The 141,762-nt window shown below is 43.8% G+C and overlaps 8 protein-coding genes across 18 annotated transcripts; 5 read left to right on the top strand and 3 right to left on the bottom strand.

The window, feature by feature from the left end:
• Positions 1-2,074: 2,074 nt before the first annotated feature.
• On the bottom strand, positions 2,075-16,944 carry aspg (asparaginase homolog (S. cerevisiae)). 3 transcript variants are annotated; one of them, XM_076748461.1, is made up of 17 exons: positions 16,400-16,944; positions 14,855-14,981; positions 12,283-12,394; positions 11,980-12,105; positions 11,802-11,885; positions 11,581-11,707; positions 11,375-11,487; positions 9,875-10,060; positions 9,670-9,783; positions 9,413-9,532; positions 9,106-9,201; positions 7,121-7,284; positions 5,756-5,842; positions 5,154-5,253; positions 4,993-5,058; positions 4,795-4,851; positions 2,075-3,711 (listed from the first exon to the last, which is right to left on the bottom strand). In XM_076748461.1, exons 1-17 carry the CDS (start codon positions 16,647-16,649, stop codon positions 3,667-3,669), a joined length of 1,974 nt encoding a protein of 657 aa, XP_076604576.1. In that variant the 5' UTR covers positions 16,650-16,944; the 3' UTR covers positions 2,075-3,666. The 3 variants fall into 3 exon arrangements, with proteins under 3 accessions (XP_076604576.1, XP_076604578.1, XP_076604577.1); XM_076748462.1 differs by having other exon boundaries at positions 2,633-3,712; positions 4,799-4,851; XM_076748463.1 differs by lacking the exon at positions 4,795-4,851.
• An 8,401-nt stretch (positions 16,945-25,345) lies between these two features.
• arf6b (ADP-ribosylation factor 6b) lies at positions 25,346-26,145 on the top strand. Its single transcript, XM_076749056.1, has one exon. The coding sequence runs from the start codon at positions 25,480-25,482 to the stop codon at positions 26,005-26,007; it is 528 nt and encodes a 175-aa protein (XP_076605171.1). The 5' UTR covers positions 25,346-25,479; the 3' UTR covers positions 26,008-26,145.
• An 8,166-nt stretch (positions 26,146-34,311) lies between these two features.
• vcpkmt (valosin containing protein lysine (K) methyltransferase) lies at positions 34,312-36,484 on the bottom strand. The gene is made up of 5 exons (XM_076748916.1): positions 36,226-36,484; positions 35,884-35,997; positions 35,686-35,758; positions 35,447-35,566; positions 34,312-35,349 (listed from the first exon to the last, which is right to left on the bottom strand). The coding sequence occupies exons 1-5, from the start codon at positions 36,480-36,482 to the stop codon at positions 35,245-35,247; spliced, it is 669 nt and encodes a 222-aa protein (XP_076605031.1). The 5' UTR covers positions 36,483-36,484; the 3' UTR covers positions 34,312-35,244.
• Positions 36,485-37,139: 655 nt separating this feature from the next.
• msh4 (mutS homolog 4) lies at positions 37,140-43,598 on the top strand. The gene is made up of 20 exons (XM_076749081.1): positions 37,140-37,158; positions 37,564-37,725; positions 37,807-37,970; positions 38,081-38,191; positions 38,392-38,507; positions 38,595-38,768; positions 38,868-39,040; positions 39,203-39,270; positions 39,455-39,529; positions 39,682-39,746; positions 39,840-40,009; positions 40,123-40,259; positions 40,433-40,536; positions 41,075-41,199; positions 41,919-42,119; positions 42,232-42,350; positions 42,445-42,573; positions 42,786-42,960; positions 43,044-43,132; positions 43,401-43,598. Exons 1-20 carry the CDS (start codon positions 37,140-37,142, stop codon positions 43,596-43,598), a joined length of 2,574 nt encoding a protein of 857 aa, XP_076605196.1.
• Positions 43,599-44,148: 550 nt separating this feature from the next.
• On the top strand, positions 44,149-64,187 carry ktn1 (kinectin 1). Of its 9 annotated transcripts, none has more exons than XM_076748068.1 (36): positions 44,149-44,290; positions 49,942-50,672; positions 50,935-51,093; positions 51,216-51,332; positions 51,432-51,562; positions 51,704-51,808; positions 51,911-52,051; positions 52,208-52,314; positions 52,612-52,756; positions 53,442-53,538; positions 53,716-53,900; positions 54,056-54,124; positions 54,215-54,252; positions 54,360-54,450; positions 54,776-54,844; positions 54,959-54,996; positions 55,121-55,211; positions 55,413-55,481; positions 55,579-55,616; positions 56,484-56,574; positions 56,696-56,808; positions 56,920-57,016; positions 57,270-57,310; positions 57,400-57,490; positions 58,279-58,365; positions 59,916-60,005; positions 60,130-60,216; positions 60,300-60,389; positions 60,474-60,566; positions 60,663-60,731; positions 60,856-60,939; positions 61,340-61,423; positions 62,570-62,653; positions 62,747-62,842; positions 62,950-63,060; positions 63,161-64,187. In XM_076748068.1, exons 2-36 carry the CDS (start codon positions 49,943-49,945, stop codon positions 63,188-63,190), a joined length of 3,858 nt encoding a protein of 1,285 aa, XP_076604183.1. In that variant the 5' UTR covers positions 44,149-44,290; position 49,942; the 3' UTR covers positions 63,191-64,187. The 9 variants fall into 9 exon arrangements, with proteins under 9 accessions (XP_076604183.1, XP_076604186.1, XP_076604187.1 ...); XM_076748071.1 differs by having other exon boundaries at positions 57,273-57,310; XM_076748072.1 differs by having other exon boundaries at positions 52,612-52,723.
• A 3,237-nt stretch (positions 64,188-67,424) lies between these two features.
• Positions 67,425-79,843, top strand: peli2 (pellino E3 ubiquitin protein ligase family member 2). The gene is made up of 6 exons (XM_076749373.1): positions 67,425-67,729; positions 72,662-72,791; positions 75,105-75,206; positions 76,199-76,396; positions 76,554-76,742; positions 76,844-79,843. Exons 1-6 carry the CDS (start codon positions 67,653-67,655, stop codon positions 77,420-77,422), a joined length of 1,275 nt encoding a protein of 424 aa, XP_076605488.1. The 5' UTR covers positions 67,425-67,652; the 3' UTR covers positions 77,423-79,843.
• A 6,888-nt stretch (positions 79,844-86,731) lies between these two features.
• Positions 86,732-112,087, top strand: tmem260 (transmembrane protein 260). The gene is made up of 16 exons (XM_076749525.1): positions 86,732-87,123; positions 90,219-90,250; positions 91,800-91,951; positions 100,544-100,721; positions 100,844-100,957; positions 101,453-101,632; positions 101,930-101,970; positions 103,446-103,532; positions 104,669-104,777; positions 104,951-105,123; positions 106,430-106,601; positions 107,318-107,457; positions 108,076-108,252; positions 109,766-109,819; positions 110,076-110,160; positions 110,326-112,087. The coding sequence occupies exons 1-16, from the start codon at positions 87,015-87,017 to the stop codon at positions 110,584-110,586; spliced, it is 2,064 nt and encodes a 687-aa protein (XP_076605640.1). The 5' UTR covers positions 86,732-87,014; the 3' UTR covers positions 110,587-112,087.
• An 18,901-nt stretch (positions 112,088-130,988) lies between these two features.
• Positions 130,989-136,746, bottom strand: otx2b (orthodenticle homeobox 2b). Its single transcript, XM_076749397.1, has 4 exons — positions 136,370-136,746; positions 133,945-134,152; positions 133,284-133,435; positions 130,989-132,598 (listed from the first exon to the last, which is right to left on the bottom strand). Exons 2-4 carry the CDS (start codon positions 134,039-134,041, stop codon positions 131,975-131,977), a joined length of 873 nt encoding a protein of 290 aa, XP_076605512.1. The 5' UTR covers positions 134,042-134,152; positions 136,370-136,746; the 3' UTR covers positions 130,989-131,974.
• Between the last annotated feature and the right edge of the window lie 5,016 nt (positions 136,747-141,762).

Here is a 141,762-nt window from a genome sequence, read left to right on the forward strand (position 1 = left end):
CGGCCGCTGATGAAATTCCTGGGACTGGGGTCCCCTGGGAGCGCGTGTGCTGCTACATCTGCTGCCCTTGCGCACGCACAGGGAAATCGCTCTGGGCATCTCATTAATGCCTCTCCTATGTCTTATCCCCTCGCCTGTGAGACCTCTGCAGCTTCTCCCGGTGCACGGTCAGGCTTTGTGAGAAACGTTTAGCAAATATTGATAGTTCTTGGCTCATGGAGGAGATCAAAGGGGGGCAAAGGAGAAGGGGGCTGTCTAAAAGGAGAGGGGGAATAATCGGTGCACAGCGCTTTCATGAATGATTTATGCGGTATAAAGTAGCCTATGCCTTTGGGGGAAAGGCGCTCGGATTTTCTTTTCCTAGAGTTGTGTCAGATTTAGAGTCTTTGGGTCAGGTTTTCCCATCCAACTAGTCCCGAAAATAAAAGATGTGAATACAGACGAGAGTGTTAAGAATTTAATTAGAGTCTAACTGAGTCGAATATGAGGTTTAATGAGTGTAACAGATATCCAAAGTCCAAGAAATCTCTCATAAATCAAGATAAAAGTAGAGATAGTTGGCGAATTATTTACCTGCTTTTCCAACAAAAAATAGACATCATCCCCCTCTAGATTGTCAGATTAGATGCAAAATGAGAGCAGACGCAGTCATTTTGCCATATTTACCACAGCAGGAAGTTTCAGTACTTTGGACAGCGACCATCCCCGCAGACTCACGGTCCATCATCCCACACGGACTCAACAGAGACACATGATTCTTTATTGACTTGTTTTAATCAGTATTTCAATAATAGTAAAGCAGCCAAAAAAAGAAAAGAAGACAGGTCTGTTACTGCAGCAGCAGAGCAGTTAAAAATGTGTGTGTATGTGTGTGTGCCAGCAGAATGAAATTACTGAAGCCTGATGAGTTTTACAGCCCCCTCACAGCTCCTGGACTGCAGTTGGTATCGTAACACAAGGGGGCACAATGAGAGTAGACGACAGAGAGACATTAAGGGAACAGAGGAGCAGAGGAAATCACACACTTCTTCTAAAATCATTAAGTCATGTCTTCAGAGAGGTTCACCTTTTTTCTTTTTTCTTTCTTTTTTTTTAAGATCCATTCAAAGGCAGTATTTTCCCAAGCTGAGCGCATTTGTCTGACAGGTCAAGTGGTCCTAAACATTTCACAATTTTCTCAAAGAACTGTTGAACTGTTGAGAACCACTTAATCAGAGAGACCACACACTTCTTCAGGGCAAAGTCCGTCCGTCAAACTGTTGGTTCCACTGGTGAAAGAAGAAGAAGAAGAAGAAGAAGAAGAAGAAAAACAGCGGCTAAGGTTAGTTTCCTGACACGACCTGCGGGCAGTGAACGCATCACCGCAGCACATTTCAGCGTAAATCCGCAAACACAAGCAGAGGGCCTCAGCCGACGACAGGCAGTGTGTCAAGAGGGCTTACCTGGAGGAGGTGAGCTCTGTCCTCTTGCGACCGTGTTTCCTTGGTGTCATCTCTGCCAGACTGAGTGACTGCACAGTTAAGAGCTCTTTATATAGTGTTTTGGGGCTAGGTCCATACAAGTCTTTCATTCAGGGAGGAATGAGGCCCATGCTGGTCTAACCGGATCAGCTGGGTTCCACCAGCAAGGAGCACAACGGGGAAGCCGCCCTCAAGACTGGAGATAGCAAATACCAGGCAGTGCAGGCTGAGAGGCCACATCAGATTTTAATGTCACCTTTCTCTTCTAACTTCTGTTTAATTTCTGGTGAGTTTATCTCACAGTCAGACGTTGAGATTGCACACAGAAAGGTGTTAGACGAGCTCCACGCTCGGGTTGGATGTGGCAGTCCTCCTGAAGGCGTTCTGCAGTCACAATCCAATTATTATTCAGGACACATTTCTTTGGAGAACACAAAGGAGCTGTGCACGCTTAGAGAAATGACCTCCACCAATTGGTTAGACGTGCGCTAATTCATACAGAAAGCCATGTCAAATGGGAAATTGCTCAGGAATCTTTAGCCAGGAGCTGCACACATGCACAGTTTCATGAGTTTCATGGGTTTGGTGCAACACAGGAGCAATCAGAGGAGACACTGCTTGAAACAAGGTTTATTTTTGTTGCTCTTTCCATACAAGGAACAGACCGGCATAGAATCCCATTCACACACACACACACACACACACACACCCTTCACATTCCTTGAATACAACAGTGACAAGATACAACCAGATCCCAAAAAAGTTGGGAAAAAAATGTGATAGAATGTAACTAATCCTTTTTTAACGTATACTCAATTGAAAACAGTACAAAGACAATACATTTAGAGCTTTACTGCATCAAATTCATTGATTTTTGTGAATATCTGCTTATTCTGAATTTGATGGCAGCGACACGCTTAAATAATTTGGGTCAGGAGCAACTAAAGACTGGGAAAGTTGAGGAATGCTCCAAAAAACGCCTGTTTGGAACAGTCCCCGTTCATATAGTGATAGTATCATGATTGGGTGTGAAAGGCGCATCCTGCAAAGGATCAGTCGTTCACACATGATTGTATAAAGGATGTTACTACATGGACTCAGGGACACTTCGTGAAACCAATAAAGCTAATTATGTAGCTTACATACATTACAAATACAGGTCATTTGCAGATGATTACATTCTGTTTTTATTTGTTTTACACAGCGTCCCAACAAGGGAAACAGCAGGACAAATTTCAAGTCATTTAAAAGTCATTTGCATTTTAAAGTTGCATGTAATCACAGAAGATTTAATAACAGGATGTTATCATTTAGGTGTAAAAATGTATCATAATTGATTAAAAAGTAAAAGACATCAAGTAAGAGTAGTAATGTTTAACACCATTCACTTCGTTGCACAACAAAGATAAGAACAGTAAACACATTAATCAAAAAAAACATAAAAGAACACAGAAACTGCAGCTTTACAACCTTTCCTTTCAAAAGGAAGACATGCGACTCTTCTGGCTTGACAATCAGCAAGTGAAACAGGCTGGATGAGTCTGATTAAAGGGAGCTGCGGGTTTTTGCAGCTCCTGTTTGAGCACAGAGGAATGAAAACCTCTGCTTCAGGGACAGACGCACTTCAGGCTGAGACCAAAGTGGACAAGTGCTAAAGTTCAGTCAATGAGTTCATTCAAGCATAAAAATAAAATCTGTGAAATGTACCCTGTGCTTCCAGATAACATGAATAGATTGCTGTAGCAAAGGACAACAGTACTTAACAAAGTAATGTACAGTATTCAACATTTCTTTAACTCTTCTGGCATATTAAAATAAAGATTTAGTTAAAATAGCTCGGGTTCACCCTCAGTTCCTTGACATTGCAATAACTGAGTCTGTGGTTCATACTACCTCATAAAAGCCCTTGTGTTAAACATTCAGAATGACATTATGTTTCCTCCGTCCTGTACTTCTGTGCAACAATCAAACATATAGTGTTGCCCTTTTTCAGCATGGCGGATTCAAAGCAGTGGTTACAGTGCTGTGCTATTAGCAGCTTTGGACGGAAAGACTGCAAGGGTTGATGGTTCTAAAGATCGCGCAAATATAAGCATTCAAAGTGAGGCTGAAAGTTCAACGGGATGGTGGACGGCGGGTAGAGGACGGTTAGGAAGGAAGTGGACGTGACCAGAGGACGGCTCCTGCTGGTGGACGCGGTGTCAGCTCACGGTCCTGGAGAAGTGGCGGTGAACTCGATCACTTCACCGTTCTGCCAGACAAACGGAGACAACATTAGTACGGAGCACCGGGGAGGTGAAAGGTGTTTCAACTCTTGACTACTAGTGTGCACACACCAGCCCACACACACACACACACACACACACACACACACACACACACACACACACACACCCACACAAACACACTCTGGTCAGCCTGGTGTCAAGCAGGCTGCACAGGTTTGGCACTCACAGGCATTTGTGGGCAGGGACTGAAGCTGATCAGATTGTATCTGACAGCTCTGAGGTTTAGGTTTAGCTTAAATTCAAAAGGTAATGGCTGCTGCTCAAACATAAGGCCGCTACTGACAACTAACATCTTTATCAAGTTATCTGTTGACTGTTTAATCGATTCATAGAATAAATGATTAATCGATTAAACGTCATAAATTAGTGAATTTACAGTGTTACAGAGACGAATCAGGAAATCACATTCGAGGTGCTGGAAGCAGTAAATGTTTTTACAAAAACACTTTTGCTTTGACTTCAGGGAGCGTATAGTCAACCAATCAATCACTAACTCTACTCAAAACACCCCTTTAAAAACCTCCTTTATGCATTTTTTCTTTTCAGAAATGTACTTTTTCAAAAACAATTACCAGTTTCTTTCTTACTCTCCTGCTCCATCTTCTGAAATGTCTTGTGAAGCATTTTGCTGTGCTTCATGAATGTTATTGAAAATATAATATGCACCCACGGACACGTGGGTGATTGGCACTCCTGCTAGTAAAAGGTCTTTGGTTTGAGCTCCAGTGGAGCCAACTGGATCCTTTCCGTTCTCACACTGTCTGCACAGGTTTTCCTCCAGCTGCTGGCAACTCTGAAATGCCTGCAGGTGTGAGTGTGCTTGTGTACATGTGTGTGTTTTAGTCCTCTGAAAGACTGTATGACAGATGGATGGATGGATGGATGGATGGATGGATGGATGGATGGATGGATGGATGGATGGATGGATACTAGGCACAAGGGGATGTACACCATGATTAAGGGGAGCTGACGCAGTTAACGGGGATCTCATGCTCACTATGGGGAATGTGCAGAAACAGGGAAACACACATCTTCATCTCATTTACCTCATCATCATCATCATCATCATATTCATCAGACCCATTAAATTCATCAAAAGCTGTCTGAAATTAAACGAGACAAACGTAATTGAAAGGCAGATACAGAGTCAGAACTGTTCCAGTGCATATTAAGTGAAAGCAGTGGGTGTTTGGCGTGAAAGAAACAGACATATAAAGCAGCTGGAATGGAGAATAAGAGGTTACCTTGGATTTTTTACTCATGAGTTGGACTAAAAACGCCACCACATCGTTTTTGCCAACAGCCTGCGCCTGTGACAGGTGAAGAAAGAGAATGAAGAAGAAATGGTTTCACTTTATGAATCATTAAGTGTTATTTAAGTGGAACTCGTGTCCTTTGAACCCACCACTTGAAGTGCTGTCTGTCCGTCATAGCCCGGCTTACTCAGATCTGCTCCAGCAAGGCTCCAGATTTCCAGGCCATCCATGTCGCCGCTGGCTGCCAGGCTGACACACAGGATTTGACAGTTATTACAGTAAAAAGGAGCCGTTTCCCAAAATCAGTATTATTGGCACGACCACATACGGGCTGAAGGACAAGTTGTGTAAAGAGACTTGTCTGAAACTTGGCCAGCTTACCAAGCAAACAAATCAATAATGTTGGGCTTCATGACTCACAGGCGTTTCCTGTTACCATACTGCCGACACTTCACGTACCTTACAAAAGGCGTGTTTCTGAAACTTTAAATGGGAAGTCTTGACAAAACCTGTCTAGTGCCTTTCGATGGATAAATAACAGGGGCCATGCAGTGAGTCGTACACTCGCAGACACCGGAGGTGCAGAACAGATCCGAAGCTATGCTGTCTGGGGGCATTCCTACAGTTTGTGTAACAGTGGGACAACTGGTTGCGCCTGTGTCAGCTATGTAGGATGGGTCATGGGCAACCAAGAAATTTGCAACTGTATGTGTGTGTGACTGTGTGAAGATGTGCTTTATGCGTGTCTCACCTGCACAGCTCTGTTCCCGCTTCCTCCAGCTTGTCTCTGGAGAAGTGGGCTCCAGTCTTTCTCAGCAGCTGCACAACATCCTTGTTCCTAAGTTAGTTAGAGGACATGCTGTATATTTATTACTGATTTATTACTTAGATATAATGTTATTTTCAAACATTTCAATTTAATGCCGCTGATTCTGAACTTTAAAATCTGGACTCTCATTGACAGAGTCAGTGTGGCAGAGATTGGAGTTCAGCATGTCAGAACACGTTTCTTGTCCCTGCAATGAACCGCCCACGCAGGAGTCACCTGCAGTGACACTGGGGGTGACAGGAAATGAACAATGACACAAAACGTCTAAAATTGTTCATGACGGAGGAGCTGAGTTTGTAAGTAAGAGCTGATCTCGCTGTGTGATAAAGGTAAGTTATCCAAGAGTTCAATTTGTCGCCTGATTGTTTAGAGGAATGTCGAGCTACAGCCAAAGAAGCTATTAAAAAGGATCGAGAAGACTTCCTGTAGAGCGTGAAGAAGCCAGTATCTCTCATCTATGAAACTGGGAGCAGGTTGGTAGGACTGGTTCGGAGGACACTCCCCATACTTGTCATTTAACCCATGTCTCTCTGTGCTCTCTACCACTCCTTATATGGGCATCAGGCTGCGGTGCACTGTGAAATGTTAGCAGCACTCAAAGTGTCTGAGACATGCTAACATCCTCACAGCAACTCAAAACTGCACTTCTATCACTTAGAGTCATTTCAACACGTTTAGGAAGGCCGAAGCAAGCCGTGGTGTGTGGCACAGGAAGTGCGACGGCAGGTGTTAGCGCTCCGCTGCATCCCTCTACCACCACAAAAGGAAACAAGTCCATACTCGCACTGGTAACCGTTAAAATAGGACAACAGCCATTTGGCAAAGCTTCGACACATACAACGTTTTCACCCTGAGGCTCAACAAAGCACTAAAAGTGAAACATGAAACGTGGTTTTTCCCTGACAGACATTTGGAGCAATGTCAACGAATGACGAAAATGAAAAAAAAAAAAAAAAACAGCTTTGGTAAAAATAAACGACATCTTAACTGTCAGATGACAATTAGCCTAATTAGTTTATAATTATTGCCTGGCCTCTAGACTCCATTCCAGTGCGCTCCCCTGGTTTCAGCCCCCCTCTGACAGTCAGCCTCCCTACCTTGCAGCAGCTCATTTAATGAAGTCTCCTCTATTAACAACAGATTTTTTCAGGAAACACTCAAAGGTTGCTAATGGTCAAAGGGGGGATTTGAAATGTGCTTGCAACTTCATAAACGGCATTATTGCTTTAACAGACAGAGGGAAACAAACACATCAGCCCTCATTGTTTCAAATGAGGCGAGTCTTACCTGAAGCGCACGGCGTTGCACAGGGGTGTGTCGCCATAGCGATCTTTAGCATAGACTGTAGCCCCTTGACTCAGAAGGTACTGCACCAGATGCAGATGGCCCTCACAGGCGGCGATATGCAGGGGTGTGCGTCCATCATAGTCACCCAGACTCAGGTTACTGCCCTGTGACAAAGGAAAACACCAGTGAACGTCACCTGGAGGTTAAAGGACAGCTCTGGTCATATTCTCTACCTTTGTTATTGGCAACAAATTGGAAATAAAATGGAGAAACCCAAGCCAACAATACTTATAAGCATCCTCTGTGAGGCCAAAGCCTGATATAGCTTTCTCCTCTGTGCCACAGACCTCCATTATTGTCCAAAAAAAACACATCAATAAGCCACAGAGCTGCACTAAACATGCTTTGTGATTACGGTGAACCTCCCACACACACCGTCCAGTTGCTGTAAATACTCCAGTGCAGCCAATCTCCAAGAAAAAACATTTTTTTCTCCTGGTCTGGAAACATACAGCAGCCAGCCGTTATAGGAACTTTGAAAAATAAGCCCATAAGTTTGTGACCTTTAAAGATTTATGGCTTCAGTGGGAACAAATGAGAACGAGTGCCCCAGTGAGAAAGTACTGAGACACACTGACACACTGCTGGGTTTTTGTTTTTTTATGGGGTGTGTTGATAATTATAACAAATACAGAATATAAAGCTGTAATTAACAGAGCAATTTTTGTAACCTTCTTTATAGGATCGGGCGTTTGGACGAAGATGTCTGCTATCTGCGGCTGACTGAGTCCAACACATCAACATTTTATTTTGATAATCTGAAGAGCTCAGCGACAGAGTCTTGTTAAGGGAGCGAACCCTGCAGCATAAAGTTGGAGACAGACCAGTGGAAAGACTAACAAAGATGGTTTTATTGAGTTACTGAGGTGACTGTTTCTCCCAAGTTTGAATGACGTGTGTTTACAACGAGTTGACATGATAATTAAGCTCATCGTTGTTGGGGAAAAGAGAGAAACCTGAATTCAGAAGGTTGACGGTTGTATTTTTAATAAAGACAACAGGTGTAAGAATATTTCCCTTCTTGTTTAAGAGCCTTGTTTGTTCGTCTGTTTATTTATCAGACTAATAAAACATGGAACGTGGCGAGGGGGGTTAATTAAAAGAATACAGAACCAACAGAGTCGTTCATGAGTAGTTAGTCGCGGCAGGAAACTAAACTAAACGAACTAACCGGGTTACTTTCAAGAACCGGTTTTCTCATCACTAGTGCTGGGAGTGAGGACTCCTCTGCATGCACCGCAAACATACCTGTGCGACTATATCAGCCAACACAGGCTGTTGGGCTGACAGTGGCCGGCTGGAAAACTTTAGCGTACGGCCCAACCCTCCTTCTTTATTACTGCTCAGAAGCACTTGCAGAAAAGAGGCAACAACCAAATAAACAAGGAGTACAGGAATAACTGAAGATTTAATCCAAAAAAAGAAAAAAAAAAGCAACCATTACAAGCAACCAAACAGCCACAGAGCTTCATTTCGTTGTTGAGCTTGTATCTAAGCGTGAGAATATAAAAATAACATTTTAAATCTGTTCTTAGAAACCCTGGAGTGATCCCAGCAGCGACAGCACTCCAGCTCAGCCACATACAGACACGCACACGTGACCGTGGCCAGCTCCAGGCCTGCCTTACCAGTCTGGCCTCATGTTTTGTCTGACTGAGCGTCTGTGTGCTTCCTATAACCTTCTAATGCAGGAGGAGTGACCCTGAATACTTTGTTTTTTTTTTTTTTTGGTGAACTTAAAGGTTCACCCGGGGTGCATTGACCACAAAAAACAAATACGATCAGGGTAAGCCGGGTCAAATGCTGCCCTGCTGGGAGACAAGTTTGGTGCTAAACAGTGTTTAGAGCGTCTCAGAGGGTGCGACTAAGGATGGGTTCTTAACAAACAACTGTACACGTGTGGTGGAGGCTGTGGGGCTGCTTACCATGTCCCTTAAGGCTTCCAAGGCCTCCATGTCTCCGATCTTAGCAGCAGCACATGCCAGCGAAGGAGTCAGGGCGTCACGGATGGCTTCCAGCTCCTGCAGGCACCACAGACTTTAATCAAAGAAAACTGCTGCTGCTTGTCTGAATGTGTAACGACTGAACCTCAGCAGAATGCTGCTACAGTTCACTGAGAGCTCTCACTTAAATGAGCATTTTCCTATTTAATCCAAGCAAACAGCTGCATCCCAAAAACAGAAATCGACTATCACATGTTGTTCGTGCTGGTGCACAGGTGGTGCCACTCACCTCCTTGCAGCTGATGCTCAGAGACTTGGCGATGACCTGGATGAAACGGCTGTCGCTCAGACACAGCTTGGCTTCGGCTAAGTCGGCATTCATCTCACCTCGCAGGTTCTGGCCCATCATCTGGACAGTGTCACACACACACACACACACACACACACACACACACACCCGTGCTTCACTTTTTGTGCTTATGATTGTGATCTACATGCAGGCCGTGTTCATCTCCACAGAGATTAAAGAGTTAAAAGCATTATCACCTTTTTCTTGGCGGCCAGATCGATATCCTTCTTGGCCAGTACGTAGGACAGCTTTGACAGGGCAGCCTCTGGAGTCATGTCTCCACCAGCTATCAGCCCGGCATCCATCAACACCTGAGAAGATTTGGGATTTTATTGGTTCGTCAAAAATGTCACAAAAGCAGTACAAGTGTGTCACGATTGATTCGCCAGCGATATGATGAACCTGGCCGGTGGCGTAAGATGGAGACACCGTGCCCCTCAGACACTGGGTGCAGTTGATGATGATGACACCAGCGTCAGTGGCCTTCTTCAGCTCATCCAACAGGTCGGAACGGTTATCGGGGGCATTTCCACTGCCGTAAGTCTCCATGACCACACCCTCCATTGGTCGCTGCAGGAAAGCCCTAACCTGGACACAGACACACCAAACATTCACCATGCAAACTTGCTGAATTCATGGCCATCTGAACTCAGCTACTCAGCTGTGCAGAATCAAATTGAGAAATTAGTATTCCATGTTATTTTTCCTGCAGCATCTTTCACTCCAATGCATGAGACCATCCACTCTCCTAAAAGCCCATCTGGTGCCGTCTATGCAACCAGTATCACAGTCACTGGTTGGCTGGCACCAGGAGGCCCTATACCACATCATTAGCCATGGCATATGACTAGAATGGCAGATGACTGAAATGGCAGGAAGGAGAGCAATTAATCTCAAGGTGTTAGCAAGCATAAAGTCACTCGGCAAGACCGAGGCAGTTACCATAAAATGTGAGAAGAAGGTGACATTAAAAGTGTCAGGTTCAGTCAGTATTTTTTGATGTGATAAGCAGTTTTGACCAGAAATGCTCGGCGCAGATTACCAATGAATCTCTGGTACGGCGGAGACGGCGGGCACACGAGGGCCTGGTGCCTGATCAAAACGGTGCCTCATAAAGGCCGTTAAAAGCTGTAAGGAAGTCTTGATAGCCAAGCTGGGCAGCGGGAGCAGATTGAGACAGTAAAGTCAGTCTCCCAGCAGCCTCTGCAGGGGGAGGTGCGGCTAAATGTTACAGTATCTACGCCAATCCTCCCTCTTTACAGGGTGATTGGTCATGGCCCATAACTCCTTCTCATCTTTCTCTGGGCTGAGCTTTGATGGCAGTTTACATGACCGGGAAGGTAACGGAGGACGGGTAATAGCACAATTAAATTAAAGTTAACTGTATTTTATTGTAGTTAGACAGATCTACCGTTTTGAGCAGAACATATCTTTAATAACGCTTTAACACACGGAGAAGGAAAACATTCTTGGATTAAAGATTTGCAGCCTGCTGGTTGAATTTTTTACTCCTTCCTTCATTGGACTGAATATAATTTGATGCTGTTTAAAACAACTGTGTATGCCCAGAATAAGCCTATATTTACATAAGTTAATGAAGCGGATGAGGAAAAACATTAAAAATACTGTCTTTGACAGAATAAGCATGTTATCACTTTCTGTTTTATTTAAGGTTTTACACTACATCCCAACTTTTGAGGGAATCAGGGTTGCAGTTACCCATAAATCATGGAAGGACATCGAATAACACTGTGAACCTAAAGTGAACTTTAGGATTATGCAAGAAGTTCTATGTGTGGAGTGCACCACTAACAGCCTGGACAACCAACCAAAGACCAGGGACGAGTGACCTGTGGACATCAGGTGACTGTGACACAACAAAGCGTCTTCTGAGTGACTCACAGTAGCAGCAGTGATTCCTGGGAAAAGCCTGAGCAGGCCCACATTCCTGTTCAGCTTGGTGCTGACTTGAAACTTTGCTGTGGTGTTTGGCCTCCACACTGTATCCCAGTTGACTGAAAGGAAAAGAGGGAGAAAACAGATAAAGAAAGATTCTCCATCCAGACATGTGAGGAGACGTGACAGAGCCTTCGACCCAACTGGCTTACTTTTAATGTCCACTTCAGCAGTGGCCAGAGGAGGCAAGTTGGGAGAGGAGAAGGCATTGAAACTCCCAGCATCCACCTTGGTCACACGATTGCCTCTGTAGAGTTTGTTGTAGAAATACAGGCACACCTGAAAAGAGACATTTACATTTACTATTTACATTTCTCTAATAGTCTAAAGCCATGAGGGCGAGCAGCATGTGTGTCCATCTGCGGTTCCTGACCTCAGGAATGACAAACTGGCCAGCAATCAGCAGCGCCCCCAGCAGGTTGTCTCTGCCATCATTCCTCATCTCGTAGATTGGCACCTGAGGACAGAGCATTTCTTAGAAGGCGGTAAATACTCAAAGTGCTGCAGATACGTTGCGTCTTTTTGTGTTAGACCCTCAAGGCAGCTCTTACCTGTGAGCCGGTGAGAATGATTGGTTTGCCCAGATGTTCACACATGAAGGACAGGGCAGAGGCAGTGTAGGCCATCGTGTCTGTCCCATGAAGGACCACAAAGCCATCATAGTTTTGGTAGTTTTTCTGGAGTCGGACAAGAAAAAAGACCAGATTTAATGTGGATTTTACTGCCATTTATGTTGTATTTTATGAACAATATGAATATTATGGGATTAAGTGGAACGTAGTTTTTAAAAGACTAAATAATGTTTATTTAGAAATGAGTCCAAAACCTAACAACGAACTGGATCCAGCAAGTACCTCAATGTCGTTTCCAATTCTACCCCAGTCATCTGTAGTCATGTTGGAGGAGTCCAGCAAAGGGCTGTACTCCAAGATAGTGTAGATTATCCTCTTATTTTGCTTACTCAGCCTGAAAGAGAGAGAGGTGAACCCATGAGTTTCTATCATTAAATACACAAATTTAATTATCATATAGACAGAAACCAAACAGGACAAACAGTCCAAAATGAGTCAGTGGTTTCACTCTGTTAGTGCAGACTTTCAATCCAAAACACACGAAGGACAAACAGATGATTATTATCTTCACTATGGTAACTGATTGCTTTCATGGATGTCATTTAAAGTTGGATCAAGCTCTGGTTAAATCTGAGAAGTCTGTTTAAAGAAGGGTAAGGGAATGCTAAAAACCAAGCTGACTTTATGAAGCAAGACTAAGTCTATTTAGCCGGGCCTTCTGTCTCAGCAGCAGGGTGCCAGAACCTGTTTCAGACTCACAGAGAAAGTGTTTTGGAAGAGTAAAAGGGAGGGGCATGGCAGTTATACTGCCAGCGAGAGCAGCACTTTAAAACGTGCCTTTGCTCCTTTCCACCGTCGAGTTCTAATGTTCTGTGGACGGTAAATACAGGCAAAGCTGCGGGGCATAAGGTGGCTGATCTGTCATTACTTAAGGGTTATTGGAGGAGTCGTTTCAGGTTGGAGCAAAAGACCGAGTTTCTTTTTCATTCCAAAGAAAAGGGAGGGAGCCTTGCATGTATACATATTTATGTAGCCTCAATGTGGAGTTTGACTCAGTCGTCCTACGGCCCCACCTGCGATACTCCATATTAGGCAGCGTGACTGGCCAAACAGCCATGGAAAGATTTTCTTTTTAATCCCCTTTTTAAAGAAACAGGGTGGGACACCCCCCACATTACCATAGGGCAGCCTTACAACATGGAGATAGGAGCTGAATGGAACAGCAGGGGGACAAGCGAGCAAGCCCCAGTCCACCCAACCAGGGGTACACACACTCATCTAATTAGCCTTAAGTCCACACAAGACCCTCGAACATATGTTGTTGATAATCTTAAAGCCAAAGTGCCACAAGAAAACAGTATTCAAATCACCAATTATTCATTTATCTGGCAGTGTGGCCTAAGGTGCAGCAAAGCTACACATTAGCATACCAGTGCTAAGATGCCTCATAGCTGAAGAATAATGAAGGTCTGTGGGTAAGTGTGTGTGTGTGTGTGTGTGTGTGTGTGTATGAGGGGGGAATCAAGAAGTGGAGGAAGAAGGCTGGAGGTGGGGGGCACACGGCCTTGTGGCGCTGCCTCTCCACATCGCATGAATAAAGCTTTTCAATAAATCAATAAACTAATTCCCTCCTTCAACATAGACAGGGCATACTATCAACAGTATGCCCATTACACTTGCATATGAGCCTACTTCACATGATATTAACACTACACCAACTGAAGGGTGAGTAAACACTAAAAAGTAAATCATGCTGAACACCAACAAACATATTAGGCAATTCAATAAAAACATGCTCACACATTCGTGTTAAGCATATATGCTAAATAGACAAATATTGAACCATCATTCGTGACATTTACCCAGCAGCTAATTAACAAACAGGGAGCTCTTGTGTGGAAATGCTCAAGGTGAGGAAATGGTGTGAGGCTGAGGACAATAAAACTGAGCAGCCCTGGACTCAAGTCATTTTCATAAGCCTAACAAACAGATCACAAACTGCTCACACACAATCAGCCTCAACCGAAAAGAAGTCTGCCGCCCTTTAATGCATGGATGCCTTATCTTTGCCATACATCCCACTCCACCCTGCCGCTCAGCCGGCGTTAACAGCGGCAGCCAGCATTAAGCGGGGTATGGAAATTAGTGAGCGAGGGTACGTTTCTGGTACAGGCGCCCCCTCTGTCACTGACAATTAAGACCCTACAGACTGTTGATCAGCAGCGAGGCCTGTCACAAGCTCCAGTCTCACTGCGTCACAGCACATGCACCAAACAATATGGATCAAACATGCAGCAGAGTGGGTTAGCCTGTCTTTTCCCAGCAGGCCAACAGCCGCTATTCACTAACTAAACCTCCATCTCAGCTGGGCCACTGCTCCTCTGCTGCACAGCTCGCTGGTGACAGAGGTGACACTGGCAAGTGACAGACACAAGAGTACTTCAGGCAACACACAGCTGCTCCTGTGTCCTTCCTGGTATTTTCTTGTACTGCCAATGGCCACGTCGGCATGCATTTCCTGTCGGGCAAGCACACCCTAACATTTGGTCTGAAGGACAGCAGAGACATGAAACCACTCTCAAGCTCAGTGCTACAGCACCCGTGAAATAGACGGTCAGAATGGGGCGTTGGTTTCCTGTCAAAGCAACAAAAGGAGTTTAGAGTCATTAAAACCATTACGAGGAGGAGAGCGAGTGGAGTCCACTTCATTTCTGCTTTTTCTGCTATCAAATGTATCTTGCACTGTATGAAAAAAAAATACAGTTATATAAAGACTACGAAGAACGCACGTCATGACGACCTTTCAGTTTAACATAAGTGATAGAAAAGAAGAAAGCCTTCAGGGTGCACGTACGGCAGGACCAGGGTGTTGTCGTATCCATAGTACTGATACAGGCAGGTCTGCTCAGCGTACGCCTCGTCATGGATGATGGGCAACTTGCGCAGGGTCTTCACAAGCGCATTGGGTGTTGGGGCAAGCACTGCGGGTTAGACAGAAAAAACTGTTATTCTATTATTTATTTCATGGCTTTCCTTCTGTGGAATTACAGTTCGCCACTAAGTTTAGGAGAAAACTACAGAGGATCGTCTCAACACCACACATTAGTCTCATACTGAACCCTAGTGGTAAATGTATGAAATGGCATCATCGCAGGGGTTTAAAAAGGTATGATACTGAAATGCAATGAGTTAAGAGGCTATTGAACTCGACACATTTCTAAAATCTTTGATCAAAAGTGAAGAAGTGTGGCACAGCAGTGCTGACACAGCACTACTGCTGCTGTACAGCTGTGAGGAGCTGTGAGGAGCTGTGAGGAGCTGTGAGGAGCTGTGAGGAGCTGTGGCTCTGCGCAGCGAACGCCAGCAGAAATTCTTCCCATCAATTAAAATGAGAGACTGCACGTGGCGACTGACAACCACATGAGCACGAGCCCAGAAGAAAAAAAAAAATAGCATCAGAAGTTAAGGACAGAAAGACTGGAGAGAAGACAACAAGTCAACCTGTTCCAAAGGTCCAGAGTGGACTTGCATTTGTATAAATATTTGCTATACTACTTAACAAGCAGTTCTCAAGATATTTAACTAAAAACTTGAGTTAAAGATAAACATAAAAAGACAACCCGATGCGTGGCCAGGCTTTTGTTGCAGCCTCTGTGACCTCTTAAATTTCCTCTTAACACTTATCTTAATGGCTTTTAGTGCCACTGGGCAGATATAAACAAACTGATTATTTTATGTGGGCTAATGGACATAAACACATCCACATTTCAGCACACTCTGCCAAGTGTGACTCAACTCCAGGCCACATTTAGAGACATCTGATCACATAGCATTGCCAAAACAATGCTGCTTTAAGAGGTGAGTCAATACTGACAAGAAAATAAGCGAAATATTGATGGATGGCCTTAAAGAGGTCTTGTTGTGGTTTATGAATGAAGCTGGTGGGACCTTTGTAATTGTGCCTCACTACATACTCTAGACGTTGCTCAACACCTCATGTCAACATCTGGTTATTCATTGAGAGAGTCTGTGATGTTGCTCCAGCTGACTAACGTCATTTTAGTTGTCTCACTGTCCGGTTGTGTCAATCACTGAAATAATGGTCCATCTTACATTTACATTCAGCAGTACAGCAGCGGCCGTCACGTTGCTTGCTAATGCTTTAGAAGCCAGCTTGGACAGTGTGTTAAGCCGTCTGCAGCACTATTTTAAGACGCACGTACCTGCTGAAGCCACGCAGGGCTGACAGCTTGCCTCGTGCTCACAGTAACATGAAAATAACATGTGTCACGCCTGCTAACATCAAGCTACCTGCTATGCTAGCAAGCTGCCCGGCTGTGGCTGGTCCACGGTTCAGGACACACACATGACAGTACCGTGAGTTCCGTTATATATCTACCGTTGTCATGAAGCGTCATGCCGATGGTGCCCCCCGTGTTGATGACCAGGACCCGCGCCTCACTGACGCAGGGTGAAGTCTGCGGCTCGGCCGACTCAATCGAAGCGCAGCTCGACAACTTTCTCCTGCGGGACGGATGCAGCGGGACACCTCGCGAAGGACTGACATCACAAGTCGCTTCTGCCGCATCCACTTGTTGCTGCTGTTTGGACAAGGCCAGAGCAAGGGGTGTTCTGTTGGGATCCGCCATGATGACTTGAGAGATGATGGTGAGATGAGCCGGTGTCGTCTCTTTAAAAGCTCTGGTAGCAAGTGTTCAAAACACGGTGGTCTTGAAGTGCCGTGAGCACCCTAAACCACGGTCCGGTTTGTCCGGTCTTATATACAGAAAGGCATCTTCTTCGCAGTCAGCTGATTTAAAGAAAACGAGGGCGGTACCATCGTTTCAATTTCGATATTACTGTAGCAAACACACACGACCCGCACTCATGTTGAGCCCCCCTCTATAGATTCGCCCTTGAAATGCTGATGGCGCGGTTTGGTCTGACGTCAGAGGCGTGGGTGTGGCCTAAAATGCATGCAGCTCCTGTCCGTGGTTCAGCGGTAACAAAACTGCTAAATAGATTTAAGAGTTGTTTTTAAATTATGTTATATGAATTGTATTTGTTACATAATAGTTATATTAGCTATATCTTATTTTACATTAATTACTTGAAATGCATTTTTATTTCAATTTTGTTTTTTGGTCCACAATGTAATTTTCGTTATTATTATTATTATTATTATTATTATTATTATTATTATTATTATTATTATTAACAACATTAACTGTAGTAGTAGTAGTAGTAGTAGTAGTAGTAATAATAATAATAATAATAATAATAGTGGTGGTGGTAGGAATAGTATTAGTAGTAGTATTCCAGTAGTTATTATCAAGGAATCAAAGTAATTTATTTGTTATTTTACAAAACGGTGGTTGCACAATGAAATGTGATCCCTTCATGCCAAACACACAAAGAACATAAATACAAGTATTTCAGTATAGAATACATGATATAAAAACCAAAGATTATAGACAGTTGTATATATACACATACAGTATAATACACATATACACCCAGAAATAATAATAATTCTGTCGTTCATGTTTTGAGTTTGCATCTGGGGGAATGTAAACAGCAGCAACAGATGTTGATATCTCAGGATTAAACATTTTCATTGTAATTTACAGTACTGCAACAGTACGTGCTGTTTTACAGGGGAAAGATGAGATGTTACTAAAATGATAATGCAAAAGGAAACTGGGGGTCACTATTATTACACACACCCCAAAGTGATGGGAGACACAACATGTCAATAATCAAAGGCTTCAATTTCTGCATTAAATATCTACTTCATAAAAGTACAAAAGTTTTTTCAACAAAACGTGCTTGGTCCTCCTTATCAAATTAAATATTCTCATTATGCAGAATGGCCCTTTTCTTGGTGTTATTTCCTATATTTTAGCCTATAACCGAGCTTTTAGGAAACATTTCAGTGGTCAGCGTTGAGCTCATTTATGAACTTCATAAAACATAAACTTTGGACAAGAAATGTATCATACTGATGAGATGAAGATATATTTTATGTAAAACCCTAATCTGCATCAATGATGGTCAAATAAATGATTGAAGAAAATAAGTTGACATTAACTTCTTTGGTACAAATATTATCCATGTCTGCAGACTCAAGTTCCTGTTTCATGTCATGTCGGTTATGCTTCTTGTGCTTGGCACAGATGTTTGACAGCTGGACTGTGGAAGAAAACTGCAGATGATGCAAAATAGGATTATTCAGTTTTTATTAAATGCTTTACCTCAAACACTGTTAGTGACGAATTCAGAAAGGCAAAACTGCTTCCAGTACAGCTCAGAGTAGAACAGCCGAAGCTGCGTCATATGTACAATACCATCAATGAGTTTGCGCGTCAATACTCAGTATAACTTATACACAGGTGTTTTCACTTAAACACATCATCCTTTGGGTTTTTGTTTTGTTCATCTGTTTGATAATCCATAAAACCAATCAAGCAATCAATCAGTCAATAATATGTATAACATGATATGTGGAAGGTGATTGCAAGTACTGCTTTATTTTCATGCATCTCTTAATTCCTAAAAATGACACCTGTGTCCACAAAAGAGTGTGCAAATAAAGTTTTTTAAATGGAACAGCAGCAACAGAATAAATCTGTATGTATATGTCTGCGTGTCCAAAGTGAACAGAATATTCAGATCTTGATCAGTCTGCGTCTCTCTGTCATTTGTAGCATGATCATAAAATATAACACTTCAAGATTATCAGAATATACTATTACTGTCTATTTTACTACTATTTTACTATACTACTATCTAGTTTATATTGACGTTGCAGCGTCTGTGTATTTTTGCGTCAGTGTTGGAGGTTTAAGTATAAACCTCGAATTTCTAATCTTGCTCATGTTTGAACCACAGTCCCTCTGAGCATGATAATCTGAGCATAATAATTTTAAAGCATACGGTGTATTTTACATGTTTACATGCACCATTTAACTGTCCACATTTCAAATTGGTTAAAAACCATGTCTGCCACTGAATCGGTTTTTCCTCCTTCTACCAAATTGCATTCCTCTATCTTAAAGAGGTAGGTCTGGCCTCCATAATCCAGGAAAAAGTAGTGATTAAAGCAGTGATGTATTATAAAAATGCTCATTCTTAAACACATCTGACGCATATATGATATGACCAGTTGCTCAATAATGGTCATTTCTGGAATTATCCTTGTCATTTAGTAATCATTTCTAAAATGATCATTTCTGTAAGTGATGTTTTTGATGAGCTACAGTATGTGTAATCATCCCAGTTGATGAATAACAATATTTTAAAAGAGACGTGATTTGGAGTATTGATGAACCGATTCTGTGCGAGAAATGAATGAGATTCTAAAAAGAAGTGCATATGGTGCTTAAAACGCATCTGAACATCACACAAATGCAATGTTTAATTAAGGCTCATAGGCCGGAGACTGAAAAACAGAAATGAAACTTCTGTGGAAGTTATGAGAAAGAAGCTGTGGTTTAACGGGAGAGTTCAAACGGTTAAACAATGTCAGATGATTTCAAGAAAAAGTAATACAGACAGTTAACTTCCTATTCAGTTACTGTTATAATCACCGACATTAACTGAGTCAGGAATAGAACGGGACAGTTCAGGGAAACAGGGCGGTTCAGTGGAAAAACAACTTACTCAGAAAAGCCACCTGAGATCTTTTACCGGTCAGAGAGCTTCAAGCTTATCTGGGGTCTCCATCAAACAACTGCATTTTGATATTGTCGCTGCAATATGTTTGGTGCATGTGAACATACACGCAGCGTACGAGTGATGCTCGTCAGCAGCAGGTGAAAAGAACCATCTGGTGACTCATTGCTTTTTAGGAGACACGGTTGTCGACACTTTGCCCTAGAAGTGTGAAAGTGTCATCAGCTGCATGTTAACGCAAAGTAAACAAGTCAACAGATGATGCCTGCTTCAGTTTTTAGTGCAGTATAAACATGAAAAAGTTGAGAAAACTCAAAATTTCAAGACAACAAATTGCTTTAGGACAGTATATCCAGGTGGGTCCTTAGGCAAGACCCTTTGCAGTTAGATGCCGACACCTCGCATGAGAGCAACAGTAACAGATAAAGCCATACGGGCTCGGACCAGGGGACCAGGACACCCTAACGAGAAGTTCGCTACTGGAACACGACATACATGGAGCAGGACAAAGAATAAAAATGATGACAATGTGACTTTTGTTGGGGTTTGTACCAAACAAGCATGTTCCTTTTCACTTGGACAGTATGATTTGCAGGCTGAGACATCTCTCTAGCACCATAATGCAGTATGCTGTGACACATTTTCCCTTACCTAACAGCTGCCTGCTGCGGCTGAAGACAAGCACTGATGAGTCAACCGAAACAGTAAATTGTCATGAGCAGTTATTGTGTGAGACAAGGAGTGGAACATGAGCTGACAGTCACTATAAAGCTGTAGATTCAGGTGGTGACTCTCAGCAGGTTCATCTCAGTGAGCAACCCATTTCACACTGATATTTGTGGGCTGCTGCCTTCTTTTTAGACATGTTTGAAGATGCATTTAACTCCTTCCAATGTCTTTTCCCTTGTCACGAACATCCTGAAGCCATCCAAAGGTGAATCACACTGATCCACATGACTTTTAAACTCAGATACAAGGCTTATAGTTGAAATCATAGCAGGTAGAGGTTAGAGAGATGGCTGCCAGATCTGAAACGGATCAAAACAGATTCAGACAGGCTGGCATTTCACAATTTGAAAAGGATGCTCATACTGAAAGTGGAAGTCCAGATGAGACCTTTTCTATTTCTGGATGCTGAGAAGGGCTGTGGCAGTGTGGACTGACCATATCTATTTGGCATAGTGCCCTGATTTGGCCTTGGAGAAAATCTGATTAAAAATTGATAAATATAATTGTTCAAACTAACACTGTTATATCAAAACCCTTCAGTTTGTCCAGGGGACACGCCAGGGGTGCCCACTGTCACACCTCTTATTTGCTGGCCTTAATCATGGCACAGTCTCTTCCAACACTTACAAAATTATTAGAAGTCTGATAGTCTTAGAACGACTGAAAGACACACTCCTCCTCAAGGGAATGCATTTCATAATTCACCTTGTGGCATTACTTATCTTGGCATAAAAGTCACTCCAGATATGAATGACCTCTTTCCAGAGAACTAATAGATGCCAAAGACTTAGACTCACCTTTACATGGTGTTTCAGTGGGGAGGACTCTGAGTTCCAAACTTTGTGTGGTATTATTGGCAGCCATGCACTGGTTTTCAGACAATCCTGCGATACCCTGTCACAACAGAAAATGCCACTACATCTCCATTCCCCCAAAAGCTCTACCTGTACTCCAATGCATTAAAAAACCTGCTAAAAGATACCCATAACGCATTTGTCAGGAATGCTTTAAGAGATTTTCTCCTGGCGTGGGTGAGCCTGGCTTTAGATTCTGGGCAGAGAGAAGGATTAAGAAAGTTATGCATCATGTATAATGATCAACTTTATAGTTTTGATGATTTACAGATAATTTACAATGTCACACACAGAACACGAATACGTACCCAGAAATAAGGAGGGAACGACGAAATAGGTTCAGAGTTGGGTCCTCGTGAGCTTCACAACATAACTGTTTCCTTTTTAGCTTGCAGACTCACACACACGAGGATCAGCGATGACTGATATGGGAATCATGATGTAAGTGACAGATACAAATATGGGTGACACGAGTGATGATTTAATAACATTGATTAGAACATTTCACGGTGTAAAGGAGTCTGGTATGAATGACATTTGACATGAAATCTAAAACGGTTTTCGTTGTTGTTCTAGTCTACAGTAATAAGTAGACGTTAACAGAACTTTCTCACTTTGAAGCAACTCAAAGCAAATGATTGCTTGGTTTGGTGGTGCAGTTTTTCTTTAAATCCTTGTCATTTCTATTTCCAAGGTCAAACAATTTGTAATCCTCATTTTTGCCAGTGGATGTAAATGAGTGTCTTTACAGTGGCCTCCTGGTGCAAAAGGAACACGGACCAACATGCTGCCATAGAGGAAACCTGCTTAGTCTGCATAATCAACCCAGGATTCTTGGAACCTGCAAAAGGCCAAAGTGTCTGCTGATATTAACTCACTGCAATCAACCCTAAAATATACACTGGGTAAAAACAAGTTTGATGTGGAAAGATGCTCGGCTTCTCCTGTGTGTGCATGTCAGTGTAAAAGAGGAAGACTGTAAATATGGAGAAAGTGCGTGACTACTGTTGCTTGAGAGACACAGCGATTTGCGCAAATCTGTTGACGAGCTGCGTGTTGTGCTGCTGGCATCCCATGTTGCCCTCCATCTGGATGACTTTCATGTCGACACCCTTCCTCTTCTTCATACCCTGTCTCAACGAACCTACACAAAACAGATATTTCACTATTCACAGCAAGGATGTCTCAATAATGTTCGATGTCTCAATGTAAAACAGGCCACTTTAAGGGTAAACGTTATCAAGAAATGGACAAATGTGCCTGCATTCATAGTTATTACAGGAAATATGAGGAATATTGAATATGGGTGTTAACAGCTGGATTAACCTGCGTAAAAGCTACTGCACTTTGGCACACTTTAGTACATTTCAAATTAGAGGCTGCATGTGGAACACACCTAAACACACCCATCTATCATGGGGCATCAAAAGGTATTAAGTAAACCGAAACAGATGGGTGTGTAGAGGGCACTGATAAGAAGCGCCCAATAAATGTTTAGCTTTGTTCTGTATTCTTGCTCCAAAGAAAAGTACATAAATACATAAAGAAGGTTGCGTGAATGAACTTTGATCTGACTGAGAATGACCTCATTGTGCACAGAGGGAGCAGGTCGGCTTCCACAGAATCTACCATGTTTATTTATTTACTAAGTAAAGGATGAGTGGAGGGGTATTCAGTCAGGTGCAATCTGCAACTTCCTCACTAGATGTCACTAAATCCTACACACTGGTCATTCAAGGTAATGATACGTACCCTTATAATGAAGAGGTATCAATAACATTTCTATATAAAATACATTTTGTCACGCGAATACATGAATGAAATGTGGAAATAATGGCCTATCTTGAGAGACTCTTCTACTTTAAACTCACAGGGAAATATCAAGTCATTGTCATACCCACCTACTGACGTAGTTTGAACTGGTTGATTCAAAAACAAGATAAGATCCAGATGATCAAACTCTTAACACTGAAAGCGTGAGCATATGTGTGTTAGTGTTTGGAGGTAAAAAGTGTTTTGGAGCTTAACAAAACACCTGACTGACATCTGTCACCACAACAGAGATAAGCAGGGCAGACAAGAGGAGACACTAAATGATTAAACGGGACTGATTAACACTGAACTGTGTAGGTGTGCACAAACTAAATAGAACAGTCACCATTATCAGTATTAAATGTAACGTGACTTCATCACAGGCCAAAATGTCTGCCATGAAAAAGACATTCCCTTTGAATTTGCTCATGATGTCAATGATTGCAGATTGCCACCTGATTAAATATAAAGTGATATCTGACACTTTGTTAAACAAAGATGAAGTATAGCCAAAATGTCTGTAATACAATAAAATACCTGTCATTGTGGTGTCATTCTCTCTTTATATATATCCCTGATATACCCAGTACCCATTTTAAAAAAAAATGCAGGTTGGCCTTTTGAGTTACTAAGAAACCCATATTTTTAAAAAGCCAAGCCACTTTTGGGCTGCAACAGGGTCGTTCACTGCTTGAATGTGTGAAGGGTTACGGGGTTATAGGGGAGGCTAAGAGTAAAGATATTTCAGAATAGCAGACTCAGTCTCCTCTGTAAGTGATTCATGCTTAGGAATGTGTATGACATGATAATGATGTCGTAATTCATTGGAACTGACTAGTTGCCTGTTAACTATTCCACATGGTTGATTATTAATGAAAATGTGTTTCATTGAGATAGTGAAACTAAAGCAAGTACTGTAGTGCAGCCGTACATGGGACTGGCTCACTGTAGGAGGGATAGCTGCCACAAGGGGGCGATGTTACCCTTTACATACATGGAGAGTTACTCAAATCCAATGAAAGAATCAAACATTAGATTCTGAAAATGTAATCCATGCCATCTATTTCCATCAGTGTGTAAATAAAACGTTCTCGTATTCAATGTGGTCACTCCAGAGAAACCTAAAAGAAAATACTAACATCATTCAGCGGACAAGAATTTGAATAAAGCATTCCATTATATTCCAGCAGTTGGTTCATTGCTGTTAAGGTACTACGTTAAATAGTAATCAAATACATGAATTACAATGAAGAAACGCGGCACTTTGTGTCCTGTCGGTATGGGTATTTCATTATTTATCCCGTGAGTCGTGGATACCCCAGACAGTGAGAGCTGTACTCGGCAGCAGCAGCTGAATAAAGTAGACGGGAGGAAGTGGCGGTTAATGCAGCTCCACACCTTTCCGGTGTAGCAGCACTGCGACCAGCTCGACTTAAAGGAGAAAGACGAGAGCTGGGTGTATGTATCGAGACAGGAGGGAGAGATAGGAGGTAAATTACTTCTATTTCAATTAAGCGTTCCACTCAGAAAGATGTGAGCTAAAGATTTTGTCACGGTTGCGCGTATTTTATGTCCAGATATGAGTAGTTTGCAACAGCTAACTACCGTTATCCAGTTAGCTTAAGGCTAGCTTGCTAGGCAACAAGCTAGCTAATGTTAGCTTGCTAGCCTCCTTTAGCAGCCATGAGCGGTAGCTTGCTAATTTGGCATGTCTGACCCTCCTCCTAAATCTATTTTTCAGGGGGACGAGAAGTGGAGTTTCGCGAGTGGATACATGTGTTGCTGAGTCACTGTGGATTTTTCCCCCCGAAGTCGTCCCCTCCATTGCGGTGAAGTTACCCGGCTCGACGCTTAATGGACTAGCCGCAAAAAGCTGATTTTTCTCCTCCGGTAGCCGTGAAGAGAACAAGGGCGCACCCGATGAGGAGGACCGCCAGACACAAACATCACAAGGAAGTCAGAAGCAACGTTACGGCGGCTTTTTCGGGGCCTTATGCACACACCGTGTCTGCCCTCTGCAGTTTTTAATCGACACGGCCCGTCTCTGTCACGCAGTTTAACGTTGATTTGGGCAACAAAATGAACGTCCTGCAACAGCTGCTGCCAAGTTCTTAGTGTAACCGTGCCATGTTGTGTGCAGGCCCCGCAAACATTGTGATACTCTGAACATAAATGCCCCAGCACTTCACAGGACGCACTGACTCTCAAGTAAAAAGTCCCCAAGTACTGTGTTAGATTTTAATATGAGTGTGCATTTTTGACTTTGCCCTTCCCCACGTTTGCTCCTTACTGAGTCATGATTTCACGAGTAAGCCCATGAACTGAAGTTCCGCTCAAAGTGAAAAATCATCAGCACGGTATCGGACATTTTTCTTGTTAGGAGCAAAGTATTTATGCACAAGAGTTCAAAATGGGGAAAGTGCTCTCCAAAATATTTGGCAACAAGGAGATGAGAATATTAATGCTTGGACTTGATGCAGCTGGAAAGACAACAATCCTTTACAAACTGAAACTTGGACAGTCTGTCACCACAATCCCCACAGTCGGCTTCAATGTGGAGACTGTCACCTACAAAAATGTCAAGTTCAACGTCTGGGATGTTGGAGGCCAAGATAAGATTCGTCCTCTGTGGCGACACTACTACACGGGCACCCAGGGGTTAATTTTCGTGGTGGATTGCGCGGACAGGGATCGCATCGACGAGGCAAGGCAGGAACTTCACCGCATCATCAATGACCGGGAGATGAGGGATGCCATCATCTTGATATTCGCCAATAAGCAAGACCTTCCGGATGCCATGAAGCCGCATGAAATCCAGGAGAAGCTCGGATTGACCCGCATCAGAGATAGGAATTGGTATGTTCAGCCCTCCTGTGCGACCACAGGTGATGGACTGTATGAGGGCTTGACATGGCTAACCTCGAATTACAAATCTTAATGATTGAGTGCAGACTGTTTTAGGTCGAAACTATAACAACGTTGCAAGTAACAAAATAAATAACTTCTCAAAATGAATATGGTTAAGAAAAAGTTGATTATCTCCCGTTTATTTTTAATACTACTTTTCCCCCATGACTAATTTATCTTAAACTGGGTTTGCTGGCTTAAAGTTTGCTTGTACTCTGTAGCAGGCCTGTATCACAGTCATTGTTTTGGGGCTTGCTTGATTGGTCCTGATGTTAAAGCCACAGAGATCACCGTCTTTGCCTATTCCTTTCCCTATTTTATATTATTTTTCTAATGAAGCTGAGGTTTTTATCTTCACTCTTGGACTAAAGCTTGTTTCAAGGTTCTCCAGTCTCTGTTGAATTGGATCTTTTCTTTCTTTTCTTCTAAGGTGAGATCTTTTAATTTCATGTAGCCTGCGTGAAGGAATTTGACATTTGTTTAAACACAGTACTGTGATGAAAAGTATTTCTTCTCGATGGTATTGACTGAAAGTGTTCACCATTGCTTACATTTCATTGTCATCAGTCTTGGCATTAGAGAAAAAGAATGACTTCAGGTTTTGTTATCCCTCCCAATCCCCTTATGTGGGCTATATAGTTTTCTGATTGACCTTTCGTGTCGCGTCTTGATACCTAATTGTGCTGAATATTCAACAAATAGGCCTCCAGTAACTCTTAAACATGCTTGCCGGGATGCATTTTTAATTTTGGGTAACACGTAGGCAGTCGACTCAATCTTTCCAAAGGAATGTCATTCAGCTCTGAGCTCTCTCAATCTGATACCACAGTTGATTAGTCTCAGTATTGGGACATTATATGATAGCCTATATCTGTAGCATGAGTACGGAAGTACAGTAACCCCACATCAGAGTCCATCTGTAGTGCAGTCAGAGGGAGCTGTTTACCGGTGAAATGTTGAAGACACCCTGTGGTGCAGCTCTTACTCCTATTTTGACTGGGGGAACCATGTACAGAACAATGTCATTGTAATGTCTTATTAAAAAAGTGATTTTAAATCTGTCGCGTCTGTTTCTGTTTGTTTCAAGGGTTAAAAGGCAGTTTATGTAATTAGGCCTGTGTGTGAGATCAAACCATTTGCTTGGCAAAAGAGACAGATTGTAAGTAGCGCAGCATAATATATGAACTGTGGTTTAAAAAAAAAAAAAAAAAACATGGGAAAGATTCAAGAATGCTTCAAAGTAGAAGTCTGCAATTTTAAAATTCTCTTGGGTTTTAATGCTATTGGGCAGATTCTTCATAAAGGGTTTATGTCCACCCTCAGACTAAGTTGCTGGCCTCAGTTCCCTCGCCAGTAAATGGGAAAATGTACAAAACAGGAAGTCCAACTGCTGGTCTTTTTGGAGCTACAACAGAGCCACATGATAGTTTGCATGAGAGTCGGAGGGGCAGCGGAGACGTACAGCTGAATTGTGAATTCTTTTTGAATAGTGTGTTGGTTGTGGGCCACAGTTAAGTTGATGCTGAGCTGTCAGCTGCAGCTTCCTGAGCTTTCTTTTGGTCATAAACTGGTATTAAAAAAGCAAGTCTCAGTTTCCATTCAGTGAGAATGATGTCTGAATCAGGGCTGCTGTTGAGAAATGAAAAGGAGTATAGGCTAAGAAACAAGAAGTCAGATTGTGAGTAATGCTATTATGTGTTTTTTTTGAGCGACGGGACACTCAACAGTAAAGTCTGTGAACCTGTGAAGAAATGCCACTAGTTACTGCGGCCTTTTATGGCATTTCTCTGAACAAGGAGCCACTCACAGCCATGTGTTTGTTCCACATAATCATGAGCAGGATGAGTGCGTAATAATGATAACAACAAAAAAGTCAGGAGCTTTCAACACGCTAAAATATCAATACCTGCTAGCAGAGTAGGAGGACGAGGCCCACATCTTTTATTATTTCTTTATTATTACCTTTCTCTATTCTGACAAACACTGACCTTGTTTAATTCTGGCTGCTGCTGAACAGACATTTCTTCCAAGCTTTAGTCTTTATAACTACTCTATAATTACTAGTTCATCACATTTTCATTGCAAAAAGAAAAGTATTTCAGGGAAATATTCCTTTGAAAGCTGAATTTGTCTGTTCAAAGTCTGAGACAGACACCGCTGTGGAGGAATGTTTTAGTTTCCATTAAAGCTGATTAACAAGAGTGTTTTCAGTCCTGACAAAGACAGGATTGACGGTGACAAATGGTGTGACTGCTGTGTTTCGGGCTACAAAAGATTACTTAGTATTATTCTGCAGATTTTGAAGGATTTTTTTCCACTCGGCACACTGAAGGGCACTGTGTCTTTGCCAGTGTTTTACACATCCACGTAAAAACTGGCACCATGTAAGCTGCTCAGAAAGCACAGTTTGTGTTTTTTTGGGTTTACAAGAATCCTCAGTCCATGCCGCGTGTGTACGAGTGAAGTGTTCGCAGCGTCCACTGACAATCAGACACTGTACCCTTGGGTGTGCATGTGTCTGCATCCACAGACGTTTGGGTCCGTAATCACGGTGGCATCTGCTGTGTGGAAAAATCTGGTGCTAAGCAAGTTTCTGTCGAGGCCTCAGGATGTTTGCTTTAGCACCACAGAGGTTTCCGTCAGAAGGTCAGGTGACACGGGCAGATATGACTCCGCTGCTACAGAAGATGCTTCACACGACCCACACACATTCGTGATTTGCTCCGTTTAAAAAAAAAAAAAAGGGACTGGTAATTGAAATGATCAGCCACACTGCAAGTCTAGAGACTAAGCTTCTGAGAGTATTTGTAAATACTTGCTCTCAGTAAGGGCTGGGTCAAGGGCCTCCGTTATAGAAGCTGATGGCAGTTTAATTGGGCTGTAATGGCCGCTTTGGTTCCCACCACTTCATTACAACCATATGATCCTCACAGCTTTATTGGCAACGCTTGGGCCCCTGGGGCAAGGACAGAGACTGTAAGCAAGATTTTATGACCTGTCCTCTGTGAAGATGAGACCTATTGGCCCTTCTGCCAACTCCCTCTGTGCTCGGCTGGAATTCCTTGCACCTCCTGAGAGGAAAGGTTAGGAATGGGTTTCAGGTCGTAGAAGGAAGCTCATTAATAAGCTCTTTGTGTAATAGGTCTCATCCTTCTTGAAGCGAAGCTGGGATGGGACGGGATTCTCACTGCGGTGCTGCAACAGGTTCTTTCGGCATCTCTCGATACCAAGCGCTTGATTTATAACTCACAAAACAACAAGGCAAACGGCTTAAATGCTTCCATTGGTTTGCACAAGAATGTGTATGACAGATTTGTCTTAGGCAGCCAGAATGCTTGTTTGTTGGGGCAGTTCCTATGACAACGGCCCAATGGGATGTCTGCCAGTGTGGCCTGGTGTTTTTGGTATCACATAGGTGGCTGACTATGCCGCAAGTTTCCAGCCAGTTGCTCTGTCCTACACGGAAAGAGAAATCGAAAGAGACCTCCACTTTTCCCCCTCCTCGCGCTGACCCCTCACCCTTCATTAGTCAACTTGACAAAGATTTGAAACAGCTCAGGGGTGACTGGTGAGCGGTGTTACAGCTGCACTGCTGACACGCCTATAGCCTGAATTATGCTTGCGGCTTTCAGGGTGTGGTTTGTCTTCCTCACTTGTCTTCGCTTCCTCTTAACTCCAGCTGCAGGGTAACATTTGAGCAGGTAGCGCTAATATGCTACTCATTTCATCTGTGAATAAAGTCATCGCTGGCTTAATCCACAGTTTGATAGCCACACCCGGCTGGATAATCACTGTAGGATTTGTGATGCATGCAGACACAGATATTCTCCTGCAAATGGACGAACACCGTTATTAAATCGCTTTATTTATCTGCCAAACGGTAGGAGGGAACACCGACTCTAGGCCACAGGTCACACAGCCTGGTTCAGTGGCTGCTTATCCCCAAGGACAGGAAAGCTTCTCTGTCCTCTGGTTAAGTCTTCCACACCTTCGGTGGCCTCGTCAAGTGAGCTGTTGAATAATGAACTCACACGGAGCTCAGAAAGCAGGTCCGGAAGTGGCTGGAAGTTGTTTCGGGTTTCCTGCTGAGGTTAACGTTCTTGAGTGCCATGCTAAATGCAAACCCATGGTCGCCTTGAAACACGTGCACTCTTTTCTGTCTGGCTTTGTTTTGACTGCAGGTGTTTCAGCGCAGGCTCCACTGAGAAATGCCGTGGTTTTAATAGGCGCTGTGCTGTGGTATTGGCCGGCTAAATAAGGGTGAAAATGTGAGGCTGGGAAGTCCAAGGTGCACCCTGGGCATCGCTCCAAAGTGCATTCCATTCATATCTGCAACTGAAGGTTACTTGCTGTGGTGAAATTACAAATTCAGGGAAGCAGAAAATTATTCTGAAGTGTTGGACGTCTGTATGACATAGCCAATTTGTTTTTTAATGGGTAGATCAAGTGCTCATACAAACACTAACTACAGAATTTAAGCCAGTAACCATACATTTATGTTGGTACAGTTTCACTGGCCTATAATCATATTTATTTTTCCACTTTAAAAACCATCCAATCTAAGTCCCATTACATTTTCTGAGCCTCGGGGCTTCTATTTATATTCCATTATGTGAAAACCTGAAATTTGTCCACATGGATCCTCTTGAGAATTGCAGGATGTTTAACGCAGCTGTGTGAGAGTGTTGACCAGTTTGTGCCTGGACTCGTATGCTGTGTTTTTCCAGCTGTAACACTCAGAGGGTAAAGAGGATCATAGCTGAGTGTTGAGCATCTTGCCTTCAGACGTAAGCAGTGCTACAGTATAAGAGAAGGAGGGGGCAGGCATTATAGATGGTGCTGCAGTCTGTTGGCTGCGAGGAACATAAATCTAAGTGCATCTGTTTTGGAAGCAAAATGAAATCAGTTGTTTTTTCGGTTGCTCCAAGGCTTACTCATACACACACAGAGCACTGACCTCTGCCATGGGGTGCCTGTAATTTGACTTTGCACAACCTCCTCAACACTCAGAATCACTGTAAATGTACAGTGACAGAGGCAGGAGTCATTCACCCAGCGTCAGTATCCACCAGCCGCATGTGTTCACTCGCAGCCTCCACACACATGGACTGACAGAATGATGAAGATCCATGCAAAGCAACCTCAAAGGCTTCCCTCAGCAGCTTGCCACCACCACTGTCACACTCCATGACTGACTACATCTGACAAGATCACTGTAATTACAGAGGAGGCAGTGTTTCGAGTGACAGTGCGTCTGGATTAGACAACAGTTTGGGGCTTGGGAGCAAATCTCAGATCTTTGGCAAGTCAGGCGCTGCTGCTGCTCACACACACACACACACACACACACACACACACACACACACACACACACACACAGAGTTCAGATTCAGACTACTGAGAGGTAATGACTCAGGGAAACGCTACACACACACACACACACACACACACACACACACACACACACACACACACACAAACACACTGCTCCCCTCCCTTCTGCAGCTCTCCTCTCGGTGCTGGGCCGCCACACATCCTAATGATGACAAATACATCATTGCACTAGAATGCTGTAGGGACAGCAGTCACAGGCAGTCAACTCTTCACGAAACCTGCGCTATTTCGTGCAAGGGATCAATACACTATTACATTTTCACTGATACCACGTTGGAGCCAACCCCTTGTTGACTGACACACTTGACCTACACACACACACACACACATCACTAACATTACAGCCAGTGTATTCTAACACTTTCAAACCTAACACACGTTTGTGTTGTTTGACTGTCAGATATGATTATTTAAATTCTGTTGCTACAAAAATGAAAGTGAAGATTTTTTTTTCTCACACTGCTAATATTACTGTATTAACAGGAATGGAAGAAGGGGGCAAGTGTGCACAATATTCTCACAGTACTGGATTTGTGTCCCCTCTCAACTGCAGCACAGCTGTCTTAACAGCCCTCCTCCTGTTCCCCTGCAAGGGGGGGTGAGAGGGGAGGGTGGAGTCAGCATTGTGTTTCTATAAGCTAGTTGTCCCGCCGCTGGCACTGTACCACCTCTTGCTTTAAAATGCGCGGAGAGAGTGCCACGAATGATTGGCGCTGTTGCTCCTCATTATTGGAGAAGGGGACAGAGAGCTGCAGAACAACTCTAATCACATGCTCTGTTTTGGAACCGAGCGCCGGCCTGTTGTCTCTTTGTGTGGCGGAAAGTTCAGTAGGCTTCCGTTTTGTCATGTGAAAGAGAGAAGGGCGCTCTGTGTGCGTGGAAAGAGCGGTGGTGGTTCACATTTACAGGATCAGAGGAGTCACACATTTATGCAAGCTTCTTCTATTTTTAATCAGCCCAGTTTGATGTCTATTCTTGAGCCACTCCCTAATAGTTAGTGAGAAAATGAGTCTTCCTTTCTGGAGCAGTGTCTCTCTTGGCTCCAGGCAGCGTATAAAGAGTGACACAAAGGATCTTCTGTGTCACTTGGCTGTGATGCAGCAGAGTAGAGCGCGCCACACTGGCTGCATGGAGTCAGACTCTCCTCCACCCATCTGGTTTGGAGAGGTGCTGCACTGCTCCCTCATGTTTTCTTGTTTTGAAACAACCAGGGAAGATGCATGCGGACAACAGAGGCCATGCCTGTTTTTATGTGGAGGCTGGCTCGGGGTTGCACGTGAATCTCAAAGACACCTGCAAAATTAATCAGTCACAAAAGACAAAACAGCCACTGCGTATTTCATGAATACGTCATAATAACCTGAAAGCGGTGCACTGTGTGGCCTGCTCAGCTATTCATCAGGACTGCCTTGACCTTACTGCAGGTTTTCCACACAGGTAAACGTTACATCTACTAATAGCACCATCTGTTGGCAGGAAAATGCCCCCATTCTGTCTTGGTGCATGCAGCACATGCGCCACATGTTCAGTAATGAATGTTTACGGTCACCAGAATCAACTGTAATGTGTATATGATAACAGATTAGAGACACCACTGCTTCACTGTGGGCTGTCCTCATTTACTGCGAGCCTCCCCGTATTCCCCTGCAGTGCTAGCCTAATTAGCCAACCACAAGAAGACTATAACTACATCATTTTAATTATTTTTGGTTAACATTTAAGGAGAAGAGAACACCAGAGAGACTGAAAAATAGATTGTAAATGATTTGACTGAGAGCTATGGGTGGCTGGGAGGGGGTGAAATGTTGACACAGAAAAGTGGAGCTCCCCTCTACTCCTCTAATCTCCCCAATAACCCCTCTGGGTCCTGTCCCCACCACACTGGGGGGACATGGACTTAATACCAGCTGTGAGTCTGATTAATTAGCTGAACATATCCTGGTCAAAGCCAAAGGAGACCTCAATAGTAGCCTGATTGTCACTGTAACAGTCCAGCTGCCCCAGACAGAAGTGAGAGGGCAGAGGAGGGCCACAGGGAGTGATTATCTTATATGAGCCACTGTAGTCATTTATAGTAGCTGTACAAAAAAAAGGCAATTAATTTCACTCATTCCTCTTGTGATAGGCTGTACCATCAACCCAGGCCTACAGGGATTCAGGGGTCAGGTTGCCAAACTATGATTTAGCTGTACAACACCTCTATCCTTCTCCAAGTGCACATTTCAAATATATCACAATCACATTTTGGGATATTTTTGCACATATCTGTATGTTTTCAGATGAGCAAACATGCTCATGGATTTAAATGCTGATTCAGGGTGAATAAACTCTATACACAAGTCTAAGTCGAAGTCTACACAAAGCTAAAGCATCTGCAGCGGTACATGTTTCTGTTATAGTAAAACAACCTAACCATTAAATTCAGGAATATTCATGGGTCTGAGGCTCTGTGCCATCACAGATGTTCCTGCCTTACAGTATCAGCAGATTTCAGGCAAGCAGGTTAGCTTTGCACTCCTGGATCCCCATAGAGAAATACAAGGATGAGCATGAGGAGCGTCTTATTAATGCATAATCAAACCTGGCTCATTGTATTTTTCTATAAAGCAATGATTATTTAATGGGAGCTTTGGTGTGAACCCCGACCCGTCAACTTCAGCATTAACATTTTTATTTGGTCTGAGTGTTGGAGGCCACCCTGCTCATTACACTACAGCTCCACTGTGTAAACAGAGAGCAGCATGAAAGGCTGTGAGGGGCCCCTGCATGCCTGTGGGAGTATGGGGCGTACTTCATGGTTTATGCTTGAAAAAGAGCCGTAATCTTCCAGCTAATCTGGGGCTTGCAGTGGAATTCCCCTCGCATGCAGGGCAAAAGCTTTCAGCAGAGCTGACATACACTATGTTTTAAAAACCGGGTAAGCTACAAAAACATATGGATCGAGAATTTTAGTCCTGATTTATTTTCCCGCCTCTCTCAATGCAGCAAGCTTTAATAATGTAGTAACAACACTGGCATCACAATTCAAATTAATATTCAGTTCTGAAATAACCATTTTCATATTATTAATCTGACAAGATACTGAACAGTTACAGTTGAATCCTTTTTTTTAGCTTTTAAGAACTATTGCCCTCTAGTGCTCCAGATGAGGAATGACTGAATGAGTGTGCCTCATTAACAATTAGAAGAACTCATGTCTATTAAGGTGGGATCCACGCTGACAGGAACATATGGCTGTCAGTAGATGCTCATTTCTGTGGGAAGGTCTCAGGGTGTTGAACAATTCCCAACTACCATGTGACTGCGTGTGTTATCCTGATGTAATAACCCACTACACCGACTGTTTAAACATGCACAGCAGAAAGAGGGCAGTGGTCAAGAGCAAAAGCTCTGTCAGGCTCACGTTTGGAGTTTCTTGCATTTTCTTGAACTGTGAACTCGACTTCTGGTGTTTTCCATTAAATACAAAGAAAAATAAATGACTAACATTTGTGAGGCGAACCCTCAGTCTCAAACATCCAAATGGATGGCTTGGTTCAGCCTCTTCCTTGTCTCTATTTGTGACATATTAAAGACTTGATTTTATTAAAGATAAGCAGTCTGTGTCTGTGCTTGCACATGTCTGCCATCTATCTTCACAGCCCTACAATTACATGGCCAGTGAAACTTGATAAAAATCAACAGTCAAACGTCGAGACAGTGTTTTGGGATATATCAAAATATTTTCTTTAAAAAACGTTTTAAGAAAGTGCAGAAACAAAGATACACTGAATATTCCACACATGGCAGTACAGACTTCAAGTTTTCTGTTTCACAATCTGATCTACATGTGGTAATACTAATTGCCGGCAGGGACAAATTTCACCACACGAGCTCAGACTTTTCTTCGGATGTGCAAGATGCGGATGTCTGGACTACTAAACTCTGGGTCTTGCTTGTCTGAAGGGATGTCCTCACAGCTGAAGTTCTGTTGCAGCAACTACAAGATAACACAATGATTCACTGACAAATATCTCAGCTTCTTAACATTAATTTGTTTAAGTATTTACAAATGGAGCACACAGGTGGGATCTCACCTCAAAAAACTGGCTTTCTACTTTTGGGTTGACGCCCTCGGTGCGTTGCTCATAGCAGCAAATAATGCAGGTCTCTGGTCCAGAGAGCAGCTTCAAGCTCTCCACCAATGGAACAACAGACTGTGTGGGCAGAGGAAATAAGTCACTAAGTTTTGTCTGTGTTCTGTTTTTCAATGATGGTGATACAGTGCAAAGGGTCTTGTTGACAAAGGTTTAGGTAAAGAACTATAGCAAATCACCTGCTCATAATAGATGCAATCTGCCATTAGGACATAATGTGGGGGAGGCATGAACTCAGACACATCTTCACCCCTTTAAAGAGAGTGAATATAAACAATTAGCATGTGGACATGTCTCATAATATTTTGACCATTCAGCTTGGACACATGACTTAGATCCAATCAAAAAACATATAAAATAGAAATACAAGTACAAACCATTTCAGTACCTTGACAGTAATTGATCCGCTAGTGATAAGTGCCTGGTTGTCCTGGATGTTCACCCTCAGGAGGGTCTGCAAGTCCTCCAGGTCAGTCACAGTCACTTGAGCTCTATGATATTAAAGAATAATGCAAACTATCGTTCTGCCTTTCCATATGCTTTTACTTTGAAACCAATAAAAGGATGCCATTGCCTTTATTATCCACACACTGCAAAACACAGGGAGTACGAGCTACTAGCTAGTGGTTAAAGTGGAACACACTGATGATACACACGTATATTAATATGTAAACTAGTGTCACGCCTGGACACACAAATTAGCCAGATATCCAGCTCACCCCAGTGTTGCTGCCATCAGACCAACAACTCCTGTCCCAGCTCCTAACTCCACCACCCTGCTGTCAGCCCACACGTTCACTCCCGAGGACGGATCATAAAACTGTTTCGTCTCTAAATATTTTGCTAGAACGATGGCTGCATCCCAGACAACACAGCCAACGTCTCCCATGTAGCACTGCTTCATTTTTAAGGTACAGCCGTCGTTTTTCTCAATTTCTCTCACGAAATAGTGGCTATCATCCGCTTCGGCCGCCATGTTTGCCGCGGCAGCAACAAGAGAAGGATTTCCGGTCTGATTTTTCCAGACTAAAAGACGATGCTTTAAGACGAAACCTTTATTTAGTTTAGAACAAATTATAATGAAAGCAGCTATTTATTTCGTTAAATACTCCCTATGGTAATATTTATTCAAGTAAAAGTCAGTCAGTTTTTAGATATGAAGTGATACAGTCCCTTTTTTTTTTATTCATACGTCAAGTCAACAGTTAAGTTTTGTACAAGTTGTTCAGAATAAAGTCACGTCCTTGACCTCAGAGTCTGCCACATGCTACATCTGTGATATTTTAAGAACAGAAATTGATGCTATGCTTACTCATGATGTGCATGATTTCAGAAGAAGTTATTTTTGTGCAGTATAAACGAATACGACTATGAAATCAACCAAACTGACATATAAATAAATAAATACGTCAATAATGTAAATCACATGTGTCGATGCTAGCTGCTCGTGCAGGGATGACATGACATGGTCACGCGCGAATTTGGCCAATTCGATCGGCATGGCGGTTTCTAGAAGCTAGCTGTGTAACTGCAAGTAAGTTCGGCTATATAGACCTACTAACCGGTATTTGCGAGGTTTTAAAATGTTTAGCAGCAGCACAGAGGAGGTAACAGCCGGCAGCAACACCCCAGAATGTGGCCAACCCTGGAGGGTAACCTCAGTGGACAGAAGCGGGCTAAATGAAACTACGTCGTATGATCCCGCATCAGCTTCCTCTGGTTCATCCCACCATAGTCAAGATGAGGGCAGTACGAGATTCACCCATGGTCCATCACTCCCCCGGATGTTCTCAGGTGACTTTATGGATAGCCAGAACAGTTTAAGCTAACACTAGCATCTTTGACTGTGTCCAGCAGGAGTGGGGCCACACAAGTAACGTTAAAGGCAGTATCGTAAAATACAACATTACTGTTATATCCGGTATTAAACTCTTTGAATGTGTTTTCATAGTGGATCACAGCAGGACTGTGTGGTCACGTTTGTAAGGTTAAAAACCTTGTCTCTGACCAGGGCACTGCAGTAATAGTATGACACGCATCCTCTCCTCTCGACATAGGTCAGCTCCATCACAGCAGGACAAATCCATCACTCCTTGCATCTACCTCAGACAGCTCCTCCAGCCGCAGCCACGGAGCAACACCAAGACTCAGGAGGTCTCTGGGGTCTGCTGGGGCCACAGGCTCACACCCAGCACGGACACCAATGACTGATCACACAGGTACGTCTGCACTAAATGTCTCATTGGGTGTCATCATGGCTGAAGCTATATTACCAATTCTGATTTCTCTGTTTTTTGCAGTAACAAGTTGCTCCTCTGCGACCATGACCTCTGGTGCCTCTGTGATTGTGGCACTGGTTGAAGGGCGTGGTTTGGCCAGGGGAGAGATTGGCATGGCCAGTCTCAACTTGAAATGTCCAGAGCTTGTACTCTCTCAGTTTGCAGACACTGGGACATATGCCAAGGTGACCCATGCATTGTTTAAAGCTATAAACTGCATGCTTGATTGGCTGTTAGCTGCACACACACAAAGTCGAGGGAACTTCTGTCTCATTCATTTATTATTCTTCTGAAGGTCATAACCAAGATTCACATCTTGGTGCCACTGGAAATACTCATGCCAGACACAGCCAGTGAGAAGGGAAAAGGGACAAAACTGTTCAACCTCGTCACGGAGAACTTCCCGGTACCTGTGCAGAATGATTAAAACACGCAGCTCATTCAAACACTTTTAAAGCAGAAAGTTGCTGACTCATTCACTCTTGCTTAGCACTACTGCTAATTGTGTATGGTGTGTTTCATCTATTGCACATTGTGTTCTTATTAACTCTCAATGTGAGGTAATATGTGCATTTTATAAGGTTTTTTTGTGTGTTTGTTTTTCAGGGAGTAGCTTTCACTGCTATCCAAAGGAAGTATTTTAATGAGAGGAAAGGACTGGAGTACATTCAGCAGCTGTGTGCTGCAGAATTTGGCACTGTCTTCATGGAAGTGCAAGCTAAGTACGCCACTGAGTACAATAGTGTATAGAAATAGATGTGCTGTAGTGCTATAATTTTTTTTATTACCAAATGTCATGATTTGTTCAGGTATTATTGCCTAGCAGCAGCAGCTGCTTTGCTGAAATATTTAGAGTTCATCCAGAACTCTGTGTACGCTGCCAAGTCTCTTAAAGTGAGCTTTAAAGGGAGCGAACAGACGGCAATGATTGACTCGACATCTGCTTCTAACTTGGAGCTTGTGGTCAACAACAGAGACCACAGGTAAGAGGGCCAGACTATGACAGCATTATCTTTGTACGTGTTGTTCTGGTATAATCACAGAAGTGTTCAGTCTGTTTGTCTCTGGTTATCTGTGTATAGGAGTGAACATAGTCTTTTAGGGGTATTAAACCACACTAAAACACCAGGTGGTGCTAGAAGGTTGCGCTCCAATATTCTGGAGCCTCTGGTTGATGTGGACACCATCAACATACGCTTGGACACCATACAAGAGCTGCTGCAGGACGAGGAGCTCTTCTTTAGCCTGAAGAACGGTGAGGAACAAGCACAAAGTGTTTCTAATCACACATTAACATCGTGCATTATTGACAACAAGAGTATAACACTGTATTTGAATATCTGTTTTTTATCTATCTAATATTTTTATTTTTTTTATTTTTTTATCTATCTAATATCTGTTCTTTTGCACTCCTTAGCCATAGGTCACTTCCTTGACACTGACCAGCTGCTCTCTGTTCTTGTCCAAATCCCAAAGCAGGAAACAGTACGTGCACCACCATCATCACCTATTACACTTTATGATTTCAATGCATGTCTTATCATGAATCGAATTCATGTGTGTTTTTTTGAAATGCTCACAGTAAATATAAAGTCAAAAATTGTGTACATGTGAAATGTTGACCTGTCTTTTTCTTTCTGTGCACTTTCATTATATTATATTTCCACAGGTTCAGGTTGCTGAGGCAAAAATTACACATGTCATTCAGCTGAAACACACGTTGGATCTGATGCCACGGTTAAGGGTTTGTGTCTGTTCATAATACATGAAATTAGATCAAAATTATCCTACAGCAGTGGATAGAATGAGGGGGAAAAAAGCTTATTTACTCCACAAAACTTTTAATTAGAATACAAATAGTAAATCATTTCTGCTTTATGAACACTTTATGAACAGGTGGTGTTGAAGAACTGCAACACGGCTCTACTGAAGGCGTACAGCACCTCACTGGACGACAACAGGTACGAAGCCTTGTGCTTATGTCAGACATAAAGGTGCTATCATGTGCTGTCTGCAGACTTCATCCACTGTATATATGTGTGTTTCCACCTCAGGTTTGACATGATCCTAGAGCAGATCAAGACCGTGATTAATGATGACACCACCTACCTGAAGGGGAGCCTGAACATGCGCACCCAGAAGTGTTATGCTGTTCGCCCCAACATCAACGAGTTCCTCGATATTGCGCGCAGAGCTTACACTGAGCTAGTGGATGACATTGCAGGTATTCGTTCTGTTTGTTCAGTTAATTTCTTTAGTCTATGTTTATATGTCTTTGCATAAGGTATTTAAGGTAAATGTATTACTCAAAGCTGATGGAATAGCTTTGTATTCCAGGCTTAGTGAACCAGCTGGGAGAGAAATATGGTCTGCCAATGCGCACCAGCTTCAGCACAGCTCGAGGTTTCTTCATCCAGATGAAGCTTGAAGGAGTCGTCTTGCCTGAAGGGAAACTCCCCTCAGAGTTTATTAAGGTATAGCTGACTAAAGGCAGGGATGGTGAGAACACTGAGAGCTCACGACTAATTAAGAACAGAAAAAGGATAACTCTACATCAGATGTGAAAGTTAAATTGCCTCCGAGTGGGCAATAAACTTTGATTCACTGAATGAACGTAAAAACTGGGTCTCAACATCTGCCCCCTCAGGCATCCAAGCACAAGAACAACTATGGCTTCACCACTGCGGACCTGATGAAGATGAATGACCGCTGTGATGAGGCCCTGAGGGAGATCTTTCACATGTCTTATGTGTGAGGAGAGCAACACCCTATGACTTACACACATGCACAGTCATGTACTGTATGCACTGAAGTTCACTTTACTGAATGTTCAAAGAAAGATTACTTTGAACCAGGGCTGTCCTTGACTAAAGAAGTAATGAGTAATCATGGGATTTCTTCAAGCAATCAGTTCATTTAATGTGTCATTTTTTTTCCTGGTATTCTTTTCATCTCGTAGATGAATATGATTATGTAGAAGTGTGCCTAAACTCAAAGCTGATCTTCAGTAATATGGTTTTGATGCCAGATATGTGACTATTGTTTTGCTGGAGTGACTTAATCCCCAGATGGAAGGCCACAAAATATTTCTTAGTGGACCAAAACCTTAACAACCAATTGGTCAACTCTTTCATTAAAAGTAGGGCACTGCAAGCAACTTTTCATCTCATCAACTGATTTAGTTGAATGTGTTTTATACTGCGTTGTGTCCAGTAGAGGGCACTGTTTGTTAGATATTATTCTGCTTAAGTGCTTTGCCCCTGCAGCAGTTTAACCTGTCTCCATACAGGGTTATATGTCAACTGCTGAACACTGTCCACGAGCACATCCACTGCCTTTACAAGCTCTCCGATGCTGTATCCATGCTGGACATGCTGCTGTCACTGGCCACTGCATGCACCATCTCAGACTATGGTAAGTATGAATGTTGATTTCTAATCTGATCTAATTGTCAAAGTGTCAAAGTAACCTGGAAGGAGTCTGATGTTGTTTGAGGGAGTGGTGCATGCACATAAGGCAGCACCCAGCCAACGTCACACATAGCAGCCAAAAACTGCTCTACTGAGCTGGCAGCTCTGCTTGCCTCACCCCTTTTTTTTGCAAGGGTTGTGGACAGCACCAGTCAGGTCAGCCATGTGGGTGGTGGTCCTCAGCTGTCTAGAAGCGTATCTCCATAGACATGTGCTGAGTGCCGGCCCCCTTCTATCCCAGCCAGTTTGTACTCAGATTACCCTTGTTACATAAGTGAGCACTGGCGTGCTGTATTTACCGAGACAAATCTCCCCAGCAGAGGAGCTTGCTGTCTGTAACCACTGCACACACCTCCCTCAGAAATATATCTTTTATTCCCATATGGCACTCCTTTTGGTTAACCAACCAGCCATTCATTCCATAAGAACTGAATCGTTTAGATGGGATTGCAGGCCTGTTTTTATATGAAATGTACATAGCATAGGTAATCACTGAGTCACAGTTTAGTGGTTATACAGGTTTGTACCAAACAAATGAACACACAAGAGCCAAATTCTATCTCAGTGTAGCTGTATTTGAATGCATCATCCCATGGAAATGCATCAGAGAGTCAACAAATTGAGGTACTTTTGATTGTTGCCTTTTTCTGCTGTGTCTGCCAGTGCGCCCGGAGTTCACAGACACGTTGGCCATCAAGCAGGGTCGTCACCCCATTCTGGAGCGAATGGCTGGACAGCAGTCTGTGTCGAACAATAGCTACATCTCCGAGGGCAGCAACTTTGTCATCATCACTGGGCCCAACATGAGCGGAAAATCCACCTACCTCAAACAGGTGGCGTTGTGTCAGATCATGGCTCAGATAGGTCAGCAGCGAAACCTTTCGGCCGCGCATGAATTTGGAGTGCAAAGCTGCACTTTGCTATGCTTTGATATGACTTGAATTTTGTGAGCGAAGCCCTTGCATTACTATTCCAGGCTCTTTTGTTCCCGCCGAGTACGCCTCGTTTCGTGTCGCTGATCAGATTTTCACCAGAATTGGTGTGGATGATGATTTTGAAACCAACTCTTCCACTTTCATGTTGGAAATGAAGGAGGTACGTACAGTACGGTTACTCGCATTCTTGAATTACGTTTATGAGGGTAAAGAAATCATTAAATAATCATTGACTGCATGCTCCCTTCCCAAAGATCTCTTACATCATCCACAACGTAAGCGACAGGTCCCTGATCATCATAGATGAGTTGGGGCGTGGTACCAGTGCTGAAGAGGGCATTGGCATATGTCACTCTGTTTGTGAATTCCTCCTTAGCCTTAAGGTAGAGTGTGCCTCTATGCAGTCCTACACTGCCACTCCTTTTTTAGAAAATGAAAAGCAGATAAGTAAGATTCCTGTGCTTTAATCAACCATTTAACTCACTATTGTCTTTTGTGGGACACCTGTTAGGTCAGCAGTAAAATAAATACAGGAAGAGTGCATGTTTTGCACTTGCTTAATCTTTAACGTGTACTGTTACCCATCTTTTTGCAGGCATTCACCCTGTTTGCCACACACTTCCTTGAGCTGTGCCAGCTCGAGTCTCTTTATCCAAACGTAGAGAACCAGCACATGGAGGTTCAGCACACGCGCAGTGGTGAGACCGGTGCTGAGAGTATGGTGTTTACATACTTGCTGAGTCGAGGACGCGCCGAAGAAAGACGCTATGGTACAGAGTCAGTGAAATCTAAGTACAATCCTGTTGAAATTGATCATGGAAATGCTTACATAGCTTGTTTTTTGCTCTTGTAGGTCTGAGAGCAGCAGAATTGACTGCACTTCCCTCAAACATAATCCAAGAGGCAAAAATAATTGCCTCCAAAGTTAGCCAGCAGCTTTTGGTATGGTTCATTACCATCACATTTTCTCCCATTAATAATGTTCTGCGGTCTTTGATGCCATGTGTTAGTGCTTTTACAGCATGTCCCACATTAGTAAAACAGGCTTTCATTTACAAGAAGCAAATATTAGAGCTTTAGAGAGTCAAATGCTGTGCTGTGGCCTCATGACAGAGACCACAATTATTGCTGTGTACTATAAGTAATCCTGGTTTATATGAGAGAAGGTCTGGATAAATGGACAAGAGGGTTCGGTTTATTATTGTTCTAGGCCAAACATCACTGTGATCCAGAAACACAGAGGCAGAGAGCTGTGTACCACCTGGCCACCCGCCTCCTGCAGACTGCCAGGAACTCCAGACTGGACCCTGACAGCTTGCGTATGTATCTGAAGGGCCTGAAGAAGCAGTATGAGGCAGAGCTGCTGGCAGCAGGGCAGCCGACATCCACTGACATAGAGGAGGAATGACTGACTCAGCTGAACCGTGGGGAGGGGCAGTGATACACTGATCACTGCCAGATGATCATTACAGGGCAATTTATGTTTGTAAGTTAGCTTATTTGATAAAGAATGGATTCACTTGAATTCAACTGTCCATCGGGGACTTTTTGACCATGCTATTAAAAATTACACTATACCACCAATTTTGGTAATGTCATGCAAAATATTGTAAAATATGTGTTCATTTCCTGGAGCAACATCGTGCCTACACCATAAGAAATTTAAGGACATGTGTTCAGGTTACTAGATACCACAAATAAACTGGAAGTCCCCATCGAAATATTAAAGTACTAGAAATATGGAAGTACTTTTTGTACTCGCGTGTCTTATGGTCATGGAAGTGCAGTGACCACTCCCCTCTTTGCTCTTGTCGCTCGATAGATTTACCAAACTTGGCTGTCTCTAAAAGGCGGGGCTATCTCTTTTCATTCCTTACGTAATTACCGGCTCTGGACGGTATGCCCCGAGTCACCAAACAAGCGTTCCCCAGCAGCTTGCCTATGACCCGCCCCCGCGAACCAGAAACAGGAGATAGTCTGACGGATAGCGCAGAAGAAAGCCAGGCTGGAGCTGCCCCGGGAAGTCCGGAGTCTGTCAGAGTCAACGCAGAACAACGCCATTTCACCACTAGCTGAGGGAACAGCAAGCTGAAGCTACAGGTATGCTGCGAGCCCCTGTTTGTGGCAATATCGTGCTTATTTCTTGTTAAAAGGCCGTTCATCCCGGACTTAGCACAGCTAAGCTCTTTACCCAGGCCTAGAAACGGCCCTCAGGACTTGAACGGAAGAATGAAACAGCAGACCGGGTTAGAGATTTCAGGAGAGAGGGAGGCTGGGTCACCAGCAAGACGAGGCCCGTGGAGGCAGGGGTCCACGCCTCCAGACGGGCTGAGTGTGAAGGAGAAACAAACTTAGGTGTTCTTGTTCACGTTTTAGCTGGTCAGTTGTGTCGCCGGTGACTTCCTCTGTACTAATAATTGGATTGGCCGGCTAACGTTAGAACTGGCCCGTGTTAGTTGGCTAACGTTTATGTTAGCTAGCTCATTGATAGTGCTGAGCTCGAGCCACTCAGTGAGGCGAACTTGAGTGGCGACATGCCTTTTCCTGTATGGAATTAACTATTTATAATTTATAATTATAGCAGATACTTGTAGCCATGGTCAGGCCACTATTGAGGCCGTACTGTTAAAGTAAGCACATTTTTCCCCCCTTTTTTGCTAGTCACGTTGGAGAAGTATGTCGGCATGTGTGCCCCTTTCTCTCCTCTGGTTCATTTGACTGTAACGTGTGACTTAGGAGCTAGCTGGGCTAAGTTAGCAAAGGGCGATTAACACTAGATCACTTCTGCTTTTGCTCTGATGACAGGCTGTCCCCGCAAGCTGCCTTTTCTTGGTGTAAGAGCAGCTGCCGATACGTATCTTTGTTCAGTAGTATGCACAAGGCCGATGACTAGACATGACCTAGCATGCTGAGACATTTGGTACTCAACCATAGTGGACTGCCCTCGTTGAATGGAAAGGCGTCACTTACTTGTGGTACATCAATTTACCCGACACCCTATGACTGTCATTTGTCCCACTTCGAGATGTTTTGACCTAAGAGTCCATAAATGTATTGCTGAACCTCTCCTCTCTTGTGTCATGGAGTCAGATCAGTCCTGTTGCCAATTTCCCTAGAGGTCCACCTGTAGATAAGCTCTTATCTATAGTGTCTTGGCTTTATTTAATTCAATATGTACCATAGTCTCAAGTTTCCTTGTTACACCTTGACCAGGAAGGGCAGACCGTTTCAGAAGCCTAATACATTTTTCTTTTTTGACCTATTTCTTAATTATTTCCAGTATAACCACATGCCCTACTCTGTACTTAGTTACTGTCTGTGTAGATTATTGCTGGAATATAGATAATGGTGAATTATGAGTTTGTTATCCTTACAGCTTAACTATTTCAACAGAATCTACCCATTGCCCAACCTATCACTCTGAAGTAGAATACTTTTAACTACATGCAATCACTGCAACTTTCTGGGTGAAGATACTGTCATTGGAGAGTAAAAGTAGTTCCATAATCTGAAAGCGGTCTCAGTATTAAAGAAAAAACAAAGAGGTGGAGTGACTTCCAGTGTGCTTTTATGGCTTCTGTGTTTTGTTTGTCACAGTTTTCTGTTTCTGTTCAGTGAAATTGTGCCTAAAATTAATTTGTTACCCTGCTGTTACACAAACTGCAGATTTAGTGACCTTTGCACTTCCAGAAACTGTGCAGTTAGTAATTAACAATATTATCACCTGATAAGAAATTTTGTATCATGATAACATTTTCAGCCATTTTGTCAGGTGTGACATTTGATTTTCATGTTGAAAATGACACTTGTGGTCACTGGAGAGGTTATTCACTTGGCTACCTCCAAATTTCTCTGCTTGTGTGTCAATTGTTGCGATCTTCAAGATGTTAAATGTAGAGTGCTGCATGGCCTGGTTTACAAGTAGTGTTCGTGCTGCTTTTTGGGCCTGATAGTTATCAGGAGTTCCCTCTCTGTCCAGGCCTGCCAAATCAGGAGGCCTGGCCAGCCAAGTGGCTAGATTCCGGAGAGCCAACAGCCCGAGAGGGCTTTGTCCTACAGGCTCATTTTGATGCTGCGACAAGGCTCAGGCTGCACAAGGAAACTCATGCACCTTCCACTGTGAGACTGAAAGAAAGCAAGCAGGCTCCGAACTTTTACACCACTTACTCCACCCATAGAAGCAGTGTTGCTTTAAGAGTTATTTCACAGTTTCGTTTTTCTGACGTGGGAGTTTCCTGGAACATGCATTGAATGTGACATAAAAAAGAATTTCCTCATTAGGTGGACACTGAAAGGTAGGGGTTAAAACCTTGTCACCAGTTCACCCATGCTGTTTATGAAGCACATACTGTACTATGGCTTCTATATGCCTTTGGTCTTTGCCTGAGGGAGTTCATGTCCAGGTTTTACACATACTACGCTTTTTTGGGCATGTGGCTCGTCAGTCTTCGTCTGTGCTTTCTCTACTCATATGTTGCTGTCCATTATGAATGACACATCTTTTAATGAGGTCACAGGTAGGAAAAGTATACAGCAGAGAAGTAGAGAATAAGAAGCTCTCAAGTAAAGGCTTATATGTTCAAATCATGGGATGGATTTTGACTCTATGTGTTTGCACAGTGCTCTCTAAACCATCAGGTATTTCTCCAGCATAGTTTGCCCCTCAGCTTTGTGGAGGAATGCACGCTCTTTGACGCAGATGCCATACAAACACATCAGAGGAATGTATGAGGAAAACATTCCGAATCACCTAGGAAGATCAGCCAATCAGGTGTATTTGTCAGGGTCAAAGCTCTTTAAAAAAATATTATATAATGAAGACAGTTAAAAAATGGTTTCAAAAGTGTTACATAATAAGTGTTTTAGTTTATGCTCCGAGGAAAAGCTCGGTGCTTGAAAGGCAGAATGATCTTTCAGAGCAAGATAAGTTAAATATTAAACATTATAACAGGCGTGTTACGTTTGTGTGTTGTGGAAGACATAATGGGAGGTTTTCGAGGTGCGACTGAAACGGGGTCAACGTTACACTATAGGGCTAAGCCTGCCAGTCCTCTGAAAGCCCTGCTGTGGAAAGTTATTCTTAAATGTATTATCATGGGTAATCTGCTTAATCCAACTTACTAAAGAGGTCTGCTCTACGACGCTGACTCCTACGCTATATTACTGCCACAGATCTTGGGTGAAGGATGGGATTGTGCTGCACGTCAGGTCACTCACTCTCAGTTGACAACACAATGCTGCTGTCGTCACTCAGGGCTCAACAAAACTGGTTTTATTTTTGTAAGGAGCGTGTAAGTTTGAACAAGACATTATTGTGTGTTGGTTTGAAGAGATACCCTCCATTGTTTGAAAAGAGTTCCATTTATTTTATCAAAATTGTTAATGCTATTATTGACTCGGCCTCTTAGAAAACTGCTGCTCCACGTCAGTGACTGCCACATCAAACATGGCATCTAGGGTGTTCTAGGGGTGTTCATCAAGGGGTTTAACTGGGAAAAAATAAGTGTTTAATAAGAAAAAACAAAGATAGAAATAATAGCATAGAGGAGGAAGATCAGGAAAAAAATTGCAAGCTCCCTGCCCACACCAACAGCTGGCACAGAAATAAGATATATTTTTTGATAATGTTGAAATTATTGGCAGTGTTAGAACATTTCTTCTAATCAGATTACTTGGCTGAGAAACTGCATTAATTGATATTCATATGTGTAAAATACATGAGTGACTGTTGCCATGACAAATAAGTCCACCTCATCTTAACAGCCATCATGCAGCCAGCAGTGTCATATATGCATAATTTATACCCAGAAATGACAATAATGCTTTATAGTTGGTTTGGTTTTAGAGGCTTTAAGTGAGCGTTGTGTCTCAAATTATTACTGCTTTATTTGCATTGATTCCACCCCAGTTCATTCTCACTGTGTAGCCTTGAGGAGACAACACATAGTTCCTAAGAATATCTTTGGCAGATGCTAAACTGGTGAAGTCTCTGGACCTCTTGACTCTGTGAACTTTTCCTGCAATGGAAGAGGAACCTCTTCTTCCCGGGCTTGAAGCAGACAGGGGCCAACCTGCAGTTGCAGCAGACCTCAGCGGGTGACACTTGCATGTGGGTGTATTTTTGCCTCTTGCAAATCCATCCTGATATGAGTTTAGAATACCACCATGTCATCCTTGTGGGGGCCGAAGGAGGGAAGTGACTAAATGTGACAGTGAGCCATCTGATGCTCTTGACCTTTTTTTATTCCTGTTTAAGCCAATGTGAGTGAAGGTGGTGGTTTTGATTCTCCTCTAATAACTTTGCTTACCAAGCCACGTTTCAACGAACACCCTCTCATTCAATGTTTTTTCTTTATTTCCATTATTTTCTACATTGTAGAATAATACTGAAGACATCCAAACTATGAAAGGACAAATACGCAATTATGTGGTAAACAAAGCAAAATATGTTTTACATTCTTCAAAATAGCCCATTTTCCTTGATGACAGGTTTTCACACTATTAGCGTTATCTTAACCAGCTTCATGAGGTAGTCACCTGGAATGCTCTTTAGTCAACAGGTGTGCCTTGTCAAAAGCTGATAAGTGAAATTACTTGCCATCATAATGCATTTGAGACCATCAGTTGTGTTGCAGAGTATTGGTATACAGTAAATAGCCTTGTTCAACTACTGCAGTAATCCATATTATGGCAAGAACCACTCAACTAAATGAAGAGAAACAACAGTCCATCATTACTTAAAGACCTGAAGGTCAGCCAGTCTGGAAAATTTCAAGAACTTTGAATGTATCTTCAAGTTCAGTCGCAAAAATCATCAAACGCTAGGATGAAACTGGCTGTCACGAGGACCGCCAAGGAAAGGAAGACCAAGAGTTACCTCTGCTGCAGAGGATAAGTTCTTTACGGTAATCAGCCTCAGAAATCACCTACGAATGGCACCTCTCAGATTAGAGCCCACATACATGCTTCACAGTGGTCAAGTAGCAGACACAGCTCAACATCAGCTGTAGGGAGGAGACTGTGTGAATCAGGCCTTCACGGTTGAATTGCTGCAAAGGGACCATTACTGAAGAGACCAACAAGAAGAAGAGAATTACTTGGGCCAAGAAACACAAGGAATGGACATTAACGAGGATTTGGACTTTGGTCTGATGAGTCCAAATTTGAGAGCTTTGGTTCCAACTGCAATGTCTTAGTGAGATGCAGAGAAGGTAAATGGATGGTATCTACATGTGTGGTTCTGACTGTGATGCGTGGAGGAGGAGGTGTGATGGCGTCGGGTTGCTTTGCTGGTAACACTTTAGGCAATTTATTCAAAACAGTACTGTTTTGCAGAGATTCTGTTCTTTGAAGAATGTGAAATTTCATAATTTTCTTTGTTATATATTTTTTTTACCACGCAAGTCTTTCATAGTTTTTATGTCTTCGGTATTTATCTACAATGTAGAATATGATAAGAATAAAGAAAAACAAATGGATGAGAAGGGGTGTCCTAACTTTTGACTGAAACTGTATATAAAGAAGGGAGGATGTTAAGCTGTGTAGCTGGGGTAGTGTTATCTAATTGGATCATATCGCTAAGAGAGGACAGGGTGTCATTAAGAGTCCTCTTACAAGCACCCTCTCCACACTGCTGATGTACTAACACCTCCTTTGCAGTCTTTAGCAGTTGCTTTTGTTGGAAGAAACCTGTCACCATAATGTCACACATACATTATCTTTTTTTGTGTGTGTGTCTTTCTCCTCCTCAGAATGGCGGTGGATATCTACGACTCTCAGTACCTGCTCATCCTGGCCCCTTCCCTGGTCATCGCCCTCATGTTCCTCTTCTTCTGGCTCTTCATGAAGGAAACCTCCTATGATGAGGTGCTGGCCAGGCAGAAACGCGACCTCAAGCTGCCGCCATCCAAGCCAGACACCCGTAAGAAGAACGAAAAGAAGAAGAGCAAGAAGAAGGAGAGTTCCAGTGGAGGAGGTGGTGGAGGCGGCGGAGGTGGAGGAGAGTCGGAAGAAGATCTTCGGGATTTTGATGTGGCTGATGTTGCCAACAACTCCACTATGGAGGTAGAGGAGGAACCTACACCAGTGGTGACACCAGATCCTTCTCCACCAACACCTACTGCCTATGTGCCTGTTGCAGTGTCACCAGAAGCTCCTGCTGGTCTGAGGGAGAGAAAGAAGAAGGAGAAAAAAGCTGCCAAAGCTGCTGCCGCAGCAGCAGCAGCAGCAGCAGCAGCAGCAGCAGCAGCAGCAGCTGCTACAGCACCCTCTTCTGAGGAGCCAGAAGTCAACGGCTCAAAGCTGGCCAGCCGTAAGACAGAGACACCTCTGGCTGCAAACAAACAGTCCAGCCCTCCCTCTCCCCAGCTTGAGGTACAGGTCCAGGTCCAGGTCCAAGCCACTCAGGCTCCTGTTCAGGCTCAGACCCCTCCTCAGGTCTCTGGTAAGAAGAAGGAGAAGAAGAAACAAAAATCAGAGCCTGGTGAGTAGCCTGTTAAAAGTGGGTTGTATCCCTTTATTTCTATTGGAAAACATGAAACGTGCTCACTCTTTCATTCAATAAATTCCTCCTAAGTTTCAGTAGTAGAAAAGTGTGAGATGAAAAGTTAGTCATAGTTGCCACATCCTCAAGTTACAAGGTTTCACATAACAGCTTTAATGATAATTGAATATCCTCTATCATCAGTCTCAAGGCAGACTTGCGGAGATTGACAGTATTCTTCCTTTTACCTTTCCCTTTGCAGTGGATGACCAGCAGCCAGAGATTAAGGCCGAACAGGCTCCAGCTCCAGCCAAGAAGGAGGCTCCCACTGTGGCTGAAACCAAAGTTCTGGATGGTACAGCCCCCACTGTTGCCAGTGGCAAGAAGAAGAACTCAGCCAAGAAGCAGAAGACTGAACCTGGTAATGATGCTACAATGGTCTTACGTTAAATTATGTCTAGATTTATTTAAAATGCCAGGACATGCTCAAATTGAAACCTGAACTTTTGGCCTTGGAATCAAGCATTTTTTTCTGAAATCCAGTAGATGAAGCCCATGTTCTGGCTGACTCAGCAGCATCTGCCAACCATCAGGCAGCCCATAACGATGATGTACCATCCAAAGGGAGTGGCAAGAAACAGAAGAATGAGACTGACAAAGGTAAGGGGGAGAAAAACCCCAGTCTGATCCAGTTGTTGGTTCTTTTTGCAACCACATGTCGACTGTCCAGCCATGTAATATCTTGTGTGTTTTTAACAGAGAACACAGAGGTGAAACTGAAGGAGCTGCTGTCTGGTCTGTCCAGCCTGGCTCTGTCAGAAGCAGAGGCCGTCAGTGTGATGGCTCTCCTCCGAGAGAAGAGCCCGAATGCCTTGGATGCCTGGCACAAAGTGAGAGATTAATATATGATGCATTTGAATGAGGTGTTCTTGACAAGCGACATTTCACACTGTTTGCATTTGGCAGGAGACCTGGTATTTGTAGTTGGACTTGCCATGCCTGCTTTTTAACATCATGTGTCTCAACACCAGTCTGCAGCTAGACCTGACCCAGCAGCACAGGAACGAGAGAGACTTCTCACAACCCTGCAGGAGGAGGCCTCCATTGCCAAGGACAAAGTGAAACAGCTCAGTCAGGTCTAGATAAATGATTTATTCCCAACTTGTTCTTGTATTGCAGGAATAATTCCATTTGCTTCAGCAACGAGCTTCATATGCCCTCTTGTTTTTGTGCTTCAGGAGCTGCAGGTAGAGAAGCAAAAGACTGGCAGGGTGGAGGCTGTAATGAGAGAGCAGCGTGTAACCATGGAGAAAGAACTGGGAAGCATGCAGGCGAAAGCACAGGGCAGCTACCAGGAGCTCCAGACCATGCAGATAAAGGTTAGTATGGAGATAAATGTGATAGTTTCACTTTGTCACTCTATGTCATAAACACTGTGGAGAAAAATCAGAAATTTGAAAAATTTGAATGGACCCAGACTTTTTGGCATTTTTCTCAAGGCTGCATGGTGACTGAATCCTATTGTTGTTGTGCAGTTCCAGCAGATGAGGGAGCAGCTGGAAAGCCAGATCACTCGACTGCAGCAGGAGAACGGCATCCTGAGGGACGCAGTCAGCTCTGCCACTAACCAGATGGAGAGCAAGTCAGTGTGTCACTACATTAGATAAGATCCTACTGGTCATGCTTTCTAGAGTTTCATACATGTTTCACCTGTTCAGCTTGGTGAAACACTTGTTGCATTGCAGTTGCATTTGCAAACTTCCAGTCTCAACATAATCCTCCATTTCTTTTACCTGTGTCGCTGACATTATGGCAGAGATCCATCCTCATGCAGTTACACAATATGAAATCCAACATGCAGGTTAACATCCCATAATAATGCCACATGAAGCATTTCCACATCACTCATTTGTGCTTGTGTGCATATGTTGCTTGATAGGAATTCAGCAGAGCTGAACAAGCTGCGTTCTGAGTACGCCGGCCTGATGAAAGAGCTGGCAGACAACAACAGCAAGCTGCAGCAGGAGGAGCACCAGAGGAAGTCACTGGAGGTCAGCTACAAGCAGAACGTGTCCCAGCTGGAGGTACACTAATCCAGATGCACAATGTGTTTATTTAGCTTGCGCTTCAGTTTTCCCCAGCTGAGACGAAAATGAACTGAGCTGTACAAAACCTGGTCAATGCTGTGCAGCTTCAAATCTGTGTGGCGGGTGTGGTAGCATTATCGGGGAAATGGGAGGAGGTTGTAGTGGAAGTCCTCGGGAGGGGTGTGGGAAATAGAACCTGGGTAAGAAGGATTGTGTTGGCTTTGGAAGCTGGAATGTTTGAGGCTTTGTGCTGTATATAAACAACACTTTTCCTGCTAGACACCCAGATCAGCCTTTCCTGTCTTTCCTGAGATTTTCAGAAAAGAAGACCTGGTTTTCTTTATTGCACAGACTAGAAGGGTCAGTGAAACAAACTACAAAATATGTTGTCATTTGGACTATCCATTAACCTGGTTTTACAGATCTAGAGACAGAAAAGATCACAGGCTTATAGAAATTGAGGTAAATCAACCTTCATCTTTGACCTTACAGTAATGATCTTGACTGAGAGGAAAGAAGATGGATTAATATCATTTGTTTTCTTACCCGGTGTAGTGTAGCTGTACACTCCAAAGCGTAGGATTCCTACTCAAGCTAGCCCTGATAATATTTTCTAAGCACTTGTTTTCTAGTATGATGTGTGGGAGGAAAGTGTTCACCAAATACATCTCTCCATCCTCAGGCCCAACTGCAGGACGCTAAGCGACGTTGGGAAGAGCTGCAGAATTTCCTCCACAATGTCAACGCTGAAAGAGAGAAACTTCAGGCCTCAAAGCAAGGTAATAAAATACAACATCACGCTAAAATGTGATCCTTTTAACTCCTAACTAACATCAAAATGAATCGTCCAGTTAGACTCAGCAGCTAAATGTGTGTGTGTGTGTGTGTGTGTGTGTGTGTGTGTGTGTGTGTGTGTGTGTGTGTGTGTGTGTGTGTGTGTGTGTGTGTGGGCACAGAGCTCCACAGCCAGCTGCTGGCAGCGGAGACGGAGATGAACAACAAGAACAAGGAGATCCAGACCCTACACGGCAGCCTGACTGAAGCCATGGTCGCCAAGGAGAGGCTGGAGCAGAGAGTGATGGAGCTTATGGAGATGTCCCAGCACAGCATGCCTGACGACTCACTGCAGTCCCGGGTTCAGGTGAGCCACCACGGCATCACACGCGAAACGATCAGCATCAAAATTTGAAGTAGTCCATTTCATAGTGCATGTTTGCATGTTGATTCCACATTGGGATGCAAAATGAATTTCTCTGTGAAGCAGGGCAACACACTAATACAGTCTGTGTTTAACAGGAACTTATGAGTGAAAACAAAGGTCTTCAGGCCCATAATGAGAGCATGCAGGCCCAGATCTCTTCACAGGTATATTTGTCAACCTCATTTACCTCGTTTTCATGTTTAGTCAGAATTAGATGTATGTAGGCTAATAAGATATCTTTTCCTCTCATTTAGGCCAGCCATGTCTCCCACATTGAGGAGATACAGAAGCTGTGAGAAATACTCTTTTACCTTTCTCAGCCATACCGATTGCATTAAAACTGATACAGCTGAGCCATTCATGACGTGCTCCTTCAACTGTTCCGCATGTTCTGTTCAGATTGGCTGACAAAGAGTTGCAGAGGAAGAGCCTAGAAGATTCTCTAAACGCTGAGAGGAGCAGTGGGGCCAGTAGAGAAACTAAAATGCAGGTACAGTCACAAGAGCGATTCATATACTAATATTATGCTGGGTCATTAGTTTGCAGGAATTTGGTAAACATGTTCTAGGCCTCTGATTGTGTACACCACCCTGCCAGAAATTGCATTGCATTGTGTTTTTATTTACATTTTACACCATGCCAGCTTTTTTTAATCAGTTCAGATGGATATAATTGATTTCATAGTTTCATAAATCTCAGACAGAATTATGAGTTGCTATGTGATTGCTCGGACTACATATTGTCTGTAAAAATCTGTGTTGCCACGGCATAGTAAGCGTTGTTGTCTGTCTTTCCTGTCTGTCCTGCCTCTACAGGCCTTACACAATGAGAACATGTCACTGAAGGCGGAGATCCAGAATCTGCAGGCACAGATTTCTGATCAGGTCGGCTCTGTGCCTTGACTGTTGTTCCCAATTTAAAAAGCACTTTATGTATTTGTGTGTTCTTCTGTTTGACACTCCCTCTCTGTCTATTTGCCTTTGACTCTCCCCATGCAGACTGCCTCCCAACTGGCTTTGGACCAGTTCCAGAAGAGGTATGTGTGAAAAGTACAACATGTTTTGGATTCATCAGTTAGTTAGACGTGTTGCTCTGTCTATACAACTAATACGCCAAAATCATTTACTGAATGACCTTCTAAAAGTCTGCCTCCTACCCAGTGTTCGGGAGAAGGAGGAGAACATGAAAACCGTTGAGGACCTGCTGGAGAAGGGGCTGATTGAGGTGGCCAACAAGGAGGAAGAGCTCAAGGTGTGTGTTTCCACTTGTTTAGAAAGGGGCTGCTACAGCTAGTGAAGCCTCCAGAAACATCTGAAAACATGCTGCCTCACACATGCCCACGTTTGGCTCACATCAGCATAATTTAAGTGACCATGCGTTTCGCTGCTTACCTTGTAATCACAATCCCTAATGGGCAAAAAAATCTTAATGCCATGTCTTTCCCTGGTGCAGGCTCTAAGAGAAGAGAACGAGGCACTTAAACAAGAAATGGAGGCTGTTAAGAGAAAGACAGCAGAACAGGCGAGTTGTCTAAAATTTCATAAGAAAGAGTTGCTGTGCCTTTTCCATCTTAGTCTTGTATTCATTTGTTTTAAATGATGTCTTCCTCTAATCACAGGCATCATCAGAGTCGACAGTGGAAGCACTCCAGAGCCAGTAAGATCAGTCAAGTTGATTTGATATTCACTGATCATGACAGTGTAGCAGTATGAAGTCTTCCTGTTCACCCCAATCCACAACATACAAAGACACACAGAGGGATAAAATACCTAACTTCAATCAGTGGCAGCAGCTTTACCAACTAGCTGATAATAAACCAAGTCACAATTGCACGTCATGAATCCAAAATAGTCAGAATTGGCCAAAAACTTAATCTCTCTGGCTGTTTATGCACCGACGGCCTCAGATTGTTATTCCAAGTGTCCGTACAGACACAGAGCTTTTTGTTAAAGACTGAGATCTGTTTAACCAGGAACAGCTGGTCACTCTCACCAAAACCACCAGATTCTATTCACAGAAGCAGTAATTTTATAATTGTAAAATACACTTCATTAAAACACAAGAGAAACCAAAAAACAATTCACCAAAATCTTTTTCGGTCGTCTGTCACCGTTCCAACAATCACAAACGCCGGTTTTGTTGAAATAAATTGAGAGAGAGAGAGAGAGAGAGGGCAGCAAGGGAAGTGGCATGTAGAGCCGAAATATTTTCACATTATGACCAGAGAGAGTTAAATACGTCGGACTTCAACTGATCTTCCCAGTAAAAGAAAACCAGAATCTCAGGTTTTGTGGCACCTGTCAGTCATGCGGCACGTTTACTGCAGCCACTGAGGTGGTGCTGCTTTTTTGTCAGCAGTAGAATATTTATTTCCACAATTGAATGTATTCAGATATATATTTGATTTTAGAATAATCGTTGACAGCGCTACCTCCAGGACCTATTAACTATTAAGTCATTTAACATCTGATTTCCGCTGGCACGAGAGGCTGTGATGAACCCTGGTTTCACTTTACTGTATAGGATCCAGGAGAAGGACGTGAAGCTAAAATCAATGGAGGAGAGTCTACAGGCAGCACAAGAGAGCAGCTCAGCAAGAGAGAAGACAGCTGAGGTGTGGGCTTTTCTCTATTAACAAAAAAAGACCGCATTTGCACATTTCAAATGCTGTTGCTTGTATTGTTGGTGAACTGTCCCAGTTTGAGCTCTAGTCTGAGGCAGTTTTTGTCTCGCAGGCTCTGGAGCAGCAGTTGGCCACCCTGCGGGCAGAGATGGAGCAGCTGAGACAGAAGGAGACGCCAGAAGAGCTGACCAGTTCTGGTACCCAGCTCCAAGAACTCCAGGCTCAGTAAGTAACACACATTGACACAGACACACACACAAACACACACTTCGCCATGCAGTCCTCCAGCATAGCCCCTTACAAATCAGCCTAATGATGAACACATCTGACGCACAGGCTAGCAGCGAAGGACCAGGAAATCCAGATGCTGCAGGCTGAGCTGGAGGCAAGGACTAAGGAGCTGAGTGAGAAGATGGAGCAGATACATCAACAGGTAAAGTGCTCACTACAAAGTGCAAGTGTGACACATTCTATGGTCTGAATCACGAAGGTTCGTTCAGCTATAAAGGATTTTACAAAGAAAGGGGCTCTTTTGACTAGGGATATGTGATTCAGATCAGACAAAACTCTTCCTGTTTGAATTGTTCTTAAAGTTTGATCTTTCTGTCTTTGTTATGTGGGTCATAAGAGATAAAACTCTCATTCCGTCCTAGTTTTAATTGAGTCTTGTTCCCCTCCACAAATAGCAGTCCCGTACAGCAGTGCCAAGCCCAGAGCTTCTGACAGCGTGAGTAATGCTGCATGCCATATGATAACATATAACGTACATGTTCCTCACATGCGTTGGTATTGAATGGTTACATTGTTGTCTATCAGGTTGTCAGAGAAGGAGAAGCAGGTCTCAGATCTGCAGGGTGAGCTGGCTGAGCTGAGGGACTCCCTGGAGCTTCATAGGAAGAAGAACAACGTAGGTTTCCTACAGCAGTGACCTGAACCCATATTACACCAGTAACTGCTTTGGTCCAAAGCTCTGCGTGACATTGCATCCCCCCCCTCTTGTGTGGTACCCCACAACACCCCCCCTCACACTGGAGTTGCACAATGCATACATCCATACTTCTTGTTGTCCACTGCCACTTAGCCTCCCTTGTTTTGCATTTTAAACGCCAAATAGAGAGCCAAGGTTGTGTTCTCAACATGATTATACACATCAGTACAGATGTCTATTTTGATTTGGATTGCTTAAGCTGAGTGTTGCATAACAGGGCTTCCAGCCTACTGTTGTTATGCTCGCCGTTGGCCACGACTGTTTCAGCTAGCTTGTCTGTGCTTGTGGGTGATTCAGAGCATCAGAAACTCGCCTACCTTTTATTTTCGAAAGAGGAATATTTGATTTGATTGTATTTCTGTGGACTTTTGTTTTTTTCAGTTTTGTATATACCGTAAAAAACTCTCGACATTATTACTTTAATTTGAACAGAAAGTACTCACAGACCATTGTTTCTGTACAAATCTGGTGTACTGTGCATGTTGCTTTTACCCACACGAGGTGCTAGACTGGGACTCTCGAGGCTATTCGTTCATGCTTATTTTTAGCGGTTGGAGCACGGCTGAAAAGCAGAGAGTCGTAATTTTAAGATTAGAAATGCGTTCGGTTTGTTCTTTTACGCTACCAGTCTTTATTTGAGGGTCACTGAATGCATTTTACCTGAGGCTGAACTGAAAGTAGTATCTCTCTGGAACTGACCAAAACAGGAGCTCCGGGAGAAAAACTGGAGTGCAATGGAAGCTCTGTCAGCCACCGAGTCCATGCTTCAAGGGAAACTCAGCAAAGCTGTCAAGGTTCGCCACCCCACCTCAGTCTGCTTCACTCTAGTTCCAATCTGATGCATCCCCCCAAAATGCTGTTGTTTTTTTTTTTCCATAATCGACCCAGTGAAATTTCTTTTTCCACCTTCATCCATAACAAAGCTGCATACTCATTTACCTCACTCTTGTCCGTCTCAGTGTTGTTTGGCCTCAAGTCTTCAATTGGCTGTGCGTTGACCTGTTTAACCTGTTTAGCTGCTCCCCTTCGGAATCTCAGACATTATTAGCTTAATGGTTTCTTTAGCGGATGCGTTTTTGCTTTACCTCTGAATTATAAAAGATTTCTCCCTTCCCAAAGCTCAGGCTGATGCTTGGAAATGAGTGTGCAGTGAAATAGAAATGATTTCATTAGATGTCATTAGCTTGAGATTCATGGTAATCATTTTGCAGCTCTCCGTCTTCCTGTCATGTGACTCATTTCTAGCATGTTTTTTCCCCCCATTCTGCTTTGTGACATCTGTACTGTCAATATCACAAGATAATCATGAAAATCAGTTTGATTCACCTCGATTTTACTGCAGTTTGTGCCCTTTGAAAGGGGGCGTGATCATTCGACTTTTAATGAACAGTGCCTCTTATGTTTCTGTGTTCTGTACTCACAACTGAAACATCTTTGTTCTCCATCAGTACACAAACAAGTGTAGCTCAATGTAAAGCAAAATCTACAGTGTAGTTCTTGTAGCTCTCTTCGTGTAGACATAGTCTGGCTTCCACATAGCTGGTCTGTTACCAGTTACAGTGACGTGTGCATATTTTTGCCCTCCTCCCCCTACATTAGGGAAGGGTATGTGCTGAACCATCAGCACAGCAGCTGCTCTCCTGCCATCTGAGTACAGTAGAAAGCACCTTCTCTTCGCTGAGCCAGGGAGTTCCTTGGCAGCTGTTGTGTACTGTCAGTGCATGCCGGTTGTATTCGACTCTACACTCGTCTCAGAGCTGCCTTGTGTGACACAGTGTGTCAATGTGAATAGCGGTTAGAGTGCCAGCTGGCTAGTGCTTGGCATACGTTCTCCCTTTAGGCCTCAGAGTGACAGTGCATGATGCTAGCCTTTTGTGGGAGGACTGATAGCTACCTTTTTTTATTTATTGGAGAGTTTCAAGGTACTTTGTGTGATTTCATGAAAGCAGATTGATGTGTTTCTGGTTGCAGGAGGAGTGAAGCATGTGATGCGCTCTGAATCTGAGGTTGTTGACACTTGGTGTGGTTGTGGCCTGTTGAAAGATGGCTTTCAGGGTAATTGGAAGCAGGAACAAGACGGTGTTTATCCTAATTCTCTCAAATCATTATTTAGGATTATGTGAAATTAATCATTCATGTGAAATTGATTGTAGCATCTCAATGGACGACTTGATCTTGACTGATTTTATAATCAGATAATGAAGATGAAGAAGGAAAGGTGGTGGTCGCATCTGCTCTGACGACCACTGGACCTTGTCTTCGAAGTGACTGAACTATTGGAGCAGTCAATGCTAAATCTCCTCTCCTCTTTTTGTCCTATTTGCCCCCTCCCACCGCCTTGTAGGAGAACCAGATGGCACTGGCAGTGTCTCAGGCCGAGTGTCGAGATGTTCTGCACAGACTTCTGCCCAATGTGCCTCTGCCCAGTGAACAGGTATGGCTAATATGGATTTTTACCTCCATGCAACTTGTGTTTTGAATATCTTTCATACTTATTTTCCTGTTTCATGAACTTTCAATGAGGTTTCTCTTTGCTCTTCATTTCCTCTCACTACTAGAACCATCAGGAGTGGCTCCACAGATTTGAGAGGGCAGTAGCTGAAAGCTCAGCTGCACAATCCGCCCCTGCATCAGGGGACTCTAAGGTAAATAAAGTAGAATTGTAAAGTGGAGCATCTCTCCCGTCAAACCAAAGGTATCTTTAGCTGCAAATGTGTCCCTTTGACAGGCACTGGCTGAGAAGCTGAAAGAAGCTGAAGAAACCCAAAGGATTCTACAGAAAGACTGTGAGACATACAAGAAGGTTTTGGCAGAGACGGTGAGATAAGATCTGTTTAAACATTTGTGGTTCTGTGGTGGAATTGCTTGCTAAACTGAGCTGTCATTCCTGCTCAATCCACAGGAGGGCATCCTTCAGCGCCTCCAGAGCAGCGTGGAGCAGGAGGAGTCGCGCTGGAGGGTGAAGCTGGAGCTATCGCAGGGAGAGCTCAGAGAGGTATGTGCTCACATTTAGCAGGAAGCCAATCACTGAGGTGATATATCATTGCACCATGTGTGCTTTTCATTGCATCATTCTCCTGTTTTACCTTAGATGAGCCAGAAAGTTGCAGCTCTGGAGCAAGAGATTGAGAGACTAACAGATGGAGCCGAGCTGGAAAATGTCAGTTCTCTTGAAACACACACCTCTAAGACGTATTGTAATTCAAGCGTCAAACGTTCTGCCATTTTTAATTTGCGTTTTGCCCCAGTCATAAGTATCTCTGAACCTCTGCTGTGCTCTGCAGCTGAGACGAGAAAAGCAGCACTTGGAGTCTGAATTGGAGAGGGCGGAGCATGAGAGTGCCACCTACGTGACGGAGGTCAGAGAGGTGAGCCAGAAACATGACGTCCTCAGCCAGTGATGATCCTCAGTCATGTCATAGCTGTTCATCCTCCTGTGGCAAAAGAATGAGCTCTGTTGTCTGTCACTATCATGTTCATGTTGCTCTGTTCTCATGTTTTTGTGACTAGACCGACTTGAAATGCACAAAAGGCAGACATACTGTTAAAGACAGTTAAGATATGCTTCACATTGTCAGCTCTAGCAATGACTCACCAGACTAACTTAATAGGCGGCCTTTGGTAATTTATAGTCATGCACAACAGGTTTCTGTGCTTTATCACTACGCAGCTCTGCCAAGACTAGAGTAGACTGTGTGCTAGTAGTGCTGTCCTGGACCCGACTCCCACAGACTCCCATTAAACACATCATCTCAAACTTAATTTCAGCTCAAAGATCTGTTGACTGAATTGCAGCCCAGACTCGATGGCTCATATACAGAGGCTATCAGACAGAATGAGGAGCTGAATTTGGTAAGCGTTGCTCAATCTCTAGCTAGAGCTCCTTTTTAAAAAAAACTCTCTCATTGCATTCAGCAGTGGCTCTGCACTGACTGCCACAGGACGGGGGCTTCTCGCATCTTCTGCAACTGTGGGTCATCATCCATAACCTCAGTGAACGTGCTCTCTCAAACCTCAACTTCAAGGGTGTTTGCTCTAATTATAGGAGCCAGGAAGTTTGTAAAGTAGCAAGAAAAATTTGAGGTTGAGAATGATGACTCCGCTTCACACTGAGTGGCACTTACAAGACTAACTCTCCTTTCTCTACACTGTTACTCCACTTCACATGTCAGGCATATAACAAATGGCTAACTAGTCAGCTTGCCCTTCCTTCTGCACTGCAGAGTCAAAAAACATGCTCCACTTTGTCCATCTTCAGCTGTAATTTTAGTCCATGCCTTCAGCTGCACACTATTATTCCCTCTTCAGCCTTTTTACAAACCTTTCCTGTCTGTTGTTTTGTCTCAATGTCGTGTGATGTCACCTTTATGGCCTTTGTGGAGTGTTAGCGGTCAGTTGTTTTTTCGTAATGTGTTGGCTGTGTTTGGACCAACAATAGCACTATCAAAATGTAGCCTCCAGATTAATTACAATAAAGCCTTTTGCTGCGACACATTGCTACATTGTCTGCTAACAGTGCATTTGCTAATTAGGTATGCACAAGTGTATATTCCTGGTAGATTACTTTGTCAAGGTGATGATGTATTTATACTATTCATCCTGCAATCATGGCGACACTGGAAAAATGACTGCAGAAGCGCTAACCTTCCAGAGTTGTAAAATCCTGTTTCAAAGTATCATTAACTTTGTTATCACATCTGATAAGCCGTAAAACATGAATGTATTCCTCGAACCGGACTTCCTTGATAGTGATTCATCTTGCCAGTACCTGTAGCAGCAAGCCCACACCAACACACCCCGGTGCACTCTTTTACACAGTGCTATTTTTGGTTTGAACATGGTCTAAGTAGGACAAGTGAAAACTGTTAGATCTGTGCAAATGTTGAGCACTTTAATGTACACATTAACTGTTGGCAGAGGACTCTCGGGTTTACAAAGGGTCATTGGGAAGCTCTAATGTGCTGTAGAACACTTGCTGAGTGTCTGCTTTGATTCCAGCTGAAAACCCAGCTCACCGAGACTCTGTCCAAGCTGGAGGCTGAAGAGAACGAGAGGCAAAAGGTGGCTGGTGACTTGTATAAGGTAAAATTATAGTTTACTGTGCTGCTGATATGGATCCAACTCCAGTTCCAGGTCCATTGTTAAACAAGTGGAACTTTCTGGTCCTTTATCCAGGCCCAGCAGTCTCTTGATCTGATCCAAGGGGAGCTCTCAAAAGTGACAGACAATGCTGATGAACTGATAGAGAATAGCAGTCTGACGTCACAGAGGGTAAGAGTCTGGCCAGTTTGGATGTTGTAACAGTGATGTGTGTATTTGCGTGTGCAGTCATTAGATGGTCACATTGCACTCTTAACCAGCCATTCTGTCACTGACAGGAAGAGATTGACAGAAAGGAGAAAATGACTGCAGGACTGAACCAAACAGTCAGAGAACTGCAGCAGCTGCTACAAGCCGTCAGCCAGCAACTCGCCAAGGGACAGGAAGGGGTAAGGACCACTACTGCGCTCTTACCACCCAATACAAGATGATAGTAACATTGTCCTGAAGTCCTGAGTCTGAGCATTCTATGTTTGGGATTTCTTCCAGGAGGCTGACAAAGATCTGCCCAAGGTATAGTGAGAGGAGGATAGACCCCCATGCAGCCATCTGGACTGCACTACAGAGACCACCTTCGACCCTCGGTCGCATCACTACCACTGTCACACCATACTGTCACGCCCAGCCACCCCCATTTCCCCACCCTCCGTCAACTCACCTGTACTGTAGGCTGACTGTGGCCGAGGCGCCGGCCAAACCACTTCCAGTCTCACTGTTGGCCATGAGGGAGCAGACAGAGGTTACTGTTAATTCCAAACACTCCAGACACTGTACCAAAACACACCACTCTGCTCCCACCACATTCCTCTTCTTCTGCAGCATCACCAGTTAATTTTTATTCTAAACTTTAAAATGACATCCAGCATAATTTAAACTGTGTGGCAACCATTCCTCTGTTTAAAACACCTGTATTTTTTCAATGAAATCCTTTTGAATACTGCAGTAGTTCGTTGTTTATTTGTCAAAGAGAGGGCAGTGATACAGATTTCTTTCTTAACGAACCAAACTTTGGGTTTTCAGTCCTTTTTTTTTTTTCTTAACTTAAAGACATGTATTGTTTAAGTGTACCACTTAGGACCTGCTGAAATACACTATGTTGTTGCTCTGTTTGCCTCCTGACCAGAAAACTATCACAAACTGCAACTTCGTGCATTCATGAATTCATAGCTCCATGCATACCTTGGCTCAGTATTGGGTGGGAGAAGGGAGATCAGAAGGGGTCTCAGCATATCCGAAGGGTCACTACGTGACTGTAATTATGGAGACGCATGGACAAATTGTAGTCAAGTCTGTACTGCAGCTCCAGACAGAAGGGAGCCTGTGACCCTGGCTGTGGAAAGAGAAGGCCAGGTCAACAGTGTTAGAGGTTTTTAATCCTACTGCAACTACTCTAGGAATAAGCGTCCCATTTCATCTGTAATCAACACTCGCTATATTGTTGCTAAGTTCATTAACACTGAAGATTTTGTTCTTTTTGTAACAGGTGATGTTAATAAAAGGGATGCTTGATAATCTGTGCAGTGTCCTGTGTGGTTCTTTTCCTTCCACTGCACTTCTTTGTCCTTACCACTGTGGGGCAGTACACAACCTTAGTTGAAATTTCAAATGGCTCATGGCTTTGAAAAACCTTAAAGAGCAGAGGGAAATTACAAAGCTTCTTCTCAGGAAGCCTTTGCTGGCAGGTATGTTCTGCGTGGGGAAATATTTGTCTGACTCATGTGTACACACTAAACATGCTTGTCATACAGTGGTGTTATTGTAGTAAGTGTTTTGTATGACTGCAGTGAAACTGCCACCAAGCAGCCTCAATTATGGAACATTTGGGGTGTGACCAGTTTCCCGTGATGGTAACATGCTGTATAATCCTCAGCACTGCATGAGTTTTTTTTTTTTTTTTTCCCCTCAATATTTCCCCTCAGTAAAAGATTGAAAGGAAGTGAGAATGCAACTGGTAGCTGAAATAATCAAAAGCTTACAGAGGACACTGTTTGATTATTATTTTATTTTTTATTTTATTTATTTATTTATTGGGGGGGGGGGTGTCACTCTGTTGTGGTCTCTTGTTGATGTTGCGAGTGGCCGAGTGTGAAAGTATATTGTAAGCCCAGATGTGCTATGTGCTACGGTTGTGATTTTGTTTTCCCTCTGCCAGCTTTGTGTTTTGTTTAAGAATAAATACAGGTTCCGTGTGACTGGGTTTGACTGGACTTTGAGTGTCTGCACAGACAGCTCTTGCTTTCATCTTTTGCATGTTAAAAAGGCCTTAAAAACAACAGGACTGTTGTTGCTGCTGGCCGGGGTTGGGGGGGGTAGGTCAGGGGCGCGAGCAACATGGGATCAGCACATTCCTCACATTCTCCCACACTGTCATGCTGCAGTCAGCTGATTGGAGATCTGGCTTTTACCTTCATGGAAACGTCGCGACGGAACAGGCGCAGCTGTATCTTCAACATCGCTAACTGGATAAAACAGGGAGTGCTTTTTCTCAGCTTGTTACTGCTGCTGCTGCTGGAGGCTGCTGTTGTACCATTACGCACACACCACGCTCCCCCATTACGCAGCTGATTCCTAATATACAGTCATGGGTTTAACTGTCTTGATTCATCTGAATAAAATAGCTGTTTACGTTCCATTCTCATGAACATCTCTAAGACTGACTCATTTATGATTATTCTACAGGTCTGTCACTTTTATCCCATATGGTGTGTTCATAGTTCTTGGAAAACCCGACGTGTCGTCATCCTGTGCTGGTAAATGACAAACGGCTGGTGTACTCTCCTGGCTCCCATTGAAACTCTGACATGCAAAGGCGCAGTGAGGAAGTTAACAGTGGCTTTGTCTTTCCTATGTCATCATTTGCTCACACTGTCAGTCCAAACTGCGCAATTGAGCTCGTCGCAGTGGGCCCTCTGCTCCGCGTGCTTCTTGCCTGGTAACATTTGACTCCTCCTCCTAAACATAGATGTTCGCTCACACTGCGCAAGCACAACTTCGGCGAAGCAGCCCACTCCCTGCATCTGCTCTCCATCAGTGTGGTATGTGCTAGAGAGCCTTTGATCCCCCACCCCCCACCCCTGACTCCAGTGTGTGTGCGTGCATGCGGGAGGGTGAGTCAGACAGACATAGAAAAGACTGTTGTGCTCTTTTACACAGACAATGCCCAGTGGACGAAAGCAAGCGGAAAGAGACAGTGACACAAAAGAGCAGTAAACATTCATTATACCCTCAGCTTTAAGGCCAGTCCCTCTGCCTGTAGTTAAGGACCTAATGTAGCTTGAGTCTTGCGCATAACTGCTGAAGAAGCTTCACCCCTCTGTACTATTAATGGACCAGTATGAACAGCTATGGATGGAGCCAGCAAATACCATGGATTGATATGAGTTGCATTGTTTACAAATGGAACAACAGATCAATGCTCTATCTTATTGTACCACGTGGAATTAGTTACACCCTAGAACATAAGGGTGGGAAGGCAAGTACCTCCAGCAACCCCCTACTACCTTTTGTGTGTTATTTCACTTTGAAACTGAACACCAGTTCAAACAGGAGCCCTTAATTGCATAGGCAATAGGACCACTAACAGGGCCTGAAGCAGTGAGGGTGCCTCCAGCTGTGGAGATTCTTGTGAAAACAAGACAGAGGCAGTAACATGTTGATGAGAGTGCCACACAGAAGTGGAGAAGTGGTACATTCATCAGAAAGGCGTGAGAACAACTGGACATGTGGGTTGTTGGAAGGGGTGAAGTTGGAGATAGAGAAGTTCTTGACAGCCTTGCACAAGGTGTGGACATTTTGGTTACACCAGACAGTCTGTGACTCACTCTCAGACAAAGCAATTAAGCAAGTTACTGGTTTTTAGTGGTATTATTAGGCTGGTTTGCATCTTCTCAAATGGAGCCAGGTGACTAATAAGATTTTACAAAAGGAATAAGCATGTGTCTGGAGTCTTGCAACCAACAAAAGGAAAGATGAAAACAGGACAACAAAATTAAATGGTCGACATGAGTAATGGTGATGTGTAAATGAGTGTTCCAGGCATGCAGAGAAATAGTGATGTTATTATGCTGCGTAATCAATTACATGCATTATCCAACTGGAATAGAATTATAACCAAATTAAGTTCTTGAAAGGTTCCAAGGGGTGACCAATAAAAAGCAGCAAATCTGATTTCACCATCCTTTCACTGGCTTCATGATCTCAGTCAGGAAATGTAACAGGATGACTATTTTCACTGCCACACTTTTTGTTGGCTCATTGAGGCCTGTGTAACTTTATACATAGTACTCATATCTAATAACATATGTCGTCATTGATACATTTGTCCTGAAAATGAAGTGAGTCATGTAATGCCATCAGTCACGAGATGTCATTAAGACAAGCGTATAAACCCTTATTCTCGTTAGACACAAGAAACTGGAAACTTTGCAAGCATATCACGAAAAGTATGATCCCTTTAAGAATTCCCAGATTGTACTCTTTGTTTACATAACACAGGGTACGATCCATGCACCATGAGAGGTGGCAAAAGTAGGTATTTTTACTCGAAATACAATAACGATGTTTATCTAGGAGTAAATCAAACGCAGAATATTTCTCTCTGGTGTAATTAATAACTTTTAGTAAGTATATACAGCACATTTCGGTCAAAACAGTAGCTTAAACCTAGATTTGGTTTAGACCCCACCTACAAAAAGTAAAGAACAAGAGAATGGTACATTCCGGCCCTGCTCCTCGCTGTTTTTGTATCTGCTTCAGAGCGGATTCAACCGCCAAGTAAGTTACGTTTTGCTATGTCACGCTCAAGAAGTTTGAGCCCAGTTTATATATAGAAAACTGCATTGGTGTGGTCACAGAGACATATGCCGCCGGATATATGATCTGAAATGAGAGCCTGTCGTGTTTTTTGAACGGAATTCCTGGTGATTTTTGAGCCGCTGTTATTACTGTATAGCTAACGTTACACAGTGAAGCCAGAAGCCTCATGTTTTCGTCAAGCCAAGAGGAGCACTGCGCCCCGTCCAAAGACCCAGTGAAATACGGGGAGCTGGTGGTGCTGGGGTAAGTTAAGCCTTGTCGATATATATTTTGTTAGAATCTTACTTTACAGACTCCTTCGGGAGCGTGAGAGCGAGTATTTGTCTTGAGGAAGTTTCACAAGAGGGCACTCACGTAGCTAACTTAGCGACGTAGCGACTGTAAGTTATCGAATATAAGATACGGGCTTTCAGTAAGGGGTTTTATCACAGGGAAAAGTCGAGTTTCCTACAGCTCACTCTTTTAATATATTCACGGAAACGTTAAGCCCCGTGGAGATTCACGCGCTCACGTTACCCCACTAATAAGACACGTGCGCAATCAGAGATGTGTACATTTCAGTTGTGTTGAGTTGTTGACGATGCTTCATTCGCCTATAGCCGGGAAAGAAACAAAAGCATCGCCACGTTTGAACCAAACGATATCCAGCAAATAGATGCGTTCAGGACAACTTCAGCAGCCGAGCTGAAATGAATCCTTTACTCAGCAACTCTGGCCGGGCGCTCCTTCTCCCACCGTAAAGTTGGATTCGTGGGGTGTAAGGAATTCGGAAGTGGTGATCGTCCCCTCCCCCAGTCCCCACGGTTCTTCCTATTTTCAGCCACTATCTGTAGCTCAGACCGTACAACTTTACATCTGCTGGGCAAACAAACCACTGTCCCGCACACATCCACTACAAGGTCATGGTTTGCATTGTTGTTTCATTTGCATAAAGATTGGCCCACAGATTATTGTTGCATTAAATGGTTTGAAATCACACACCTGGCTTGTCCCAACGCTCAAAATGATTGTTTTACAGTCTCTAGTGTCTGCTGCTCACATGGTCAGGTAGGGGGCTTAACTGTTATCGGGCGTTTGGACCACTGCAGACCAACACCATTGGAGGAATGAGGGATATGAATGAAATCCTACATATTAGATTTTATACCATAATATCAATGTATATCTCTATATTACGTTTTTTATACAATGCATTTTCGTTTAAAGCCCCTTGAGGCAAATTGTGATTTGGGATATTGGGCAACAGCATGCAATAAAGTTGATTTTATGTCACATTTATACAAAAATCACACCACAATATTGCCATAAAACAGTCCTGATCACTAATTTCAGTATTTTACACAGTGGCCTGGTACTACCAGAGATAGAAAAGAGACAGCTTCCACAGAATAGATATTGCGTGTCCGTAGACAAATTTCTATCATCTCATCGCAAACTCACTGAAGGTACACTTGTCTTTTTAATCAAAGTACCTTTTCTGAATGGTAGAGATGACAATGAGCACTTTAGAATGATCATTTTACCTCTCACCTCTGCCAGTAATCTTTATTAGGATGGGGTATCAAACCCAAATACTGTTGGTACCAAATGCAATGTGTACATGGCACAGAATACTAAAAACTGTCTAACAAATTGGTCTGCCAATTATTATCTTTATTCATCATTTGCCCTCAGATTGCTTTTTTTGTCTGACCAACTGTCCTAAATCCAAAGATGTTCAGATTGTTTTCAGATTAAGTGCTGAAAGTTGACATCAAATGCCTAATCAGATCTTGTTTCATGATTTTACCAGATACATCCTGACCTAAACTTTGCCCATTCTAGGCTGTTTTATTATGTTTAGACAGTATGTACATACTAGTACTTGCACATCTTTTGTTAAGTTTAAAAACAAGGCTTTTGTAGAAAAAAATTATACTTTTGAATCAGGTTTTATAGTTTTGGCATGGATACTGAAACATCACATTGGCACTAGTATTGCAAAATTTCAAACAATACCCAGCCCTAATCTGTTGATGTAAGACACACAAAGCAGTGGCATTACTATACATGTCTCATCCTGCCATTGAGTAATACCTGCTGTGGATTTTTCTTTGTTTGTCAGAACGATTTCAAAATCACTAGAGTTTTGTTTTTTCAGGATTTGTTCAAGAGAAACTGCTGCCAGTTATCATTCTCAACAATTGTGTTTGTATTTATAAACTGTCATGGGCAACTGCAGCTGCCACAAATGATGGAAAACACCTGCTGTGTCATCAATGAATGGAGTCTGGCCAGTACTGCGACTCACTTGAAAGTTTTTAAGACTTTAAATGAATATTTTCAGGTGTTTATACTGTGGGGTTTACAATAGTGTGCTTGAAATGAGTTGCTCATAAAGGTTATATACACAGCGCATGGTAGAGTGTGGTTTCGTCCCTTGCCCTCCACCCATACACTCACAGCCACACTGCTTATTACAAGGGACAGAAAGTGCTGACTGCTTATTACCCCAGGCTGAGCATGTGGCACGTTTGAGGCTGATACTTTTGTTCTCTTCCAGACATAAAGACACATGTTTGAATCAGATGTGACGGGTGTATAATCACTACCATGACATCACATCCTATTGATAAAACTGATGGTAGACAAGATAGCTGACAGCATGGAACAAAGCTTGTTTGAGCAGCAGTTCCCTCAGTGGTTTGTTGCCATGACCATGGTGACTCTTATTACTTGCATGGCTGCCCCCCATCTCTGCCTGGGTGGATTGGTGCTGGTCAGTGAGGAGGGTGGGAGGGCTGCATGGGTATCCTGGAAATGAAAGGATGGATTGATCAGGGCTCAGCCTTTGCCTCTCCTCAGCTTCCTCTGTCCATTGTGGCTGGGAGACTGGGCCTTTTGATTGAACTTCGAGCATTTCTCCCTAAAGAACCGCTCAGTAGAGGAAGTGTACAAGTCAGGTTTTTGGTACAAATTGGCACTGATTGTTGAGATGTGATGCCTTTTTTCCCAGTTGACTGATGGCTGCCTCCCATGTAGTGATGATGTACCATTGATGTGTTTCTACAGTTTAGATTGACCTATTCGTAGCACTAATAGCATGTAGTTGTACTTTGCATCATAATGTGACCTCTGCAACACGTTCTGTGACCCTTCAAAGCCACCCGGCCTCTGTATCATGCTAATGGGGTTATAACAACTCAGCATATCTTGTCCTCATTCTGCAAACACTAGCCTTTCATGTTAGCATAAGAGGTGGGAGGTGCTGTTGGCTCCTTAGTGCAACCCTGGAGGATAGGTGATATGCCAGAGTCTTCTAATCCCTGCTTCTAAGTATTGGAAGGTAAATCCGCTGTCTGCCTGGCACAGGTCAAAAGGGAAAGTGATCACAATTAGTTGGAGCACAGCTTTAAAGAGCCTGTCCTACCTAATGTGACGGTGGCAGTTCCTAGATGACAGAATATTGTTCCTCAATGCAATGATGAATAGAAGGCATGTGTGGTGTTTCTCAAAGAGCCAGGGTTATATTCTGCAGCTGGAATTCATCGTGGCGAAAATGCTAAGCTGCATATCATCTTATTGTGTGTTGTATGCGAGACATTCAGGCACAGGTACCCAGCAGATTGACTCCCCCAACTAAAGAGAAATCTGAATAATATATAGGCCTAGCTGCTCTTTATTTAGGAGGGAAGTTTCTAGGACAGGTCTGATGAAATTGGAGTGTAGAGTCGGCACTCTGATACATTGGCTTCAAAAGTGTTGTTGAATGAGAGATCATCTGTATTTCTGTTTCATATGGATCTTCTTAAGCATTAAGACCACATAGGATTAAAATGTTTATAGTCTCTGATTAATAAACGTACTGTCAGAGCAACTCTAACATTGTTTTTTTTACTTTCTTTCCTGTACCTTGTTACCAGAATGGATGTCTTTTTAATGCAACATGTTAAGGAAAACCACTATTAGACAATAATCCACAATAGCAGTCAAAGCTGAAGGGTCTTTGCAAAAGTGAATAATTTAAACATTATAAACAGCACTAATGCAATTATATCTCCACTGTTATTTTGTAATTTTCTTCCTGCTGTCAGTGCATTAGTTGTAGTTTTGTCCACAGTATTATCCATTGCCTCTCGAGCTCTCTGTGGGTGGCTTGTCCTACAGGCCAGCTTTGTGCACTGTGCTGACTGGGACCATGTGTTTCCGTGCGTGGCCAGCCGTGTGGAGACATGGGACAGGTGGACTAGCTTTGGAGGGAGGTGGGGAGGAGCAGAAAGGGGCTCTTATTGCTAGTGTCACATTTGCGTTGCAACAAGGAGGACAAAACGCCACATTGTGTAGTGGTTGGTGGAATTTGGTCCCTTATCATATTCATTGCTATGCAAACTTGAGGTTTTTCATAGAGATATTTCCGTTGTGCAAAGTGGCTGTTCAGCACACTGTGGTTACATGTGAGTGTGTGACAGAAGGTCTGTGTGTTGGATGGGAGTAGAGCATGGGGTGTCCCAGCTGTAGGAACCAGCTGGTGGATGGGGAGAGGACCAGTCCTACCGGAAGGGGCTTCTTCATTCACAAGGAGCTGCCGAGGCTAGGTGCCCCACAGCAGACTGAAGGGCAAAAGTGGAATCTGGTATTGAGAAGTGAAAACAGAGAACGCTCCTAGATGCTCCTCTGGTCGCGCTGAGGCCTTGAAATCGAGATCTTGGAGCTTTCTGCATCAGTGTATAAAATTCAGCAATGAGAGAGAGAGAATGAGTTTCAGTCATGTGAGCCAGGCCTCTATCCAGACTGTGCGTTCCCAAAGTGATCGCAAACCTGACTTGCATCTTAAAACCTGCTCCTGCCTGGGACACAGAGCAAAAGAACAGCTGCAGTTTGCACAGAGCTGGCTCACTGATCACCAGTACCAGAGAGCATTATGTAATAGGAGACATTATCCAAGGTAACGCTTAGTTTGCTAATAGGGTGCATTAGATTGCCAGTGATGTAATGCATGGCAAAGCTCCTTTTCAAAATGCATGAATGTTTCTAATTTCCCATGTTTACTTGTATGATTACAAGAATTTTGCCTTTAAATCACATTAGACACATCTTTTTGTCACTGAAAAAAAAACCCAAAACGTTTGTGTTCTCATAAAAAATTAACTGTGAATTTGCTGTCCTTCCCTCCACCCCCACCCCCTTCTGTGACAGGTACAATGGCTCTCTGCCCAATGGAGATCGGGGTAGACGGAAAAGCAGATTTGCGCTATACAGGAGGACTAAAGCCAATGGTGTTAAGCCAAGCACTGTGCACATCCTTAACACACCCCAGGAGAGCAAGGTACAGAACACATCGGAGGGTGAATAAGCGATTCATTGAACAGACTCTCAGTAAGAATTAACAACGGTCTGCTTGTCTCCTGATGTACATTTTGCTCATAAATGTATACAAGCATGCAAATGAATAGCTAAGACAGAAGGTGGTGAGTGATTTTGTTAATGTACTTGATTTGAATTCATATTGTGATTGAACTCGTTCTCTGAAGGAAAGTCTTGAAAAACAAAACCGACATTTTGAGAGCGGCAGAGTGGGTTTTCAGTGATTTCAGTAGCTTATGGAACGTGCAGTAAACTCCTTTACATTATTGTTGGCAGACCTTGATGTTGACATTTCCAGTACAATAACTCTGGTTCCTAGCCGGGCCTCATGGCTTTTCTTTGCACCGGAGTGCCTGCCAGAAACTGCCCCATCAAGTATAACATGTCTGCCTTCATGCATTCCTGCCTTTGGTTCCCAAGTAAAACTCTAAACAAGGCAGAGGACCTGCTTACCTCTGCACCTCTTCGAGGCCAGTATTCCAGACATTTGTTGGGAGTTTAGCTCGCTGGCCAAAGGCTCCCTGGTTCAGGTTACTCTCACCTTGTGGAACTTGACTCCTGATATCTGCTTAGCGTTTTTTTTTTTGTGACAGAGGCTTTTTTTCATTGCAGATTGTGCATCACTCCATTCGAGTTTGAGCTGAATGTTTTGCCGCAGTGGTCAATGAAATATGGCTGAATGTTTCTAATGCTCCGCACTGCAAGCTGTTTCTCAGACAGTTTACTCAGAAAACCATCTTGCATTGGACCTGGCCTTTTTTACTGCACAGCTCAGCTGAGCAAAGAGTGCCATTTGCACAGTTGGTCATGGACGGTTTTCAGAGTGGGAACTGCTCTGAGCTTCTTCCCCTTTCACCACTCTTCCTCTCTGCCACCCTGTAACCAGGCCTGGGATTAGGAGGGTGAACTGAGGAGGAAGTTGTTGCAGTTGCCTGACCCTGCCTTCCCAGCTGTACACAAGATCAAAAATAGCCATTCCTTAGAGACAAGCAGTGTGGCGAGCTTAATTTGAGGAGAGCCTTCTTTTTGCGTACGGAGTAAAGCGAACCAAGCCACCTCCACTCGTATTCTGTTATTTTCTTTTCTAAAGCAATCCCCCATCCTACTCCAGCTCCCTCACAGCGTAGCAGTCTCGTACCAGTGAGCTGAGAATGCTCTGTGGCTCAGAAGCTGAGAGGGAAAGCTCACGTGTCTGTGCACACTCTGGTGTTCATGACAGATAATGTGGAGCTCCTGCGATGCCACTGCCAGCCTCGTATTCAAATTCTGCCCCTGCTTTCTCATCTCCCCACTTGATCTCAATTAGTGCATTTGTGCATGTGGGATTGTTGGCATTGGCCTTCCTTCGGGGGTCAGATGGCCTGTGGCTTTGTTTTTATTTTCACTACTTCAACTGGGGGAGGGGGTGAATGACATTTTTAGGGGCAGTGTTGTGCTTAAATATATGTTTCTGGTTGGAGCGTGCATGAACTTCTCTGAACAGGTGGAGCACCATTTGTTTGTAGCAGCACAGTCGAGACAAGACTGCATGTGATGATGACATTTGTCCCCGTCTGTCTCTGAGGTTACAGCAGAGCGCTGATGACCCACTTTCTCTCTCCCTCATTCCCTTTTGCACGTGACAAAGGGCGTGCGTGTGTGTGTGTGTATGTGTGTGTGTCGGGGGGTGTTTTGGATATGGAATTTGCAGATTAGAGCGGGATGATAGTGGCATGTGGTAAAGTGTTGACGGGAGCTATGCCTGAGTGGCTTTAACCCACCCTCCGTCACTACACTGCCTGAGACAGCTCAGCTGGTAGGCGAGCTTGTGTTAACTCAGTTCAGTTTATGGTCACTGTCATGGGAGTGTGACTTTACACACTCTCTGCTGTTTCTCTACCAGACATTCGTGCCACAGATCTGTGGTTTTAGGTAATATAATGTAGAAATGTTCTGACTTGAATGTGTGCTATAAAACTAAACAAAATATAAATTATTATATAAAGCCTGCACATTGTTTAGTTGTAAATGGCAGGGTGTAAATGAGGATATATATATATATTCTCTTCTGACTAGCTCTGTAGTTGTTGAATCTTAGCTGTTTTGCCCTGATCTGTTATTTAACCTCAGCAACAGTGCAATTATTGCATAAGGATATGGTAGTAAACAGTAAAACACTGTGTGTTGTTGTTGTTGCTGTGCTTCCAGTTAAACCGTTAAAATATGCATTGGTTGTGCTTAATATGGCATCACAATGTGTGGCATGTTTTGTAATGACTTGTTTGTTATATTTCAGGCTGTGAACTGTAAAGGCCAACACAGCATCTCCTACACGCTGTCCAGAAACCACACGGTGGTGGTGGAGTACAGCCATGATAAAGACACAGACATGTTTCAGGTAAAAACCCACCAAATGACACCGTTGCCTGTATGTACAGTGCTTCTGAATAACCTGCATTTCATTAGGACAATTTTTTTACAGTCCTAATCCAAATGTACAACATGCAGTTTAATACTATGTATGATGATGAAGAAAAGCATCAAAACCGTACATTTGATTATCAAAATAGCTGCCATGACTGAGCTGTTCCTCTTTACATTTAATTAAGAATATTTGCAGCTATGCCTTCAAAGTCTGTGCACATTTTCTCCATTCCTGAACCATAGGCTCCTCTAGGGAGTCCATGTGACCAGCATGTGTACTGTCAACTGTTCTGTCTGTAGCATTAATCTGAATGTACAGCAAGGAGATGATGACCAGAGGAAAGTTAACACTGCAGACACGTGCTTCACATTCAGCTCTGTATTGTGTCCATGTGTCTGTGAACAACAGTGAATAAATAGAAACAGACACAGCAGACAGGGGGGAAACTGTTCAAAAAAATAGGACTCCGGGACAATTTGAGATGTAAAAAAGAGGAAATGAAAGGGGGAAATGCTTATTTTTACCTCTGCTTGTTCAGCTTGAGAACTGTTTGGACATTTTTCAGTGTCACACTCTGCGGTCTGCTCAAAATAAGTCTGAAATATTATTTTGCCGGAAAAAAATAGAAACTTGGATTCTCTTCAGAGATGCTCTGATATAACAACATGCTACTGTATGAGACTTTGTAGACCAAAGTGTGTTGCGTCTCAGCATTTTTAACACACACACACACACACACACACACACACACACACACACAGAGCAATGTGATCTTGTGCGCGGTCATTCAAATGTCAAACCACCACAAACTACCAAATGGTTGAGCTGCTGGGAAGCAGAACAGTTCAGAGTTCAGATATCTGCAGGGAATTAAAAAGAAAATCTTTTCATCCATGTTGATATACTGACAAGAGACCATATAATAATATATCATGATATTGATTAATGACTGTGCTGTTTTGTAGATTGGGCGTTCCACTGAGAGTCCCATAGACTTTGTGGTGACTGACACAATAGCAGGAGGCCAGGAGGGAGAGGAGACTCCCATCACACAGAGCACCATCTCCCGTTTTGCCTGCCGCGTTGTCTGTGAACGCAACCCGCCCTTCACTGCTCGCATCTACGCCGCTGGTTTCGATTCTTCCAAAAACATCTTCCTTGGGGTAATTACTATTTAGTGTACCACCTATTTACGCTGCTGTCTTAATGGAAGGTTGGTGTATCCACTTTGCGCCCTCTAAATCCATTAGTTTTAACAAAATAAACTTGTGTGCCACACAACACATCGGTTTGCATCACCATGGTCTCTCACGCCTACAGGAAAAAGCCGCAAAATGGAAGAACCCTGATGGTCACATGGATGGACTAACAACCAATGGTGTGCTGGTAATGCACCCCAAGGGTGGGTTCACAGAGGAATCAAAGCCTGGCGTGTGGAGAGAGATCTCTGTTTGTGGGGATGTTTACACACTGAGAGAGACCCGCTCAGCGCAGACCCCGGGCAAACTGGTCAGTAGCTTCATACATAACGTAACTGAGGCATCATGGAGTATTAAGCAGATGTTTATCAATTCTTTCTTTCTTTTTCTTTATGGCATCACCCTCTGCAGGTGGAGAACGAGAGCAATATACTGCAGGACGGCTCCCTGGTGGATCTATGTGGAGCCACTTTGCTGTGGCGTACTGCAGAAGGCCTCTTCCACACTCCCACCCAAAAGCATCTGGAGGCCCTCAGGCAGGAGATCAATGCAGCACGGCCCCAGTGCCCCGTAGGCCTCAACACGCTCGCCTTTCCCAGCATGCAGCGCAGCCGTGCCCTGTCCTCTCTGGAGGACAAGCAGCCGTGGGTCTACTTGGCCTGTGGTCACGTGCACGGTTATCACAACTGGGGCCACCGTTCGGAGCAGGAGCCTAACACTCAACGAGAGTGTCCCATGTGCCGTGTAGTCGGGCCCTACGTGCCGCTGTGGCTGGGCTGTGAGGCTGCCTTCTACGTGGACACAGGTGCTCCCACGCATGCCTTTGTGCCATGTGGACACGTGTGTTCAGAGAAGTCAGTCAAGTACTGGGCGGAGATCCCTCTGCCCCACGGCACCCACGCCTTCCACGCTGCCTGCCCCTTCTGTGCCACCCAGCTCAGTCTCACCCAGGGCTGTTCCAAGCTAATCTTCCAGGGCCCGGTGGACTGAGCTCAAGGGTCCTGCTCTGGCAGAGATGATTAGACAGGAATGCCAACATGCTGTGAAACTCTTCCGATTATTTTGTGCTTTCTTTTGTTCATGTAAGCCAGCTGTGGAAAGGAGCAAGTCCTCTCAAGTTCTGGTCATATACTGTGGATTCTGCACAACAGAGAGCCATTACAGATTGTTCAGGGCCTCTTGTGGCTGTGTGGATGGCCACTGTGGGACACAGAGATGTGGAGCATACCGGACCACAGATTCCTGGCTCCTCTAGAATGAAAACACTGTCTCAGCTGTCCTGCCAACCAACCGCTTTAAACAAGGCTCGGGCAACGGGCTGTTTAAAACTACAATGGCTGCTGGTTTTCCATCATAGGGCCATAGAATTAAGGTTGCAAAAGGAGTGAATTGCTTTGAATCAAACTAAGCAGAAAACAGCGGTGTAGTTGGGACTGTCAGGAATGAAAACGAGGGCGAGGTGGTTTATACTTAAATTCCTGGTGGGTCTGAGACAAAGTTTTTACAGAGCCAGACAGCTGGACTGTTGGCTGGGAGAAAAGCCAGGAGAAACTTGGGCTCTAACTAGTTAAGTGCTCCCTGTTGCCCTGACGGCCCTGAACCCTTAGTGGCATCTTGATCACGTAGCTCTCCGGTTTTGGCTTCCATATGCTGAACAAACTTTGCGGAGGTGGGGAGGCGGGGAGACTTTTTGTGTATAGCGATATAATCCAGTGCCTCGAATCCCATTAAACTGTGGGAATATTTTTCATAAATGAGACAAGATATTTTGTTGAAGGCAAAAGGAGAGATAGTTTTGCAAATATAAGGTAATGACAGCCCACATGGATTCCTCACATTTATATCTGACAGAAGAGGTATTTTACTACACTGAGGCCCTTGTACTGTTTTGTAATGCAAATATTAATATATTTTTCTCCTGCATAATGTGTGTGAGAATGTTTGAGAGTGTATGCATGCATGTGCGATTGTGTGTGTGATTGTGTGTGTGTGTGTGTGGGTTGGACTGTGTGGGTGCCCTTGGGCTTTGTTTAAATCGCCCTGCATCATTTCACCCCAATCCCCTTTCTATGATCTCGCCCACCACCCAAACCGCTACTGGAGAGAACACAGGAATTAAAACGACCTTGCAGGGTTTGACAATGAATGTACTGAAATACATCGACTCTCCTCACTAGTGGTGCTTCAGTTACACAAATTGCTTCCTCAATGGCTGAGCTTTTAACGGTATCGATAAGGTCGTCATCGGAGCTGTACTACCATATGCATCAGCCACACCTGCTTGCTAGCCTGCGAGCTAGCTGTGTCCCTGCCCCACACACATGTACTGTATTCAGTCTGCACTGTTGTTAGCTTTATCCCGTGCTGGGTCTGATCCAATGATTTGTACGCTGTCAAACCTGGGCACAGTCTCAGCAGCATCCAGAGATTATACCAAATATAAGGAGGAGCTGTTTTCTCTCCACATGCAAGATGTAACGACCACTCTCTCTGATCCAAAGTGTTTCTGTAAACAATCCTAAACCCAAACTGCTGCTATGGTGGAATGTTGACAGCTCTGGATTACAGTCAAGGCTGTTCAGTGGCTCGCAAACCAGCGCCATGGGAATAATGATATTATCGCACACCATGCCAAATTTGGTAAGTTCTATTGTGTGTGGATGAGTCAAGTTGTCCAGAACAAAGTAGCAGATGAATTGAAACTAAAGAATCTGGGACAAATCTGTGCATTCTTCTGAGATGTTAGCTTGCAAGACTGTGCCCATATGTAGAGTGTAGTTGAAGGCATTCACTCTGACACTAGCTTATCAAATATGTTACTGAGCATTAAAATTCTGAGATGTTGAGGGTAGCGTTCCTATCGTATCATTCAGATTTCCTTACAGGTTGCGTTATGATGAATACAATTCAGGGGTATGGATGTGGGGCAAAATGCAGTTTGATTTAGGGCTCCTGGACTTCACAAAAAAGCTCTGATCTCAGCAGCAGCGGTGGACTGCTGGGAGTATTTTACCTTTTATTTGGTTCCCTCCTAAGAGAAAGATAACTAGCATTCTTAAAAGCATCAGCAGCATTATGCTTCTCTCAATACCACAGAGCATTTCTGAATGGCTTGATTTCTTCCGATTTTACATAACTGCCAGGCAGGGTCAAGTACTAAGCCACATACTGTACAGTAGCATTCCTTTCCAACACTTTCAGCTCAAACACTGTGCCCATTGCTTAAGACCGTGTTCTGTAGCAGCTGCCGAGTAGCTGCCTCAAACATTCCTCCTTGGTAAACATGGGTGGGGCCCTCAGTTCACCCAAGGGCTTGTTCTATGATTTTGTCTCTTACAGGAACTCTGTACACAAGCCATAGAACGCACTGATGCTCCCAATGCCTCCTTTGCAAAGAATAAAATATTTTTTAAAAATAACTTTCACGTGAGTTGGTTGTCTCTCTAATTTCAGGCCTTCTCTAAACCTGACAGTCGTGCTAAACGTCAGCCTCCCAGATGAGGCTGTGATAATGATTCAGTGACTTTTTGAAAAAGGTATGTGCGGTTGATGAGATTTTGTGCCTTTTGTGAGGCTGCTGCCTTTGAAGTCCAGATGTCTCAGCTGTGTACGCACAACATGGCAGTAATGTTTAATCACAGTTACATATGTGTTTCATCATTCCGCAGTGTGAGCATTTCCCTGCTATCTTGGTCGCCAAAATGGCTCTGGGTTTTGATAGCTCTATCAAACACAATATATATATATATATATATATTTTAAGATAAGGAACACACTTTTCTTGAAGTCTATTTTTTTCACATTTAATATATCTTATCACCCTCATCTTAATATTTACCACGGGAACTGACTGCATGGTGAAACATTCCCTGGTGATCAGTGCTGGGTGTAGTTTCCCTCTAAGGCCACAAGAGGGCACTATTTCCTCAACAATGAGATGTTGGCATTAAGCCCACCAAACCACTGAGCCTGCGGCATCCAGTAGCCACAGACACAGAGCAAAGAACTGCAAGTTTGATGTTTATTTTTATTAATACATCAAAATGTATATGAAACAAGAGAAATTGAATTAACTAAATTGGCATGCCCACAGACGCCTGGAAATCCTCTACATGTGCAATTACGCGGCCACAGGAGATGTATGTAGGCAATATATTTAAAATTGGACATTTACAGATTAATCTTTAACGTTCCACACGTACGTGTTTTTGTAATATTTTCAAATTAATTACACCGTACTTAGATTTGTTTCAGATTTAAATCCTGGCATCATGTGTTAGACATGCCTGACATATGCACAGTTTTGAGCAATTTTTAGCTTTTATTTTTAGCCTTTATTTTTATGTGCATGCAAAAATATTGTACGATGATGATGACATTTTCCATCATTCGCATGTGACTTCATCTCCTCTATAATAAGGGCACATGAAAGGGATTTAAATACATAACATGTCAGTTAGGCGTTTGCAGAGGAATGGAGCCGTGGGATGCCTTGCTTCCTAATTAACATTTCTGCAGTAGATGTGCGATGGGTTCATATGTCTGCACACTTGCCTGTTTTTCTGAATGACAGAAGAGACACTGAAGGTGACAGCATGCTAATTTTGAGATCACTCGGTGGCTCCCCTGCCTTAAGCAGGGCAGGGTTATGCAAATAAAGTGGAATGATACAATATATTTTTTTTCCTTGAACTAGCTTCCTGGATTAGAAAGTAAGGTTCATGTGCTATACTGATGCTGGTCTTTGTGAAAGACTGACACAAACCTCGGTACTTCTATCGTCACCTTTTTAAACCTAATTAACTTCTCACACTTCTCACTCACACACAACTCGATTTTACAACATCATATTATTCAGCTGCATCAGTTGCAGTATAACTGTACTAAAAAGTTCCTCCTCAGATAAATAACACACATTTATTGCCGCACAGAGTGGCTGACCAACCCGAGGGCCCATTCTGCAGGAGCAAAGAGACATGATCGCTGTCTGACCTTTCAAAACTCCACATCTGGAGTTATATAAGAATAAGAATGGTGCAGGAGATGCACAGCTGTGGCTCCTGACAAATTCTTATTGAATGAGCGAAGTGTTGAGAGAGATGTCAATGAATACAGCGAGCAAGCTTGATATGAAAAGAGGTGCAATTTAGCATGAACCTCCATAAAGTTGGGGACTCACAACAGAAACAAGAGAGGCTGATATCTTAACTTTTAGCTCCTATAGAATGAGTGAAATGTAAAAAATGCTGAGTCCTACATTTCCCATAATGCAATGCAAAGCAGCAGAAGCACAGTCTGTTATACGACTGTTTTCATGAGCTGGGTGGTACTCCTCCAGAAGAGCAACCTAACTTTGTGTCACACTGGTGGAGCGTCTCTTTAAGTAGTAGCAAGGAAGAGGACACACTGACCTGTGCGGTGATAATAATAATAATAATAATAATAATAATAATAATAATAACATTATAGTTTGGGAATTAATTGCAATGCAGTGGCTTCAAAATATTGTTGCTTTGTAGTCCACTAAAATCTGCTCTGTGAGTTGACAAAATCTATAAGACTTGCATTATAAAGCCATTTTCTTGGGTAGACATTTTTTTTTTTTTAAATTGGAGGTTTTTACCTGACGACATCCAGCAATATGTAGGTTGGCGTATAATGTGCAACAGCTGTGTGTCACATAGCAGAAAGTAGCTTGAAGTAGCTGTTTAGTGGCTGTTTTTTCTTTCCGCCCTGAGACCTAACATGTGACATGCCACAGGTGGCTGTGGGCTGTGTGCCAAGCTATCAGCAGGACACCTTAGCTGGCAAGTTGAAGGCTGTGATATTTACCTCAATTACCCAGCATGCAACTGTGAGGCAAATTATATGCAGATCATCATCTGTAAATAAGAGATAGTGCTCTTCTCCTCGCGTAAATTAAGTAACAGCACATACAACCCTCAGAAGCAAACACAAGACACATTTGTCTCCGCGTTTTTTAATACAGTAAACTTGGCAGCAATTTTTTTATCTCCCGGCAAATTGGACCGCCATGGCACAGTGGCACATATTGGACGGTGTTGTTAATTCCTCACTATTTCAGTCTTGTGTGGTTAGTCACTATTTGTTACACCGACTGTTCTCGTCACTGCTCTGATGTTTTGCTGTAAGTTGGCTTCACCTTTCTTTATCCGCGCCCAAGGTCAAACACCTCACACAGGACTCTCACTTTTGATTCATTCGAGTTGATCTCGTCAAACAAAAGCATCCCATTTTTTTTGGGAGGGGGGGGTGCTTTTTCTGCTTGAGCTTTCAGCAAGCTTTGCAGGGGCACCATTACACAATTCAAGCTGTATGTGGTGCAGTTTGAAGAGGATTATGATGATATCGGCCCTATTTACTATTTCATGTGGCTCTTGATGATACTTTGTACTCAGCCTACTCAGCTTATTACTTTCTCAATGAATAACAAATGAGTTGTCAAATAAAAGGCAAATAAACACAGGCTAAAGAGAAGCGGATACAAATATTTTATTAGAACATATGAGGGGAAAATAGGTTTGGAGAATCAAGCATTAAATTCAAACATTAAGAGTGTACCTCTTTGAGCCTCCGATGCCCTCTTTCTCTCATCTGCTCTTACAGAAGCACATGTGGCGTCTTGCCTACTCATCCAAACAAGAGGACAAATTACTTTAATTATGGAGTAATTGCAGAGTCTTGTGTTAATTAAATCTTTATCAGTTCAAGTAAGTGGATTTCTCCCACATGGAAACCATGCAGAGACGTGCTGTCTTGCCCCCCTCCCCCAGTGCCCCCATTGCTCTGTCTAAATTTTTCCACCAACACCACAGTCTGAGGCCATCTTTTATTCTCAGCCTCACCAGACTCACTCTCTCTCTCTCTCTCTCTCTCTCTCTCTCTCTCTCTCTCTCTCTCTCTCTCACCCCTGAAATGATTGGGATTAGTGTCATTCGTGGACGGGGGTTGTTTTACCAACTCCGTCAGTCACCAGCTGTTTCGTAAAAATACCATAACAAACATGATAGCACCGGCGTGAGGGAGTGTCCTCCACTGGAAAATGAGATACAAGATTTATCTTAGGTTCCTGGTGTTTGACAAAATTGAATCCTCTCATTTTAATTGCTCTCGACTAGGTGTGCTGCTCCAGGCGATGGGAAACAGGAGCTCTGTATGTTGTCCCTTGTTCTCTTCAGACTATTATGCTCCATTGTGCAAAATGCCGATTATGATTTGCTTGATCCTTGTCATCTATCTTATTTAGGATCATTTAGGTAGCCACATGTTACAAAGGAACAGCAGAGCGCCCTGTTATTACGTGTGTTTGAGTCCCCTGCTTCCTGTAATGAGAACAGGATCACAGAGGAGAATTAATCTCTCTGAAGACTTATTCACTGGTTCAAGGTCTCACTACATTTTAGAGAAAATGCAGGAAAATTGACTTGTTTTGTTGATTTTTTTCGGCCCAGCATTTGATCAAAGGTTTGGAATATTAATATGAACACTTGTCATGTGTCTTGCAGCTTTTGCTTGACAGTTTTTTGCCCAGAATGTTGCTCCATGGTTTTCTGAGCAAAGGCAGAGCTGAATTTTGCGTGATAGGAAGTGGTAGGTCTCCAAAACGAAATTTACAAATCAAAATGATTATTTTCAGTGTCTACTGTAGCATATTGTGCCTAAAATGCGTGACGTTTTGTTATATTTCTAAGGGAAAGTCAAATGAGCACGGGTCACACCTCCTCGAACGCAAATACCACCGTTTTTGATCTTTTAACGTCTACAGTATGTGGATTTTGGCTTGTGGACACTCTCAGTGAGCAAGTGTTTAGTATAGTGAGACTGTTTATGGGACGGTGAATGGGTGTAATATGGCTGTGAAGCAGATTCAAAAGGGCTTAACTGGATTACACCTCATTTCAAGGATGCTTAAGGTAAGATTAAAACAGATATGTGGTAAGTGAGGAAAATACAAAATCAAATAGATGGAATTTCACTCGGTGGTCTCGTAAGCCACTTGCCCATGCGTGGCTATGCTATCCTGTGTGCTTTTGTGAGGCAGCGAGTTGAAAAAAATCAGCAACAATCAGATGAGACAATATGTAGATTGTTGGTGTAAAAGGGATTGAGCAGAGGAAACATACGCACATTTCAAACAACAGTTTTGCTCTGTTGGACCGTCACAATTCACCATTAATGCCCTTTCTTATCTCATGCTACAAATCCCCAGAGCTGGAACATTAGAAGTCTCTAATCACACACACTGGCACACATTGAGTGTGTGTCCATGCACTCTAGCACCACACACACACACACACACACACACACACACACACACACACACACACACACACACACACACAGAAAATCACACAAGTCACATAGAATCTGAAAAGATAATGAATTTAATACCACTGCTATTACAGTCAACTAATGTTTGTTAATAGCTTGGTGCCATATGGAACGAGGGCCTCAACCCTGCGTGGTAATTCCTCTGTTTGGACAAGCTGTCAATAAAAAGCCCTTGCATTTTCTGGATGCATGGGGCCGAGGACGCGTTTAATCCAGCAGACTCTCTAATGATTCCTCTGCGCCTGGAACAGCAGCTACAGGCCTCTGCGAATGCACTTGCAGCCGTGTTTTATCTCTCCCATCACAGCTGAAATGTGTGTTCATATTAACACTCCGTTTAGCATTTGTGCATATGCTGCTCAGTTTGGCTGGGTGCAAGACTTTGGTTTTCTATGAGGCATGGGGGGGGGCTAATGGAAGTGGTGGTTTTAGAGAGAAGACTTTATGACGTGCCTGATTTACCCCCCCTCCCCCCACTCCCCCAAATTCACTCCATCTCCTCCCCATATCCCTCTGGCAGCACTGCAGCCCAGCGGATAACCAAGCGTGGATTAGCAGTGACATCACACTGAAGAGATGGCTGAGCCCGAGTGTGAGGAAGGGTGAGTACTTGGGTGTGTGTGTCAGATGGGTGTGAGCCTTGTGTGTGTGTTCAAGACTGATTAGACGATGAGGGTGGTGGTGAGAGGGAAGCGAGGATTAGAGAGCCATCCGAGAGTTGGCTAGGTGCTGACACCACTCCACCTCACCAAGGGCTCAATTTACTGAGGGATCAGACTCATTTACGGTGGGCTGGGATTATTATCAGTTCAATAGGGCAATTTCTTTATTACAGTCACCCTTCAACCTGTGAAATGTGGACACTTGTGAGACATTTATGGGTGCATGTATCTTGTTTCAGTTCTAATCTGGTGCCTTTCTGCTACAATTAATTGTGTATAGCTGCTGGTGTTTGAATGAAGTATTACTTGCTGCCAGTGCACTACAAAAAAGTTGTCTTTTCTTTGTTTTATAGAAAAGCTGGTCACACTAAAACATCTATTACGAACTTCAGACAAATCCATCCATCATACATCAACTCCTGGGAGTTTAAAAAGCGCTATGGTGACTATTTTTTTTTTTTTAAGGGCTCCAAATCGGATAAGACAGGCAGCTATGTTTGAGTTTGGGTTTACCTGGAATGTCAACACTCTTAAGCTGGCCCTCTGTATTGAACCCCTTGTAATGCATTGAGCGTCACCCGATTCTTTGAAAAGCGCAGCCCACTGAGAAAACAGGGTTCGGCTGCATCTGCAACAAAAGAATGGTGCACAGAATGAAAAAGACATTTAGTCACAGCCAAATGTAATGGACGTGTGAGCTGTGCCACTGACTCAGGTTTGCTAACATGAGTGAAGCATACTGTGCACTGTTGTAGATATATATAAGGTACGCATTAATACATAACCATGATTCATTATCTGGATTGGAAAAGCAGTTGGCAAAATGTATTAGTGCATCATATATTTTCTTCATATTTGTCTGTAGATACATTTAAATTCCAGCACACATCCCTATTATACTTGGAGCACTTGAAAAACACAAGCAAGTGTGTAGAAATGAGGAAAAAGAAACACCAATTTATGTTAGATATTTTCAGACGAATGTACACAGAGCAGTTGCAGCGCTTGTGTGGACTTCAGGTGTGCAGACCCTCCCTCAGTCTGCCATGTAAACAGGCGTGATGACAAATCTAAGCTCTTCACTGAGTCACAGTGAACCAGGAAGTACAGTGATTAGGTTTTCACAGGCAACACGTCCGGGGAAAAAACACTCGTCGTCCACCGCCGAAACGATAAATACTTGAACTATGCAGCTACAATATGAATCACAACTACTTCGATAACTGCTGTAACTTTTAGGAATGGCGCGCCCGATGAGTTAGTATCGCGAGTTTATCTCGTTCGCGAGAACCAGGCTGCTACTTCCCGGGAACAGAACCATTTCAATTTAGCTAACGCTGAACGTCCATACTGCACGAACAAAACCGTAAAGTTACGTCTATAACTGGCGTCATATTTACTTTCCGTCAACTCTAGATTAATATCGGTTTTCTGGTAACTGGTATCTTACAATTTTGTTTACATTACATTCCTGAGCGCCCGAAATGCATGGAAGCTAATGTGAGCTAGCTCGCTAGTTAACTGTTTATCGACAGTTGATAACTATCGGTATTAATTGAGAAAGAAAAATGCCTGCGGAGCAGAGGACAAGCTGGATACTGACAGGCGCCACAGTCGCTTGTGTCACCGCTCTGTATGTGCCCTGCGTGCAGAGGACTGTGCCCGGTGGAGACTCAGGTTGGTGCTAGCTAGGTAGCTAATGCTCCTCTGGTCATGTGGCTTTGTTGTGTTGCCGGGCAGCCAATCATAGCGGCTGCCGCTGAACGGGTACTGTCCGCAGTGCTGCTGGTAACATTACGGGTCCATCAGCATGAAAAACCCGAACCTGTGCGAACATGAGAAACACAAAGCTTGCTTGAGAACATCATATCTGAACGCTAATATATTGATTCTAAAACACATTGACTTATGATTGACTGAAGATGTCTAAGACGTTTTACACACAGTTCACGCACCAGCACCGGTTTGCACAGTCATCCCCACGCTAATGACTGAATGTTGAACGTAGAAGTGAATGAAAATACATTAAAGGTAATTCCATGTGGATCTCTAGTAAAGAAAAGAAACGTAAGGGATTCTTTGTGAGCATTCTTTGTGTAGAATATCCCGATGCCGCGAGATTTCAATTTCATAAGTGGTGTTAACTTTTGCATGCAAATTGCTGTGTTATTAATGATTTCATTTTAAGTTTACTTAACCTGTTCTATGAATTAGTTCTGAAACGGTCTTGAAAGTTGACTGTGATGCATTAGATTTTGTTTCTCTGTAGATTACACTTTTGGAATTAATTCAATGTCATTTTTGACACTAGAAAGGAAGGAAGTCTTTTAATGAGAGTCTGGCGTTGGCATCAAAAACAGATTTGACCCAGTGGATTAACAAGAGTTTATGTTATGATAATTATCACAGAGTTAACTTTTTCCATTTGACCCACTCCAAATTTCACTGAGCTGCACTGAAACAAAACGTTCTTTATTCACAGTCATTTTCTGCAGAAGCCACAGAGAGAGAAAAAAAAAGTAGCGCATTATTTATTTCACTGACTGCACTACCGCTGTGGGTAATATAGACACCATTTGAAATGACAAAGTATTGTTGACAACCCTTGACTTATAAAATAATATGGGTTGTTTGTTTGAGTTGAACATTATGTGCGTGTGCATAAATTTAATTTGCACTCTTCTGTAATGAGGCTTAACAGTGGACCCAGATGCATTTCACTCAGCACCTCCCTGTGTTGTAGGCCCATGTGTTTTCCAACATTCTTGCAATGCACTTTATGAAGAACTGCTTCGCACATTTACAGACAGTGTTTAGAAGTGATAGCTAGGTTACAAACTTGTAAATGTGGACTTTAGGGCATGAAGTCTCTGCTTGTTAGGTGTGCTCTGCTCTGGCATACAAGCTGCTGTGGAGGGGAATGCACATTTTGCAAAATGAAAGCATATGAAAAGCTGGGCCAGATATGAGCGAGCAGAGACGAAGAGAGAGCAGGCAATTGGAGCGCTGAGTAGCCCAGCTGGTTGTGCTGCTGTCTAGCGAACGGGGCCTTTGAAAAAATGGCCAGCCCCTTCTCCACAGTGTTTAGGGATGGTGCAGGATGCCCGCTCTGATAGTGCCAGCTGAACACCCTTCCGAATTCTCCAGGTCTCCGTCTCTGTGTCCTAATCTCTTTAGGTGTGATGTGCCCTGGAGAGGCTTGAGCACAGCCCCGCGGGTACGCTGTTGTCTAGGAATGTGGAGTGTGGAAATGATGGGGATTATGGGAAGACTGGTGTGGGTGCCCATGCTCCACTATCACAAAGACTCTTGGCACCCATGCTGCTACCCCGTTGAGTCAATATTTTCCCTTTTTAGTATTGGGGCTGCAGAACTGCATTGCATCTCTGTGGCACTGAGATGGATGTTTTGGCTCAATATTAGTTTGAGTTTTTCTGTGCTGAATAGTGTAAAAGTGTGCCACTACTGTGGGAAAATGAGTGAAATTGAGAAACCGATGAGGGATGAGAAAGTGTGATGTAAAATGATGGCAGGTATAGCTGGCGGCTCATGCCAGGTGAAATGGAGCTGTGAAAACATTTAAGCTGTGCAGGTGGAGGAGTTCTGACTTCATGGTCCATTAGACTGATAAGAGTTAGGGCTCCTCATGTGGCAGAAATTTAGGCATAATAATTCACTGTATCGGCAAGGTTGCAAAATGCGTGATGCAGGCAATGCCATCTGAAATTCAGCTGTTCTGTTCTATAATGGTGGGTGCTGCATCGGGGCCCATGTTTTTGCTCTTCAAATGTTTATGTTGACAATGTAAAAACACTTGTAGATGTTTTGATCGTAAATCAATGCTGTTTTTGATGTTTGATTGAAAAAAATGATTTAAAAAAACTTTTACCTTTTATGAATCTAGCAGACATCCTGCATAGCTGATTTGCAGATGAAGTAGTAGACTGAGGAAACAAGGCCACTGTTCTGTTGACTGTGTCGGATGGAAGAGATGACTACCCATCTTGTACCAGTAGAGGGAGCTGTCTTGAACGCAAACATTTATCAATGTCATTTAATCTGAACCAAATTTCAATTTTCATGAGTGGGAGATGCAAACATTGGGTGAGAAATCAGTATAATTTGAAACGCTCTGGGTGTATTCTGGCACAAATGGGTTTGTGCCCAGATACATTAAAGCTTCCTCAAATAGCTTTTAGGGGTTTTCTTTTCACTTTGTGCCGCGCCTCACACAGAGCTTGTCAAAAAATTGTGCAACCGGCTCTTATTTTTACAGCTTACCTCATTCTGTGACTGTCACCAACGTTGCCTTTCTGTTTGTGCCCAACGGACTAAACGAGACACTGAGACATTGGGAGTGTGGGAGCAGCAGAGAGGCACGTAGAGCGGCAGAAGAAAGAGGAAGGGAAAGAACCCCGATGCACAGGGAGGATGGGACTGGGAGCATTATTCTCAGATCAGCATATGTGTGTCTTTGTGTGACAGGGCATTGGAGAGGGAGTCTAATGGTTTGTGTGTGCGCGCGTGTGTTTATATCTGTGTGTATGTGCTGGAGGAAGGGAGGGAGGCATCAGGGGAGAAGCGAGAGATGAAGAGAATGAGCGTGCCGCTTAGGAAATGTCACACTGGGAAGATTTGTAGGTTTTGATCCTGGCAAATTAATGCAAAACCCCAGTGCAAGTATTTGATTTGGGAAAACTTTGGGAGCAGACTTGTCTCTTAATAATAATTATTGGGTTTACATTAATTTCCTCCCCTATTCTCTTCCACAGGAGAGCTGATCACCACTGCTTGTGAGCTGGGGGTAAGTATTAGCTGTATTGTTTAATCAATTCACTCATTAACTCTTATAAGCATTAAGGAAGTTTAATTAAGCATGGGCAGAAAGCAGATTAATTTACTTTCAGTCCACAGGTTTTTCCCCTTCTTTTCTATACACTTATTTTACTAAGTTGCAAGTAGAGAATGCTATAATTTGCAACCCGTTTTTCAAATCCAATTAAAGTCAATGGTAAGGCGATGGCTTTTGTAGGCTTTGCCTTATGTACGGTATAAGGCTTATTATATCCACCCCTCTTTTTTTGTGTGTGTGTAAGCCGCGAAGAATGAACTAAATCGGGTTAACAGTTATAATAAGTTTTATTATTTAATAAAGTTTATTACGCCGCTGTGATCCTTTTAGGGAGGCTGTGTCGGTGTCACTATGCCAGTAATCCTGCAGTTAGTGCTGCAGTCCGTGTGGCCTGCCTGTCTGCCTTTCAGGCCTCCCCAGGGCCTTGCAGACCGTCCCTGGGCCCAAGGCTGCTGGCCCCCCCTTCTGATCCCCAGAGCTCCTGAGTTCTGCTTCCCCATGCTCCCTGTGGCCTTTGTCCCTCAGCTGTCCTTTTGCTGCACGTGTATCCACTCCTGTTAGCCACACAGTCCTTCCTCCACATGCTCTAAACTGATGCTGAGTTACCCACCTGCCTGACACTAACACTTCAGCAAGCTGCTCTCAGAGTTGCTATCTTTTTTTCTTTCTTTCATTCACTACATTACTTCTTCTCTGTTGCTCCTTGACTTCTGACCTACATGCTCTATCCCCAACTCATCCCTCTGAATTTGGATGAAGTTGCTTCCATGTTTGAACATGACCAAGGAGCCTTTGCTGTGTCTGAGGTGACCGGCAAGGTAGTCACACTCTCACCTTTCAGCTCTGTATTCATTCCAAGAGCTGCCCCTTCTCCCTGCCTGCGTGGCTCGTGTTATCAGTGCCAGGGAATGAGTCTGTGTCTAATGACTGAGCCCTTATCTGGGTGGAGGAGACTTAGCGGCTAATTGCTGTGATTGCTGAGATCCCCCAGGCGAGAATGACTGCGGCTCGGAGGTGGTTTGGGGGCTGGGGCTGGCGAGCACCACGTGCTCTACCACGGGCTCCAGGGAGCTGCACTGTCCTTGGGAAGAGGCCAGAGGAAAAGAAGTGAGAAGAGGGAGGAAGAGAGGGAGATGAGGGCTCTGGTATCATAGCAGTCAGTTTGTGGTCATGCCAGGTGGGGTGTGTCTGCCTCTTCTTCATTACTGCAGCTCCACAGCACACCCAACTAGTGAAGGCAGAAGAGCAACTAGATTCTAGATCCTGCCGCTCCTCAGCACCATCTGCTTCACTCTTGTTTGGTGGTTACCTGCTAAATTCTTAGTCTAGCTTTATATTCTTACCTTTATCTCTGGTACATTATCTTAGCCCGCTGTCCCCTAAAGCACATCTCACATGAACCATCACCTTGTGTATGTGCTTTTCTCTTGAAGCTGTGAATCTGCTTCTTATTGCGTTTCTAGATTTGAATTTCATGCTTCGTGTGTCATTTTGTTCTCAGGTGGCCCATCCTCCAGGATACCCTCTCTTCACCTTAGTTGCTCGCCTGGCTATGTGTCTTCTGCCCTCGCTCTCTCCAGCCCACAGTGTCAACCTGATGAGCAGTCTGCTGGGGGCTGCAGCTTGTGGCGGCCTCTGCATTTCTGTCTGCAGGTAAACGCATGAAACAGAAGATTCTAATGCCTTTTTCCACAGTTTGTTGACATGTTTGTATTATTCCTCTGTTCTGTGACTGCTGTGCTTTGATTTGAAGGAATGTGCTTTAGTAAAAATAATGTACTGTCCGGGCATTTTTAGTGGTCTACTTCTCTGTCATAGTAGGCATCTACACAAGATGTGATGTCACACAGTTGTGCTTGTATGTTTATGTCTCAAACAGAGAAGCCTTTCCCCTTCAGCAGAGGAATCTGACACCAGGCTTCTACTGACAAACTCTGCACATGCATCAGTCTGTATAGCAAAAGTCAAACATCCGAGGGAAGTAACAATAAAAGGAAGACATTTTTTGAGTGGAGGGGGTCTTAAAACATTCCCCTACTGATTTTTTGCATCTTAATGCGTCTGTAACAGAGAGTGGTATTTTTGGGTCCTGACAGACTGACAGTGTCGTCCCTGATCCTCTGTTCAGTATTCAGGAGCAGAGCCCAGCCGCCCTCCTCCCTCCCACCACCCTGCCCTGCCTGTTTACCCATCAGCCACCCGTTGTGAGTGTGCGTGTGTATGTATATCACAATTATCGCGCCCTCCAACCCCCACCCCGACGTCCCTGTTCTCCTGCCTCCCCATTGCCCAGCATGCTCCCAATCCTGACATGGCACGATTTCTTATCTCCCCCTTCTTGCCTCCTGGGTCTGAGAGGGACGGGATCAGTAACTGCGCTCCTCCCTCTCCCCTCTCTTCAACCATCTCTCCCCTTACTCAGTCATGAGCACAGTTTAAGGTCTCTGCATTGCCATCTACCACCCTGCAGTTTCGCCTGCTGCTGACCCTATCATGTAAGGAGTATTTTACCCTTTCCCTCTTTGTGTGTGATTATCTCCCATGGTTGGCCAGACTACCTAACATCACCCTTTTGCTGATCTTAGTAATTTCCCACATTGCATTGTTGGTGGCAGCTTAGTGTCAACATTTTTCCTTTTGTCACTGTTTATGCATACTTGGGCATTTCCAAGCATGTCATATATTTCTAATTTACTCTGTCACAATAAGAATTGTTGAATATGATGTAATTTCTTCCTGCCGTACACCCCGGCAGGCTGCGAGGACCCAGTGATAGTAATAAAGTTGTGCACGCGCCCAGGTGCTCAGTACAGGGCCTACTTCCTGTGTGCTTGGCCGGTGTGTGCTTGGTGGCAGGTGGTCCAGAGAAGGTCAGGGTATAGGGTCATCCCTGCTGCAGTAGGGCATGGGCTGCGGAGGAAATGCTCCCCAAGGGACTGGCCCTAAGCCCAGACTGCATCAGCCTTAGACCCTGCCCCGCCTTTCTGATTCTCAGAGGTGAATCCAAACCTACCAGCTTCAGTCACTGTGCTCAGGACTGCGCAGGGGAGAGACAAAGAATAAAAAGAGGACCAAAAGAAAGAGAAGGAGCACAGTGCTTCTTTTGCGCTGTCTGGCTTTGTATCACTGTGATCCCCCTACTCATAATGCATTTGATGAGTTACCAGTCAGTTGGACGATTGGATTCAGTTCTTGGCCAGACATTACACACCGTTATTTTGAGGCCAGAAAATATCCATGCAGTCTGGGTGATATTTGGCTCACAGTGTAGTGTGCATGTTAACTGTTGCCCTGTTTGTAATCTCTGTGGATTTAGATCCAATTTTGGATTATGCTCAAGTAAAAAGTCATTATGAGGACCTCCAACCCCACCCCTCCTCCAACAAGGGATGATGGGTCGTGAGGACTTCAGCCAGAGCACACAGTCACACCATATAAGCTCTTAAGTATGAACGTATAATCTATGCTTTCAATTTGAAAAATAAGCATAAAAGGTTTTCGTCATTATCTGCTCAGGGCCTAGTTTGGGATGAGCTTGTGGCTGTGGATCAGTTGGCACACTATGCCTGGAGGAGGCAAAAGTTGAGGAGACTGAAAGGCAGGGAGATGGTCTCTAGATGGTCAAGACCTCCCTCTCAGCTCTGGCTCAGAAGGCATTGGGTGCTTCAACCATACCAAGAAGACTGGCATAGATGTTATGCCACATCACTGCGGGGGATTCCCTGGCCAGGCCTCTTCGTCTGATGAAATGCCAAAACAGACCAGTTGACACCCGTTCATACCTGCTCTGTCTTTGCAGTAACAGTTTGGTCCTCTCTTTTTCCAGCATAATTACATTCTGAAATGTCTTCTGTTGTTTTCTGTCCCTTTGAGGCCCTCATAAACTTTTTCACTACTCTTATTTTTAGGTTTGCATCAGCTGAGAAGTAGACTCTCTCCCCAAACAAATCATCGCTTTGTGTGATTATTTTCAAATGGCAAAATATATTGAAGTTAATACGGGTACTTGAAGGCAGTTTCTCTCAAATAGTAAATTGTAAGACCTTGAAATTCATCTGGAGTATACCCAACATGGCAAGCCTTTGATGTATCAATTTAAATTAGTCGGCCAGATTGCCGTGTTTAATGTGGGGGAATGTAAGTTGATAGGCTTGGAAGCCACTTCTCTCTCTTGCATAAGTTTAAATGTAGCACTTAGCCTCCCTTTGATTTGTCAATTACAGTTCTCTTGGCTTGATCATATGGTTTGATGGCCAAATTGCATGTCTTGTTATGTTTTCACACCATGGCCTGACAAGCCTTTGAGGATGGTGGACGTAATGATAATTACTATCGATTGTGCTTGACGGTTCACAGAAAGAAACGCTTGTCCTGTGGAATGCTAAAGGCCTCAGCCACGAGTCTCTAGAGGAATGCACCCTTCCTAGCGGGATAATCCAGACAGCTCGGTATTCTGTGCTCTCTCGTTTCACAGTTTATCTGCTAAAGCTGCTCTGAATCTCTGCTACCTGGGAGGAATCTCTATCCATTTCCGAGCTTATCCTGAGAAACCCGGAGCAGACACGTTAGCCCGCTGACAGCCATCGGAGCAGAAAAACAACCTCGCAACGCTCAGTCATCAGCACTTTTTGTTTGATCACATGATTACATAACAGGAGTGTTGAGGCACACCAAACGTGTCTGGCTTCCCCTTTCCCTGGCGGCCCTCGAAACAAAATGCACACCTGCGAGAGGCTCCCCCGCCAGGAGCTGGCCCATGTGGCACAGCTGATACCTCAGTGGACCGGAGGGTGGGCGTGGTGCCATCCCCTGCCTTGTGCTGCATCCCCAGCTCCTTATAAGGTCCTCCACCATATGGTCCTGATGGCGCTTTCCCTCCTTGCTCAGGTGGGTTGTTTTTCACCGGGGTGGGATTGCGTGTGTCTTTTTGGGGTCATGTCAGGAGCAGTGTGTGTGGGTATTGCGGATTTGCTCGTTTTGTTTTTCTGGAGATCTTGGGTATGACTTGTGGCATCTCGCAAACAGCTGAACAGAGTTGTGCTGTTGGATAATGTTCTCACCTCTCCCTGCAGGTGGCAAGGCTGCCTCACCCTCTCACAGCTGCTATAGTCAGATAAAATCTTCATCCCAAGTGGCGATAGAGAATACGCCCATACCAGTTCTCTTCTGAAAATGCCAAAGACAATTTTAGGTTTGTATATTTAAAAGGCCCCAATCTCTGGACCTTTTGTTCGATTTCTGCAGTATCTCATCCGTCATATTGTAGTCCAACAGACCTCCTTTACTCCCCCCATCCTCAGCATGACCAATGGTTCCCCCAGGACTCATCCTCTAATACAGTTAAACAGATGTCTAATGAAGATGTTATTTCCTCATTACTGGCTATGGGATGGGGATAGAGAGGGGGAGGGAGGAGGGCTAGATAGACAGCAGAATACTGTACCAGTTTAATATTCCTTTCGCCCGTGGGCTCGAGATTGTGTCTGCCTCGGACGTCAATATTACATTCCTCACCCACCACAGGCGGTCTTAATAAGGCACCAGGCACGGAGACGGATCAGACTCGGCAATTACAATTCACCCAGAATTAGTTAATGGAATCTATACAGCAACATTTATGTATCACTGGTGTGTGCCTAATGACTTTGTTGGAAAAAGCGGCAATAAAAATGGCATTCAGTGAATTGCATAAACACAGGATTTTTGTAAATTGTTTTTTTCCCCTCTTCCTGTAATTTTTGTGTGTTGGGTGGAGATTAAGATGGCATTCTGGGAGAAATTGTCATGTCAGTGGCTGCATTGTTTGAGCAGAATTGTGGTGATTAATTTTACACGCACTTGGAGCACTGGAGCGCTCTCCTGGAGGAGGGGCGTCTGAGCGGCAGAGCCGGGACCCTTATTTACCCTCCTCTCTGTTTGAGCAGACAGCCTCCTCTGTGCACACCGGATGAGGCAGGAAGGAGAGGGAAGTGCCGGGATTGGTGACTGGCTGAAAATTAGGCTGCAGCTCCCCAGATTCAAATGTCCTGTTTTGAAAGTCAGCTGGGAAAAAATGATCAGGGCTGCACAAAAGTCAAAGACTCAAATGAGGTGTATTTTTTTTTTTTAACTCAAAATCAATAATGAGATTTTTTATTGATGATTATTGGTTCTTTTGGGGGAGAATTTCACAACCAGAAGCATTCATAGGTTATTTCACTTCAGCCTAGCAAGTTCAGAACATCATGTAATAATCAGTAATACATCTATAAAACAGCTGGCTAATATGGCTGATATCAGTATCATAATGTGTTTTAATATCCATAGGTATCATGATATGCAGACAATAGTGAATTTATGTCTCGGGCTGCAATCCAAATCGCATACTCTTTACTTATTTTTCTAAAATACTGTTGCTGCCTTTATAAAGTGCTGTCCTGTTGCATGCAGTTTGCATGCAATTGGTGCAAACTATGTCGTCATGACATGCCTTGAACTCGCCCTGAACTGTGACCCTCTTGCTGAAACAACTGTTGCAGTTCATAGCGTGAATTTTGAAATAAAAGAGAAAAGTATGTGATTTGAAATGGGAGCCAAGACTTTACATGGACCCTGCTCTCTGCCGCTCAGTTGATGTAATGTGTCTTCTGCTGCAGAGGATTGTGGGTCAGAATAGCCAGAAAAGCGTGCTGGCTTGCATCCTGCAAAATAGGAGCGGATACAGTAGGACATCCTGGTACTTTTGGCATACTGCATTTGATGTATTATGTATTGGGTCATTATAAATAGTGTGGTAGTATCTGTATTGCTATGCAGTATATGTCCAGTTTTGTTAACACACACCTGCTAAATATTTGTAGTCTCCAATCCCAAGCCAAAATAATGATGATGTCATCAGGGTTATTTTTTTAATACTGGGAAGGTCATCCAAGGCCACAGAAGACATCATTATGCATCTATTTTAACAGGCTGACAAGTGCTCTGCAAACTTAACTTGATGTGCACAATTAGAGCAGTGCTTTTTAAAAAATCAGAACCAAACCAAACTGAATTTTTTAAATAGAAATAACACAATGTGAAGAGATTATAACACAATTAAACAATTAAAAACGATAAATGATAAAACTGAACTATTGCTCAGCCCTTATCCATACACTGACTGGCTTTAAAACAGTCTTTAGAAGAGTATTTGATCCTGACACATATTCATAACGTATCATTTAAAAGCTTCAATTTGTATAACCATTGCTACTGGGCTTTGAAATGCCAAAGCAGCGCATCAGACACTTAACCACTGTCATATAATAGCTACTTAGCACCCCGCCTGGTGTCCTGGCCAGAGGACAGCCCTGGGGTGTCGGCGAGGGCCAGCTGGAAACCTCAGCCTCGGCCCGAGCAGGCCACCTCCTCTCTCGGGCTCTCTACCCTCTTCAGGAATGTGTGATTCTTTTCCAGCGCTGCTTCCCCAAACCACCACTCGGTTAGAGAACAGTGCGGCGCTGATCCGCGATGGCACAGCTGTGGTATTGTCTGTTCCCCGGGGTGGTGTGTGACAGTGGCTCCCTTGGCCAGCTCCATTGTGAAGCCTCATTCAGTTCAGAGTGCTGGTGTAGGCTTTTTGTGTGCTGTTATTTAGCAGAGATGACTGCTGCTGGCGTGTCTGTGGCCCGTACTGTAGAAATGAGGGGGTAAATGAGGCAGGTCCCATTTTGACACTTCAAAGTGATTTTACTCTGCTTTTGTTGTGTCCTTGAAGGGGACACATTGCTTACCAGAGCCCGTGGTATCATTGTCATTTATTCGTTTTGTTATTTACCTTTGATCTTTCCATTTGGACCTGATTCGTCTTGTATTGAATATTTTCTCATTTTTCCTATTTCATAATTTTCTTGAGTTGAATTATTTGTAGCTTCCTTTTCTTACATTAGTTCCAAGTTTGTGCTTTATTCCAGGCTTTATGCATAATATTTGTCATTCAGCTAATTACCCAAGTGATGACACAGACATTTTGGCAGGGTGGATCAGTTCAGGGTGGAATAGTCTCGTTATCAGCCGTGTTATTCTCCTGCCACGTCTCAACCAGGCCATTGTCACTGAGCCACAACATTTCAGCACAGCGGCATCCTGCACCGCATTGAGTCGCGATAACAGGGAACACGGCCACACTGGTGTCAGAATATGTCCTGCTTTATCTGCGCGCCCTGGGAGCAGCCAGCCTGGAGAATGAGCTGCAGAGGGGCTGAGAATGCTGACTGGGACCCAGGTGGTCCCGCGCAGACAGACAGGTCATTTACAGCCCGCACTGTACACACACCACTGGGCTCTCATGGACTGACAAGCTCTAACAGAGAGATTTGTCAGGCACTCAGGGAGAATAAAGAAGTTGAGGAACAGGAATGTGTGTGCGTGCATGTTTGTGTGTGTGTCTCTCTCTGAAGATGTGACGAGTGCCGCCTGGCTATCAGGCGAGCCTTCACAGGCACAAACGCACTTGGTGTAATAACCTCGCCCGTGGACCCCCACGACTGTTCTGCACCCAGTGGTACCCCGAAATCAGCCCCCCTGCTAGGTGTATGAGCTGTGGGTTAATAGTCATGCAGGGAGGTAAAATTAAGGGTGCGGGGGGTCTCTGCACCTCAAAAGTCCCCCCACCCCATCCGTCTTCATCCTTCCTTCAAGTTACAACTAATTCCTGGAGCGGTGCAGCGAGAAAGACGCTGCTATCTCTTATTAAGACCCACTCCTAGACGCCCCATCAACATAGTCCACCCCCCCAACCCCCACCCTCATTTAAGTGCGCACACACACACACACACATATATGTACATGCTCATTCACCAAGCTCGCCTTACAGTGAGCACAGAGGAAAAATAGTGGAGAGAAGCAGAGAGAAAACCCAAGAAAAAAAGGGGAAGTAGTCAGCAAGCAGAGTTTTTTTTCCCTACCATCCTCTCGCTCTCCCTCTCCTTTTTTTCCTGATTTACCGCGCTTTCCTCAGAAAGCTCCATTGTTCCCCTAGCCTAAGTCTCATCAGGCCTTTTGTGGCTGACTATCACAGCGGCAGGCAGAGAGCTGGAAATGTATAAATGGTATCATGCCTTGTGATTAATGGCGGTGCTTATGAGTCAGGTCTGATAACGGGCCTGCTCTCTACTCAATTTCAGATACCGTTAATGGAATCTGTCTTCTGCGATTGTAATGTGAGAGCGCCTAATTTGCTATGGAGCTTGAAGCTGTCACCGGCAAGGGATTGTGGGGTCATAAGGGACCTGGCAGCCGTTTGGCCTGCAGCTTGTATCTGCGGTGCTGAATAGAGCAGCTCTCTGCCTGTCAGTTAGCTGATAGGCTGATGAGGACTCTAAGCCACTCCACACAATGGCGGAAAGGGCCATACTGCCTGACTTCCCTAATTGTCGAGCCTGCTCATATTTCAGAGCCAGCATGCCGGGGACTGGGCTGTGTTTTTTTTTTTTCTTTTCTCTTTTTCCCCTCTCTCCCTTCTTGAACTTTTTTCTTCCTTTTTCTTTATTTCATCCTTTATCCCGCACACTGTCTCACCCCTTTAACGCACACTTCTCTGCACTATTTTTCTTTTCTTTCCCCTCTCCCCATCATTTGTCGCCTCCCCTCCCACCCCCCCCCCCCTCTGTCTCTCATTTTAGTAAGTGGTGGGTCTTAGCGTATGACAGATTATCCCAAGTTTGCTTCAATTACTGCAAAGGAGATGGAGACAGTACAGGAGAGGAGGAAGGGGAAACTTTTGTGCACACATTATATTTAAGAAGCTGAGGATAAAGTGCTATCTCTACCACGGTGGTTTCTGTGCCAGTCTGCTCGAGATCAACCGGCTGCTGGGGAGGGACTTCTCATGATATGTGAATGGCCCAATTCACTGTGTGTTTTTCAAGGTCTTGTCCGAGAAGCAAACTTGGGTCGAAGGGAGATTATAATGGGTCCCCAAATTAGTCTGGAGAAAGTGACAGCTTTTTTTTTTTGGATTGCAAATTTTAATTTTGTGTGGAGCTGCTGACTTTGTTGTTTTGCCTTTTTTTGTGTCAGTGACTTAGGTCAAATATAATACTGGAAAACGCACATGAAGTTCTGTACCCATGAATACTGAATAAGAGAAGAAGTAAGGCTGGGACAGGTGTTTTTGAATATTTTAAGATATCTTTTCGGATTCGTTTTCGATGATTGCAGCGACCCCAAAGTGAAAAATGAAATGTCAGCACAAAGAAATGACGGCCCCTCCTCCCTCACTGTCAGGTTGGCGGGCCCTGGTCCTGGTGCAGTACTGGCTGGGGGGCTGTTCGCTGTGTCCAGGCTGAGCTGGCAGTGGTCCATGGTGGCGGAGGTCTTCACCCTCAACAACCTTTTTGTTGGTCTTCTCTTCTTCTTGACTGCCAGCTTCCACTGTGCTGAAAACGCCGCCCAGAGGGGGAAGGTAAGTCGGTGCAGCACACTTTCACCCTCATTAGGGGCCTGTGCCAGTTTCCTTTGATCAATCCTCGATAACATCACTTCAAATTGAACTCACAGTGCTGTACTAATGCTTGACCTTGTCAGACTGCACACTGGGGAGCACTGTGCTGTGGCTTGGGGCTCTGCAACCAGCACACCCTGGTGCTTTATGTACTCGTCATCATTCCCTGGGTCCTCCACCGACTTTACTCTCACAAGGTAAGTTCTCGGGTCTTATATAGAAAAGCTCACATAGAAGAGATTCCAAACGTGTGTTTAAGTAGCTTCAATGCAGACAGGAAGACTGGCAGATATTAGTTGTATGCACTGCTGTGTGCAGGCAGCAATTATAGATCCCATAGTTTAATTTTGGCACAAGGCTTTACAGAAAGTGAAGCAGAAACACTTCTGCATACTTCTAAAAGGGCATTTATACCCCTTTAGAAATACGCAGAAAGGTTTGTCCAAGGAAAATAAGCCTTGGAACAGTTTTTCTGACAGATATGAAAACATATTTCCCTGAAAAATGTTCCTTATTTCAAATCCAGCCTTTATTATCCAGTTTTCTCCAAGAGATCTGAGATGATTCGGCTTGTTCCCAGCATACCTTGAAATAGTTTAATGTTCGAGTTAGTCTTAACAATCACCTATAAAGAGGAAGGATGACTGAACATACAGTAGGTTGAGAAAAATGAGGACATCTCATCTCTACAGGAGCTCTCTTTGCGTGGTCTTGTGACTCTGGGAGTGTGTTTCCTCACTGGCTTTGTGCCGTACATCTACCTCCCCATCTCCTCCTACCTCAACACAGCCCGCTGGAGCTGGGGGGATCAGACCACCCTGTTGGGCCTGCTGACCCACCTGCTGAGGGCTGAATATGGCACCTTCAGTCTGGTATGTGCTGCTTGCCCACTATAATATCAGTCAGTATATGTGTGCTCTGTTTATAGTGATCCTGCTGAGCAACGCTGAAATGTCTCATGGTTTTGTTTTAAGCTATTAAGTATGCTTTGAGTTTTTTATTATGTGTGGTTATGTGTTTGTGGTTTTGCTTCACCATGTGTTTTGATTGGTGCTGCAGCAGAACCAACTGCCCCGTCAGGACAAATATAGGTCTTGAACTTGAACTTATGACCTTGTATACCAGCGATATGTATTTACCAATTCACTGTATTCTTCTTGTGTTTGCAGGCAAAGACAGAGAGCTCTGTAAACCCGACCATGATGCTAAAGTGAGTCTGCTTGGCCTTTTTCTGACTAAATTATTTGCACATTTGACATATTAAACACTCTTCATAAAGTTTTTATGGTTCACTGTACCGAGTTCATACATATTCATAGTACGTACTGATTAATCACAGATCTTTAAAATACCATGACAGCTTGGCATCTCATGTAGCACCGCCTGCTTATTGTTAAATTGTCTTTTAAGACTGCAACTAATGATTTGTTTTATCATCAATTAATATTCTGACTATTCTATTGACTGTTTATTAACAGAAATGGTTGGACACAGTCCCCTGATGCAACATCAGAAGGGTGTTTGAAAAGGGGGTTTCCAAAGCTATGCAGTGAGCGGTTTTGGCTCCTTCTCTGGGTGTCTGTACAACCTCTCTTTCTACTTTGACAGTAGATTCTAAGATGGAGTAGGAAAAAAAATAATAGAGAAAAGCCACAATCTGAAGCACAGTGAGGGCACACGCGGTTCTAGAGATGGAGGCCCCAACCACTTTTTGCGCTAGGTCTGGTGTTTTACACCGGTTTAACCACAGACACTCCAATCTGTTCTGAGAGCCCAGAGTAATTTCTGCAGCCCATCTCTCTCCCTCTCCTCTCTCCAGCAGCTTTTGTTCTTCCCATTCCACTCTCTCCCATCAAAGCAGAACTGAACCTGCTTAGAGGGCCAAATCGCTGTGTTCTGTTTCTCCAGCAGTTTGAAATGATCACTCAGCTCTGGTGTTTAAGCGTGACAAGCTGTGATGACAGACACTGCAATAGAGCTGGAGAAATTGTATTTTTCCACTCCAGCACCCCCACCCACCTCCTCCACCCGATTCCCTCCCTTTTCTCCCCGCTGCCACCACCACCACCGCCGCCACCACCGCCGCAGTCATCCCACTCCTGGTATCTTTCTCCAGCTGACGGGATGGGGGGTGCATGTGCGTCTTAAGACCCCCCACTACCAGCCCCCCCTCTGCCAGGCACCCACCCTTTCCCATCACCCCTGCTGCTTGATGGACAAGCACACCTTCAAGATGGGGAAGAGAGGCGAACATGACAGGCATGTCGCACTGGAGACGTAAACCCGCTGGAGAAGCTGACACACACACCCACAAACACACGCTCGTGAGCACATTCACACATAGTGTACATTGGGAGATACAGAGACTCAATAAGCTGTCAAATAGAGATGGGTATTAAGGAAGAGGCAGGAAACTATCTCTCTGCTCTGAGCAAGCGCTCTGTGACTGACAGGCGCTGTGAGGAGAGGATGGGGCAGCGGGGGGTGGATGACACAGTCATTCGTATCTGTCAATCCGATTGAAAGGAGGAGCGCGCAGTCCAAGGAGTTTGTTTTGATAGGGGATGGAGGGCATTTAATAATTGCTGTCCTTGAGTTCAGTAGCAGGGAGGGTAATTGAGCTTGTCTTCGGTGTCCGTCACATGTGTTACATGTGTGTTTGTGTTTGTGTGTGTGTGTGTGCAGGGCCCAGTTGGACCACTGCCTGGCAGACCTCTCACTTCCTGCTCTGGTGCTTGCAGGAATAGGTCTTCTCCTCTCATCGTGGGACAGGTGGGATGAGCGAGAGACGCTGGCATATCAAACACCAAACTCTGTCACACACGCACATCTCAGCAGCCACTTCAACCAAAAATCTAATCCCCCCGGAGTAAAAGACGGGGAACAAAACCACTGACAAAATGCTGATCTTAGAAAAAAAGAATACAAAAAAACACTGAGGCACCTAACTGTCAAGCTGTCGCGACGCTGCACATTCAAATCAAGAGAGGCTGATGCCTGTTTTGGATTTTCAAAAACATGTTTGTGTGTGCAAGTAAATCACTGCTTGTATGTATGTACATGCTGCAGTGTGGCAGAGTGATCCAGTAATTCATTACAATAGTGCCTTTGCTGGGTCTGTGGGGTGGAGCTGATAAAGCAGAGTGAAGCCCAGAGGGGTCTGTAGGGCACCGACCACCCCATGCCTCCCCCTCTCCTGAGGTGCACGTAGATAAACTTGGCTGTACACACACACACACACACACACACACACAGATGAAAAAGAGCAAGGTCATTTCATAGGAAGCCATGCAAATGTTAATTTGCCTCATGTTAAAATGTTGAGAAGAACTGTTTGTAGGTAAAAAAAAAAATGTTTGCTTACTAAAAATCAGCATTTATTTTTTAGCCATTGTGCAAAATGTGCAGAAAAAAGTAAAAAGAGTATGTGTTACTGTAGTAACCAGTCAGTGGAGCCCATCAGATCAATGTGTTGGCAAGAAAACCAAGTCATTTTCTGTGTCTTGAAAGTGTCTCTTCAGGTTCAGATGATGATTTGTTATTGCCATAAGGGTAACATGTTTTCTTTTTAGTGTATAAGTACATTTTACAGCTGTACTGTAATGAGTTTGTGATTCAGCGGTTGGCAGCAGCTCATTATGACTCAGTCTGCATTAGAAAATCAATCATGCACCTCTTAGCTGGCTGGCGTATGCATTTGCTCTCGGGCTTGTGATCTCCATCCCTGCATTAATATTTTTACAGACTTCTTCAAAACAAGTATATTTTTACAGAGTAAACAGACAAAATAATACATCAGACTACATATATGGAAATGGCAGACCAGCAGTGTACAGAGCAATATTCATGAAGTAATGATGAAAGTGAGTGTTTGTATACTGACTAACCAGTGGGCTTTCCTATCCTAGGGCGTGTCGCTCAGTGTCGTGGCTGCTGAGCACCATGCTGGTGGTCTACTCACTGTTTTTTGCTTGGAGAGCCAACCTGGACATCAGCAAACCCCTACTGCTGGGAGTGGTGAGCTACGAGACTTCAGCTCATTTTCACATCCTGTTTCTGTTGTTTTCATTCACATTTTCATTCACCTGCAGCGGTCTGAAAAGTTGCAGTATGCAATTCAATTTTCAATATAGGAGAAATTTATAGATGCAGTGCTGCCTGTGTTTGTGTGTGTGGCTCACCTCCTGCAGGTTGAGCGTTTCTGGCTGCAGAGTGATGCTGCAGTGTGTGTGCTGGCAGGCCTCGGCTTGAGCCGGACACACAGTGAGCTGGAGAGGAGGCTGGGCCGTGGGGGGGTGTGGAAGACCACAGGCTGGGTCCTCACCATATCTCTGCTGGCACATATGGTGCGCACCAATCACAAGTGAGCCTTGCACTCAGTTACAGTAACAAACTTCCTGTTGGGTGAGAGGAAAACATCAAATGCAAGACATAAAAATGAGAACAATATTGTGTTGTGTTCGTAATTGTTTGGGTCCGTAACAACACGTGGTTTCAAATGAAACGATGGCTATGAGATTAAAATGCTGACATGCTAACATCAAATGCAAATGCTTCTCAAATACTTATAATTCCAGTTCCACCATTGGAGAGTTGCAGTTAAAAGACCTTATTTTTAGGACTAAGACACAAAATCAGTTTTAAAACATCCACTATGCAGACAATTATAAAACAAATTCTACAGCAGCAAAGACTGTGATCACAGTACAGCAGTGAGCTTGACGAAAAAAATACACCCAAAATTATGTAAAGAATGGTTATACATCTGTCAAGTTTCCAAAACCGTTTTTGTATGCGTCCATGCCTCTTTTAGAGCTTACATATTCAGAACCTGATACCATCAGTGAGGCTTTTCTTCCATAATTATCTTGGTTGCATTGGACCGTACTTCTACAGGCTGTTGATTCCAAGTTCTAATAGTGCTTTTATGTGAATTTCTTTGATTTTCTTGATCCCAAAAAGCAGGCTGATTCTGCAGTAACTACACTGGGCCCAAATATGTCCGAAGTTACTTTTAGATACTTTGCTTTAGTAAAGTTAAAGTGAAATAAAAACTCTCCTCTCATTCTGGTTCCTTCTAAAATCCCCATGCTTAAGTTTTCCCTGAGTCAACCTGATTTGTTTCTCCTCTGTGCTTCATAGCGCAGGTCTGAACTCCGCATGTCAGGCTTTTTTCTCTGCTCACCCCATGGTAGGGGCTAAAGAGAGGCACGGTTAGCACATAGATTCCACTCACAGAGCTCAGTCTGAGATGTTAGCTGTCCGAGAAGGCAGATTACACCAGCGTAGTGCTGGGGAGTGCCAGACAGCCATCACTGAGCGGCTTTGATCAGGGGGAGAGCATGGCCTGTGCTGTCAGACCCATCACACCTGTCTCCCCACGATTAGATAGGCAGCCAGAGCGCTCTGCAGAGGGGAAGGGGCGGGGGCACTGACAACTTACCCTCAGAGCACCTTGAAAGCGTACCTACATACAGAGACTCTCACACACTGACACACACACACAAACACACACACACACACACACACACACGCACACACACACACTGTACACACACTTCTAAGCAGGGGTAAGGATGCACTCAAGCCCCTTTTTAAATTCAAGTAAACACAACTTGTGGTTTTGATGACATTATACAGTATGATGGTGAATGTGCTGATGATCCCAGGGAGTGTGATCAGAGCAGAAACGGTGTGGTCGAGAGGTTCGGCAGGGAGCTCCTGGCCTCCATCCCAGCGGACTCAATCATCCTGACCAGAGGAGATCTGCCTGGAAACTCTCTGCGCTACTTATACTACTGCCAGGGTGTACGGCCGGATGTGCGTCTGGTCGACCAGGAGGTCAGAGCTGTGATTCCTCCACTGTCTTTTCTCACTGAAGTTTAGATATTTTACATAACTCAGCAGTAAGACTCTAGCAGTATTAGAAGCTGTTTAATTTCAGAACCACAGATAAAAGTTCCCTCTGAATACAGTTGAGCTCAAGTAGTTTTACAAAAGTAGGTAAAAAAAAAATAGAAATACTCAGTGGCCAACCAGAAGGACACAAAATTAAACAGTGTTGAGATTTTATGTCCTTTCTCTTTCATGTTGCATACTGAAAAGGAGTATTTGTGTATTTTCAAAACATGGAATAGAAGAAAAGGAAGATTTGTGATTAAAATGATATTTTGAGTAAAAGGCAGTGTATATTGGTTGTGTGATAACTGCCTGAAATTCATACAAAAACATGAAGTACATCCCGACGTCCTGAAGTCTCTTGCAGGCTTTGTGAGTTGGAGTATGGAGTCATTACAGACATCATAGGTTTGCATATCTCTTCAACATCATAATCATAAAGGACCTTTAGACAGCATTGTAATGAAAATAGGAAGGGAAAACAAGAGCCTCCAAATTTAGACTCCACTGTAAGAAATAAATCCTTTTGAGAGCCTCAAATATGGAGCTAAAGCCACTGAAATAGTCAATGAGTCCTTTATTTAGTGGTGGTAATTTAACTGTTAACCATACTGGAATACAAAGAATACAGAGTTGGTGGTGCTCTCTCTTCCTTCTAGATGATGACATACCCGTGGTATGTGGCCAAGCTGGCGCAGCACCACCCTGGGGTACACTTCCCTGGCCGCTGGTGGGATCCAGTCCACCCCGAGGAGAAGGACACCTTCAGTCTGGAGCAGTTTCTGTCCCACAACACACAGTGAGTCTCAGGGAGAGAGCACACAGTGAATAAAAGGGATGGGCTGAACAGATACATAGAAGGCTGTAAAATGGAGAGAGAGTAAATTGGGTGGGCAACAATGGTCCAAATGAACAAGTGGGTGATCTAATGAGGCAGAGATCAGTGGGATGGTCGACACGGCGGTGAGTGCAGGGAGAAGATAAGCCTGTAGAACTGTTGAGGCCATAAAAGCAGTCTGATGAACTACAGAAGTCAGCTAATCTACTTGATTTGGTTAAACAGTCTCTGGCGGACTCATTGCTGCTCTCTGTTCATCATTCACTCACTCCAAGAGGAATTGAGACCCAGAAACTGACTGGAGACCTGTTAATACCAAGCCCACCAGGGGGCAGTGTTTGCCAGGCCAACATGCCTGTCTCTCAGTGGGGCAACACTGACCTGTGGGATTAACCCTCAGGGCCTGAAGCTTTGTTGAGGACCACGGGGCTGGAGGGAAACTAGAAGGTGTTGGGATGTTTCTGAAACGTTGGTGTTCCTGTGTGTCTCGTCCTCAGCACCTAGCTGGTGAGGAAAAAAAGCCATGTTGGATGATAATTGAGGATGTGAGCCAGCCTCTCTCCGGTTGTTTTTCTGCAGGAGGGATGTGTTTGCGTGCATTGGGCTGCCTGACGGAGACCCCAGCTGGGAGCGTAGTTTCTCTCGCTGGCCCCTGGGTGTGTGTGACTACTTGGTGCCAGTTCACAGGCAGCTGCACCCTAAAGAGTGGGCCCAAAGAACTCGCAACATCTACAACTGGAGTGAACCACACAACAGGTGCACACACAAACATACAGAATCGTTAACATCTCCAGACAGATACGCGTTTAAGCCCTAAACATACAGTTTCCCCCTTTTCCTCCTCTCAAGTACAATCATTATTCTAAAAAAAGTTGGGATACTATGATACTATCACCTGTTAGTAATGAACCTGTTTACCCGTGGAATGTTCCAAACAGGTGTTTTTGGAGCATTCAATATCTTTCTCAGTCTTTGGTTGCTCCTGTCCTAACTTGTTTGAAACGTGCTGCTGAATCAAATTCAGAATAAGCACATTTTTACAAAAAAATCTATGAAGGTGATGAGGTCAAACAAATATACTTTCTGTTTTATTTATGCTGAACACAGCATCCCCACTTTTTTGCACTTGGGGTTGTAACTTCAATTGCCTTTTTCCACACAGTTCAACAATGATATAGGTACTCTGTATCAGCTTGCTCCAGCTCTTCATTGAAGCTTTGTGATGTTTACACTGAGTGAAATATTCAAACCCAGGAGCCCATGCTTTTTTACTGCAGCACTATTCTGTCAAATGGAAATGTTCAACGCCTTGTGCATAATTTTACACGTTTCCCCACAGTCATGTCTGGCATATTTGTCATCTTGGGAAACGCTGGAATCTCGAGTAGAACTTAAAATGAAGCTCTGTGGGTTGAACAATGTTTGGCTCCACATTATGAGTTTGTAAAGACTGGCCCAGTGGCAAGTCAGTGAGGTTTAAGAGGCAGGTTGTAATTTCCAGGAGGCCCACAAGAAGAATCATTTTGCACATTGTTTAACACAACTCACAATCTTCAGACGAAACTACTAATATTCACTCAGCGTGATAATAGTCCTCGCCACATATTCCATCACCGACATCTCCTCGTCCGCTCGTCTCTCTGTGGTCCGCAGTCATCCCTCCACAGACTCCACAGAGCTTCCCTCAGTGAGGTTGTCCTCTGTTCTTCATGCTGTGATCCAGCTCTTTGTGAATTCAACCAGAGCAAGACATTAGGCCCACAGCCATTTGAAATGAGACTGAAGATGAAAAATAATGAGTTTCTTATTGCATTTTGTCAATAACTGTGTCAAAAGTGGAATTAGTCAAAGCTGCATATTCTGTTGCTGTTGCCAGCAGCCCTTCATTCACTCAGATATCCACGGCTGAATACTGTGACATTATTTCCCGCACCCTCACGACAAGCGTGTCCGCCGATGCCCACAAGCCAAATATTAGCTCGGGAACCCTGCTAAAATATTCTTTTGAAGAAGAGGTCAAGTGTTTACAGTCAACAAAGTGAAAAAAGGGAGATGTGGTTTTACTCCATGTCTAATGTGCTGGCTGGTATTGTTGCTCAGTCATTTAATGTTTATGCAGCAAACATTGATGTTTAGTGTATCAAAACCTGCACTCCCGAGTGGAACAATATATTCACATAAATAATCATTTATAGTTAGTGGAACTGTGCACAAGCTAGCGCCTGAAGCTGTTTAGATAAAGAAATGTTTGTTTTTTGTGTGTGTACAGTTTCCATCCTGCATCCTGGGAGCATGTCGCTAATGAGGAGATGTGGCAAGCCAGGTACAGTAAACTTTTTATTTCCTCTTTGGAGAGATTGTATACTTAGGCGTTCAAATAAAATGCTGCGTCACGATTCATACTGGCCCGCGAGAACATCTCCATAAACCAGTCTTGTGTGGTAGAGCATCTACATGTACATTCTATTTGGTATCGGCATCTACATAAATCACTCCATTGGAGTGGTGCGTCTGTGAGTGTGGATCTGCATGGCTCATCCATCCAGCACTTAGCCCTGAGCCTGCGTGCTTTGTTTCAGGATGAAGACGGCTTTCTTTCTGTTTGACCTGGCAGAAAGGCTGCAGGGAGAGGGGAAAGCTCGCCTCTTTGAGCTGTCTTACACTGTGAGTCTGACCTCAACAAACATGCAACAGCGCTGTTACCATAACGGTTCAGATTTAAGTGCCACACAAGGCAAAGTATGGCATATTCAGGGACTTTTTTTTTTTAATGTTTGCCATAACATCTGCTTTCATGTGTGCATCTCTGTGTTTGTGTTTGCTGGGCAGTTGTATAAGGAGATTGTGGAGGCCCACTCAGACTACCCTCCAAACTGGGACAAGAACTTGGCACTGGCCTGCGAGAGGCTGCTCCGCTCGGGTCACCAGGGCTACAGTCCAGACAGCCTGCTGACCTGCAGCACCCAGCACTTTAGTCTTTACTTAGAGAAGGAACCCACGGATCCCCAGGCGCCCGCCATACGCTCGGCCATTACTCACCTGCTCAAAGAGAGAGACAGGCTCCGCCAGAGCAGGAGGCGTGCCCCGTAACAGGATCCGGAGAGACCTGCATGCAGCTGGCACACTGCGAGTGAGCCACAAGCCCAGCATGAAGTGCAAGGCACCGGGGATGAAGTCTGAATGTGCCTCTTCTCGTGGCTTAAGGGCGGTGCTCCAGAAGGATAGAATGATGTAGTGATGTTTCTGGTTTCTGGTGAATATGGCGAAATGGACTTACCCAAATTGGACTTATGAGTAGGGGGTTAAGAGGAGTGCTGATGCAGAAATGCTGGTCTCACAAAGCACAGAGAAGTATGGTGTGGCCATGTTTCCTTTGATGAATGTTTATAGTTGGCCTGGGACAGAGCTTGACTTCGGGAATCCTTGACTGACCCCAATCAAGCTGTACATGCTCCCCTTAAACTCACCCATTCGATTGCTTTATCGTTGCGTCTCGTCCTTTTTTTTTTCTCTCCTCCTCTGCTCTCACAGTTTTTAACGTGCTGATTATTTTGCCTCAGCCACTGCTCTAGTTCTCTTTTTCTCACATCAGGATGGCAAGGCCGAGATTGAGGGAAAACCAATTTGGGGGCAGAAATGGGGGATTAGAGCAGCTGTTTAATCTAGGACGGACTTGTGCTGTGCCACATAGTCCCCACTCCGCACAACCGGCACTACCCACCCACCCCTCTATCCTTCCATCAGTCTATCTTAGATGGTCCTTTGAATGTTTAAAACTAATGGATTCGATGAGTGTTTTTTTTCCTCTCTTCTTTCCTAACGGGAGGGTTGTAATCCCCTGTGGATTTAAATGAAATGTGAAATGTCAGAATGCCAGGGACCCTTTTAGAGGTGCGTTTCTGTGTGCAGTGCGTGCATGTGTGTTGATTTGGGTTTGCATGTCGGTGTGTGTGTGTGTGTGTGTGTGTGTGTGTGTGTGAGAACATGCTTAAATCTCCACCCAAGCCTTTTCTCTGCCTGGAACTACATACAAATGTAGTCAATAAACAGATCGTCGCACTGGAAAGAGAGCGAAGCACAAAGCCATGCAAAGTCCGGGGACACACGTAGGACACGCGAGACCGTCAGCCTCTCAGTTACCAGGAAAATGGACTTTCAGCCCTGTGAGGGTTGCTGGAGAGACGACGTAGTGACCAGAGTCACTTGTGTTTGACATGTTCTCAGTGTCCAAAACCTCAGTAAAACGCTGTTTTTGTAAATGCTGGTGCTGATGTTAATGTGTGCCATGAAATTTGTTGTGCAGAGGTCAAACCAGTGTATTGCCATAAGCTTTATAAAACACTGCTGAAGGAGCCTGCTGTTTGAGATAGCACTAGAAAGCAAAGGACAGTAAGTGCATGTGCAGTTTTCTCAGAATGTAATCTGCCTCTCTGTTCGCAGGCCTGGTTAGCGGCTGTCAGCTGGCTGGATGATGAGATTCGACCTGCTGCAGCACAGATGGTTTGGTTTCCTCTAAAAAAAAAAAAGGGGGAAACTGTCACTCTGTTTTGTACAGATTAAAATATTTCAATAAAGATTCTGTTTATTTTAACACATTTTGAACCCTTTTTTTTTTTTAAAGTACACTAAGCCTCTTGGGTCAAAAATATTGATCATATTTGTTTTTGTCCTTTCATCTCAATTAGTTGCTGTCTCTTGTCTCACGCCCTCTTGATATTTTTTTTTACTTTACTTTCTTCCTGTCCTCCCCTTTGTCATCCCTCTCTTGTCTCCCACCCTCTCATCCTCTCTCGCCCTGTCTTTCCCTAACCCCTCTGTTCCTCTCCTCTCCCCTGTCTCTGAGAGTCAGTTGCCCACCCTAAATCAGCAAGCTGCCGAGGATTGTGGGAACCCATGGAATCGCCGTGACCAGGGATGCAGGCAGGGAGCCACGGCAACGCTGGAATGTGGGGCGTCTGAGGAGATAAGAGCTGTGAGCCCAGCCAGGGAGAGGAGGGATGCAGCGAGAGAGGAGCGATGGAGGGGAGGGGGGGGGGGGGGGGGGGCAGAGTGAGGAGGGTGAGACGGAAACAGGGAGAGCAGCAAGTCTGTGAATGGGGAGACAGAAACACAACACCATAAACAGCCCAGAGAGCAAGACAGAGTGAGACAGAGAAAGAGGGGTGGAGGACTTAGGGGGGCACACACTGGAGATGGGAAGCCAGCCTTATTCCTCTTTGCATTTCATTTACATCCCTGGCCGTATCGACCAATCGGATTGGGAGCAAAGCCCAGGGCTTAGGAGGGGAATAAAAAGACAAAATGCCTTTGCTGCTCTCATCCCTCCCTGATAATACCCCTTCTGTTTTTCTTTTCTCTTTTTCTCCCGTCTATAAGTAGATACTGTCCGAAATGCCAGCGGAAAAGCGACACCTCCGCTTGCTGTGTATCTCAGATAGACCGAGCGGGAGCAGGGGCTGAAAAGACAGCTTTAGCAACTGGGCCTATCTCCTCTCCTCTCCTCTCTCTGGCTGGATGGAGGCTTGGAGTGGAGGGAGGCGGAGGGCCGGGGTGTGTTGGTTAGTGTTTGGGAAGAGAATAGAGGGTGTGAGAGGCATGATATACTGAGCTGGCCGCAGATTTTGCACAATCTCACACTCTGGAAAAACTTTGCCTGCAGATCCCTTTCCTAAGCGTGAGGAACCTGTTTCAAGGGTGTTTATGAGGTGCCACCCATCTTTTTGAACGTTGCCAATGCCTACTACCAAACTCCATACGTATTTTTAGCTCGGGATTGTTGTTATTCTTGTGGACTAAGTTGCAGGTTTATCCGAAATGGCAACTCTTGTCGGTTGGTTGACTGTAGATTTTCAGCACCTTAACTTTAAAAATCTCCGAACGTATTTGAAGCTGTTGTTTTCCTATAGACTCATTAATGTGTATTGGGTCTAATGAGGCCCATTAACCTCAGTCTGTGTTGACATGATGTCATGATTGACTTGTCTCGGGTTTTTGTTTGCTGTCACTCTTGATGTGTGTGTTTCTCAGTGTGTGGTAGCCGCTGTTTGTCTGTCAGGTACAGTCTGTTTGCAGGTGTATTTGTCCAGCTGTTTGTAGTGCTCTCCATTGTATTCCTGTTTGTGTTTGTGTTGCTTTGTGTCTGCTCTGTCAAAATGGACAAAGTGTTTTTGCTAGTTGTAAGTGTCTTCCTGAATTTAAAAGACTATGCCATTGTCTTGGCGTGCACGTCTTTGTGTAGGCGCACCCAGACTATTGTGCTGCCACTGGACTCAGTGCTGGCATCGCTGCTGATATGGAGCTTATTGAAAGTGATTGTTGTTGCACAGATGAGAGTTCGTCTCAATAGGGGTCCACGCAAAGCATTCAGACCCAGAGAGGGTCCTTTACCTGCCTCCACCAGACGCATGTGAGAGATAAGGTCACCTTAGGACCCTGCGTGGACCCCCTCCACCTCCACAGCGTCCTCCTCCTCCTCCTCCTCCTCCTCCTCCTCCTCCTCGGCCCACACAGCCTCACTCCTCCAGTAAAACAAACCAAACAATAGAGGCAGATATGTGAGGGATTAGAGGTCAGAGGGTTGGGGAATGTGACATCTCCATTTCCAGGATCAATCTTCAACCGCTGGGTAATCTCTGGCCCCGGGCCCCACATACCTCCAGTGGTCTCTCTGGCTGAGAGCTGGCATTGCCAGGCTGTGTGAGCTGGTGCTCCTGCTGGGTGTGGGGTGCTGATAGGATAGTGTGGGGGTGGGGTTATAACCTGAAAGTGTGGATGGATGGAGGAGCAGAGGGACGGGTAACAAAGGGTCCTCGCTTTATATCCAAACCTCACCTGCTAAATCCTCGCTGATACATGTGTAAATGTGTGTGTGTGGGTGTGTGTGGGTGTGTGTTTGCCCCCGTATGACACAGACACAGTGTTATCATGTGTCTGTGTACTTTGTGGGCACACGTTGGTAAAGTTTGTTTTAATCTGTAAATTTGTAAATGTGAAATAACTTTGAGGTCTTCAGAGCAAACTGAATATTATCCCCAAGTTCCCGTTGTTATCTTGTGTACACACATTTGTTTATTTGATACAGCCCCTCTCCACTACTGCACTTCTGTATATCAAAGACAGCAGTGCAGAGCGCAATTGAAAATGGCTACCGTGGAGAAAGGTCTCTCTCTGCTTTGACTGCGAAGAGGCAGAAAAAGCCCCATTCTCCGCTCCCTTCTTAGATCTATTTAAATAATTGAGGAGTAAACTGACAAATTAGCCACCTTTATGGACGCCCCTGGGCTCTCTCTGGGGTCCTTCAGTTTCCCCAATACAAGAAAGTGCCACCAGCCACAGGATAATATCTCTGTGTGCTTTGAGAGGAGGGGGGGAGGAGGAGGGTAGTGGACCAGGAGGGGTTTCGCCAATCAAGCGGGCCACACTTCCTCCCCCAGGTTCTAATTTTGTGCCACATTAAAGAGCTCGGCCTCCATTTAGGACACAGAGAGGCATTTTCATAATTTGCCGGGTCTCTCGACTAGCTCGGGGTGCCTTTTTTCCTCTCTCTCCTCCCTCTCTCACTCCGTGTCTGAATGGAGGGCCTGGGGAGGAAGAGGGGTAATTCATTCGCCTCCTTTCAACCAACCGGCTTCAGTTCTGCATAATGTTGCTGCTAGGTGTGTATAGCAGCTAATATTTATCTCTTTAATAATTCTCTATTAGACCTGAATATCATTTGCCGTATAAAAGCAAACACTGCTCATTGTCGGCCGTACAAAAATGGTGTCATTCACGTTTTGTTGATGCATTGAGGCTAATTCATACGACTGTATTTGGTGAGTTAAAGACTATAGTGGATCTAATCTGTGACCATGCAGCCATACAGCCGTGATGCTGGCGTTGATAATATCTGTGATGTACTATACATACAGTACATAATCTAGGTTAAACTTGCTTCATTTCCTCTCGCTGACACCATCCATTCATGCGCTGCAGCATGCGTAAGCATTGATTCATATGTGATTGGTCACATAATTCACAGTCTCAGGGGGCATTTCATCGCTGACAGACAAGCTAATCTAAAATCCCCCAATTTACAAATGAAAATCCCACCATCCAATTGAGCTAATAGAGGGACTTGAATGGGATAATAAGATGTGGTGTAATACTGTGTAAAAAGCCTGTAACGTTGTGTTGGTGTAAGAGCCTGTGTGACTGGATGTTTGACTGTTTGCAGTGATTACAGGGGCCCGCGGGCCTGGCGGCGGCTCCGTGGCTGGGACAGGGAGCTTCTCCCTGGGCAAGGAGATACGCCTGTCTGCCCCTTCTGCTGGAGCTACAGGGACCAGGATGTCAGGAGGGGAGAGTGCTCCCTGTGAGCTCCCTGTCTCTTTCTCTCTCTCTTTCACTCTCTGTCTCTTTCTGTCTGTCTCTCTCCCGCTCGTTCTCCGTCTCGCTGTGTCTGTACTATTGCAGTGCTTGCAGATGTGCACAAACAAGGGAGGATTAAAGCAAAACGAATCTAAACAGACAAATGGAATTAGAGTGATGGGTGTCGGTGGGCTGGTTCACAGTGATAAACATAATGATGCTCTGTATGTGTGTGTGTGTGTGTGTGTCTGTGTGTGTGTGAGAGAGAGAGAGTGTGTTTCTGTGTCTAGGGGATTATCAGTGGTTAGGTGTGTGGTGTGTATGGCTGGGTGACTGCTTCTGGGTGTCTTTGTGTGTTTGCCTATCTGTCTATGTTTTTGTAATTATGTGTGTGTATATTTACTCGGTCTCTACTTTTGTGTGTGATAAATGTGTTTTCTACATAGCCTCACAAAAACAAGCCTGTGCGCCCTCTGCATGTGTGTGTTTATATGCTTCTCTGTGTTTTCCTGTTGGTTGGGGTCATATTTCCGTCTTGTCTTTCACAGTGTCTGCCTGTATTTGTGTTCCGGAGCTGCTGCATGTCATCATAACTCTTCACCCAATATTGACACATGCCTAGAAAGATGTTTGTGCAATATGACGGTCTCATAAACTAATCTTGTGTAGCGCCCTGCAGTTTCTGTCCTGATGTTGTGTGTGCAGACTTGTTTTCTTGTGTGTTTGTGCGCTGAGGAGGTCAGGAGTGTGGAAGAGCCAGCAGGGGGGCAGTGATCAACAGCCTGGGGCTCCCCTGCCGAGGGGCTCTGGGATTAGGGCTAAACCCTGCCCTGCCAGATGGGCACAACACATCCTCAACATCGCACACCAGCACCAGAACCTTTAGGACCACGCTCACCCTGCCCCCTTCTGTGGGAGCTTGGCAACTGGAACCATGGTGGTAATCAACTGGTACGCCTCTAGGCAGACTGGGAGGTCAATAAGAGTGCACTGACATGATCAAAATAAATTGTATATGAAGTCTGCCCAGCATTACGTGTTTTAAAGAAACCTTTAATTGCTGCATTTAAAGAATATCCCTTTCCCCATTAATCAAAGTTTAGAATTGCTATTTCCTGGCTCAGTACTGATCTGGATTTGTTAACTGAATGTTTGTTCATAGCTGCCACGTTAATAAATGTATCATCAATCATCTCTTCTCAGGACCAGTCAGAATGGCGGCGGGAGAGACGACTGAGTTGAGGTACTCTTCAAAGTGTCAGCTAGTGGACAGTTTGGCCAGTCAGCAGGTTCAAGGGTATCGGAAATGAAACTTACAGGTTGTTTTGATGTGCTGTATTTCAGAGCCACAGGCAACAGTGAAATGATAGAGTGTGTGTGTGTGTGTGTGTGTGTGTGTGTGTGTGTGTGTGTGTGTGTGTGTGTGTGTGTGTGTGTGTGTGTGTGTGTGTGTGTGTGTGTGTGTGTGTGTGTGTGTGTGTGTGTGTTGGGGTAGATTGGTGGCTCAGGAATCAGCAGTGTGTTGATTGCTTCCTGCATGACTTTTATCACACACAACTGGCACTAAATTAACTCCAGTGTAGTTCATGAATCACTTGTGTATTTACTTCTTAGTTTAGGTGTCTGTTAATGGTCTCTGGTAGACAGTCATCTTGTTCAGCCACACTTCATTTGCTGTTACAGGGGTGTAAACTGGGACTTTATGGTTTCAGGAAGCTCTGACTAACACTGATAACCTGTTGCTGTTTGCTGTTTCAGGTTAGCTTTACTACCTGTTATAATTGTTGTAATAACTAAATAATGGGTCTAAAGTGCCTCTCTTAGAAGCTGTGCTGCTTCCCTTATGTAAAAAAGTGGTTTAAACTAACCAGCCATTCAACACTTCCATGCCCAGAGTTCCACACTCTTGCTGACAGACGAAAACATGTACAGTTACGCAGCATCAACCTGCCCAAGTCTTTGTGATGCAGCCCCACCTGGATCTGTTATCCATGGGTCCCCCAGCATGACTTAGAAAATCATCTCCGTATTAGTAGAAAGCAGATTACATGAGTAAAGTGTACAAACAAATAAAAGATTACAGGCTGTGAACATGTTTCAGTCTAATGCCCTTTCAACAAGCAGTGCTCAGCACAATGCTTTTCTCTCCCCAAGCTAAATTTGGATTTCCCCTCTGATGTGAAGGCCTGCTGGCCAGCCATGTCTTCCACCAAGAGCACAACCTCTGTAATGACAGTGTTCCACACGACTGGCCTGTCTCCTCTGCTGGTATTAGTTAGGCTTTGGAGTTCAAGTGACTACGGGGTTTAAACACGGATTTTTTAAAAAAGGGGGGAAGAAAGACTCGCTGTTGTTCTTGAAAAGCTGTGTTTATCCAGGATTAGAGACACCAACATGTTAATAATTGTTTCTCACAGAACTGCAAAGAAGCACTTTCCTGTAATCCCCTAATCAGGCATTACACCTCTGAGCGAAGCCACAACGCAGGCGCGTGGTGTGTGTGACGCAGCACGCCCACACTGTGTAATACACCCACATCTTCCCCAACACCACACCCACTATGTACAAAAGCACCTGTTCTATTCGCTCCCTTTTAAAGCCACTGTCCTCTACCCACGACATCCGTTCACAACCAAAGAGCAATGATAGAAACTACAATATGCTGTCTGTAGTGCTGTTTTTTGATGATGCTTCTGCTGTGAATATTACTTTAAAACTTGACATGCACATAGATTTATCACTATTTTCAGTCTAGTACCTTCCCTGGTCCTCAGAGGTGGTGTGAAGCATTGACAGCTTACAAATGAAGCTTTCCCTTCCTCTTCAGGATTATTTGCTTTGCTTTAGATTACCATTTGAGGGCCAATTGATGGTCTCTTTCACATTAAAAGCCTATGAAAAAGAAATATGTTCTTCTCAGGCTAGTTCAAAGTAATTCCTCCTCTCTGCTCCTCCAGGTGAGGAGGTGGAATGCAGCACCTCTTCTGATGCTGCCAAGGTCACATAGTTTGCCAGTCGTCGGTCAGCATGTCAGCTGTCTGCTGTAGTACAGTGGCACAGGGTCAGACATGATGCTGAGATGATGACAGGTCTGAGGCTGGTCCTGGGAATGTGTCACACAGGTTATCAACATGGGAGTTGTTGGTTATAGGAGAAAATGCTTAGTTTGGCTTTGTTCCCGTCATCTGTAACGAAGACATGGGATGAAGACTGTCATCATGATGCACCATGGCTTTTCTGCTTGCATTAGTGTGAGCAGGCATGTCTGGCGATGTTAGCGTGTCCTGCTTCCACACATGTGCTTGTTTGTCCACCTCATGCAGTGTTTCAGGCTTTTCATTTTCACAATCAGCCTCCTTTTTTTTCTTTTTTTTTTTTGAATTTTTCCGTGCCCATTGTTAGTCGTGAATGTTTGTTTGTTGTTCCCCCGGTCTCTGCTCCCTGTCTCCTTGCAGGGCCTGGTGGGAGAGTGCAATGAGGGGATCGGCAGGGATTAACCTGGGGAATTTAATTAGTGGAGCTGTCGTCCCTGCCCTTAACATTTCAATCTCCCTGGGCTGGCTGGCGGTGCCGGAGCTGGACCTGTGATGGCCAGCAGCTGGGGAGGGAGGGAGGGAAAATCAACCCTCTGGTTGATGTAGGGTGCAGAGGCAAGACATGTTTTGACAAACAGATTAGTCTAGCACCCTGATGGAGTGTTCCTGGTGGGGGGTGAGTGGGTGGGTAGGGGGGCGATGAGAAGGGAAAAGCATGAAGTAGAGAAGGGCTGGACAACATACAAATTGTCTTTGTCTTATGGTTTTAACAGGAGGAGTAGGAACATTGTTAGATCTATAAATTTTAACTTTAAAAAGTTGTAGTAACCAGCTATGGCCATGAGAGGGAGCACACAGTGTTTTCTAATCACTTACATTAACTCAGCGACTGATAATTATAGCTAAAATGGAGATTTGGGTTTTTTGTTTTTTTTTTGGTTAGGGTAAAATTGATCCATTTTTATATCTATCTGTACAATTTGAATATTGTATTTTGTGATCATTCTATCCAGTAAAATCCTAATATCTTATTTATATGTACATCCAACCACATCTCTTTGGCCTGGTGGTGGTGTTGGCGAGCAGTAGAGGGGGGTGGCCTGTGTGAGCTTGGGGTAAAAACTACTCAATCTGAAGCCACACTGTTGCATTGTAATCCTGATGCTAAACTCCCCATTAACCCATCTGGGACCCTACAATAACCCCCCTCCCCCACCTGCCCCGCACACACACACACACACACACACACACACACACACACACACACACACACACACACACAGACACACACACACACACACACACACGCTCAAAGTGACTGTAGCTGTATGTTTGAAGTGAGGGGGTGGGGCGTAGGGGTCATGTGCAGCAAATTAAAAAAGCCGCTGCAGGAATGTCGCCAAGTCCCACAAGAGCAACCAGCACCCGTCCCTCTCCCAGCGCTGACCCACTGGTCACTGGTGAATCCCCTGTTTGTATTCCACACACACCCCCCGCTCTGGGGAGCGGTCCCAGAAGCCTCCTGTGGGACTGCTGATAATTTAAGTCAAACATTATGTCCCCCGCTTGTTTGACACCCATTTTAAGCTTTTCAATCACCTGTGTTTGCTACAGTCCACTGCCTAGCCTTGGAGTGCTATCCATGTCACACCCTTTCAAAGACCTAATCAATTTTGTTTGATTAGGTTCCTCGTGTCAAAACAATTGATTTTCTTCAGCAGTCCCACTGGTGGACTGATCATTCAGAATAGGTTAGATGCTTCTTTTTATAACTGTGAAGCCCACAGTGGGTTTAGAAACTCCCCTCCCCCGGGGTGCCTCCCCATCTTCCCAGCATGCCCCTCCTGGTGCATGGCTGGCCACTGTCAGTGTGCCACTAATTAAGGACTCTTAAAGAGCCATGGAGCACACTCATTAATGAACTGTAGCATCCTTACTGTCCATGGAGTGAAGGGGGGGCAGATTCAGTTAAGGTCTGCTGGCCTTGTGGCCCGCTGTTCAGTTGGTGTCCAGAAGGTCAGGGAAACCCACTGAGATGAGAAATAAAGTTTTTGAACTACTGTTTTCCTGTTGTTAAAAACCTGTTGGCTAATTGTAACTGACTTTAATTTTATTTATTATTGACCAGCTTTTCATTCTTCTCCGTTAACGTTCAGCAAGCAGGGCGCCACATTGTTCTTAGCTTATTCTTATATGTATTTTTTGTGTTTTTTAACATGATTTTCCAGTAATTATTATTCATTTGGAGTGTTCAGAGGTTGTTCTACCCAGTTATGTACCCCCCCCCCACGCTATACAAAATAAAATAAAAAGAAAAAAGCTGCTCCAACTGTCCCCCTCCCTGCCATTTGTTTATTCCATTTTCATGGAAATGCAAAACAAAACAAATGGCTGTGTTTGTCTTTATGAAAGTAGGCCAAACAACCGCTGACAAACAAGAGGGGGAGTTGTAGGTCAGGGCGCCACAAGCCATGTGTAACCGTGCCTGACGAGAGAGCATGACACGATGTAGTAAGCCACAATAGACACAATAACATACAAACACCCCTGCCAGAATGATGTAACATTGTCTAGACTAAACAAAAACACACGCTTGAATACATGAGCTTCCAGAGCAGGCATGCAGGGAGTGGACAAAATAACAGGAACACCACATTATAAAAGACTTAAGTGCTAATGCAGCTATTAAGACAATTCTACCTCAACTTAGTGCTGATGATGTTAAAACGGTCTGAGAAAAATTAGTTTTTTTAAGAAGGATTTTGAAGCAACATCGAGCATCTAACGCAGATCCAAAGAGATCAAATCAGATGGATTAAAACGCTGCTTTCCACTGGAGTTCATAAAACACACGGTAGCACATTCACCAGGGAACAGATCGACGCAGCTAATCATTGCTTGTTTGAACTGATCAATTTTATTGATCTGTGAATTGATGTGAGGGAGCAAGTGCTGACCGAGGCAAATTGTAGTCAAAATGGTAAAACATAGGAATTATACAGCAGAACAGTTAGTTTTATTATGAAATGGCCGGAGTTCATGTTGGTATGTTTGGTTAAACTTAATTACAGAGGCCTCTGTAAAAGGAAGGAAATGCTTTGACTGGCTCACTAAAAAAGGACAATACTCAGATTTGGATCACCTTGTAGAATTTTGACATTGTTTTTTTTATTTCTGACACATCACAGTTACCCTCAAATGCACCATCGTTCACTGTGAGGCTCAGCTGAGGTGTGTTGAGCAGTGCGTTAAAATCAGTTGAAAGCATACATGATGAGGCACGACTGCTCCAATATGAATTTCATACGCAGCAGAAGTTGACCTGTTATTAGTTAGACCACAATGTATTCAAGTGTAGACCTCATTTAATTATAATAGAATAATTGTTTTTAAATACCCCCTTCGCGTCTCTCTCTCTCTCACACACACACACAAAAATGCACACACACGTCATATTCTTTGTCTCCTGCCCCCTTGTCTGGCATAATACCTCAGGTTAGACACACACACACACAACAGATGCCCCCTGACGCTCATTCACATAAAGCGGGCACGTGATCGACGGCCCCGAGTCCACAGGCCTGCCAGCCTCATGGCATTGTGTTCCCCCTGGGCAGGCAGCCGGCCTCCCTAAATACCCTTTTGTCTTGGGTGGGATAATAACGCAGTGGCCAAGCCGCTGGTGTGGCACGCGCACAGCCACTCATCCCCCTGGTCTGTGACCTAAACAGGTGGATAGGAGGGAAGGGCTGGTCGTGGCGGGTGGACGGAGAGGGGGGACGGGGAGGAGGCGGAGGAGGAGGAGGGGGGAGGGGAGTAGAAGAGGCTGCATCTGTCCCCACACTCAACGACTCCCTGGGTCAGTCACTGCCCCATATGCTCTCAGGAGAGAGGGAGGCACGCATGCAAACCCAGACTACCAGGTGGAGGGGGGAAAGGGGGGATTAAGAGAGGTAAAATTGATCAGGATAGAGGGATTTTGAAACTGTCAAATTGGCTGTATAAGACGAAAGAGACAGATTCGACTGAGATTTCACTTAGAGGGGATTCTTAACCCTTAAGCCATATTAAATGTTTGGCCTGCATTATGAAAAGCCCCTTTCTGTCTCTGCCTAACAGCCATACCGGCTCTCAGGCCCTGGAGCTCTTCAACAGGCAACTGTTGCTGTGCTGGTGTGCTCATGCACTCAGCTCTGCCCAGTTTATGTGATGCTTTCTTTGCAGCCTCGTGTTAAATTGTGTTTTATGCGCTTTCTCATAAATCTCTTTCATGGGCAAATGTAAACAAAAAAAAGTTTTTTTTCTGGGATCCTCCAGGGAGGCAAAAATCACCAGTGAACCATCTTTGGGCCACCAGATGATCTTGGATGTTTGTCAGTAGATTAACGGTAAACCAACACTCACATACTGCAGCAGAGGAATAACGCTGCTCTCCACACTCCTTGCTATGCACCAGTATGAACTATGCTGTTTTACATGCTTAGCTTAAACCCTTAGCTGGGTTGGTATCTGCTGATAGACAAGTCTTATCATGCTTTACGAAGTGCAGACTTTTCAAATTCAGCGATATTGTACCGTAGTTTCAGGCCTTTTCCTCTTGTATGAAACCACTACCATTAAGACAGATGTGCATCAGGATAGGAGATCACTACCTGTGGCTGAATGAAAATGCACTTCACACTAAAACCCCTCTTTTCTTCTTCTCTAATTTGTAGTTTTGCCTCTAACCTGTATTAAAACAGCAGAAGAGGTTAAATATGTATTTTTTTCAGTTGTGAGCAGTATTCATGGGAAGCGCGTGATGAATGTGGAGCAGACACATAATAAGCTTTTATATATGCTGTACAGCAAGCACACATTTTGACTTGTAATAGCAGGAAAAGCACAGGTGAAACAAAAGTCGTGAACGGTGGCTCTGATGAATCAGGTGTTCCAGTCAGCTGTGAACCGGCATGCAGAATACCAGGACACTGCAACTAGCTCACATAAGTGGAATGCATTCGTTTATAATGTTATCAGTTTCACAGTTCCTGGACAGTGCAGCCATCATCAGCGTTATGAATTACACCTGTGATTTTCCTGCTGTTACAAGTCAAAATATGTGCTATGAAGAAGGCCTGAATTCAAGCCTTTCTTTCTTTCTTTCTTTCTTTTTTTTTTTTAACTCTGCAGCTGTTCCTGGTCCTTACTGCAGTGCACGCCTATTCTAACTGGCTTTTGGAGACAGTATTTGCATTATGCAGTCAGTGTAAAAATGACAAAATTAGCTCTATTGAAAGATGTCAGGATGCATGCTAAATGGCATTGGAGTTGAAGTTTTTCACTCTTGTCTCACTATTCAGTGCACAACAGAAATGGGTGAGCCACTTGAAGCTGGAGGAATGACGAACTAGCTTCTACCGTAAAAGGAAATTTTGGGTATTTTTTGCCTTTATTATGCAGCAGATAGTGGAGACGCAGACAGAAGACAAAGGGAGAGAAAGAGGGGCATCTCATGCAGCAGTGGGATGTTGCAGTATGAGCCTTAACCACAAGGCTCAGCCCCTTGAATACTTACCTAAAAGAGCATTCTATGAAGATTAGTGTGTAACATGTCTTCTGTGTAGCATGGAACCGAAAACTGCTCGCTGCATGCCCGCCCTCATTCCATCACTTCATGTCTTGCTGTCAATATCTTACCATTTCACCCAGCTGATCATCTGCTGTCAACGAATCTAACAATGCTGGGGTTTGAGGACCGTCTGCGTAGTCAAAGAGATAAAAATCACCTCCCAGCGTCTCTCCCTGAAGTTTCTGTGCTGCTGGTAGAAAAGTGGCTCGGCCGTGTGGAGGTGCTGCTTCAAGAAGCCGAACTGCGTTTTGAACTTGTGTGATAGAGACGCCTGCTTTCATGTATTCGAGGCACGTTGGATGAAGGCATACACTTGCGGGTCATGAATTCCAGCGGCTTAGCTTCTGCGCGATGACACCCTGAAACAGTTCATTGATGTATAACACTAAATGAAATATTGAAATAAGCAAAGAGGAGATTCTGCCTTTGGGCTGATTTGCCTTTCCTCCCTCTCTGCTCTGCAGTCTAACTAACTGCTGTCCATTTAGGGGAGGGGGTGGGGGAGGTCTCCAAGCTCTAATCTGTTGGATGCAGCTAATTAATTTTTTGGTTCCTCCTATAGGCCTACTGTCTCACAAGAGAATAGTGTTTGCAGGAGATTAAGAGATAGAGTGTTTGTTAGAAAGGTGTAAATTATCAGTGAGGCCCCATCACATGCACCTGTGTTAATTGTTATAATGAGGGGTCTCGTGGGCTCAGCGGCCCCCGTGAGGAGGAGGAGAGAAGTGGGTCTTTCACAGGTAACTGCAGGTATTATATGGCTCAGTAGAAACAGGACCACATGTACTTACATAGTCCAAACACATGTTAAGGAAAAGAAATCGACATTGTTGTTGTATTATGTTTGTGGTAATGGTGAATGAGTCGGAGAGAACGCTCGCCTTTTATGAATTAATTCATGACACTGCTGAATTCGTGCGGCCAGGGATTAATGTGAAATTAGCAAATTGTATTGTTGCACTTACTTTTTCTCTTTTGAGATGCACTGTGGCTGTTTTTGATATACCGTGTAGCCTGTGGTGAGAATACTGGCAGAATGGAGGGAAATTGGCTCCGTTCACCATGAAGTCATTAAATTTGTAAGCTATTTGCGATCAAAAGGTGTGTTTGAGGCCATTAACTATGGAGTTTGATCATGGCTTACATGCAGTGTCAAATGTCAGTTGTTCCTGCTATTTCCCCCAGTTTCACTTGAAAGTAAGTATTAAGCCAGAAAAGAATATCAAAAGCTGACTATGTAAATGTTGTTAAACACCACTGCTGAACTTTGTTATGTACTGTATTGTTTCTGACGCACGTTCGATGCTCAGAATCCTCAGTTTGCCTCCACTCAGTGGGATTTTAAGTGGGATTACAGTGGGTTATTCCCGTGAGTTGTTCGGCTCAGACCACACACCCTGATGTCTTATGGACTAAACCATGCAGAAATATTTTGAGCTTGTAGTTTCCCTCTTGAAGCTTGAAAAAAAAAAAAATCTTGACATGAGGTCCGACTTGCTTGTTGTTTCCGGCGCTCTCACCCACATCCTGTGGCCTTCCTTCAGCTGAGTTTTGGGGGACTGGCAAGACCAGCTGACACACTGAAGCATATTTTGAGTTGTAAAAGGCTTTTTCAGCAGCTGGAATAGTTCTTTCACATATTTCCATTGCAGCAATAGCACATTTATTTTAGGTCTGGGGGGATGACTTATGGAAGAACTATTACAAACCACATTAGGAATTTACAAAAATAAAAACAACAATACTGAGAACTGTCCTTTGAAGCTGGCTCTGTTTAATATGGAGTGGCCAAACGGTCTGTTTGAGCTGCAGGACTTCAGCATCAGTCATCAGTTGGGGCTCATTAAACTTGTAATATTTCAGCACTTTACTCTTTACCGCCCTGCTGTGTGTGGGGACATCACCACGAGGACGATGCATAATCCACTGTGAAAATATGTCCATTTGTCTCCATAAGGAGATTTCTATTAATGGCTGGGGAATATTTAATCCAAGGAGTTTGAACAAATGTGGTCGTCAAACGTACATTTACTGGCTGTATTTTTATTTTTCTGATCACATTTGCGAAAAAAAAAATATATTTATCCTGAATGGCCTGTCCTAAACTCAAGCAAAAAATGTTCTTTTAAATGGACGGCCTTCAGTACTAACTAAGTGAGCTTTAACTAACTAGGTATTAACTCGACCCATAAGCATAGTAATAATGTGTTTTTTAACATATGCTGAGATCTGGTAATCTTCTTATGGGTTTGAGGTTTTTTTTTTTTTTTCTGTGCCCCTGAATAGCTTAACAAAATATGCCTCAGTAATGGATGGTTATATCCTCATCCATCGCCCTCCTCCCACCTACTATAACTTGAAATAGGCCATCAAGTGGCTAATGAACTGATAAGCCCTCTGTGTCCTGTGGGGCTTATGAACATCATAAGCCAAATGTTTAGGCATATTTGGCGAGACAGTTTTTTTTTTTTTTTTAAAGAGCACTTTGTGGCAAAGGAAAGAAATAATTCAGCTGCAGCAGTAAGAGAAGCTCCTTTCGTGTGCATGTCGAGGTAAAAAGTCACTGCAGGTTTTGAGGGGAACAGTGATTTTTTTTTTTTTGAGGATACCTTGCAGGTTCTGCGATGCCTGTGCAGGAAGGAATGTGTGGCCCTTTGCTTCATCAGACCTCCAGCTAGTCAAGCTGCTCGTATCATTATCAGTTTTGGATCTCTGTAAATCCATGGATTTGTGTGAGCAGTCTGAGAAATTAAAATAACATGCTTTTTACTGCGCTTACTTCAAATCTCTTTAGACTTCATTTTTTTTTAAACATCTAAATCTGTTATTATGTAGGCTATACAAAACCCTTTTAATTTAATCTTTGACAAGATTATCAAATTCATTGATGATGTCACAAACTTAAATAATTTCAGAAAATGTCGACTAAGCCTGGATAAGCACTTTCAAGGGGATACTGCTGGATTAGCTTAAAAAAAATTATTTATTTTTGTTTTGTTTTTTATTAGTTGTTGGCACATTTTTCCACATCATTATGTTATTTTGCTTTTATGTTTATTTTCATTACAATGTCGAGCAATAAATACACATGCATATACTGTATCTATCAAGCAGCCATGCAGCCTATCAAACATTTTGTAAGATCTAAAAGCAACGTGGTCATTTTTAATTGAGAGCCATAACTTCATTTTTTTACAGTTTTGGTAACGTGGCCCACATTCCTGGACAGTTTTTATAATCTCTGTGTGTCTTCTTTCTTTTCTCCCGTTAATAATCTAGTTTTATTTGCCTTTTCCTCGCCGGTGCCTTTGCCTCATATTGGTGGTTGCAGCGAGTTCAGCAGCACATGAGATCGTAATGTGACTTGGATTTCTTGGTAAAGGGGGAAAAAGACCTGCAGACTTTTGCGGAGCTCGCAGGTTGGTGCATTTCTGGGATATTTTGTAAATCAGATCGCTCCTTCATCTTACTCTCATTTCATTTTCATAACTGATGATCGGACCACATACCAGGTGTGGAACCCCTCATTCCCCCTGCAGGCGTTGCGGCCTTAACCAGCAGCTTTTGACCGGGCCCATGGTCCGTGAGGATGTCTCGTGTTTGTGACCGACCGGACAGCGTCCAGACCAGGGGACAAGGGGCGCTGTGCAGCCCGCTGTTAGACAAAAAACCAAGAGGGATTACTGCAGCGTCTGTTGGGGCCCATATGCTCCTCAGCACTGCTTTGGTCTTGATTAAAACTCATTGTATGTATGAAGTGTTGTGGAGGCCCGGTGCCTAATCTTCCTCATGACTTGTGCACTTTGAAGACGTGAGGCTCCGAGGTTACAATAACAAGCGGGATGACGCCATTGTGTGTCAGTTGATATTGGATGTATCAGTGAGCATTGATTAGGGGCCACGCATGTGCATTGTTTAGAATTTAAAGCGACAAATAAGGGCCCCTCCGCGGTGTTTAATTGGCTTTTTACAGTGAGCGGAAGTGCGCTTTTATTTTGTAATCATCTTTCTTTCGTAGTTAGGGTGAGCTGCAGTCCTTCTAGTTTTCGCTCATGACTGTTTGTCCATCATTCACTCAGATAAAGGAGGTTTAAGTCTTGTGGAGTCCACATGAGGCAGATCCCGTCTTCAAACTTTCCTTCCTCCTCTCGGTCACTTGGCGCGTCTCTGCCGCTCCTTAGAAATACTTTTTTTTGTGTGTGTTTTTTTTGTTTTTTCTCCAGCTGACATTTTGAAAGTGACCCTGTAGCCTGAGACGCACTTTTCTTTTCTCCCTCTTCTGCTGCAGCAGTCTGGCTGGAGGAGTTGTTGACACTGAGAGCAGACGCACCTCATGAATATTCAGGCTTCTGTCAGACTGAGCTATTGTTTCCAACTTCAATTGTCGCATTGTTTATCGCCACAACGATGCGTGTGCGTGCCGCTGAACTTGGCGCTGTACTGCGCCGATATTTTTAATTGATTCTTGAACGTTAGAGCGCTTTTAAAAAAAAATCGGCCTGTGTGATAACAGAGCGCGTAAACTGCTATTTCTGCCTCACCCTTCAATAAGTTATGGATACAGGCTATTGTGTAATTAAGTCTTTCATAACTACAATCCAGCCTCCTGTAAAACACACACACACACACACACACACACACACACACACACACACACACACACACACCTATTTTTTTTTTTTCTGTCCGCGCAGGAGTGGAATCAAAGTCTCTCTTCTCTTTAACGCTTCGATTATTTCAAGCAACGCTTTTAATTAGTGTGCTCCTTTAGCGGAGACTCCAATGAAAGAGAGATTATTGGCAATGTCAAGGATGCTAATTGAATGTTGGACTTCTAACAATTAGCCCACTGCAGAGCCATGTCGACTCATTACTGATCCCAGAGCCGCTCTGACTTTATTGTCTCGCGTCGTCAAGCTGACAGTAACGTTGGAGAGTTGGAGCAACAGAAAGTAAATGCAAACAAACGCTCGTTTAAAAGCGGCGCTGAGCTCCCGAGTCCTCAAACAGCAGTTTAAGAAATCAATCACTCTCAGGGAGCCATTCACCTGCATGCAGCACAGTGGGTGGAGAAGTTCCTGCATCTTATATAGAATTTAAAGTGTTGTGAAGCACAAACGTGGTGTGAGGATTTCACAGGAATATTATGGTGATTTTTCTCTCCGCTTCAAAAATATCGCGCACAATGTTGCTCTGAGCAGTGAATTTGAAGGTTTTAGTTTCTGCAGGTTTCTCCATTGGATGACTTTTTCTATTGACGGCCCAGCGTGATATTTACAGAAATGATCACCTACACTACCAATTACTAAATAAATAAATAAATAAAATTAGAGTTAAAAAAAAACAGCTGTGTTTTTTAGTTCGTTTTGTTCTAATATTCCTGAGGATTTAAAGCTTTGCTGCAGTTTCTCCTCGCGATGCATTAAAGGCCTCCACAACATGTAATTAAGGCTAATTAGCGCACTTTCTTGATAATTCATAAAACGCAAACGTGTGTTTACATTTTGCCCCCTGTTAGATGAAATATTATGGCTTCGTATTAGAGCGCACATTTGGGGATCAGGCGTGTAAACCCATGCGGTGGGCTTTGAATGGGACCACTGCTGCCCCTGCGCCCCAGAGAAACCCCCGCCGGTAAAATATTGGGATTAACATCTCTTGGAGGCCGGGATTTAACACTGCCTTCCCAAACTGCTCGCTCTCTTTGTGGAGACAAAGTCTGTCTGAACTACTGGAAACTTAAAGGAAAAAAAAAAAAAAAAAAAAAAGTTAGTTCCGCCACCTGATCCAGGAAAAACTATGACCCCATATTTTGTTCTTTTAGAGCAGCATTTCGTTGACAGACCTTTAACAGTGTATATCATCATTATTAATTTGAGCATCGGCTCTAAAAACAGCTATAACAGACTAAATGGACGATTTAATATATATGTGATTTGATTGAAATGTGATTTAATCCATGTTGTTAGTCTCGCCTTTTTGATAATATCACCTATGTTGGACGAACTAATGATGCATGAGGAAACAGTTTGGTCGCTGTTGAGAAGTATGAGACTCTAATTATTACCTAATTAATGCACCTACAGAACTGAGGTCCTCCGCCGTCTGAAAATTAAATCAGTTTAAACGGTGTTTATTTTTATTTTTTTATTTCTCTTTTTGAAGTTAGGCCTATCTAAAATAAAATAATAATAATAAAAACAGAACAGTTATCATAAGTCTTGTTGGTTTTTACTCACTATAATTTTGATTGGTAAAAGGTCAAACGTCCCCTCATGACTGATTTCTCCATCATTAATTTGAACACTTGTGATAGAAGAATATTCCTCGAATTCAAATAAGCCATCTCAAAATAAATAAATAATTGTTTTGCACACATTACCTGACTGTCATTGTGTTCATGTTCCCCTCTCCACCACACACACGCACACACACGCGCGCGCACACGTACACGTACACGCGCACACACACTCACACACAGATCATGTCTTGATGAAAGAGTAAGCTCACAGGACCTTTATTCATGTCTTTTCAGCGGTGAGGTCACACCATCTTTGGAGCCAGTAAAGGATCCACAATCACCGTGTGTTGAGATCAATGGAGGGGAGCAAGTGTGGAGCTCTCAGCAGCCGAGAGTCATTTCCAGTGCGGCTAACCCTTGATTATTACTACCATGTGCCTGGAAAGTCTCGTCTCTCTTTGTGATGCCGGTAATTTAACCAGGAGCATCTTTCGTTGTTCCAAAAAGAAAAGAAAAGAAAAAGAAAAAGAAAAAAAAAAGTTAGAAATCTATTAAAATCACAGCAGAGAGTCTGATGCGAGGGGGGCTCACAAATTGCATACAATACAACAGATCACAGTTTCGAAGGCTAGCACAGATAAAAAAAACACATGTACCATTTATATAAGACACACACTGATTGTCTCTTAGAAACTACATATTGATTCCTTATAAACACTTTTTTCTTAAATAAAGTAGTGCATCCATGTCCACACACCATCCTCATCGTCTCTCTGCCAGCAGGTCGGCAAAGTCGTGTAAGAAGCTTTTAGGAGGTCTGTCCGTCCCGAGCACTTCACCAGACGAATGAACTTTGAGTTTTGCTCTTGGAGAAGCGTTAGTTCCGTGGCTGTGGGGTACTTTTCTTTCAGAGTCCGCTCTGTTTTGTCCTCAACAGGTGTTTTTTTTTTCTTTTTTTTACGCATAGAGGCACGCACTGACAGACATGGATGAGGGGCTACAACCTGTGAATGAAGGAAAAAAAAAAAATCTCTTTGCCGGTGCTAAAATAAATTAAACCTCTCCTCTAGGAGGACCAGGGACCATCATGCCAAAACCCGAGGCCCCTGAGAGCCCTGCCTCGCCGAGCCCGGCTGACATTTTTAACCAGTCCGATGTGTCTTATTGAGGGGATGGCAGCGCTGTGTCTGATGTGATCGTCACTGTTTGTGCACTTTTTTTTTAAACAGCTGATTGCTCTGTTCACAGGACCTGGAATTTCCACGAGGACGTTTGATCCTTATAATCCAAGCAATCGGCATTGAAGTTCAGCTTCCACGACGCCGCTTGGTCCTTATAATCCAAGCAGTCTGCTGTGGAGTTGAAGCCCAGGCCGGACGTCCCGTAGCCCTGGGTGGAGAGGGACGCCGGGGACTGGTTCAGATGGCTTGTGACCGCGTTTGTGCTCATCGGACTGAGAGTTGAGCCAGGGCCTGACAACTGGTGGTGCATGGGGGTGAGGTAAGAGCCGCAGTCCATGCCGCCGAAGTAGGACGTCGAGCCAGCGTAGCCCTGGCTGTAGCTCGAGGCCTGGGTGTAGGTCATGGGGTAGGACCTCTGCATGCAGGAGGAGGAGGTAGACAGGGGGTCTGAGAGCGGAGAGATGGACGCCGGGCTCCAGATGGACACCGGGGCGGTGCTGGTTGAGATGGCTGGAACTGTGGTGGTGCTGGTAGGGGGCGTGAACTGGCCGCTGGCCCCACTCTCTGAGCTCACTTCTCTGGTTGGGGAACTTTTCTTTTTGGCAGGTCGCACCTTGTTCTGGCCCCCGTTCTGCTGCTGCTGCTGCTGCTGGCGACACTTTGCCCGCCGGTTCTTAAACCAGACCTGGATGAGTCAAATATTGGTACACGTTATTGTCGAAATCCCTTAATTTAATTGTAGTTATGAGACGAATTCTACGTTTGTCGATTAGAGCACTGTGAAATATTTCCCCACTCCGAGTAATACCCCCCCCCCCTTTCTTTATCAATTCACGTGGAAAAAATGTCTCATCTCATTTATTTTCAATTCATATCAGGATGTTTCTAGACTCTCCTCTCAAACCTAGTTTTTGGTATCAGTGGACTTACCGGTTTTATTTCATTGCTCAAATTCTCGAAACAGAGGATCTATCGTTAAGTGGAATTATCTCAGCCCACTGCCAAAAGTTTTCCACTTGATTTAAGGCACACAAAATGCTAAGCTTCAAATACACTGTCAGTCACGGGTTAAGATGAGTGTTTGTTACAACGCAGAAAATAGTTTTTTTTTAACAGTTCCATTCGATTTTTTTTTTCCAGATTCATCCCCGTAAATGAGATGTAGATGTAGCCTAAATCAAAAAACAATTTCACATTGTTTAATCTACACAATAACTGTTTAATCATGTTAAAAATGTTGGAAATGAAGTGCTGCTTTTGCTTCGGTGTCTCACAAAAAATAAATAATAATAAAAAAAATCCACGCGTAAAATATTTATCCACGTCGATTTATCCACCTTCCAAATATTGCAGATGTTCTGTTAACCCACCTGTACTCGGGACTCAGGTAGGTTGATTTTCAGCGCCACCTCTTCGCGCATGAATATGTCCGGGTATCGAGTTTTGGCGAACAACGCCTCCAAAACGTCGAGCTGTGCGCGCGTAAAAGTAGTCCTCTCTCGCCTCTGCTTCCGCGGTGTTGCTACGAGAAAAAGTGAAATGTAAATGGATAAAAATGTTATTAATTATGTAAAAAATGAAAAAGTAGAGCAAGTCAAAGTATCAAAAATCATCAAAGGCAAATCTCTAACACAGAATGTATTTTTGTTCTTTGCGTAATTACGCACGAGTCCTGTGAGATTTACACGCCAGTGGCAAATTGAACCACTTTAGTTTAATGTGCCAAAACAACTGATGCAATTTGAGCAAAAAGAAAACCAATCCGTCAGTAATTAATTCGAAAGGCACATCTAGAAATAAAATCACACGAGAGGAAACTTGTTCCCTCCATGTTGTTTTTGTGCGTTTGCGCAAGAAGTTTGGTAAAATAGCTAATATAATCTAATGTGTTTGATTTCTTGACCAATTCATAATTAGATTTAGAAGTTTTGAAATAGGTCCTGATTATACACGACAACACCCGCAGTCCATCAAACCAGTACTGTTCCTTCATGACTCCTTATTTATTCATCAAAAAAAATTTAAACCCACCTGGATAGCCCACAGATGGATGCAAAAGATCCATTCCGGAAGTAGTTAAGCTGAGGCCATTGACGGTGTAAGGTGGTTGCTTTAGATACGACATCATGCTAATGTTTGTCTGAGGGCTGAAGTTGGAGAAAATTTTGAAAATTGACGGAGCTCCCGAGATGCACTTGGTGTCCTCTGTTCGCCGTGTGGTCCGTGTTAAACCGGGAACCTGTTCCAAAAACGAGAGCAGAAGACAGCGATGAAGATACACCTCGTGAGGGGAGACTGGGGTCTGTTTACATGGCGCTGTCGCGAAATAAGCCCTCTCCAAAACGCACGGCGCTCCTCAAAAAGCAGCAGCCACATCTCCAGCTGTCCTCATCTTAAGAAACCCTCAACCCCTCCTCCCACAACAAAAAGCAATTCACCGGCACCATCACCGCAACAAGTCACTTCATAGTTCAATTAAACGCACTGGTTCCTGTTTATTATTAAGTATTCTAGGAAGTAAATATAGAAACTTTGAACTGCCCGAGCTGTTTAAAATACAACTAAACAAACACTCAAATCAAAGTGAACAAACATCATTTCACTTATTTCTCTGTTTGTTTGGCTCTGTTTTATTCTCTGGCTCTCTGATATAAATTAAGCTTTCTGGTTTTTATGAATGTAAACAAAAAATCAGTGGGATGTGAAAGAAAAAACCGAATTGATGTTATGGAAACAGATTCTTTTAAACGAGTCACCTGAATAAACTTTCAGACCTAATTCATGATTTAAGATGGTCAACTTTTTAAATCAATTCCTCTGTCGTTGGGAAACGATGAATAACTACTATTTTTAAGCAAGATTGGCGTGAAATTTCAAGGCAATTTAGAGTGAAAATTATTATTATTATTTTTTTTATTTAAACACGAGGAAAAAATGGTACAGAGAAGCTGTAATTCATCAAAAAAAATAAGACACGTTGAACAGGTAATTGCTCCAGTTCTTTCAACAGAAATAAGCGTGCTCTGGGATGCTGATTGGTAAATGTGTGATTGCTGTCACTTCAACTTCAGTGACCCTCACCCGTCATCCCCACTGCGCGTCTTGATTAGTTGCATTTTTTCCCCCCAATATCCAACGGTTTTAACCCCCTCATCCCAATCTGTCACACTTAAAACAGAGCCGTCTACCAGTTGCACACACCCGCTCAATTATAATCACCCTGTCCGAGAATTAATTATGATAAATGTTTTTCTGTTGATGAATTAACGAGATAATCCGAGTGGCATCTCAGTGGAGCTGTAGTTTGGTGTCAGTACAGTCCAAAGTGCTGCAGGCTCCTAAACGATGCTGAAACCAGCGGCGGGTCCTTCTTTAATCATTTCTGCTGCACGTTTATGAAGGTGGCTTATAATCATAAAATGGTTTTTAGTCTGACGCAACACTTTGCAGAATCATAATTAAAAAAAAAATAAGTACAGGGGAGAAATTAAATTCTTAGAAATGTTCACTTAATCGAGCTAAACTCCCAGTTTAGACGCATTAATACAGTCTGTTCCCAGAAGCTCGAAATCACCGTAAAACATGTGAAATATGTCGTGCTGGTTTAATGTCCTCCACATTATTCCTCTCTGGGGGCAGAGCACAGCCAGCTCAGAGAAAAGGCCCCGACACATTTGCCGATAGTAGGCCTAAAAAGGTGCTTTCTTTTCAGCGCAGCGTTCAGCCTCGCACCTCCTCACTTCTGCTTTTTTTGTTGCATTATTTCGTCTGTAAATGTATGTGGAGGACTTCTGTGCGCTGTGTGAAATAAATTGGGCTTTCGTTTGAAGTAGAAACTTCACTCAGTGCACATGGACTCGGTGGCAGGGCTGGATTTGGTCATTGAGAGGGTGAAATTTGGGAAATATGACCTCCAGGAATCATGAAAAAGACAGTTATGATATTAGAAAATGTTTAATCTAGCTTTAAATCAGCCTTTGTTTTCCCTCAGCAGAGACTGTAATAATGTAACTTCATCACTTTGCTGCTGTACGTAATTACCGGATGCTCTTTCTGCATCTCCATCCCTTACGTCGTGAAGACTGATGTAAATCTAAAGGGGTTTGGTGAGCAGACACACACTGACTGTCTCTTTACTCTGCTCAGATAAATAATAGACTGAGTTTAAGAGGGGTTTGATGCCATCAAACAGCCCAAAGCCTCGCTGGTATTTCTGTCACTGTCTCCCTGGCTTTTATTTTCGCACCAGTGCCACTGCTGAAACCGCGTCTTCCCGCTTTTAAACAAAATAATTTAGTAAGCATTTTAAATGTGGTTTTAGAACAGGTGTGATTTCCTGTAGGCTTCTAATTTCTTTTCTGCCTCCTTCGTCCCCCCCCCCCCCGCGATTCCTTATTTCGATACGGCCACTAACAGAAATACTGATTATAATATCAATAATGAAAGTTAAACTTACCCTGGTATCGACGGCTGTAAAGTTCTTTGTCTGCCTGGTTTCCTCCGGGAGAAATAATCAAAGTCAGCGCGGGTGAACGACGTCCTGGCGGATAAAAAGAGAGGAAAGCAGCGGAAAGCGGGAGCGGGAGCAGCCGCGTTCAGAGGCAGGACGGCAGTGCGGGTGGAAGTTAAACGCTGAGCGCCTGCATGAGGCTTTGAAGCGGTGCGGCAGCGGCGGAGTGATGGAGGAGGCTGCATGTACGCCTTTAGGATTTGTTGGTGTGTTCTGAGTGAAGTGCTTTGAGTTGGATTTTGTACAAACTGCCAGCCAATGGGAGCCGCAGGACTGAGCTGAGGTCTGTCTCTGTCTCCGTCTCTCACACCGGTGGGGAGGATGAGGGCTTTTTTTTTTTTTTTCTGGGAAACAAATGTCTCCAGCTACTTTTTTTTTGACGCACAGTCCTCAGCCAATGGCAGCGAGAGGGCGACTGACAACATCCCCATCCCACCGCAGAGAGGGTGCACTGATAATAAATAAACGGTATGCCGGTGGATGACGAGAAGTGGAGTTTAAAATCGAGGTTTTTATTAGATTTTCTATTCGGCATCGCTGTTTTCAAATGGATGCATTAATCTGAGCAAAGTTACATAAAGCCTGGAGGGTGAAGAGGGGAAATATGTGCGCAAATAAAGAGCTTTCTGCAAATATAATGCATCTACAGTTTATTATTGGTGTCATACTTATAAATTATTCTCCAGTGTATCGCTTATCTTCATTGAGTGTGTTTAAAACTCCATCCAAAAATGTTATTTTCTAGTTTTAAAATCAGAACATTTAACAACTTCCAGACGATTATTGAAGCACCTTAACATGAAATTACATCCTTTATGGGAAATTAAATGTAAGCTTTTATTGGTTATAGGTCTGCATGTTGCATAAAAGAGTTAAATATTGGAAAGAAAAATATATCTGTGACAAAAAGGCAAGAAAAAAAAATCGGCTGTTCTAAAGCAGGGCTCTCCATGTGAAGGCTGCACCGTCCTCTCACATTCCAGCGCGTCGCAAAAAAAGGGGGATTTAGAGCGACTTATTTCCTTAAAACTGTCCTCCCGTCCACAGAGCCAGCCAGTCTGCTGCCATCAGCCTCACACAGGCCTGCACCGAAGGAAAAAACAAAACAAAACAAAAAAAGAAAAACCAGCCAGAATATTTACAGGAGAGTTCCCACCGAGAGACGCCGAGCAGCCGAGGACTTAAAGGCACCGGACCTGCAGTGAACATACAGCCAGAGACGAGGAGACATGACTGGGGGGTGGGGTGGGGTGGAGGCCGGTGGTGCGGCCGGACACGAAAAGAGAGACTTTCACTTATTTCACTTCTGCAAGAGGAAGATATGAAAGAAGATAAAAGGCAGACATGAAGGTAGGCCTGCTTTATTTCAGATGGGATTTACAAGAAAGTGCATTTGGAAGTTTTTGTGTTGTAACATTTAAATAATACTAATAATAATAGCAATTAATAATTCCAATAATGATGCTGTACCGTTCTTTTTATTTGAAGTCATTCATATAATAGCCAGTCAGTTCAGGATTCGTCTTCGCTACGAGCTGCACAGGACAAATAAGCCTCCTCTATGTCACTTGAATTTTGAACCTGCGTGCCCATCTCAAAATAATATGCCGAGGGTTTTTGTCACGGCTTGGTAAATGTATCATCTTAAGAGGCTTTGTGGAACACCTACACACACACACACACACACACACACACACACACACACACACACACGCACTGCGCGCTTGCACGGACACACCCGCTCACTTCAAACAGATTTGAATATTGATTTAGATTTATAAACACAGGCAGACCGTGGCTTTTATGAATCGTCATTTGCCTCTCTCTGAGGCTCGTGTGGAAGGCCAGAGTCAAAGGTGCAGTGACAGCTGCTGGGGAAAACCGCTCTGCACCGCGAGCCGCAGCCGCAAACTGCCACACCGCATCAACTTCATGCAAACTCGGTGACATCTCTGTTGACAGATTTCGATCAGAGGAGGGCGGCTGAATGGATCATAACCCTGGATTTCTTTTAACGACCAAACGTGAGATCTGATCTCAGCAGAGGAAAAGTTCTGCTTGGAGGAGAGGAGCTCCAGCACACTCAGGTAACCCTGTTTGTTTGTTTTTTTTATGCTTTTATTTATGTTTATTTCTGGGTTTCTGCAGGATAATAGAAATGCATTTTATCATCTAACAGGAGGGGGAAAGTGAAGTAAAACCACATAAACTCTCCTGCTTGTGTTGACTTCATTTTTATCTTTAAAATAAATCCACGTCACATATCACAGAGGGCAGCTTCAGACGGCTGGAAAGAGGAAGTCTTGGGTTGTGGATTTTTAATGGCTTTATCACAAAGGTCACGGTTTAGCCTTCCCACATTTTTACTGCAGCAGCCTCCACCAGACTCCAGCCAAAAATCACCACTTTTAGCGCAAAATGTAAAGTTTAAATTAACCGAGTCTCACTTGGCTCCTTCCAAATGTTCTGCATCCTTTCACTTCCACTCCTGCACACGTCGGGCCCATGAGACGAACTTTGAGAGTCTCAGAACACGACACGGGATCGATGAGCTCGCGGCTAAAAACGACATTTTTGAAAAAGACGTGTGTTTGCTCATGTTTCAGCAGCTGCATGGTAATGCGCCCTAACGCGACTCTTTCAAACTGCTGCGTGGAAAATCATGACGTGTGATGCTGTTATCTGCCGGATCTCACCGTTTAAATTGCTAAATAATTTATTAAAGTGTAAAGCCAGGCCCTCCGCAGGGACTTTGTATCTTAAAAGGACGTTTAAAGGGAGAAGGAGTTAAACGCCTCTGGCGAGCAGCGCTCCCACTGACTCCCGGCTAATTGACGACGACGGCTTTTATCTCCGCCTTTGCTACACTCAACCTGAGGGTGAGGATTTCACCAGGCCCGCTCCAACCTGTGATTTCCACCAGTTAATGTGGAGCCTATATTTCTTTACTAATACATTGGACAGGCCTCGGCGTTTGACCCTTGTTTGATAGCCTTAAAAAGAAAAATCTTATTTCAAGATTGGATAATTACCAGGCAGGCAGCCCCCCCCCCTCTCCTCCCCCCCGCCCTGCGCCAGAACAAGAAACAATCAGCACATTATAGAATGAATAAATGAGAGGTTTTAAAATGCAGAAATAAACAACAGCACGAGAATTTAAATGTTGGCTCTTTTACAAAATAAAATGCGCGCTGGCTGAATTTAAAGCTGCATATTATGCACATATAGGCTGTATACATCTTCTAACCTCATGTAGGCATCTCTCCTCAGCTCTCCTCTGCCTCTTTCCCTCCTTGTTTGATATCCGCATGGCTGAAGATGAGGAATGTGTTGGTGGAATTCATTCTGAGCTTAAAAAAAGAGACAAAAAAAAAAAAAAAAAAAAAAAAACCCAAAAGGGAATAAAATCCAATAAAGCCAGTTCATATAGAAATGCTGATAATCTGTAATGTCAAGAGAAGCTTTTCCTTCTGCATTTTGGATTTAAATTAACATTAGTAAATATCACATTTTAATCATGAAGCGACAATTTACTTATTTTTCTTTTCTTTCATTATTTAACACAAAGTTATTATTAGCTCAGCTATTATGTGAAATAAATATTTACATCTGTGCAGCTCCCAACCACTTTTAAACTAATCTAGCCATTATTTTGACAGAAAAATTTAAGCTGTCAACAAATGTAATAACAATGTTTTTTTTCCTTATTATTATTATTATTCTTTATTATTTGATTTAGTGTCATGTGTATGTACAGCACTGAGCAAAGGCGATAAAACCACAGAGGTTCCAATGCTTTTTTTAACCTGGATGTAGATTTTAATTATTTTGGATAGATATGCAGTGTGTGTCTGTGTTTGGTTGTGAGTGTGTGGGTGACAGAAAGAGAGAGAGAGAGAGACAGAGAGAGAGAGAGAGAGAGAGATGAGCTGAAGTAGGATAATCACAAGCTGTATTTTAATTAGCCTGGCAGGTTTGATGGATATGTTGCCACTGCTTCTGCTGCAGCTTTTCAAAAAAAAAAAAAAAAAAGGTGCACTGCATAGTGAGCAAGGTGTCCAAACTGAGGGCTTTCCCCACGCTGCTCCCTTATCACAAAAGAGCTAAACCTTTGTGTAATGTAACATGTAACTGACCCTAGAGGTCATCAGAACACATTCAGTCTCCTCCTCAGGGATTAGAGGGGGACAAACCCCCATTCACTGTCAGTTTGGGAAGAGTTTTCTGCCACATTCACCAGGCAGCACTCTGCATCTGCGATTTTATCTCTTTCCACAATGTTATAAATTTAGTTTTGGCTCAAGGTTTGGCTTGAAACGGTTATTTAAAATGCTTTTGCTGTTGAGTGAGTCTATATTGTGGTTTTTAGGCTGCACATCTGTAATGAAAAGGTGCGCTGATCATGAAATCATGGGTTTAATTTCCCCACACACTGTCCTCACGCATTCAAATGCAGTGCCTTGATAATGCCACAGCTGTGTGTGTGTGTCTATGTGTGTGTGCGTGTGTGTGTGTGTTTGTCGAGTTTGCTCTTTCCATTAATACGACATGCCTTTTAATTAGTGCCATAATTGTTTGTGTTGTGTTTGTGCAGGAGTTCGCCAACAAACAAACGGATGCAATTAAACACACTCGCCTTCAGATCATCAATGAGGAGACAAAGTCAAGACTGGTGGAAAAACCGGCAAGGACGAATGGAAGACGGGGGAGAAGAGTCTGCTGCCTCAAGGTTAAACATGAACTGTGTGAAGAGCTCGTCTTCACACAGTCTGGATAGTCTTCTTCAAAGACACATCAGTAGCTGCTTCTTATATTAAATGTCCTCATTTTACAACTTAATTGATGTTATATTTTGGTGCCATAGCTAAAGAATTAAAGTTTGTTTATCATCATTTTCCTGTCTCGTCTCCCTCCTTCACACCATCTTGGAAGCAATTAAGAACTAATTGGCGAATAAAGAGTATCATTGTCGGACCACCACCCTGCTCTCTGACTCTCCCTCTCTGCCCCTCAGTAGCCTTCTCCTCTGTGTGCTGAGGTGTCTGCATGGCGTGGTAAAACCTGCCCTGCAGACCGGACCTCTCAAGTCTTCAAAGGAGGAAGAACTCAATGTGGGGGATTTGTTCAGGCTTATTTGGTAACCTAGGATTTGAATTGGATTCTGGGAGGCATTCATAACACATTTGAAAATGTTACATTGTGTGATTTTGTGTGTAATCCCCATAATAAATTTTAGAAATGGTCACAGCACTTGCACAACTGTGACTATTCATGATTTATCAAATGGTTTTCTTGTCTTGCCTCTCGGGGGTGAGGTGTGTGTTGCCGGCAGGGAACGG

This window comes from Chaetodon auriga, chromosome 14 (genome assembly GCF_051107435.1).
Source record: "Chaetodon auriga isolate fChaAug3 chromosome 14, fChaAug3.hap1, whole genome shotgun sequence".
Classification (NCBI taxonomy): Eukaryota; Metazoa; Chordata; class Actinopteri; order Chaetodontiformes; family Chaetodontidae; genus Chaetodon; species Chaetodon auriga.

Coding starts and splice junctions, on each gene's coding strand:
- aspg (XM_076748461.1), bottom strand. CDS start 16,649: ATGGCGGATCCCAACAGAACACCCCTTGCTCTGGCCTTGTCCAAACAG. Junction 12,395..14,854: donor GACAACACCCTGGTCCTGCC/GTACGTGCACCC, acceptor TCTCTCTTTCAG/GCTGAGTAAGCAAAATAAGA. Junction 11,708..11,801: donor GCCAGTTTGTCATTCCTGAG/GTCAGGAACCGC, acceptor GTCTCTTTTCAG/GTGTGCCTGTATTTCTACAA.
- arf6b (XM_076749056.1), top strand. CDS start 25,480: ATGGGGAAAGTGCTCTCCAAAATATTTGGCAACAAGGAGATGAGAATA.
- vcpkmt (XM_076748916.1), bottom strand. CDS start 36,482: ATGGCGGCCGAAGCGGATGATAGCCACTATTTCGTGAGAGAAATTGAG. Junction 35,567..35,685: donor ATTGCATCTATTATGAGCAG/GTGATTTGCTAT, acceptor CTGCCCACACAG/TCTGTTGTTCCATTGGTGGA. Junction 35,350..35,446: donor TAGAAAGCCAGTTTTTTGAG/GTGAGATCCCAC, acceptor GTTATCTTGTAG/TTGCTGCAACAGAACTTCAG.
- msh4 (XM_076749081.1), top strand. Junction 38,508..38,594: donor TTCATGGAAGTGCAAGCTAA/GTACGCCACTGA, acceptor TGATTTGTTCAG/GTATTATTGCCTAGCAGCAG. Junction 39,271..39,454: donor AAATCCCAAAGCAGGAAACA/GTACGTGCACCA, acceptor ATATTTCCACAG/GTTCAGGTTGCTGAGGCAAA.
- ktn1 (XM_076748068.1), top strand. CDS start 49,943: ATGGCGGTGGATATCTACGACTCTCAGTACCTGCTCATCCTGGCCCCT. Junction 61,424..62,569: donor AGAATGAGGAGCTGAATTTG/GTAAGCGTTGCT, acceptor CTTTGATTCCAG/CTGAAAACCCAGCTCACCGA. Junction 62,843..62,949: donor GCAGTCTGACGTCACAGAGG/GTAAGAGTCTGG, acceptor TGTCACTGACAG/GAAGAGATTGACAGAAAGGA.
- peli2 (XM_076749373.1), top strand. CDS start 67,653: ATGTTTTCGTCAAGCCAAGAGGAGCACTGCGCCCCGTCCAAAGACCCA. Junction 75,207..76,198: donor AAGACACAGACATGTTTCAG/GTAAAAACCCAC, acceptor GCTGTTTTGTAG/ATTGGGCGTTCCACTGAGAG. Junction 76,397..76,553: donor CCAAAAACATCTTCCTTGGG/GTAATTACTATT, acceptor TCACGCCTACAG/GAAAAAGCCGCAAAATGGAA.
- tmem260 (XM_076749525.1), top strand. CDS start 87,015: ATGCCTGCGGAGCAGAGGACAAGCTGGATACTGACAGGCGCCACAGTC. Junction 100,722..100,843: donor ACGCCGCCCAGAGGGGGAAG/GTAAGTCGGTGC, acceptor TGACCTTGTCAG/ACTGCACACTGGGGAGCACT. Junction 108,253..109,765: donor TGGAGTGAACCACACAACAG/GTGCACACACAA, acceptor GTGTGTGTACAG/TTTCCATCCTGCATCCTGGG.
- otx2b (XM_076749397.1), bottom strand. CDS start 134,041: ATGATGTCGTATCTAAAGCAACCACCTTACACCGTCAATGGCCTCAGC. Junction 133,436..133,944: donor TCCATCTGTGGGCTATCCAG/GTGGGTTTAAAT, acceptor TTTTTCTCGTAG/CAACACCGCGGAAGCAGAGG. Junction 132,599..133,283: donor TACCTGAGTCCCGAGTACAG/GTGGGTTAACAG, acceptor TGACTCATCCAG/GTCTGGTTTAAGAACCGGCG.